The sequence below is a fragment of the Odocoileus virginianus genome, chromosome 9, assembly GCF_023699985.2.
Source record: "Odocoileus virginianus isolate 20LAN1187 ecotype Illinois chromosome 9, Ovbor_1.2, whole genome shotgun sequence".
Taxonomy (NCBI): domain Eukaryota; kingdom Metazoa; phylum Chordata; class Mammalia; order Artiodactyla; family Cervidae; genus Odocoileus; species Odocoileus virginianus.
In genome coordinates, this window is record NC_069682.1 from 59,569,001 (window position 1) to 59,700,105 (window position 131,105).

The following is a 131,105-nucleotide window of genomic DNA, read 5'->3' on the forward strand; positions in this document are numbered from 1 at the left end:
AGCAAGATGGGGATCTCGTAGGAACTAGTGGGAATTCCCCTCTTAGAGAGGTCCGTGGGTCGCCCAGAGGCAGGGCGGTCCAAGCTTCCAGCAGTTGTTTCTCCAGGCCTCCTCTTCCCTAGCCTGGGAGTCTGGGATCCCGGCGAGGGAGCCACTAGCCGGCTAACCGCGGAGGAGGCGGGGAGGGGGAATCCGCAGTCTGGGATTGGCCGCCGCTTGGCCGGGCGGTGACGCGAGGCGGGCGGGCCCCTTTGTGACGTCACAATCAGCTGTTTGAACGTTCCAATTTGTGCAGTGAGTCCAGCGGCGGCGGCTGTAGACTCAAAGCTTCGCGGGCGAGCGCAGTCAGTCTGAGCGTCCGACGCGCTCCCAACCCAGCTCCCGCGATGCTGCCGGGCCTGTGATCCGCCGCCGACTCCGGGACGCTCCACCTCACAACTACCTCAGCGCCACCTGGTTCCGCCGCACCGCCCCCAGTCCCCAGGTGAGTTCCGAGCGGCTTTGGCCAGGGGGCCTCCTGGAGCCTCGGGACACGCCCCGCGCCCCCAGTTCCCGGGTCTTTGTCAGTCTCCGCCGGCGGCTGCCGGGGCTGCATTCTGGGCTCGGGATTGGCTGCCCCCCGCCCGGTAGACGGTGACGTCTCCCTATTTGCATATGACATTGAGACGTCACCAAGGCCGGCACCGCCCCCCCCACCCCCTCCCGACTCGGGTCGCTTGTCCTCCGGTGACCCGTTGGGCGCTGGGTCGGAACTGGGCCCATGAGTGAGGGACGCTGAAGGCAGCGGGACCAGAGGGCCCTCCTGTTACCTGGGCTAACCCAGGAGATGAGGTCAAACCTCTGATCTTCTGCTTTCTCCTTAGACTTGAGAGAGGTTGGAAGAGATTTGAGAGAGGTTCCGAAGGCACAGCTGGGTCTAGATAGGGGGAAGGGGTTGTCAGAAGTTCTGGAGCCTCTGAAGCTTGAACTGTAGATCGCTGGGGCAGTGCCAAGTGGTGGTGCAATCTCCTCCCTCTGGCTCCAGGCTCTGCGCCCCTGGGACTAACATAATAACATTCTCCTAATCCCTGACATGTGTGCAGCGCCTTAGCTGACGTCGTTCCCAGCCCCCGAACGAGGGGTCTTAGAGCCCATTTCATGGAAGGAGAAACCGAGTCCCTGAGAGGGGAAGTGGCTTACTCGAGGTTGTGCAGCCAGTTACAGTCATGCCTCCCTAGTGAGTGGCGGATCCATTAGCCACTGGCACATACCTAGTAGAAGCTTATTACAAGTAACAAATTACACATCCTCCTTGCACCTAAGACTCTACTTGGGTTAGTTCAGTTCAGTCGTTCAGTCGTGTGGGACTCTTTGCAACCCCATGGACTGCAGCACACAGGCCTCCCTGTCCATCGCCAACTCAAACTCATGTCCATTGAGTCAGTAATGCCATCCAACCACTTGGGCTAAGCCCCATCCAAATTTGATAATGCTCCCAGATTTCCTCACTCCTGGATCTTTTTCCAGGAGGTCTCTGGAAACTGGGTCCCCTATTGAGGCCCCGACCCTCATTCTGTACCTCAGAGTTCTGGAGCCCAGTAAAATCACTGCCTCCCAGCTGTTTTGGCCACAGAAAAGTGAGTCAATGGCTGCATCAGGGTGTCTCCCGGGCCAATGTTGGGATGGGGTGGAGATGAGAGTTCCCTCTATTTGGCTGTCCTTCACCTCCCACCCTGGTGGCTCAGATGGTAAAGAATCTGTCTGCAATGCAGGAGACCAGAGTTCGATCCCTGGGGTCAGGAAGATCCCCTGGAGAAGGAAATGACAACCCACTCCAGTATTTTTTTTTTTTTTTAACCTTTTAGATTTTTATTAGTAGTTCTCTCTGAAGAATCAAAATAGTTAGCAAATTACTTTAGATTCATCAAGACTGTATATCCTTTGTATTTAGATCTTTAATGATGTACAACATAATACAAAACAAACCAAAGAGACTGATTTCTATGACTAGGTGTTATTTGTTGTGTTGTCCTAGAGCAGGGGCTGGAGGGAGAGGCTGTTCTCCAGGGAGAACTGAGGTGGTCGCTCCAGTATTCTTGTCTGGAGATTTCCATGGACACAGGAGCCTGGGAGGCTAGTCCATGGGGTCACAAAGAGTTGGACACAACTGAGCAACTATCACTTTCACCTTGCACCCCCAGAGCTGTCAGCTAGAAAGGATTGACCTGGACTAAGGTGATTACAAAGCGTGTGCTCCCCTCTCTGCTCACAGAGAAGCACCAGAGACTGAGCAGGAGAAGGGGATCCTCTGACTTTCCAAGTAGATGGGCCTATGGGTTGGACCAAGAGTCCTATCTCCGCCTAGACTCTGCTCACAGATGGGCTGGGGTAGAGGTGGCTTGGGGCTCAAGTGTTATTCCGGGCACAGCTGTTGCAGTTATTAAAGGGAATGGTTCTCCCAGGAGCAGAACTGGGAATGTGAGAACCAGGAAGTTGGCAGGGCTGGGAAAGAAAAATTCTGGGAGCCTCCCTCTGTGGTCATGAGAGGGGGCGGGCACTGGCTGGCTGGTGAGGTTGTCGCTTCTGGCTCTGTCACTGACTTGCTGTGTGACCTCGGCAGGGAGCTTTCCCAACCCGAAGCCTTCCTTACCTCAGTCTGTTTGTAATTTGAAGAGACCTGGAGCAGACTCTGGTACACAGTGGGTGCTTTGGTAAATGCAGGCTGAATCTCAGTGCCAGGAACCTCAGACCCTTTTATAGCTGGACAGAGGGCCCCCTGAGAGGGGCAGAGACTTGATCAAAATCTGACTCCTGTCTGACTTCCCCCATCTCCCCTGCATCGTTATATTTTGGGGGGTTGTTTACTGAGGGGTTCCTGACTATGTACACTTCAGACCCAAGGCTCAGTGACCTGGTGCTAGGCCTGTTCTGCCGCCATCTAGCTGTGTGTCTTTGGACGGATTTATGTCCTCCGATTCTCAGCTTATAAAATGGGCTGTGTGAATATTATGGTTTCTGAAACACCTGTTCATTTTCTTTTCATTTTCTTGATGAAGCAGTAGGTCCTTGGAAAGAGGGTGTGCCTCATCAAGGCCCCAGTCTTTCGCTTCCTTCAGGAGAGGTCAAACTCTCTGAATTTTTGGTAACTGAGTCACTAACTCCCTGTGGCTACAAATGGGCTGGGATTTGTGGCTTGTGCTGGGCGGGCACTGATTGAGGGTGACCCAACCTTTCATAATCCCTGAAAATCTACCACCGGGGAGGCCAACACCCAGGCACCACTTCCTTCTGGAGCCCACTGTGGGGTCTGCAAATGTATGCATACTCTCAGGGTGTAGACCCTAGGTGATTCTGTGACAAGTGTGAAAAATATACCCAGGAATTGGAAGAGGTGCAACAACCATGAAATACCCCAGGTGGGTTTGCAATAAAAGTAGAATGCCTCCAGGGAGTGGAAGTGTGGCTGTATCCCCAGGGAGCTTTATAGGAAGTGTGGAAACATCCTTAGAGGAAGGTGACAAGTGGCTGAGTAGCAAAACTGTTGGCTATCTTCAGGAGAGTCAAGCTTTAGGGACATCTAGGGGGCCTGGCCAGCAGCCCCTAACCCAGGTCTAGTCCTGAAGTAGGCTTGGTGTTTCCATTCCTGGAGCAGGGGGTCTCCTGTCTTATCTTCACCCAGGGAAGGACTGATTGAGAACTTGAGTCCTGGTCCAACCCTCAGTCCTCATCCTTAAGGGCCCTTGGGGTCTGATGGCTCTCTCCCTCCATCATCACCTCCCACTGACCTGCTGTCTCCCTGAAGATCAGGCAACCTGATCAGGCGACATGATCTTCCTCCCTAACCAGGGATGCTATCCTTGAGCAGGAGCTTGGGAATAGTGGGGATGAGAGTGGAGGGCCTGTGGGAATAGGACCTTCATCTGACAGACACGATTGAGGTTTATGCAATCACGTGGTGAGATGGTAGCTGTTGTGTGGGATTTCTGCTAGTGAGCCCTTTTCAAGCCACACAGGCTCAAGTAGTGGTTCTTTTTTTTTTCTTTTTTAATTTTATTTGGCTGAACCAGGTCTTAGTTGCAGGGCTCGGGGTCTTCAATCTTCGTTGCAACATGTGGGATCTTTAGTTGTGGCATGTGAACTCTTAGTTGCAGGATGTGGGATCTAGATCCCTGACCAGGGATGGAACCTGGGCCTCTGAGTAGGGAGGGCGGACTCAGCCACTGGACCACCAGAGAAGTCCTCTCAAGTAGTGATTTTTAATTTCTGGGGTCAAGGACTGCTGTTTAGGAAATCATGATGAAAACCAAGGTCCTTCTGTTCAGAAAAATACACATGGACCATGGTCCCAGGCCACTAAATTAAAAATGCCTAACCCAGACTGATACCCAGCAAAGGCAATGGAATATAGTGATCTGGCATCTGTGTGGATTAGAATCCTCCCTCTGTGTTTTACTAGCTGTGAGATTTTAGGCAAATCATCATGTCCCTGAGCCTCAATTTCTTCACTAGTAAAAGAGGGCTAATAATTATATCCATTTCCTAGAGTTATTGTGAAGATTACATGAGGTAATATAGGTTAAAGGCTTAATACAGTACTTGGTACATGAATGTTAGCTATATGATGATGATGATGATGATAAATAATCATGATATTGGGCAGTTTCTTCCTTGCCTGGAGAACTGTTTTTACCCTTCAAGGTCCAGGTTGGACGTCCAGTCCTTTGAGGACCTTCCCTGATAAAGTCTTATATATCAGTCCTAGAGCATGCAATAATATTAACAATTATTAATAATAAACTAGTTGATTAGTTTATCGAATGCCTAGTCTGTATCCAGGTACTGTTCTGAGCACTTTGTGTTTAGCTCATTTAATTCTCATGAGAGCCCAGAAAAGGATAGTGTTATTAGCTCATTTAATTCCTTTAAGGTCTGAGAGGAGGATACTATTATTCTTGCCATTTGATAGATGAGAAAACTAAAGCACAGATACATTAAATAACTTCTAAGGTCATACAGAAAACAGAAAAGCCTGAAGGCAGGCTGACTTAGCAGAAAGTGAACAAACAACACACACACGCAAATGTACACACACACACACACACACACACACACACACACAAAGGGCAAAGCTTTCCCACACATTTCTGTTGTACTCTTATCAATGTTCTGGGTGTTGGGGAAGTTGGGGGGAGAGCAGTCCCTGGTACCTCTGACTCCTCTCTACCTCACAGGTTTCTGCACTGCCATAGACCATCCCCTTCCCCCAGGCCTCTCTGCTCCCCGACCATGCTTCAGCGCCTCACCAGCCTCTTCTTCAGTCCCCCACCACCTGCTGCCGAGGACCCCGACTGCCCCCAAGCCTTCGTCTCCGAGGAGGATGAAGTGGATGGCTGGCTTATCATTGACCTGCCCGGTAAGTCTGCCAGGACTGACTCCTGAGCCTGGGAAGTTTTCATTAGGGCACGTAGTCCAGCCATTGAGCAGGGAGCTGCTAGGGGGCTGGGGAGTTCCAAGGCAAATTGGGGCTGAGACAGTAGCATTGGAGGCTGTCCCATGCAAGCTGGGGCTCTCTCCTGGCATTTTTGCAGTCCACACCTCACGCGCCCTAGGGCAGCAGGTCAAGACTTGTGGGTGCCTCGTGGGTGTGGTTGGCGGGGCTGCGGGGCTGACTAACGATGCCCTTTTTTCCCCTGTCCATTGTGTCCTGTGTGTGTGTGTCTGTGTGTATGTGTCTCCCCACTGCGCCCCCTCCTTCCATAACCCATAGACAGCTTCACAGCTCCACCCAGACCCGGGGCCGCCACTGCCCCGGCAGGCCGCCCTCCGCCCGCACCCTCCTTGATGGATGAAAGCTGGTTTGTTACCCCTCCGGCCTGTTTTACTGCAGAGGGGCCTGGACTCGGGCCTGCCCGCCTCCAGAGCAGCCCCCTGGAGGACCTCCTCATCGAGCACCCCAGCATGTCCGTTTATGTGACCGGCAGCACCATAGTGCTGGAGCCTGGCCCTCCCTCCCCGCATCCAGAAGACGACGACGCTGCCCAGCCGGACCGAGACTCTAGCGACGGGTGAGCGGGCCGGGGGCGGAGCCTGGAGGCCTAGAGAGGAGTGTCTTGGAGCCCAGGAACCCCCGGCCCTGCCTGGGGTTAGAGGCGGGTGTTCAAGGCAAAGGGCGGGGCCGATGGGCCAAGATGTAGCTCAGCCTGAAGGCAAAGGAGCCTTTGAGATTGGGAGAGGCGTGGCTTTGTGGCTGGGGAGGGGCTTGAGAAAGACTGGAATTGAGGCTTGGGGTCTTGAGAGGTTGGAAGGGCGAGGCCGCCGCGCTAAGGAGGTGTGGGGGTGGGGTACAGAATGCCAGGGTCGAATTGCAAGTTGAAGCTGAGCCTTCACAGGGCCACATTTACCCGTTTTAGAGTCTAGGACGGAGGAGGCATCTCCGGGGTGGCTTGGAGGAAGGGCTGGTACCCAAGAGAATGGCATTGGGCTCCCCACTCTGAGCAGAGACCAAACCTTGAGGAGGGTTCGGGGACAAGTGGGGGGGGGGTGCCAGCACTCCCCTCCATTTGTCCAGCCCTGATTGACTCTCTGTCTCTCCGCGCAGGGAGCTGGCGCCTCCTCGCCGCGAACCCCGGGCCCTGCACCACGCCGCCCCTCTGCCCGCGCGGGCTGCGCTGCTGGAGAAGGCGGGCCAGGCAAGGCGGCTGCAGCGGGCCCGGCAGCGGGCTGAGCGCCACGCGCTGAGCGCCAAGGTGGTGCAGCGGCAGAACCGCGCTCGCGAGAGCCGTCCACGCCGGCCCAAGCACCAGGGCAGCTTTGTCTACCAGCCCTGCCAGCGCCAGTTCAACTACTGAGTTCCACTGGCCGTGCTGCAAGCCCCTCGCTGACTCCCGACCCCATCCAGCCCCTCCGCCGCAGCCAGATCGAGGGGGCGCCTGCAGCCCACCTCGGACTGGACACCACAGCCTCCCTTCTTAAGTGTGTGAGGTGGGCTGATCGCCTCTCTCTCCCACTCCTACTTCCCTTTCTCTGATCCTCTATTCTGCCTCTGAACACACCCCTCACCCCGCTCAGTAACCGCCCCCCACCCCCCCCCCCCCAGCCCCGCTCCGTTCACCCTTTCACCTTCTGGCCCCTTCTGGCATCTAATCCTCCATCTCCCCCACTGACAGTCGGTCTTTCCTTCTCTGGTTCCCCTTCTGGATCTTTGCTCTGACACTCTCCATCCCCGTCTCTCCAGTCCTCTATATCCGGCTCACTCCTGTTTCTGAGAGTGTCTTCTTCCAGTCTCGAATCTGGCTCATTTCCTACCTTCGGCTCTCACTTTACAAGCCTCGCTCTATCTAATGTTTGGACCTGCATTCACTCCTGCCCCCTTATTAATTACTCAGTGATTCTCCCAGTGAGACTAGAGGGAAGCCTTCAGTCTTCCCTCTCCTCTGGAGGCTGGGCTCCTTGGAGTTGCTCAGGCATGGACAGGTAAGGTATGTGGGAAGGGACTGTGAGATGTGAGTTAGTGGGAGAAAGTGGAGGGAATCGAGGAAAAGAGGAAACCTATTGGAAAGGTAGTCAGGACAGACAGGTTGAGATGCTGTAGGGAGCAGGGCACAATAGGGGCTCGCACTGTGCTTGCTCAGAGAGGCCGTCTTGCTCTCAAGCTGGAGCCCGGAGTCTACGCCCTCATCCCTTTTCTGTAATTCACCTCCCAAATCTCTTCCCGAAATCAAACCCTCTGCAGATCCCTGTCTGAAGGGCTTAGTTAGTACCTTGCTGCCCTTACCTGCAACATGTCAACTTAGCAGTAAAGGCTGGGCAAAGCCCTGCCATCCTAGATATCTGTTCATATGCCCAAGGTGCTAGAACTAGTTTAGGAGAGATGCAGGCTGGAGGGATTCTAGGCAGGGGAAGGACACACCCCAGAATAAGAATGCAGAATGGTAATGCTGGGGAGGACAAGCTGTGGGGTGAAGCCATCCCCAAAATGGCAGCTCAGCCTTTATCTTGCCTCTGGCCTGGTATTTCACACTCTGCCAGGATGGCTAATGGTAGGAGGCCAGGAGCCCCACTGCCCCAATCCCCATAGTCCCTACCCAGGTTCAGGGCCTTTAGGGAGGGCTCTCTCCATTTCTGGGCTGCTGGGGAGAAATAGGTACCCTGTGGTTTCCTCTTCCCTTCTCCTCCGCTAAGTACCTGGGAGAGGGAACCTGGATACCTGATGAGACACAGGGGATAGGGCAGTCAGCTTTCTCCTTCTCACAGCAGGATTGAATTTTGGGCTCAGACACCAGCAATAGCCTCTTGGGATGCCCCGAGTTGCTTCTCCTTTCCTCTTTCTGTCCTTTTCTAGTGTGTGCTCTTTCTTCCTTGAAACTTTTAATATTTCCTGTTACATACTAACATAGGTCTTCCCCCTCACTCCAGTTCTAGGTTTCTAGGCCTCGTGGCCAAGCTGAAGTTTAGAGAAACCTCTGCAGTGCCATGAGGGCAAAGGCAGCTGTCCTCCCTGACTTGCTAACCCTAGGCCTCATGGCAGGGTATATGGATAAGGGAGAGGGTAGCCCTACAGATGTTGGGATGGGGACAGACAAAGCCCTGTTGGGGTCTCTTACCCAAGGAATAGGCCACATTTATAATATAAAAGCAGTTCAAAGTCCTCATACTGGTCCACTAGGGCTCCAGTAGTTGACAGCTTTGCTCCTCTCCCCAAGGTTCTCCTTCAGTTACAACCTAGTCTCTTTGATTCTTCCAGCTACTCCTTGGTTACATCACAGCCAGCTTAGGGTCTTCAGCACTTCAAAGAGCTGAAACTCCCTCCGGCGCTTCTTGCCTACTCTTTCGCTGCCGGCTGGAGCTTAGGCTCAGTTCTGGGCAGTGCTGTTCACAATCCTTCTGTGGGGGAAAAGTGAGTTAGAGCATTTGGCTCCAGTTTTGGAAGGTCCCTACCTTACCCATAATTCTAAAGGCTCCTGTAGTTCTAGAACCCTCCAATATCATCACCTAGCTGGTTTTTACTTTTCCTATAGATTTCTGTAGCATTTGAGTGTGGCAATATTTTAATTGTGTATAGATCTCTAAGAACCAACACTAGTTGGTCTCCTGTTAGTCTGACTCCTGAAGCATCAGACCTCATCATACTGTACTGACTGTGTATGTGCCTTTCACCTTGAGCATGCTTCAGGATTTTTTTTTTTAAACCACGGAACTTGAATACATGAGGGAACCAGAACTCACAAAGTCCTATGCAACCTCAGACAGGAGGAGGTTAGAGAGTCTGTCCTTATGGATGTTTTCAGAGACCCTGGAGAAATCTGTTCCAGACTGTATTACTTAATGTCAGCACTACCAGCGCTTTGCCAAAACTCAGTACGTGAGAGGGACCTGTTTCTAGAGTGTGTCCCAGTTACATTAAAGGACAACTTCCACTAATTCCCCAATACATCTGAGTAATTCCCCCAATACAGCCCTCTTCAAGCTGGGTGTCATTTCCAGCTTTTGCCAGTCTGGCCCCATCAGGGTACCACGTGTGTATGAATGCAGTGTGCTGCTGTTTTGGAGTATGCTTGCTCCCTTACCCCTGTCTGGAACCCTGGTAGTCTGCTCTGATACCTAATGTCAGGTGCAATGAGGACCCCACCAGAGCTCCCGGATGACTCCTCAGATCCATGTGGCTTTCTGTGAGGGGACTGAAGGCAGACTTAACACGGCCCCTTGTATCTTTCCTCTTGCCCTGCCCCCCTGGTTCCAGGTGGAGCCAGTAAGATGAGTGTATCCCTCTTGGGTGTTTTGTGTCGAGACCGGCTGAAAAGAGGAGACTCTGGTTGACCATGTTGTGACATGTTGACAGACTCGAGGACACAACCACCTCAGCCTGGTCATGTGGCATGCCTGTGGATGTGTGTAACAGGATTCTGATTGTTAGATTGTAATGTTATTCCTCTATGGGAGAAAAAGTTAATATAAAGAAAAACAAATAAAAATCTATTTAAAGCACATATGCTTTCTTCCTGAGTAGAGCTAAAGTTGGAGAAGCCCTTTGCAACCTCTAACACAGTATTGACATATAGTGTGTTATTGTAAGGCTGGGTTTGGTTCTGGTTGTGTGTGTCACACAGGGAAGGAAGAGGGTAGATGAGATTGCTGGTGACAGAGCCAGACAATATGGTGTGACTCAGAAATAACTACTTTTAGAGAATCCTTATAATGCAAGACACGTTTTAAAAAATGAGAATAAGAACATGAGAATCACCAATTCATTCTTTGGGTCTCAGGCACTGGGATATGGAGCTACTGAAGGGGAAGGGATGGAGTATATGTCTGGCTATAGGAGACATAGCAGAAGGTTGGGGCCCAGACCAAGATAAAGACAAGACCTCAAGCATTGATGTCCCCTGAATGTTGATGGTAGGAGAGGGGCAGAAGGAGCTGGTTTAGAGACCACAATTTTTAATGTAAGGACAGAGCCAGGAAAGGGAGAAACCTAGGCCTGTTCATAAGTCACCCCAAGCCATGGTGATGCCAATCAGAAACAGAGTAGCCAAAGAGTGGAACACAGTGGGTGTCTCTGAACTATATAATGCAAAATGACCACTTTTATTTGGGAGCTGCTCCATCTAACCACAGATATGGACTGAAGTTAGAAACCTGACCTAAACTGGGCTAGATTCTTGATGCTGTTACAAAAAATCTTGCTGGTCGGTCTGGGCTTCTCTCTTGAATGGAGGAAGTGTATACATGCTTGTTTTGGAGCAATCATGTGCATGGAGAAGCAGATGAAAGAGGTAGAGAAAAGTACCGTCTGATTTGCTGATTGCTTCTCATTTCTAGATGGTCCTGGGTGACTTTGATCCTAAGTTGATTCTGTTATTTTCAACCAAAAGAAATCTGACCAATATCAAAGTGCCTGCTACAGTGCTAAAAAGAGCTAATTTTCCAAAGCCAAGGAATGAGCTGAGTGCACAATTATGTTCATTTTCCAAAACTTCCCAGGTGGGCATCTCAAGTGCAACGAGGACAAGATGGAATTCTAATTCACAAAGAAGGCTGTTCCTATTCACTTATGTCCAAAGAAATAGTCTGCTTACCCAATAATCCCTTACCAATAACATACGTTTATGTTCTAGGACAAAAGACATTTATTTAACACATTCAGTATTTCACATTGTACAAACCCTTAGATTCTCTTTATTCACTGGTCCATTTCTACAACAAATACATCCAAAACACTATATAATAAAATTATTTACAACATTTCCAAATGAGAAGATTTCCTGTTGCCCTACTACTGCTATCCACACACAGTACTTCCACAGCACAATACATCATTAGAGATCTAAAAATGCTCACCCTGTACTCTAGGCTGCTTAGGAAATGTGAAAACTAATAACATAATCGCGTTAGCTCCTCTCAATACACGGCAACATTTTAGAAACCTTGAACTTCATCTTGCAACACCAAAATGGTTCAACAACTGCTTTCCCCATTGCACTTTACGAAACAGGCTGCAGGGACTAGGAAAAGGACCACGTTATTAAAATAACTAACTGTACAGAAATGGATTTTTAAAAAGTCACAGCTCAAAATTGCTTTTTGTAAAATTCACACACATTTACAAATATCAAGTCGTCGTCCAGCTTGTTTACTTGGATTTTCTTCGCTTGGATTGCACCGCACTGGTTACGTCTGTGGGGAGAAAGGAAGGACATGTTCAGCTGAGGCAACTTTTTACTGCAGTGACTTTCAGGCAGTCCACAAGAACCAGAGCTGACCTAAGAGGAGGCCTACTGGACTCTGAGTCAGTCTACAGGCCTCAAAAGGCCCGCTTAGTGTGAAGAGGGTCTCAGGCTTCTCGGCCTGATAAGACTAGGGCCTGGCTGGCAATTGGGGAAATGTTATACAGGTAATAGGAGGTGAAGCAAACATACATGGAAAAAGTGCTAAGGTGGGGACAGCCTCTTTAGCGGGGCAATTAACCCCACCATCTCCATCACATGTTTCCATCACTCAGCAAAAGGATGGATAGACTGACAATACTTTTAGTCAGAAACCAATGAGTGATGCTAGAAGCAAGTGAATATATTGTGCCAGAGTGCAAAACAAAACAAAACAGCCTCTGGATCCCTTCTGGGGCCAAGCCATTTTTTTGCACTGAAGAACTCTTAGCCATGCCATAGTCAAGTCTCTAAATAACATGAGCATGACCTTGGTCAGCAAGTGTCTACTATGGCCTAACAGCAATTCGGACCACGCCACAGCCTGCTCTAAGTCCAGGTGAGCCTGAAGGCTTCATGGAAGAGGTAGGAACTGAGAGGTTTATAACGCTGACAGGGTAACACTGACATAAAACGGAGGGAAGGAGTGTGTTTTAAGTCCTTTAGTATTATGTCTTCAACCAACCAACTTAATCTTCTCCCATATTTAAACCATCTTTCTCAAAAACTTTTCAACATAAGTCTTCTACTGCAAACAGTGAATAGCCTAAAGCTCCCCAACTGTAAACATTTCTTTAAAATCTCTTATTAATATTAAAAATTCACCCTCATTCTTCATGCTGCTCCATAATAGATATTTTTGATTTAAAATGAAAAAATATTTTTACTTCCCAATAAGGACAAAAAAAGTACTATTGTTAACATAGATGTGTCAGATGAATCCAACTTACCCCTTTCTAGAAACTAGGCTGAATTTTCTGATGTTGCACATTATTAGGTTCAGTATTCTAAGCAATTTTTATTTTTTTTTGTATTATATCAAATTTTGAGAATCCAGACTTAAAATGTAGATGAAAAAAGCAGAAATTTCACTAAGTAAAATTTTAGCTAAGTAACTGCTAAGAAGTGAAACCTAGATGATTTTCTAAAAGGTGGCCCGTGTGGTGACTTCAGGCTTCTATTGGTAGAAGTTTCAATACATCTTGCTTCCTGCGGGGAGATCGTGATGCTTGTGCCAGGTGGTAGAATTACTTTCCCTCATTTACTCATTAGTCTTTTGCTAATTGGAAGATAGTAAATCTGATATAATGTTGATAATGGTGTTATTTTAATTCCATGTAAATAAACCGAGTCCCACATAGCACACAACTCCCCATGATCAATCAACTCTTTACATCCACCTCTCAACCTTCACTTTCATTTGTAGATTTGTCATTTGCAGTGAAAAGATACAGGGTTTTGTCTTGACTTAAATGTTCATCCTTAGAAAAATATCTTGTTACTTAGGTCAACTTTGGGAGCTTCTCCTTTGTTATGATATGAATGATGAAGTGGTGTGTCTAAGCAACACATGTGGCTGGGAAGCATGGTTAGCAGTGGGGGAATAAACAACCTTAGGCTCCCCCCTCCATTCCCTCCTTGCTTGTTCCCATCTGTCAGTGCTCCAAAGCACCCAGGGATCTGGCAGGCTGCCTCTGCTTCTGAGGATGAATCAATGACTGGGGCCATGAGTAAACAAGCTATCTATCCTAGAAACTGCAAAAAAAAAAAAAAAAAAAAGTCTTTTAGATACTAGGGTGAGGGGTGGCAGTGGTGATGTAGGGTGTACGTTTACACTTCCATGAAAAAGAAAACCTGATCTTGAAGTCTCCATCACCTTCTCCGGATAAATCCAGCCAATCTGGTCACAGAGCAAAGTTATGTTTGATGTTTCTATAAACTTGGAAAGTTATTTTTATGGTTCAATTTTATACTCCCTCTAAAATATTACCACCTTTACCATTCCGTTGTACACAATAAGAAAATCTAGAAGCTAAGTTTTTAAGGTAAGGAATTCTGGGGAAGTAATGTAGGTGAAGGTATATTCAGGATGTATTTAATATGTAAGGCCTGCTCCTTATGGCCACCTAGCTTATCTGATTATGCATAATCCTACCCTAAGCCCCTACTATAAACACCATATTGAAAAAAAAATTACATACATTATTGAAAAACTCAGGTTTTCTTTTCTTTTAAGCATCAAAGATCTTTTTGTTTTTGGCTGCACTGCGCTGCTTGCCAGGATCTTAGTTCCTCAACCAAGTATTAAACTCGGGCCATGGCAGTGAAAGCCCAGAATCCTAACCACTAAGCCACCAGGGGACTCCCAACCTTCAAGGATTTTATAAATTAATGTCTTCACAGATATAAAAATAGTCCAAAGACTAACAGTATAATTACTTCACTGATATTCATATTTTACAATCAATTATATAATAAAAGTGAGGGTCAGTAACAGTCTTTCAGGTGGTATCTATGTATGTCCTTGGGAAACATTTAATTTGTAATTTGAAAGGGCATTTTTAAAGCATTTTTAAAGTAATTTTTAAATGACTGCCTCATTTTTTGACCTTAAGCAAATTTGGCCAAATCTATATAGTTCAAGGTTCTATTAAATCTTCTAGTATGTGAGCTTTACCTTCTAAGGAGTTTTATAAATTAACCTTGACCTTGCTCACTTCATTACGCTTTTTACTATTCTTCTTCTAGCCAAGATTTCCACTTAATTGTAAAAAAATTCTGGAAGTTTCCTTTCAAAATTTGTATGGCTTGTTTCTAAATGACTACAAGAGTGCAGTTACTGTTCAGGGTTTTCCTTGGTCTTCCACATTGCATGCAGATTCTTTACCAGCTAAGGTACCAGGGAAGCCCTTTCCTTCCATAAGATGTATCTAATTATCCTATAATAACAACACCTACATTTTAAATGTATCTGTATCAGTTCACTCGGTCTTGTCCAACTCTTTGTGACCACCTGAGCCACTCATTCCAGTGTATCTGTATACTCTGTGCTTTTTAGATTGCTGCTTTTCAAGTCACTAGCTGGGGACAGGACAGAGTTATCACCCCACTTTGCTGTCAGAGGCATCTAAGGGCACACGAGGGACACCCACAGCTACTGCTGATTACAACTTGCTCTAAACTTCCCTCTTATTAGGATATTTTTCCAGGTTTCAAACTAGTACAACAAACTTCATCTTTTTAACTACTGATCCTTTTTCCCAGTTGAAAATATAACACAAAGCTACTATAGACATAAGACTAAATAAAGAATGACAGGGGAAACTAGAGAAATCATTTCTGTGTGAATGGAGAATTCATCATGTCAGGAAGCAGAACTACTCATTTGCGTATCTGTAAACACATCTGATCAAGTGCAATTTTAAAAAGTTCACTGATTGGTGGGAGCCAATTTCTGTTGTCTGTAATGAGAAGTGGCAGGATGGGGACTCCCCTGGAGGTCAGGTGGCTAACAACCTGCACTCTGGCACAGGGGGGAGGGGTTCACTCCCTGGTCAGGTAACTAAGATTCCACATGGCATGAGGTGTGGCCAGACAAACAAAAGTGGCAGGGTGCTGGGGGGAACCCAACCAACCAAAATCAGACAACAGATTGGAGAGAGTGACCCATCAACCATGAGGGCCTCCCTGGACTTGCTCAGAAATCATCCATCCCACCGGCTCCAATCTGGTAGTCCGATGGGCCTTGGTTAGCATGAGGTAAGCAAACTCTGTTCTCAAAGCAGAAGCATGATGAAGGTTACTGGTTTTTCAATAATACAGAAAGTACCAATACTTCTCATTATAAACTGCTCATAATATTTCTCAGCTTTCAAAATTCTCATGAAAAAACACAGACCGTTTCTGATTTTGTTTGGGCATATATGACCAAAATCTTAAAGAGTACAAAAAGGCAAAACCCTCTCTTCCTTTCAAAACTTGAAGAAGTACTGATGTTGCAGGAAGATGTTTCAGGTACTCAGCACTATATATGTCTACAAGTTTGGGACACATACAGCTTAGAAGCCAGCTTGGTATTTTATGACACTGGTTCATTTTTGGATACAACATAGAAGGCCAAATAATATGCATATTAATTCTTTAATTTGGATCCAAGAGCTCTAACACTTAAAAATCAAGAGCTATAGCATTCATTTCTGATTTTAAAAAGTAACTTGCCCTAGAAGAGTTAAGGATAGATAGCCTGAGGGCTTAAAGCTGATGTGGAGATCTAGACATGATTGTGATTCCTGGGGTCTGGCCAGAACCCTGCCATCCTCTCAGGAGATACTCATGCAGCATTGCTCCATGTAATATCACAAAGCCTGTGAGTCATTATGACCTCTTCTAAGCCAGTTGCTAAGCCTCAAAGCATGGATGGGACAGGCATTCCAACATGACTACCATCACCTTGGGACAATGTTCAGTTTAAGTGTACAGGCCTGTACACCCCAACCCACTTCTAAAACAGGCTCCAGCTTTCCATCTTTTCTTGGCTAGCAGTTACCAACAGAGTGGCTCTAATTTGGGCATCTCTTAACTGTCCCAGCTGCCAGATTAGTTCTTTCTGGTGCACTGTAAATGACATCTTTAGTATCCTGAGGCTCTGGGCTCAGTCCAGATTTCCAAAAATCTGGTTGTGTGACATCTCTAAAGGTCAACACTTATTTTCCTGCTTTAAAGATAGCTACATACCATATTCTACATCCTGGAAGACCCTAATCCTTTGGGAAAATACACAGAATTGAGGGGAAGCAGATTTCCTCACAGAACTCCAGCAATCTTCCACATTATGCTTCCTTCCAAACAAGTTTTTGCCTAGAAGATGATTCTCAGGGAGGGAGAAGGAAGTTGTTGGTTCCACTTCTGCATCCAAAGTGGGGATACCCACAGGACCCTGACTATGGTATACATGGTATGTCTGGAGAGGAAAGAGGGCCACTCCCAACCTCTCCCCTATCTGGCAGGCTGAGGTAAGGTGATGTCTACATCTCTGCTTTGCCTGTACTTGATCTGCAGATTTGTGGCCTCCTCTAGGAACTCTTGTGAGGCATTTGAATTCCGACCCAGAAACGTGACCCAGAAACAACTGAGCTCTCGGTCAGCGTCTGGTGTTGGGGCATCGCAATCTGCCCTGGTCTTCAGGCTGGTATCCTAATGGTGTGTGACTGTTTTGCAGCAGCCCTGCTGATATCAGGCACTTGGCCAAGATCCCAGCTCTTGTCTAACTTGAGCTACTTAAGCTCAGTACACTTCCTGAGAAGATGATACCCTCTCTCAGCTCTGGGCATTTGCACATGCTTTATCTTTTACTTGGATGATGCTTCTTTGTTCTCAGTCTCAGCTTAAACATCATTTTCTCCAGAAAGCCTACACTGACTTGACAGAAGAACAAAGCATCCCAGGTATTGTTTGGGTTGACCAAAAAATTCCTTTGGTTTTTAAGTAAAAATAAAAAACATATTTTTCATTTTCACCAACATACTCACTGTTTCGTTCCACTATCTTCCGCCTTTTTTCAGGCAACTTCAGAATTCCATCTTCCCAAAACTTTTTATTTTTTTGAGCAAAGAACTCTCCCAGGTACCTTTTACAGTCTTCCAGGGAAAGGAACTTTTTTCCATTAAGAGAATTTTGTAAAGACCAAAAGAAATAGAAATCTGAAGGTGCAATGTCTGGTGAATACAGCGGATGAGTCAGAATTTCCCAGCCAAGCTGTAACAGTTTTTGCCTGGTCATCAAAGAAACATGGGGTCTTGTGTTAACCTAATGGAAAATTATGTGTTTCTGTTAACTAATTCCAGAGACTTTTCGTCAAGTGCTGCTTTCAGTTGGTCTAACCGGGAGTCATACTTGTTGGAATTAATTGTTTGGTTTTTTTAAAAAAGCTCCTAATAGAGGACTCTCCTCCAATTCCACCATATACAACATCACTTACTTTGGATGAAGACCTGCCTTTGATGTGGTTGGTGGTGGTTCACGTCACTTGCCCTATGATCTCTTCTGTTCCACATTATTGTACAGTTTCCACTTTTCATTGCCCATCACAATTTCTTTTAAAAATGGAACACATTCATTACATTTAAATAAAAAATCATATGCAGAAATATGGTCAAGAAGGTTTCTTTTGCTTATGTGGGATCCAAACATCAAAGTGACTAACATAAACAAGCTGGTGCAAATGAATTTCAGCGCTTGATCTGGATATTTTGAGTATGTCAGCTATCTCCTGCGTGGTATAACATTGACTGTTCTCAATTAATGTCAGCTATCTCCTGCGTGGTATAACATTGACTGTTCTCAATTAATGTCTCCATTCGATCGCTATCAATTTCAATGGGTCTAGCCAGCCATGGAGCATCATGCAGTGAGAAATCTCCAACACAAAACTTGACAAACCACTTTTTACATGTTTGATCAGTCACAGTAGCTTCTCTGTACACTGCACAAATCTTTTTTTTGCACTTCAGTTGTGCTTTTACCTCTCTTGAAATAATAGCACATAGTATGTAGAAAATGTTCCCTATTTTCTTCCATCAATACTAAAATGGCTACACACAAAAAATCACCAATTTTGATACTTTTTTAAAAAATACACACTGATAATGATAGCTGTCACAATACAAGAAAATTGTTTTAAATGAAGTTAAAAACAACCAAGCACTACTAGAGTTTTCTTATGGGAAAAAACAAACTTTTTGGCCAACTCAATAAATACCTCTACAGTACTATATAACGTTGCTATCATAAAAGCATCATAGCAAAATCTTTCTTGATAGCTTATAATCGATGTGACAAAGACTCTGTTTTTTCACCGTTACATCCCCAGAGCCTGGCATGCAGTAAAGTACTTAACATATAGTTGATAGACGGTTATTAACATAGTAATTACTGATTGGATACTTCTTGCACTTAGGCACCACATAGGCACCAGGCATACTGTGGTGAGCAAAACCAGACATTTCCTGCCCTAATAGAATATGTATATTAACCACTTACCACATAAATTGACATAAGTTACAACTGTGGTGTTACGAAGGAGAAGAGCATGGTGCTATGTATGGTTCCACATAGCAAGGACAACTGAGTTAAGATAGGCAGAAAGAGTGAGAAGTTAATGAGGAAAAAAGAGGAAGAAAGACAGAATACTCCCCACAATAGGCATCACATATACCCAGGCTGTGATGAGAGGATGGCATGTCCAAGTTGCTAAGGGAAGTCAAATGAGCCGGGAGAGGTTGACGGGGGCCAGACCAGACAGGACCTGTGGTTCATGCTGACGCTTTTAGACTTCAATCCCAGTTATAATGGTAAACCATTAAAAGGTTTAAAGCTAGGGTAGCAGTGAAGATAGGGAAAAGTAGATGAACTTGAGTCATCTGAGAGAAAATCAGTAGCTTTCTGAGATTATGTGAGGGTGAAAGAGAGAGGTGTCAAGCAGGACATGCCTAACAGACAGAGAGATGGGAGCAGGGGACCAACAGCAAAGGACCTGGCATCAGGGGTGAAAAATCACATTTGTTTTCAGACATGTTGAGTTTGTGGTCCTGTTAAGAATGTATGTGCAACTGTTACTGCCTAAGATCTCGAGGTCAGGACTAAAAAACAAATGTATGAGTCATCTGTGAAAGGTTGTAACTAAAGAAGGGAGGCATGAATGAGATCACCTGGGGAGAAAACATAAGTTGAAGAGAAAAGGTGACGCAGGATTAAAGTTTGAGTAGGCCAACATCTGATTTATGGGGACAGAATCTGAGAAGAAATAGTCAGAAGACCACTGTGAGTTCTGGGCCAGAGAAGCCAAGAGCAGAGTTCATTTAAAGGAGAGACAGCAGTCAACAGAGAAGAGAAAACTGATTGTGTCAGGTTCTTGAGAAGCTCAGAGAAGATGGGATCAAAGGCACAAGTGAAGGCACTGGCTTTGGACTGAAGGAGGGACAGTTACTCTATTATAGCATGAGCAAAGAAGGACACTGGTAGATTTATGTCCTGGTAGTGAGAGTTCTCTGTGTAGAGGTGAAAGTCTCTGCTGAAACAGAGGACATAAAATAGGAGCCAGAGGTTTAATAAGAGGAGAGAGAAGGAAAACAAGCTGACCACAGAAACATAAGAAACACAAAGGAACCACACTGAGGACCTGTCTGAAGTGACGATCATGGATCCATCTGCCCTGTTATGTGCTTGCTGCTCTGGTACATACAACTGCAGACACACAATTAAATGAACTAACAAATAAAGGACCTACTAAGCAGCAGAAGTCAAAGCAACTTGAAAATGTAAGGAATACAAGCAAAGACGAAGGGCAAAGGCCGCTGATGTTATGGTAAGAACCCTGTTCTTCCATTTGACCCAGAAACAGCATCCACAGCCCACTGCTAACCTTTAGTAGAGCTGGAGGCTGAAGCAGGCCGGGAGGATCGCTTTCGATGTCCGTTTTCCACACTTTCAGAAGCCACAGCTGGCTCTTCAGTTCGTGAGTTTCTTCGGCTTGGAGTTTTGGACTTTTCAATTATCTCTTTGGGCTCACTGCTGACAGAGGGAAGCACAAAGTCCAAGGAGGTGAGGGAATCAAGTCACACAAAAAATAAAGATTAACAGTTTCATTCACAGGAGATTAAGAACTACATAATCATTCTGAGCAGTCTGGGATAATAACAGTTACACTCTAATGTTACTGACAATTTAAAAGTGAGCCCAGCTTGTTATATTAGTAAAAATAAAATAAATTTAATCGTAATACTGGCGGGATTGTGGAAAAACAGGTAAAAGACATTAAGAACTTGGAACAAATATCAAACTTCCTCACCCATTTTACTAGGATGAGGATACTTCCCTTCAAAAGTTAATAGCACCTAAAATACAGGAAATGAATAACATACACTGACATTTACTATGAGTTAGATAGATAATTGCATATTACAAGTCACAATGGAGAATTGATAGGAGAATATATTTACAATACACTGCTGGGTATATTGATTGCTCCAATCCCCCTTTTTTAGTACATGAAGATTAAAAAATAGTAACATTCAGTATTACTGAGGGTACAGGGACAAAAACTCGTGATGGAATGTAAACTGCACAATCCAATGATTCTCAACAGGGGGCAGTTTTGCCTCTTAGGGACAGTCAGCAATATCTGGAGACATTTCTGATTGTTATGACTGAGGGATGCCACTAAATATCCTCCAATGCATAAAGCAGCACCCTCCCCCACATTCCACACAGAATTATCTGATCCAGTCAGTAACGCTGAGGCTGAGACACCCTGGTGTAATCCTCTGGCTCAGCAATTCTGTTTCTAGGTGTCTAAGGAAACAAATCTTTTTACAGAGCTCTGATTACACACAAGGATGCCAAAGCATTTTATTCATATTGATGAAGACAGAAGACCGAGAAGCTTAATAATGATAGCAGATTAGTTAACTAAATCACGGCACATCTAAGTGGAGCTATAAAAATCATGCTGTAGAAGGTTAATAATAAAAACTGTTTATAATACATTAAATAGGGGGAAAAAAAGCTATCACCACTATGAACAGTATAATCTCATTTTCATTATAACATATATTGAGTATATATGTAACACATATGAATGGGTGTGATATATTTATATGTGCATATACAACATATAGGTTTTATATATGGATATAATACTACATATTAGATGTATACAAATACTATAGTATATATTAATATATACCATCCTTGGAGAGTTTTAACTCTATCTGCACATACTTTGTGAAGAAGACTAGAAGAACTAAAATATACACAGTGAATACTGCTGAATTGTAGGAATACTGGCTAATGGATAACATTTTTCTTTGTAATTCTCTGATCTGAATTTCAACTTATCTTCAGTAAACTCTCACTACTTTCACAGTTCAAAAAAATTCATGTTAAATTCATTAGGGAAAAAAAGAACTTGATTACATTTACTTATAAGACAAGGAACTTAAACAAAAGGAATGCAACAGAAACAAAACAAAAAACCAGCCAAAGGGATGCCTCTTCTGGGAAGTCTTCCATGACCTCATTCCCCAAGAGGAGTTGCCCCTTCTGATTCTGGGTTCAGAGTCTCTGTCTGGCATCCTAGAGCGCCCACCGGGGTGTACGGCATGTTTTTAGTGTCTTGTGTCTTCCACTACAATGTAAGCTTCTTAATTGGGCCTGTCAACTATCCATAGCCCTCCACTGCTTACTCCTGCCAGAGGACCCTTTGCCTGGCAATCCAGCCACAGAGTTCACTATCCTAGCTTTACTTTTAACAACTGCCCGGCAAGCCAAGGCAAGTCAAACAGGAGGCTGGGCTAGCACTGCAAGTCAGGGGGATTTACATATCCTTTTAGAAATGATGTGTAAGGATGGCTTTCTGACTAGGAGTCCAGAAAAGGGTCAAAGCCTCTAAAGAAGAAGATTTCTAATGGAGGTGCTTCTTTCTCCTGGTAAAACAAAAGCCTCAGTAATACTGTCCTGGTGTTTATAGGGTCAATGGTCAGGTGACTTGGAGAAAACACCTATAAGGTATCTTTGGTCTGATTATCTCTTCCTTAGCCATACAGTTGGTGTATACTTTGAAAAATGCAAATGAATTCAAACATAAGCCCAATCCAAATGAAACTAGACAGGCAGAGTGGTGCTGTAGGAATAGCAATGAATCTGGAGTCAGAAGAACAGGGCTTGAGTCTTACCTATGCATTTACTGGCCATGATATTTAGCTTTATGCTTCAGATTCTTGATCTATAAATTCCCATCTTGTCTGCTGCAATATATTAAGTGTGAGAGCTCTGCAGTCAGAAGGCCTGAGTTTGAATCTCAGCTTCACCATTTACTAAACCTGTGGTTCTGGGTGATTTAGTTAACCTCTCTGAACTTTAGGTTCCTTATATGTAAGATAGAATTTCCTTTCCTAATAGATACTGTGAAAATTAAATGTGATAATACATCTAGGGAGCTTTTAGCCCAGCATATGACATGGTACATACAGCATTCAAATAAATGTTGGCTATTATTACCACCTCACAGGGTAGCTATGATGATTAAATGAGAAAATGACTGTGAAGCTGTTTTACAATCTAAGTTGATACAGAGTATGACAAATTCTTTAAAATGTTGTCTAGTATATTCCTACACTAAAAAAGGAATGACTTTTTTAAATACAATAATATTCCTCTCCATGGGGCTAGTTGTATTCCTCTCCATGAAGCCACAGTTGTATTTCATCTTGTTAAGTTATATAGAACAGCACAGCATAAAAGAAAAAGCATGAGTTTTGTGGTCAGACCCCATCTGCCTTTCTCTCACTTGAGGATCAAATAGCTACACTTAGAAGGTATTGCAAGGAATACTATTAATGACCAATGACAGCAACAATTCCTATATACTGATCACTTACTATTTATTCACTATGCTGAGTGCTGAAAAATGTTATGATTCAGTTTCAAAACAACCACAAAAGGCAGAAACCTGGCCACCAAGTTTTATTCAAAGAAATTTTACCTCTGAGAGGTTGATACTCACGACAGCTCCCTACTTCAGCAGGAAAAAAACTGGTACAAAGAGTGAAGGAAAAAGCCAAGGTGAGGAGAGGTTGAAAGGCTGAGAAAGCTGATACCTTTCAAAGAGGTTTATGCCATATTCATGCTAAGTCTGCAGAAATGATCATCTTACCTTTGTCCAGAGCCTATGGCAGCGTTTGCCTCGAGTTCTGTTAAAAATACAAAGGACAGAAATGAGATGTAGGAGCTTCTCGTGTATACGTCCACTGGTAGAGGCTAGGTATCTGTGAGAATTCTAAATGCCCTGTTTAGGCTGCTGTGTCTCCAAGCGTGGCAGGATCCTCACCCCGATGCAGTGTAGAGACAGAGATGGCATGGATACAACTTGACTGGGGCATAAGACACTAACTCATTCTATTTTCACTTCTACTCCATACTGTGAAATAATCCTGTCTGGATCAACAGAACTAAATTCACACTGCCTGCTTCATATTTCATCTAGCTAACTAGGTTAGTAAAATAATCCTCTTTCTCTCATGTAAAAAGACTGTTTTCATTCTTAGAATATCTCTCCCCTCCTGACATATTTTTAAATCAGTAATCTTCAAATATGTCTTAAATATCCATTAAAGATGTATTCTTCTCCAAAGGATTTCCCCACTGAATTTTAGGGGGCAGACTGCTTTACTCTAAGGTATCACCTACAACCCCATTATGCCCCTCTCTTCCTCAACCTCTCAGCAATGCCCTCTAAAAATGGAAACCTTCAGTAATTTGTCTAGCTGGGTTTTGCTTAAATGAGCATCCTATGGATTTGCCAGGCCCTTCTTTCTTAGCACCAGTAGGAAAACATCCTCTTCCTCCGTTATCCACCTTTAGGTAGTCTCATCTTTTCCAAAAGACCTGGTGCACCATCCCTGGTGCACCTGGTCCCCAACAGTCCTTTGGTCTCCAATAGTCCTTTCCCCATCCCCCACTTTCAGGGAATTCAGCACCTCAGACTCAGTGTACATGTCTAACCTACCCTACTTATTACAGAGTAACCTCCTTGAAAGCAATGAAGTCAGAGTGCCTTGGTTATTTTGACCTCACTGCCTGTTAGCCATGAGACCTTGGGCAAACTTTTTGACCTCTCTGTCCTCAATGCTTCACCTGAAAAAACAGGGATAACCACTTTACCGACTTGAAAGTTAAAAAGATCCATCTTGTGGAGAAAAAAGGTGGTTCAGGAGATGGAATTCTCTTCCCATTTCTCACCAAAAATGAGTTTATCTATCTAACTTGCTCCATTTCTATCCTTCTCAGGTATCATGTGGGTAGTTGGGAGCAAAAAAATCTCAGTGGTTAAAATGTTTTTTTCCTCAACCACTTTTTCCAGAGGTCTGGTTTTACCCAAAGAGTGTACAATAGAAAGTCCTATCCATCATATAGGACATAGCACCCTGAGGCAGGTTTTAAAATGATCACAACTTTTACCTTACATAAAAAAAAACTTAGTTTATTCATTTATTTATTTGACTATCTTGTGTGGCTTGTGGCATTTTAGTTCCCTGACGAGGGACTGAACTGGGCTCTCGGCAGTGACAGTGTGGAGTCCTAACCACTGGACTACCAGGGAATTCCTAATTTTTACCTTACTTTTACTAACTCAGACTCAAAATTAAACATTAAAAAAAAATTCTGTCAAGTGTATGAACTGTATTGTCATACAATAACCTCCTTGTGGAAAGCAGTCATACTTTTTTGGGGGGGCATACCTACAATAACCTATAATGCAAAGAGCCAGGCAGGACTAAACTGTAACAAATCTATGCTCTTAATCTGCTCTGGCACTCTAATCTATGAAGGCAGTGTGCTATTATTGCCATCAAGATCCTCATGCATTCAGAGCTGACCCAGCATCTCATAGTAGTTATCTGTCAGATTACCATGGACTCCACCTTCCAGAAACACCATCCGTAGTGCTATTTACAATATCTTGGTCATGGGAAGAAACTTAATGCCGTCCAGAGATGACTGAAATGACTCTGACTCTGGAGGAGTGGCTACCTCACTGCAGCCTAGGTTTTTGGAACAAGGCTCCACTCCTGTTATCATAGTGCAATTACTATCTTAATGCAATAATGCCTGCCATCCTAGTGAGTTACCATGTGCCAGTCAGTCAGGGGCCAGGTATGGGCACAGGGTCATGGAACAGGGCAAACTGTGCAATGGAAACCACCCACAGCGGGGTGGCAGACAGACAATGGGCACTGAGATGCCCTTCTTGAGTTCCCTGGCTGACACCAGGAATGCGTCAGAGAGCAAGTTGCTCAAGGGAAAATAACCTCAGATAGTACTGCATAAGCTGCCACTCAACCAAAGTCTGCCCTCAAGCAAGTAAGATAGTTTCAGCCATTTCCTGGCACTCTGAGAACAGCAGTGGTTCCTTCACATGCAACCAATTCCACTCGAGAAATGTTCCCAAGATGGGCCTTACCTGGTCTGGGAGCAGACCCCTGCAGTGCTGTGGCTGGAGTTTCCTTTGGGACTAAACTCTGTGAAGGAGCTAAGGCAAGAAGTAAAAAAAAAAAAGAAAGAAAGAAAGAAAGAAAGAAACAGGTCTTTAACTTTCTTTCTTTTCTGAACAAAGTAGAAAGCACTGAATCAAGAGCTAAGTAACTGCTGAAATACATATACTCTTAGAAAGCAGTACTTGAAGTTAACTTTGAAAGTACAGTACATTTCAAAACTGACTTTAAAAATCATTACTTTAACACTCAGTAACAAAGATTGCCGTGAGGAGAGTCTGTTTTTCCTTTTTGTATGTACAAAGATCAAGGAAGGATATGGCCATAAGATAATAGCACTCATAATTTTTGCTTCTTGGGGTCAAGTTCTGTCCAGTATTCTAAAAAACCCCAAAGTGTACTTCAGCAGGCAACCCTAACCTCTTTCAGAGGGACAATTATACCATCCAACCTTAGCACTGAAAAAACTGCTTCAATCCTCTAAAGACTACATTCCTTGAGAACTGAAATGAATCATATAATTTATCTTGTACTTTTCTACAGCACCTGGCAAGTATGATGGGCATAAAGCAGGCATTCAATTCATATTTAATGAAGCAAATCAATTTGATGTTATCTACTTATCTAACAAACAGTTACCAAGAACTTTCTAGGGGCAAGGCTCTGTGCTAGGCACCCTTAGAGACCAAATTACATTCTTCTTGCCCATCAGAAACTCAGTCTAATATTAAAGAAATATATACAACTGGCACTCGGGAGTGAACTGTGATGTTAAAATGAAGCAGATTCATAAAGTACAAAGTGCTATGGGAGTCCAAAGCAAGGGAGATCAATTCTAAACTGAGAAATCTGAAGGTACCCTAGAGGCAGCAACATCAGAATTAGGCTTTGAAGGACAAAGAGAACTTGGGCCCCTGAAGAGGAGTGGAACAGAATACACAATGTACTCTAGAACGGAAACGAGATGGATCATACAGTAAAGATTGAGGGCATAGATATGCCACAGTCACTCAAGGTTAAGTCCTCCCACCTTGATACTCAAACATCTTAGATAAACTCTACAACAATAAGTTTTATCTTCTTGTGCAAATGTGACTCTTGCAGATTTCTCTCTCTGCTTAGTCAATGATGCATTTGTGTTAAGAATTTATTTTGGATGCTTATATAATACAGCTTAAAACTATAACTTTTATTTTTTACTCCAGTATTGGTTTCTCACACTTTTAAGATAAAATCACAAAAGGCCTTTGAAAAAGAATGGAAATCATCTTATCTAAATTTGAGAAGTTTCTCTCCAACTACTGGTTCATCTCCCTAACACTCATGTATTTCTCTAGGATTATATAGGACCCTGATAAAATATTTTCTAAATCATTATTCTCTTGGTACCAGAGGGGAAAGTTACCTGAAAGGAAGTAGAATGGAAACATTTAATAGTGGAAAACATGTTTATGTCACATATTTTTAATTCTTTTAAAAATTTTAGAAGGTTTGAAAAATTCTTAGGGCTCACCTACACCAACAGAACTAGAACCAGAAATCTATTAATATAGTATCCAGCCCTATGAAGTCTTTCTCCTCCAAGGACAGAGAACTCCTTAAAGGCCTTTATCCCTCCCTGCATCTCTGGTATTGAAGTGAACAGGTAGAGAGAAGGAGAATTAGCCTTTCTTGGGCTCTGTGGGAGGCAGCATGCTGGCCTGTATGCTAAGCCCCTCAATGAATCTTCGTATCAATTCTGGGAGGTAGGAATTATCTACACAATCTCAGTTTACAGGTGAAGTCCATAGCTTATAAGAGGTTAAGGGATTTATCCAACCATGACTGGTATCAATGGAGCTAGAACTTGAACTATGATCCTGTCCTGAAGCTTGTGTTCTTTCTGCCCCTTCTCCAGCCCCTCCAAGCATTTTAGCCACATAAACAAGACAGGCGCTCTTGGTTGGCCTAGAATATAGCAAAGGTCCTTTGAGCTTTGGCAGTTTTTGACTGATTCTACTGTGGGGAACAGAGCTCTGTACCACTTAACCTCACAGGAGGAGGAATATTATGTGTGTGTGTAGAGGTGGGGAGGTGGCGTGGAGTGGTGGTGAGAGGGATGCCAAGAGAAGGAAGGGAAATGTAAGGACACCTATGTTTCCTATGAAGTAGCCCACCTTACCAGTACATAGGAAATAATCTGAACTAGAAATACATCAATGTGATGGTCCAATTTTCAAAGAGACTGCGTCAAAAAGAAACTGGTAATAAGAATACTTACTATTGAATGATTACTATATTCTAGCCCTGTAACATGCTAATCATGTTACATACAGTATCTCATTGAATTCTTACAATTACTACTGTCCCTATATGACAAAGGAGGAAACTCAAGTCTGGAGTAAAGTAACCTGCCTAAGACCAAACAGCTGGTAAATGTTGGTTGGCACTGTGATACCTCCTTCCATTCTATTACCATGAAACCTGGTTTTCTGGAAAGCTCTCCCCTAGCCAGTCAGAAGGAAAGAATCCCTGGGAGAGAGTACAATGAGGAAGGGGTTATGAGAAACCTGCTCTGAACAGTTGAAAGCAAGTCTTTACCACCGTAAGAACCTGAAGGAGCTGCGGTTCACCCTTAAGAGACAAGGTTAAATTGGACGCTCACACACAGACTTTGAACAACTGAACTCAGAGCTTCCCACCTGTAGGACAAGATTAGGGTTACCTGACAAGGTTGGTATGAAGATGAGGTAACATATGTAAAAATGCTTCTTTGTAAAATGAAAAATTTTATAAAAATATAAGGTATACCATTATTCCAGGAGTTGAGAGAGAACCATATTAATAATGTAAACAACACGGGAATTTAAATAGGAAGTATATTTCCCAATGTACTTCAAATAAATGAAACTACCACTATAGCCATTTAGCCCACTCTTCTTCCTCCAAGTAGAAAAGAAGCCATGCTTTCTCTGGTGGGATAGGTCATCAAAAATTGACACGAGATGATGCCAGGTATCAAGTACATACCTATGCTGGGCAGAAGCTCTGGATGAGATCCCACCTTCTCCTCCACTAGGCCACCTGCAAGTGGCTCAGATGCTATGCCAACATGATTGCTTTTTGTGGTCGGCGCCGCGGAGATGAGTTCAGAGGGTACCAGAGCGGTTACTATTGAGCGTACATTGGTGGGGAGTGTACTGCCAGGTAAGCTGGGTCCTGCTGAGGCGGAGCCCGGGCCCACAGGGCTAGAGGTCATTTTGAGCAGAGTGGGCGCGGGGGGAGTTGGGGTTTTACTGTCCAGCTCCGTGCATAACTGCTCCGTTCCCAAGAGCCCTGGAGCTGGGGTCTCTAGCCCCTGGCCTTCAGTCTCTCCATCGGCACCATACTGCTCTTCCCCTTTCTCGAGGGAGCCTGTAACTTTTTTACATGCCTTGGTCAGCAAAATCTGGCCGATTTTGTCCACTTTACCTTTGCCCTTACTAGATGAGACTGGGCTTCGCCGGTTGACAGAGGATCCTGGACTATTGGTCAAAAGGGGAGAAACCACCGTGGCTGTCTGTGAAGAAGGCAGAGTGCTTTGATCTGCTGAGGTGCTCACCTGAGGGCTAGTCTCATCTGGATTCAGTTCTTTGACTTGCTGGACAGGGGGGTGAGGAGGAACAACTGGAGAAGTTGTGCAAGGCGGGGAAGGAAGCTGAACAGGGGCGGCTCGTGAGTTAAGGACCAAGGGTCGGCCTGTCTGAATGTTTGCAGCAGGGCTACTGGTGGGGGCATTAGGCAGCACAGGAGCAGAAGAAAACTTTATATTCTGAGGTATGTGTAAAGGGCCAACGACTGCAACAGAGGGAGGCATCAAGCCAGAGTTGGTTGTCAGTGGGGCTGCAGGAATTGTGCTTGGCTGTGATCCTTTCATAACCTGAATTATTGAGGATGAATTGATAAAGACAGGCGTAATGAACTGAGGCCGGGCATTTGACTGAGCAGCTGACTGTCCCTCAGAAACCATAACCTTGTTACCCACATTGGGCATTGTGACAACTGTTGACATTAATGCAGACTGCAGGTGAGTTGGCAGAGCTGCTGATGTGTTCGCTGAAGTCGTGATGGGATTGGAAGTCACAAAAACAGTTATCTGATTTGGGGGCAAAGGAGTGGAAATGGAGGAAGAGCTGACCGGTCTTGACATTACCTGAGGGATGCTCGGGGTGACATTAGAACTGACCTCACTCAATTCTGGATGCACAAGGGTTGAACACGGCTCGTTACTGTGAGGTAAATTTAGGGAACTGGAGGGTTCTTTAGAAGACGGATCCTGCAGGGAGGGAATGACAGATGCTTTTTTCGGGTCCTCTCCAGACACTCCTGGAGGTGTTACTTCCAGATCTGTAAGCCCGGGGGGTTTAATGGTCACATTAGGAGCTCCAGAGTTGTCAAGTAGTTGACTTAGCGATGTTGGTGCTTCCCTCATTGCAGGAGACACCAAATTTTTGTTCTCTTCAACACTGGGAGGTTTGTTAGGATCCAAAGGCTGCCCATCCTTTTTGGATTGATCTTCAGGGACAACCATTTTCACTTCTTGGGGAGGGACTGCTTTTAGCTCAATGTTTGCCTGCTCCTTCCTAACCTGGGAATTTTGGCAATCACTGTCCTGTGGCATATTCAAGCTCTCCTTGTTATCCTCCAGAACACCCCCTATTGTGGCCACAGGCATGGTAGGATTCTGAGGATTCAGCCCACTGTTGTTAGGGAAGCTCCCAGGTACAGGCGGATTGGCCAAAGGAGTAGGACTAACCAATACATTTCTTGGCAACTCTACATTTTGCAACAATGTTGCATTTGTTTGAGAGGCAAGTGTAAGTTTAGGGGCTTTTGAATTCTGTCTCCCAGGACTTGGGGTGGTTTTCCTACTTGACCCAGGACTAGACCTGCGGCTGTTGCTTGGACTCGCCCGTTTTGGTGCTCCAGAATTAGACTGCTTTCCAGAATTCACCACCACAGAATCTAATTTGTGAGTCTGTGGCGCAGCAAAATTGGAAGGATTATTCATGGTAAGGTTTGAAGGCGCTTGCCCGATAGCCTTCAAAGTTGTCGGATTTAGGCCCTGTTGATCAAAGCCCCTGTTTAAATTTGGCCTGGGAGGTAAAGGAATATTAATCTGTGGGGGGAAGAGTCCTGCTATGGAGGCATTGAGTCTTTCTGGTGACAGACTGATTTCTGAAGGTTCCGTGCTAGGAGGGCGGTTGTTGGGTGTCTGAGGATAATAGGGTCTGGGGCTGGCTCTGTTGGGTGTTTTAGGCCTAGACGTTTGGGTAGGAGCAGCCACATTTGGAAAGTGGTGTCCATGAGAGCTGGGCAGGGAATTTACAGGAGGTTGCTGGGGAGTTGCACCTTGAGTTGCTGAAAGTGGTGATGGTCCAGGTTTTGGCCCTGTCATCATTAACTGATTCTGGGAGACCACTAAATGTGAAGGCATGTTATTTGGGCCTCCTGAGACGGATGGTCCTTCACTGCCACTTGCTTCTGGGAGCGAGGACATCTCCCCCAGTGGTGAGCTGGCAGGGTTCTGGGGGTTCTCCTGGTACATCATTTTCCTTGAAGCACTTCCCAGAGGAGTATTCACAGGCATTGGCAGTCTTTGCTTGTCAGGTGACGGCGGCACCGAGGCAGGGCCTTGCAGACTGACCATAACAGGCACGCTGCCACTCGGCTGCATGGGCATTCTCTGGGAGTCTGGGTTCAGTGGGCCCCTGGGCGGGTGGACATTCTGGGAGACCGGAAGCCTAACGGATTTGGGGTCCTGCTGCATCATGAGCATCATCATCATTTGTTGCTGCTGTTGCTGCTGCTGCTGCTGCTGCTGCTGAGACTGTGGCTGACTGGGAGGTGGCTGCGGCTGCTGCGGTGGCGGCTGTGCTGGGGGTGCCACATGCTGCACGAGCTGAGGAGGCAGCTGCTGAAGTGGCCTCTGTTCAACTGGTTGAGAAGGATAACCTAAAACGAGCCCCCAAAATCAGGGAAGTTAGATTTTCAGCAAGAAAAGCTTTGCGACCTTTAGGGTATGGCCAAGCAATACTCATCTAGGTGGCACAAACAGCTCAGGCATGCCCGTTCCCAGGGCGGGTAAGGGGCGGCCCCTCCTTCTCTGGCGTAAGCAAAGAGGCAGGCTGCTTCAGGAAGCAAAAAGCAAAGCATCGAGAACCTGGAGCTCCTCAGTCTTCAGCGTTTGCATGAGGCATCACTGTACTAGGACTAACAGGCACTGTGCTGTGCACTGAAACTGGCCAAGTCTATGCCAGCCTCACATTCAGATGAAATGAGGACAACTCCATCAACAGCACACAGATGACCACCCAGTACTGGGCTCTCATGCAGGCATAGTAAACATTTCACTGGATTTGTGAATGAAGCATTTAAGATACACTTTTTTCCTTTTAGCACAGATTAATTTTTTTAAAGACTTGGTTTCGTTGAAAACACCAGCATCGAAGATAGCCTTTTTATTCTTTCAACAGAAGTAAAATATAAAGTTCTAGGGTTCAATTCCTTAAGAAAAAAGGATTTAAAATCACTCCAATCCATTGGCTTCACACACCACGCTGCACCCTCCAGGCTCACTTCTTTGGGAAACCCAGCGAATTAAACTGTCCCTCCAATGTAAGTCAGTTTAATAAATAGTAGGAGCTAAATAGAAGCTGATACACACACTGAAAATAAAATGAGGGCACTGAAGTTCTTTTTACAAATGTTAATTTACATGTACTTTTTTACATGTCAAACTGTATTTGGAGAAATACTGTCTTTGAATCCATAAGTGGAAAATAAGTGAGCAAGAAGCATAGCCCTCAGGAATAAAAAATACTTTTGGGAAAAGAATTCTGAGGACAATGCCTTATAGATTTCTAGAAGGCAACATCTCAAATGATTCTTTCTTTTGTGAAGATTTTATTTGGCATTTTAGAACCAAAACCTTACATAATCAGCAGAAAGGACCAAGAATAAAGGTGGTTCAGTGGGAAAAAGTGGACATATAGCTGGGATACAATTTTACAAACTAGATTTATTTCATTGTTACATGAAAAACATATTAGGAGAAGGCACAGGCATAAGGACAGCTGGCTCTGGCGGTCAAAAGAAGTGCCAGCTCCAGATTTTCACAGAGCAGTTATCAAATGCTATTGATCCATAGGTTCACACCCTGTGTTTAATAGCTAATCAATGTCTTCTGGCCAATGACAAACATGACCCCAATGAGTACAATGTTTTTTTTTTTTTTAATTATTTACTAACTTGGCTGCGCTGGGTCTTAGTTGCGGCATGTGAGATCTAGTTACCTGACCAGTGAACAAACCTGGGCCCCCTGCACTGGGTCTAGTCTTAGCCACTGGACCACCAGGGAAGTCCCCAGAATCCACTTTTTTTTTTTCAGAATCCACTTTTAAAGCTGTTTTTTTTTTTTTTTTTAATCCTTTTTTGTTTTAGGCCCAACTGACTTCTTTACATTTATAATGCCAACAACATATGGCATTTCTATAGGCTTAACTCAGGTTCCCATGTGAAGAAAATTGTAATTTCTGTAGAAATTACATAGCCCGTTGATGTCAAGGCTATGACACAAATGCCTTCGTCTTTAAAATTAGGGCACCAAACAACATAAATACCAAAGAGAGCAGCATAGAGAATACAGCAGCCTCTTGAAAGTAACAGTTAAGGGCATGACTGCTATAAAGGTTTCAGAAGCTGGAGGCAGCAGTCCAAAGAGCACTAATGGTAAGAAGATAGACTGGGGCCGTGGTGACAGAATGGTGGAGAGGCACAGCCAGGACACACACAGTGCATATAACATAATCAAAAACCAAATTTATTAATCAAAAGATGAAAATTCATATGCCTTTAGGGGACAGACTGGTAAATAAGAGAAGTGGGTTGCTGTAAGACAGTAGTAGTTCTGTGGACAGAGCCAAACTGCAGAGCTGATGCTCTACCTAAAGGCATCTAAAATCAGGTTTCTGTTTGCTTTCATATTCTGCATGACAATTCAAATATATTGCAGGCCAAATTCAGCCTATAGGCTTCCAGTTGGCAAACTGAAGAAAGGAAGCAATAACGTGTGTGAGAACCTCTGGGATTTATAGAATTCAGATGAGTCTGAGGGAAGAAGGTGCCTTCCTGCTCATATCGCCTCTGGATATACCCACCAAAGACTCGTGACCTCCCAGCCTCAACTGTGCTGCTGCAATTCACCAATGGGAAATGTGGTGTGCCCAAACAATTCTCGATCAGTAACACATAGTATTGACATCATAATGAATTTATTTTTTTTATTCACTTTTAAAATACATAAATTAAGGATACTGAAGTTTATCCCTAAAATAACTTACAAAATCACTTCCACTTATATGCCAAAAAGGAGGAGGGATAATTAGAAAGGAAGGAATAAAACATAATCCTTTGTATACACATGGAAGTGTGGCCTAAATGTGATAGGTTTGTGTGTCTTCCTCATAGGGGAATAAAGTTACAAATTACTGCTGGGGCTAATTGTAACCAGGTTTGGAGACATTGTGGCAGCTGGCCTTGGTTCTATAATAGCTAGGTTAGAATGAATGAATTTTAGGAGACTTTCTCTTCCAACATTTTAGAGGATGGTATTATTTTATAATCAGAGGGGGATACAACACAGAGGGCTTCAACAATACTGGTCTTTTTTATTATTAACCGGGTAGGAAGTACATAAGTGTCTCTTTCATTACTCTTTACATATTTTTTAATGTTTAAAGATTCATAATAAAAGCTCTATTAAAAAATCTTATTTTAAACCCTGGCAGTTCTCTGCTTTGAGAAAGTCCCAGTAGAAAAGGTTGCAGGAAAGGCAGCAAGCAGGATTAGAGTGAAAGCTTCATTTCATTTAATCTTATTCCATTTTGATGCCAACTAGAACCTTGATATTGACAAGAATAAAGAGGCACTGACTAACTTTAGTTTGATTTTATGAGGACCTAAAATAACAAAGAATAATTTGAGCAAAATACACACACACACAAATATATATACATTCACATGCACATACACACACTTTCAGAGGTTATATTTGAAACTTTTTACTTACTAACAAGACAAAGTTTCCAAATACTAGACACACTAAATCACTAAAGTAGTCTAGTTACTAGACAAAATAAAATACTATTGTTTCCTTGAAAAAAAGCCTTATAATGCTGTAAATAAATGATAACAAGTATATAAACTTTAGCTAACATTTTATCACCTGGTGGTCGGTTTGAAAATTCTGGCAGTTTAGGGCCTGAGCTGTCCAAGTTAATTCCTTGTTCTCCAGGCAATGGCTGTTGATCAGCCTCCTCCAGACCAGCTGGGCGAGTATCTGGGGTGCTAAAAAATAAATTACACGTTTGTGAGTAAGTTGTACAGTTTATACATGAAAATTGCTTAACCCCTCCCCTATGTCTGAATAAATCCATCTGCATTATCATTCTTAGAATTATTTATATCTCTCTAGTCTGATAAAACATTCAATATTTGGCATAAAAAATCTGCCAATTTCATTAAATGTTAAAATCCACTTAATTTAATAAATGGCTATTTACTTGAGGTGCTTTCCACACATTTCTGATATAATGATTTTCATTTCATTATCCATCCAATGTTTTAACAGCTGATTTTGGGTTATCAGTATTGTACTGTTCCTAAGAAACCACACTATCTTCGGGGTAGCTATCAAACTGAACCAGGGAATCCAGACTTCTTCTTTTTTGTGAATATTGCAATGGTGGCTCCAATTCATAACATCTTGCAAGAAATTGTAGACTGGCTAATGAAATGGTATACAGAGAACAAAGAAAGCTGGAGAATACTAGAACAAAGCTAATTAATTTTGTTGCAGAATGTCTATTTAACAGACATCCCCATCAGCTTTGGGATGCTTTCATTTTCACCTAAGTGTACCTTATAATTTTATTAGAGAAGGAAAAAAATGAAGAAACACCCACATTCCCAAAGACCCAGGGCTCACAGCTCTGATTTCGTTTTTGCCCTGGTATTAGTCACCCACTTTTAGACAGTATTTTATCTCATTGTACTCTGTAGTTTCAGAAACCTTACCTTAAACCCATTTTAAAAGCTCTAGCACATGGGAATTTAGAACCTGAAGCAGGTCCTAAGCACATCTAGATTCCTGTATTGATTTGCTCCTTAAATGACTTCTCTCTTGCTTCAATTATAAGTAAGGATTCCTGTAGTATTCTTTACTTTCAAAGAATTATATTGCTAAAAAAATATCTCAGGTCCAGCCACCTCATGTTACTAGATGACAAAACAAAGGCCCACAGAGGTGTAAGAAAACAGCTGAAGATTCCATGGTAAGCTAGTGGTAGAGCTGGGAGCATGCGCTCTTCCTTTTTAACTTACTGTCTCCATTCTAGGAGCCTTGATGTGGTATAAGGCCCTTTCCACAATCTGTAGCCGTAACAAGTAAGCAACTCCCTAAGTGCTGGTACAGATAGCAAAAATCCATACTAATGGCAACTGAAGTACCTTGCAGGGTTATTCCTAGACTACTGAGAGGAATAAATATTGTGACAGAAATGTTACTCCCATACAGATTGACAGTAAAGAATTTAACTTAAAAAGAGCTATTGGAAAAATCAGATAACCAAAGAGTTTACTAATTCTGAATTCAGGAAACATACAGGTTGCTAATATACAATTACTGAATTTTGATTTATAAGATTCAAGAAGAAAGTGAATATGATAACAGTTTTATAGTACAACCAAAGGCATATTGTGAGAAGACTGAGAGAAAGGTATTGGGTTGGCCGAAAAGTTCATCCAGTTTTTTTCCAGGTGTTATGGACAAACATGAACAAACTTTTTGGCTAATCCAATAGATGGTTTTATTTTGAACATTTATGTTTGATTAACTAAAGCTCCCCTATTTTCTTCTATAATTCTAATAATTTACTTGAATTAACCCGCTTTTATACTCCACAGTCATTATTTTCTGGTAATAAATGTCTCTGGATTTCAGTTTTGTGATTAAAGGCAGAAAATCCAGTTTAATCAATGTTCCTTTGGGAATCATCTTATCAAAGCCAAAAATATGACTTAACACTTAGATTAGGAAACGAAATATAAATTAATTGCCCTTCCCACTGTGATCTTGCAAAAGACTCACCTTTACCAAAAGGTGATTGAAAAGGTCTAATCATCTTTTAGGTTTTAAGCTGCTAAGGATGATAAAGAGCCTTTAAAAGAAAGGCATTTGCACAAAAAACTATTTCTATTTGAGAGACAGAAGGGAGTCTCCATAAGTAGTTTTCATTCCTAAAACACATATAGCCTCTCTGGTTCCCCAGCAGTCATTACAAGCCTGACATGCTTTGTAGAGTTGTAGTGTGGTAGCACTGGCTACTTCTCAGGCTCTGAATGGCACAATCCCCTCTGAGACTACAGACTTAAGAGACATATATCAATTGACTGCAATATAAGAACCCTGTTTGGCTCCTTATTTGAACAAATTGTAAAAAGAAAAAAAAATTTTTTTTGAGATAATCAGGGAAATCTGGACACTGTCTGGATATGTGAGAATATGAAGGAAGCATTAGTTTTTTCCACAATAATCATATTGTGTGGTCATAAAAAACAGAAAACAAAAGCCTGTCCTTATCTTTTAGAGGTACACACTGAAATATTTAAAGTGAACTTGCTTTAAAATAATCAAGAGGTAATGGGAAGAACATGAATGAATGCAAGACAGATTATGAGCTGAAAATCTGAAGCATGGGGAATTTCATTATACTGTTCTTATACATGCTCAAAAATTTCCATCAAAAAAAGTTGTTCACATAGAAATAAACGAATAAGATTTCAGACAAGACTATCACAACCTACTTTAGGTCCTGCTGACTATTTTTCTTCTTCCGAGGGGGCTTCTTCTTCTTCGGTTTATTTGCGTTGGTATTGTTTTGCTTATTGTTTACCCCAAAATGGCCTGCAGAGATATCACTCTGCAACAAGTTGACCAACAACGGGCTTGTCAGCGTGACATCCTTATTGACTGGGAAGCCTGGATTCTGACCACAGGACATTTGATTTCCATTGGGTGCTCCATTGAAAGGTGCATTGAAGGGCATCCCATGGCCCGAGAAGTGGTTTCCCGAGGCACTGTTCCCCTGCATGGCCTGCACGTGGGGGGGGACCATGTTGCTTTGCTGCATGCTAACATCTGGCATCATCTGAGACAAGCTGACATCATTATTTGCTGTCGTAGCAGGATCACCATGCTGCTGGGCCATGTGGGGGCTTGGCCCTGGTGGCCGCAAGACCTGCCCCTGCATCCCCATAACCTGAGATGGACTGTTGTTCACGGGCCCTTGCTGTGGCAGCATCTGTCCTGACATCGGTCCTGTAAACTGCACCATGTTTCCTTGCAAGTTTGGCGTTGGTCCCCTCATTATTTGTGCTGGTCCCGGCATGACATTAGATTGGTTCTGAGTGTTAAACTGTTGCTTATTCCCCTGCATCTGATTGGTCATGATCTGCTCTATCATTGGATTCTGTTGGAGCAAAACTTGCCCCTGAGGCCCCATCATCTGGTTATGTGGCGCCATCATTTGGGGGCCCTGCTGGGGAAGCATCTGCTTGGGTGGGGTCATCCTTTGGGGCGAGGGCCCAAGATTTTGGCTCTGAGGATTCACCATCATCTGACCCTGCGGCATAAGCTGGGCCCTTGAAAGGATCATGGGGTTCTGAGGGTTCAAGGTTCCTTGTTGCTGGACCATCTGGCCCTGGGAGGGCACGATCTGCTGGTGCATGCTCATCAGTTGAGATGGTGGGCCCTGTTGGGGCTGGCCTTGCATGTTGCCCAGGTTCACCTGAGGAACCCCAGAACTACCAGCCTGTTGGTTGTTCATGTTGCCATGAATTCCCATGAGGCTGGGCTGCATCATATTTGGTGGCCCGTGGGACACCTGCATCTGGTTTTGAGGAGGACCAGCTCCTTGACCACCTTAAAAAAAAAAAAAGGCACAGTTTCAGCAAGAAATACTATTATCTTGTTGGTGTTAAGATTCTCAAATTACCTTAATTAGAAAAACACCCCTCACCCATATCCAGTGATCAACATAAACAGATATGCTATGTTTAACATATTTCTGTGAGTTTTCTATAGTATGAGGCTGTGACTGTGGCATACATTCTCAGTGACCATACAATAGAGAGAGAGAAACCATTTCTTTATTCCTATTTGGTAACTTGTTAACATTTTGAAGATCAGTATAGTTTTCTTTCTCTTAGACTAAACAAAGAAAGGTGGCATCTTATTATTTAAAAATAACTTGTAACTATCTTAAAATGAAGAAAATTAACAAAAAGTGCTATGGGTAATGAAATAAGTTCTCCTTTAGATGAATCAGGAAACAAAAAATGTACTGCAGCCTCTTAAGAAAATCTCAGCAAAGCTGAGAAGACATTTAACAATGCTCCTTGGGAAACTATAATAAGGACTCTCCAAGGTTATGGATGTGTTATCTGGATGCTTCACTTTATTTATTTATTTATTTTTTGGATGCTTCACTTTAAAGAAAAGAACAGCTAATACTTCCTAAGGATAGGTCTCCCCAATCCCAATGTGGTAAAAATTATTTAATCTTGATCTGGAAGCTGAGACTCTGGTGGAAGTCAACTGACAGACAATTAGGAAGCTGCAAGCAGAGGACAGTCAGAAAGGATGATAAAGCCTCAGTGACCCTCTCCTGTGGCAGTCTCTAGTAGACAACACGGGGCATGTTTCAGTCTTCTTAATTATTTCCAATTCAGACAAAGAACACTTCCTGGCTTGCCACAGTGTATACTTACTGTTAGGTCTTTGGGATTTTCCTACAGCTGCTTATAGTCTCTCTTCCTTTCTGCAGAATAACCTTCTAGCTTATTTTATCTCCTCCCTACCCTTTTCATTTTTAAATGGGGACTAAAAAGTGATAGCCACAATGAAGTTATCAAGCCAGTCCATGCTCCAGCCAGGAGGCAGGGGACAAACTGTCCTTTGTTCATACAATCTAGATTTTTCCTGAATCCTAAGATCTTCCAGATGGGCCTTAAACTGAATTCCATGACCACTGTATATACTATATACACTAAATATTCCAGTATATATTCATTCAATTGACAATCATCTATTGTGTACCTAATATGTGCAAGGCACTTCTGGTACTGAGGTAACATCAATAAGCAAGACAGACCAAATCCCTTACCCCTTGGAGTCTAGTTGGTAAGAGTAAAATAACAAACAGATTAAGTATTTTCACAGGAAGAAGTAAAAGCTAACAAGAGAAATAGAGTAAGAGAACAAGAAATGACAGACAAGAGTAGAGCTATCTTAGATGGGATAAATGGAGAAATCAAAACAGTAAGTGCATGTGGAAGGCACCATATAAAAATAAAAAACAGCTGTGCTTATGTGGAGGAATTATGAATGCTTTTATTACTGTTTTAAAACTTCCTATAGAACGTGAATTTACATAGCTCAGGAATTATAGTTTTGCACTCACTAGCAGATGGGGAAAGTCATGGTTTGCCCTACACTTCTTCAGCCCTTCAAGAGGTAGGTTGAACTTTTTTAAGTTTCGAACTGTTCTCCTTCCTTAGTGATTCAGAGTTAACAGTGGAACTAAACTAACTCCAAATGGGCATGGGAGCTCAGAAGGTATTTGTGCTACCTCAATCGAAACTCCCTATGAGAAAGGGTAAGAGGATTAATCATGTGCTACCTAACAGCATTCAGATACATGCAGTCTGGGCTAATACAATATTGCTTACAAATACTTTCTAGCCATTCTGCTGTACACAATATGCCCTCCTAAATTTCTTCTTATATACAATACACTACTGGCATTACACCTGTATTGATAAAACCTGGTCTTCAAACACCACCTTGTAAACCAGAGTTCAGACACTCAACATATACAATGTTAACATGAATTATAAAGATCTTAAATGTTTCAGTTGTTCAAAATGCCATGTACCTCCATGCCTTTGTACCTACCATCTTCTTTGCCAGAAATACCTTTTGTCCCTTTACTAACTGAGGGATCAGCAACCTATGATCCACGGATCAAACGAGGCCCACTGCCAGCTTTTAAACAGACACGAATTCACTCAGAGTTCAGGAATATAGTTCTGCATTAGCATACAGGCAGTGTGGAACATTGCCGTGCTCATTCATTTATGAATGAGTCTACGGCTACTCTGGTGCCACAACAGCAAAGTTAGGTAGCTGCAACAGAGAACATATAACCTGTGATGCCGAAAATATTTACTACCTGGTTCTTTTCAGGAAAAAAAAATGCTGACTCCAGCTCTACCTGTAGGTTTATCTCCTTTCTTTAGGTGTTTCCAGATTTTTCAAGACATTTTACCTACTTTCAATATAACAGTTATTGCCCTGAAACGAAGGGGAAGGATCAAGGTTTATATTTCTCTGTATATCCTGTTGTCTACCTACCACACAATGCTCAATAAATGCTGGCTGAATAAGTCATAGAAAACAAACCTGCATGCTGGACATTTTGATTCGCTTGCAGCTGAGGGGCTCCTGAATTCCCAGGGGTAGTTGCTGTGGTCGAAGGCACCTGACCTTGCATAAAGTTCGGATTGGCCTGTCCTGCTGAGAAGCCAGGTGGGAGGCGTTTAGGCATTCCTTAATAGAAAACAACGAGTAAGGCAGTTACCTAGCAAATTTATACTCTTGCTTAGATGTGGAATGAATAAGGAAGGATGAGCTGCATGAAGTCTCCACTGGCTTAGCTCTCTCTGTCACACTGGTAGGATCTTTAACAAGGTTGGGAAAGATGGTTAAAAAAATCAACACAATCTCTTACATGAGCATTGTCAAAATGAAAAAGAAATACTAAAAAATTTACACTTAGAACATGCCAAGGAAAAGATGGCAATCTGCTCCCTAAATGTGATCTGAGGCCACGTCACAGCAAGGTTTAGGGCTCACTTTTCTGTAAAACAACGGACCCCAAACCTTTACATACTTTAACATAGGTACCAAAGGAATATGCTAAATTCTCTCATATTCAAACAAACTGATCAGAAATACTATAAAACAAAGACCTGGGTCCTGATATTAAGCATAGGTAGGTGTTTGGTTTTTTGTTTTTTTTTTTTCCATTGAGGGAATAGATGACAATTTTCTTTGTGGAAAAATTTCTCCCCTGTATTGTGCTGGTCTCTTTGGAAGAGACAAGAGATCAGAAACAATTTATAGGAGCATCAAAGTGAGGTTATATTAAATTTATCATTACACCTTCCCCTCAAAAGGGTTTGCTGAAATTCTGACAGCTATGGTACCAAAAACTGTGCTCTAATGGAATCTTACTAAAGTAATACTTTCTTTTATAGGAAGGTTTAATTTCAGAAAACAAATCTGTAACAAGAAGAATCTCAGAACCCATTCACTGTTTATAACAGAGGCCTGGATGTGGCCAGATCACCTAGGTGAGCACATCATTTGCTCTATGAAAGCATCAAGACCTAAGCTCACTTGAATTAGTCCATTTATGTAAGGGCCAAATTTTCAATGTCCTGAAAAACGCTCTGAAGACAAATATGCATTTGTCCTTTCTTTAGCAGTGACAAGTCCCCATTTGCATGCTTCCATTGTAATTATATCAGTAATCACATTTGCAGGAGGGACTACCCAGCCCCCACTGATCCAAGGCTAGATGCCCAGAACAGTGAAGTTTGGAGCCAAAACATTCTTGCATTTTCTCAAAACTTCTTATGATTCAAATATTACAGCCTGCATGTCAGTAAAAATAATTACAAGAGAGTGAAAAGACTGATGAGCGATTTAATTTTACCAGAAATCATGGGAACATGCCTTTGCTATGTTGCACTAAAGATGCAAGGGTTTTTTTTTTTTTTTTCTGGATAGGCAATGGGTGTCTTTTGGTGGGGGGTATGTTTATCAGGTGACAGTATTACACTCTCTATACCTTACTGAAAAGCTCCAAGCACATTCATGTGCACTAGATCAATGATTAATAAGAATAAATAATAAACATGGAGATGGATAAGTTTTACTGTAATCGTTTTACCTCTCACACATTAAGCTCCATTGCTTTTTCTTCATACAAGAGGCACCTTACAAAATAAATAAATAAATCTCCTTTAGGTATAACTGGTGGAATTCCCTCTCTAAGGAGCAGGCATTGGCATTATAAAACTGTAAAAGTCAATGATTTCTGAACTTACTCCCCTTTAATACTTAAAGCAAATTTAACAAATACCATGCTAATAATATTTTTGCTAACTAGGATTATCAAAATTGAAAACCACAAGGGCCATTTCCCCAACAAAACCCTACACTTATCTTTTCAATTTTGCTCTACTGCATAACCTTAATTTTTTCAACAGTGGAGCAGCTTAACTTGTTAATAAAACCATGATTCTTCCGGACGCCTTAATTTACTAGTACAAGATCAGGCAAAAATATTTTGAAAAACAAAATGAACATATAGCTACATTGAATTTTACCTGCGTTTTTATCCAGAGGACTAGCTTAAACATAACCAGTAAGATGCTGCATAATGTATCAAGTTAACTAAGTCACATCAAGTGTCATCACTATATTCACAAAACCAAATAGTTACATCCTCGTTTCACTCCCTCCATTAACTCTAAAAATTGAAGTGCTACTAAGATCTAGCTCCAGTCAAGTTACCAACACAAATAGCTCCAGTGTTCCTCACCTCCTAGGCCTGGATGTAAACTCTGTGGCCCCTGATTTGGTGGTTGCTGCTGCATCACCATGAAGTTAGGTGGCACGTTTCCCTGTTGAACCATAGGATTCCGACCCGGAGAGCTGACGGGCTGCTGAAATCCCTGGGGAAGTGGGTTATTTTGAGGTGGCCTTGGTCCCATCTGCTGCTGAGTTTGGTTAACCGTTGGGGAGGAAGCAGGGGATCCCTGCTGGAAGGAGGAGGGTGAGGAGGCAGGAGACTTGTTGGTGAGGTGGGGCTGCTGCAGGGGGGTCGGGACCCTAGAGGGCCCTCCCTGCAAACTCTTCATCTGAGGAGCTGTGAACTGGCCTGGGTTGCTCATCTGAGGAAAGTTTGTATGGGCTTGTGAAGCTTGCTGGCTGCCAAAGGGATATGGAGGGGGAGGGTGGGAAGGTGTCTGTACCGTGGCTAAGGATGGTCTTGCCTGGAGCTGCTGTTGCATTGGGCCAGGCAAGGGAGCCTTCTTCCACCCTTGATTTGCAGTCATTGTGCCCAGAGAACTCTGGGCTGGAGGAGGCTGAAGGGCTCCGGAAGGCAGCTGGTTCCAGCCTGGAGGAACAGGCACCTGAGTTGGGGCAGTAAACTGGGGTCGAATTCCCTGTGGCTGTTGCTGCTGATGTTGCTGTGGGGGTCTTGCCTGCAGCTGTTGCTGCTGCTGCTGCTGCTGCTGCTGCTGCAGCTGGGGAAAACTGGCTGGGTTTATTTGTCTGTTCACAGGGACAGGCTGCATTGGGTGGTGCGGGGGTGCTAAAGATCCTGAGGGATGACTTTGTTGCTGTATATGGAGCCCAGAGAGGAGTGGATCCATTGCATCTGTTTAAAGATAGTCAACAAAGCAATAATTAACTTACTGCAACCTAGATTCTAGAGCAATCCTAGAGTCTTGGCAATTTTGAAAAAACAGAGTAAAATCTTCTGGTATCATTTAATGAAATGTTTGTGAGCATTTACTATAATGCAAAACAACTACCGAGATGAGAGAAAGACTGAATCTTGTCTATAAAGAGCGTATGATTCTAAAGTGGATATGAGAGCCAGACAAACTATGCAGAGCAGTATTCTCCAAAGCATATTCTGAGGAACTATGTTTATTAGTATTAGAAGAAAACAAAACAAAAAATAAAGTCAGTCAGGTTTGGGAGACACTGGACCTAACAGCTTTAGACAGGTTTCTTCACTATAGGACTTTCAGTGCTTCCAACATGTTACTTTTGGATTTCTGGGAGGGAGGATCTAGTAGGACACATTAACCAAATTTACTTCACTACAGAATTCTCGGTTATGGAGGAGCAGGATTAAGTAGGCCACGGAATACATTTTTAGGAATGTTGGGGTATAACTGATAAGAATAGTGAGAAACTCTGAGAAGAAATTTTGAAAAGGAAATAATGACTTCCAGCTTGAAGAAACTAGGGCAGATTTTATATAGAAAACAGCATTTAAGCTGGGCAGTTAGAAATCTGGCATCAGAGGGAGAGCTGAATTCTATGATGCTCTGTGCAGACAGTGCAGCCTCTTCAGTTCTCAAAGGATGGAGGTCAATACCTGACTGAGAAGCAGGGCGCGGAGTCCTGGGCTGCAGTTCTGAATTGGGGCCTGGTGCCATCATGGAAGATGACACGTTTCCACCCTGGGGTATCATAACAGTGGCAGGGCTGGTCATCCTTATTAATCCTAGAGAAAAAAAAAAAAACTCTAGAATAGAGTACTGGAATTGACACAATGCTTGTTTTTAATGAAATATTTCAAAGATGTAAAAAGGTATAGAAAATTTTTATACCACCATCTACCTTATTTAAATGTAAACATTCTACCCTGCTTGCTTCATATATATATGCAAATATATATAAGAAGCCTCCTACTCCTTCCCAATCTCATTCCATTCCCTCCTTAACTTACATCTGGGGTTAACAGTTCCAAGTTTTTATCTTTTCTACATATATAAACTGCAATACATTTTTTGAATGTTTTTAATTGTTGTATAAGTGATACCATTCTATATGTATTCTTCAATTTCCCTTTTCACTTAATAGTATTTTTTTGAGATTCACCCATCCTGACTATAATAGTACCCCATTTTATGGAGTCAAAACATCCATTCGCCTGGCTGATGAACACTAACTTTTCATCGTTAGAATTTTGCAATGGCATGTATTTGCCCTGTATTCCATAGACATGTAAGAGTCTCTTTAGACTACATACTTAAAATCTCTAAATTTTAAAGGATAAGCATCTTCAATTTTACTAGATATTGGTAAACTGCACTCAAAAGTGGTTATACCAAATTCATACTTTCACTAGAGGTTTGAGAACTCCTCTTGATTCACATCTTGCTAATTTCTGATACTATTAGATTTTCTAGGATTTATTAATAGCATCTACCTTTATAAGTGAAAACAACTTATAATTATCCTCTGCTCTCGTCCTAATTTTAGCATCACGATGAAAACAATTTCAAAGTGAGTTGGAAAGGATCTTTCCTCTTTTTCTATGCTCTGAAAGAATATGTGTATCTGTTCTTTAAATGTTTAGTAAAATTCACCTGTAAAATCATGAGCCTGTGGTTATACTAGTTGATTCACAGGGAGACAGATTATTTTATTTCTTAAGTAGTTGTAGATTTTTCATTTGATATATCTTACTAAGTCAGTTTCAGTTAAATCATACTTTCAAGAAACTTGTTAATTTGCCAATGCTTTCACATTTATTAGCATAAAGTTATTCATGGAATATTCTTTTTTCCCATTCTTTCTAAAAACTGAGATATAATTCACATACCATAATAAAATACACCCTTTAAAGTGTACACTTTTTTTTCATTCTTTACACTGCTCATGCCTCTCTCTTTTTTATTTGTCTTACTAGGATCAACAATTTTAGTTGTCTTTTCAGAGAAACATCTTTTGGTTTTACTGCTCTGTTCCATTGGGTTTTTTAATTCATACTTCACTTATTTCTGCTCTTACCTTTATTATTTCCTTCCTCCTAAATTATTACTTTGCTGTTCTTTTTCTCATTCTTATGTCAGACACTTGGGTCTTTTAATTTTCAGATAGCTCTAGATATCTCAGATTAGGTATTTCAGACTGCTCTAAATATCTGAGGGGTCAAATTTTCTTGTCTACATCTCACAAGTTTTGATATGTACTGTTTTTATTGCCATGTTATGTGCTCAGTTGTGTCTGACTCTTTTTGACCCCATGGACTGTATGTAGCCTGCCAGGCTCCTCTGTCCATGAAATTTTCCAGGCAAGAATACTAGAGTGGGTTGCCATTTCTTGCTCTAGGGGATCTTCCTGACCCAGGGATAGAACCTGCAATCTCCTGCATTGCAGGCAGATTCTAAACCTGCTGAGCCACTGGGGAATTATTCTCATTATATCCTTCTAAATATTTTCTAATGTCCATCTTGAATGCTTTTTTTAAAAAAATCACTGGTTATTTAGAATACATTTTAAAACTTCTAAAAATATGGGATATTTTAGTTTTTTCTTCTTTTTGGCCGCTGACTTGACTTAACTGTACTATGGTCAGAGAAAATGATCTGTGTAATACCTGTATTTGGTATTTACTAAAACCTGCTTTTGGAATAACATAATCAGTTTATACAAATGTCATTTGTGAGAAGATTAAGAATTCTTGAATTATTAGTACAGTTTCTAAGTATCTCCATTATCTCAAACTATTTTAATTATATTGTTTGAGCTTTCTTTATCCTTACTAATTTTTGTTTGATCCACCAATTACTATCGGAGGTGTGTAAAAATCTTCCTTAAGATTTGCTATCTACATGAATCCGGGCCATTTTTACTTCACATATTTAAAGCTAGTTTATTAAAAACACAAAAGTTTAGTTATCTTCCTGGATTTTTCCTCTTATATTTTACAGTCATCCCTTTTATCTCCAGTAATGCTTTTTATCTGATAAAAATAGTTATACTCCTTTTTCTTGGTTAATATTCAACCTGGATTCTCTATTTTCTTCTATCCTTTTGACTATGAACTGAGACCTTATGTTTTATATGATTCCTCTAAGAGTACATAGCTAAATCTGAATTACTCAATCTGATTAATCCCTTTCTTTTTATCAGTGCTTATAATCCACTTGCATTTACTGTTAATTACTGGTATATTTTATCATTTTATGATATCACTGTTTTTTACCCTGCTTTTTCTGTGTTTTCCTACTACTCCTGAATTTTATTGGACTTTTTTCCATCATGTCCTTTCTTTTAACCCCTCCACTACTAGTTTAGAAGTTATACCTTCTATTTCTATTATTTTAGTGATATTTTAAAAATGTCAGCAAACATATCTAAAGGCCATGTATGATCATCATTATTACTAAGTAAGTTAATGTTTATTTACATTTACCCAATGTTTACCAATTATTTAGCTCACCATTCCTTCTTAGCTCTTATTTCTTCCATCTTAGGTTCAATTTTCTTCTTCCTGAAGTACATCCTTGAGCAGTTCAATTAGCAAGGGTCTGTTAATGGTAAATTCTCTTAGTCTCTTTAAAAAGGTCTTTAATTCACACTACTCTTGATACTATAGCTTTTGTTTAAAATTCTAGGCTGTTAATTTTCTCATCACTTTGAAAATATTATCCTCGTGTTTCATGGCATCAATGTTGCCACTGAGAAATTAGCTGTGGGTCTGATAATCTTTCCTTTGTAAACCACTGGTGCTTTATTTTGAATTGCTTTTAACATTCTCCCTGTTTTTCTGCTCTGCAGTTTTACAATTTTGTGTCTAGATGTGAATTTATTTTTTTTTTTGGTAGGGCTCAGAATTATTGGACTTCTGAATCTGAGGACTTGTGTCTTTCATCAATTTTGGAAAAATTTCAGCCATTCTCTCACTACTGTCACCCCTCAATTTCTTTATTTTCTTCTGGAACTCTTTTCAGGGACATACATTAAGCTTTTTCATTTTATCCTTCACTTCTCTTGACCGCTTTCATATTTCCTTCTATTTACTTATTATCTGTTGCATTCTGGGTAATTTCTTCAAATTCACCTTCCAATTCAGCTGTCTCTAATTGGCTGAATAAGTTACTTACTTCAATAATTTTAAAATTTCTGTAGATTCTATTTTTCCCCTAAATTCTCTTTGTGTTTTGATAGTGTCTTGTTCTCTTCCTAGAATTTTCATTATTTTAAACATGCTGATATTCCTATTACCTAGAATTCTAGAAAGAGGGTCTAATCTTAAATTTTATAAATTCAGAAAATAAGGTCGTTTATAACAGGCAATAAGTATGAGAAATCTGCAATGGTTTGGGGTGAGAGCTTCAATGGTTATTACCACTTCAGAACCATTTAATAACTTAGCTTTGCTGTTCCTGGGTCATTTCAATGACACATGTCCAACATGTATGAGGATAGAGAAGACAATTCTATAACCACCTTTTCCCCCACTCAACTAGAGCCCAGGCCAAGAGAGAAAAGTTTTGTCTTCGGCCTCCTGCGCCAGAGAGTGAAACTTTTTCTTTTCTACCTTTTACTGAAAATACTGGTTCCATGAAGGATTCTGAATTCTAACTTCTTTCTTTATGTGGACCCAAGGCAAGGCTTCCTATTTTATCCCTCTTGGCCATTAAAACTTAAATCCCTTGGCTCCTGCAGCATCTCCTCATATGTCTTGCTGCTGCTGCTGCTGCTAAGTCGCTCCAGTCGTGTCCGACTCTGTGTGACCCCATAGATGGCAGCCCACCAGGCTCCTCTGTTCCTGGGATTCTCCAGGCAAGAATACTGGAGTGGGTTGCCATTTCCTTCTCCCCTCACGTGTTCACTGCTATTTAAATGTTCTTCTTTGTTCTTGCCCTGGGGATTTTCCCTTATTGTCTTACAAGCTCATCTGTGCATTAAATGTTCTATTTTATCCGACATTTTCAGATGTTCTGTAGCTGAGACAGCGCAGCTAGGCAAATGTTTACCTGTTAAAAATGGATTTGTTTCTTTGGAACCCCACCCCACTTTCCAAAGATGGTGATTGGATAGTAAGAAAGTTCTTGGGAAATAAAAAGAAATAGGTTTTCTTAGTCTACAATCAGCTTCCTATCCCCAGAAACGTTTAAGCACATGCTGGCTAACATGCTCAGTAGTGATACTGTAGAATACATTCTAGCACGATGTGGGAAACTTGACTAGAGTCATGCTTCACAACTGGGGGCAATTCTGTCCCCTAAGGGATATATGGAAAGGTCTGCAGATCTGCAGTTGTTGGCACAACTGGGAGGAAGGTGTGGTGGTGCTACTGGCACCTGATAGCAGAGGCCAGGGATGCTGCTGAACATCCTACAAGGCACAGGACAGCTCCCCAAGGGAAAGAATTATCAGTTCAAAACATCAGTAGTGACACATGACTAAATGACTACTGTGGTACCTCATTAATCTTGGGATTCTATGAAGCTATGAAAAAAAACTGGCTATGGATTTGGTTTTCATTTCAAAAGATTCCTGCTTGTCAGTCAAGTTTCTGTTGTCAATGCAAAGAGAATAAAGTAGTGTTAAGAATAATTTAGTCTAAGAAAGACATTCTAGATACACAATTCTAAAATTATTTATTATAGTTTTAGAGGGTAGTTAAGGTCTCTTTCCCTAGAAAAATTTGTTTAGTTTAACTAAATATTAAATTTTGTTTGCATCCACTGTCCCAACAGACAACAGAGAAAAAACATTCTTATTTTAAGTATGCCTGGCAGTAAAGAAAAAGGTACTTAGGTGTTAAAATGTTACTGTAACTACAAATCACTACTAATTGATTATTCTTGAAACTTTGTATTGTATATTTTATCACAGTGTCCTTCATTAAACACCAATCTAATTTCAACCTAAAGCTTTTAAGTTTCCTATGTTGATAATGAACTACATACATCACTAAAATTTACACTCAGTTTTCAGAGATACTTAGTAAAGATGCCTGCTGTTTGCCAGATACTAGGAGCACTTGCAATTAGTGTGCTGATATTGGCTTAATGGAATCTTAACATTTTAAGGTTGGAAGGGATCTGTAATATTGTTTCTTGGACATAAACATGTTTACAGGTAACTATGGTCAGTAACTATTAAGACATCTGACCAGAAGTTGAGACTAGAACCCAGATTTCCTGAGTCTCATCCTAGGTCTGGTCTTTCTTCCACTAACTATATGCAACTTGGCTATACTCTGCCCACTCTTCTGGCTCTTCAATAGAGGCAACAGTGTCACCTATAATCTCTCATCAAGCTGCCTTAACACCAAATGCTCAGACTTCTGTGGAGAACTAAATTTATTTAACTCCCTACTATAGGTTCCAGGTTGGGTATTTTCCATTTACCATACAGTACTTCAAAACAGCCCAACAATACAGATCCTGACATACAACAGGAACTCAGTGAAGGTCTGCTACATTGCTCAAGGCTCATCCATCTTCAAGCAAGAGCTCAAAAGATTATAGGGACTATTATCTCAGTGAAGAAGCTGTTGCATGGAGAGGTAGTGGCTCGCTTGAGGTAAACATGAAGTGGCAGTGCCAGGATAAAAACCTAGTTCCAATTCTCCATGGCCAAGTCTTCAGCTACAGTTCAGAAAAAAATGGCTTTACAAACTGAGCTTCTCTATTCTGCTGCATTTCTTCAAGAGCTACTGTGGTAGGTTGGAAGTGAATGATCGGGTATAATTTCACATACTGAGACTCTCCTTCAACCACAGCAGCTGTGCTTTTCTGGCTTATTTGAATAAAAGTTCCTACAGCACAAAAAGCCTGAAAGCTGCTAGTGCAGTGAAAATAGCACTGACCTGGGGAGTCAGATTTGCCCACTGCTACTTGACCATGGGCAAACTGCTTCCTTTCTGTGAACTCCACAGTTTCTCCAGCTTAAAATGAGAGTACCAACTCAATTCTAACTTTCTTTGACTCACAGAACATGGGTGCAATCTCTAAAGAAGAAATTTCAGGACTGCTACAAAGGTAGCAAATAATCTGTAACTCTCTCAAATTCTAAATACATAAAAACACATACTCTCCCACATACTTCTACAGATTCCACCTAAGCATGCACAAACTCCCAGATTCTCAGTCACAGAGAAAGGTGACTCTTTCTCTTTCATAACATAGAAGGCTATGTTATGCTATAAACACCCTGAGGATAGAAGATGCTTTATTCAGTTCTACTTGCAACACTTAGCATAGGTCCTATCATACAATGAGAACTCAATAAATGTTTCCTGCATGGCTCAGGGCTCATCTACCTTTAAGTATGAGCCCCAAACATCACAAAGACTATATAAGCTCCATGCTCTGTGATTCTAGTCTCCTAAGAGTCTAGATTCATGTTTTGTTTTCCTGAACAAATCAATAGAAATGTGTTAGGAACCCCCACCTATCTTGCAGGACTCAAATGATTATACATTAGCAAATAAAGCCAAAAAAAGGAAACTAGTCAAATGTCATACAACTGAGTGAGAGATCTCACCTGGACCGCCTGCCATGGGAAATCCCGCTTCCATCCTAACTGAATTTCCAGCTCCCATGGGTCCATTCATTCTCACATCTTGGCTCCGGTTCTGAGCCAAAGCCAGGTTGATAGCACCTTCCCCTGAAAATGATAGTCAGGTTTAAAAGAAATCATCAGAATAAGATGTAAATTTTGTTGAAAAACAGATATACAAGAGCTTTAGTTTTATGTGTTTTTGAAGAATTATGCTAAGTTTACCACCACAAAAAGGGTGAGTTCAGTACTATACAGGCCTCTTTTCAACCTCACCTGAGCAGGTTCACTTACATGAAGCACAAGAAGAACATAACTAATTCTCACAACACAGCAGATGGACAATCATTAATGATGTATGGCATCAGCAGAGAGCTTGGAAGGCTGAATATTTACTTTCAACCAACTTATATGTGTGTAGGAAGAAAATATTCTCAGAAAGTCTCAAATCCTAGATTACTTTTTGAGAATTTATGATCAGAAATTAGAAATATGAGTAGGTCTAATGCAGAAAGAATATACAATGTCATGAGGACACTGTGGTATTTGTAAGTAAAATACCATCTTCCTTTCAACAACTGCAATATAAAGAGACATGCAGAGGAGAAACTCATGCAATGAAGAGTAGATACGCTGCTACTAATCTACCTCTGAGATCTGATAAGAGCAATATTTGTATAGGGATTTTAATGCTTAAAAAAATGTATCTCATTTGAACCTCACAATAGCCTGGTAGATAAATGTCACTAGAAGTGTTCCAATTGAGTAGACTCTAAAGTTAAAGGCTATTTATTTACTTTAATTAGAATTACAGGATGAAATTTATTTTTTAGTAAATATCATGTACCTAGAAGAATGCATGAAACAAATTCATTTCAAAGAATAATTGCAACACAAACCTCACATAACCACCATTTTAAGGAGCAGACTCCCTGTAAGCCCTTCGTGCTCCTTTAACATCGCATGCTTTTCCTTTCCCGCTGGAGTTAACTACTAAAGTTAGGGGCAATTTAAACCTCACTTAATAAAAAGATCTCTGAAACAAGTTTCAAGATGCTTCCTGAGCTTAAGCCCAAATTTTGACTATTCTTCCTCTGGTAGACAGCACCACCTTGTGGACAGAAAAAAGTATAGCTAGCTTGTGGTCGAGGATTTGAAAGGCTGCATTCACCATACCATGCTCCTACTGTTTTAGGGCAAGATGACAAAGAATGAAGCCAATGAAGGCACAGTAGTTTCATGTCTTGTCATGATATAGGTCAGCTAGATAAATAGATAAAATATTAACTATTGTAACCAGGCAGATAACTTGGTAACAGGGAACAAATATCCTAACAATAAGTGACCAATCACCAAGGGCTATATACAATGTTCTAAATTGCCTATGGGAGTTAGGAATGAAAGAGAAAAAGAATACAGATCTTGACGGTTTCCACCAAAGGGAGAGAACTATTAACATATTAAATTTGCAAAGATGTTCTAGGTGGAAGGACTTTTGTTTTTGAAATGGACAACAGATCATAAAAGTGGCTTGTGGCAACAGATGGAGAAATATACCGTGTTCATGGATTGGAAGAATCAATATTTTCAAAATGACTATACTACCCAAAGCAATCTATAGATTCAATGCAATCCCTATCAAGCTACCAACGGTATTTTTCACAGAATTAGAACAAATAATTTCACAATTTGTATGGAAATACAAAAAAACTCGAATAGCCAAAGTAATCTTGAGAAAGAAGAAAGGAACTGGAGGAATCAACTTGCCTGACTTCAGAATATACTACAAAGCCACAGTCATCAAGACAGTATGGTACTGGCACAAAGACAGAAATATAGATCAATGGAACAGAACAGAAAGCCCAGAGATAAATCCACAAACCTATGGACACCTTATCTTCGACAAACGAGGCAAAAATATACAATGGAAAAAATACAACCTTTTTAACAAGTGGTGCTGGCAAAACTGGTCAACCACTTGTAAAAGAACGAAACTAGAACACTTTCTAACACCATACACAAAAATAAACTCAAAATGAATTAAAGATCTAAATGTAAGACCAGAAACTATAAAACTCCTAGAGGAGAACATAGGCAAAACACTCTCTGACATGAATCACAGCAGGATCCTCTATGACCCACCTCCCAGAATACTGGAAATAAAAGCAAAAATAAACAAATGGGACCTAATGAAACTTAAAAGCTTTTGCACAACAAAGGAAACTATAAGCAAGGTGAAAAGACAGCCTTCAGATTGGGAGAAAATAATAGCAAATGAAGCAACAGACAAGGGATTAATCTCAAAAATATACAAGCAACTCCTGCAGCTCAATTCCAGAAAAATAAATGACCCAATCAAAAAATGGGCCAAAGAACTAAACAGACATTTCTCCAAAGAAGACATACAGATGGCTAACAAACACATGAAAAGATGCTCAACATCACTCATTCTCAGAGAAATGCAAATCAAAACCACAATGAGGTACCATTACACGCCAGTCAGGATGGCTGCTATCCAAAAGTCTACAAGCAATAAATGCTGGAGAGGGTGTGGAGAAAAGGGAACCCTTTTACACTGTTGGTGGGAATGCAAACTAGTACAGCGGCTATGGAGAACAGTGTGGAGATTTCTTAAAAAACTGGAACTAGAACTGCCATATGACCCAGCAATCCCACTTCTGGGCATACACACCGAGGAAACCAGATCTGAAAGAGACATGTGCACCCCAATGTTCATCGCAGCACTGTTTATAATAGCCAGGACACGGAAGCAACCTAGATGCCCATCAGATGAATGGATGAGGAAGCTGTGGTACATATACACCATGGAATATTACTCAGCCATTAAAAAGAATTCATTTGAATCAGTTCTAATGAGATGGATGAAACTGGAGCCCATTATACAGAGTGAAGTAAGCCAGGAAGATAAAGACCAATACAGTATACTAACGCATATATATGGAATTTAGAAAGATGGTAATGATAACCCTATATGCAAAACAGAAAAAGAGACCCAGATGTACAGAACAGACTTTTGGACTCTGTGGGAGAAGGCGAGGGTGGGATGTTTAGAGAGAACAGCATCGAAACATGTATATTATCAAGGGTGAAATAGATCACCAGCCCAGGTTGGATGCATGAGACAAGTGCTCAGGGCTGGTGCACTGGGAAGACGCAGAGGGATCGGGTGGAGAGGGAGGTGGGAGGGGGGATCGGGATGGGGAATACATGTAAATCCATGGCTGATTCATGTCAATGTATGGCAAAAACCACTACAATACTGTAAAGTAATTAGCATCCAACTAATAAAAATAAATGGAAAAAAAAAAGTGGCTTGTGGCTATTACTAATAGCTCAGATGTGGTCCTTGCCAGACTATAATCTCAATTCACACTAATTTCTCCTTCAATAACAAGGACTCAGGTTCAGTGGCATTTTTTACTTTCTAAGGTACACAAACCCACTTTCCTTAAGTTCTTTGTACATGTTGTTCTCTCTGCCTAGAACAGTTCTCCTGCACTCTTCACATAAACCAACTTCTCAATTTTCAGTGTAATCTTAAGTGTCACAAGCCCCCAAAGTCTTCTCCAATCATTTTTTCCAAGGTCAGGTCACCCTTATCAAAACATCTTGTTACTTCTTCAGAGCACATCCCATGTAGTTATTCATTCACTTATTTTCTTGTCTGCCTCCCCTTTATGGGCTTCTGAGTTAGCACTTGTGGTAAAGAATCTGGCTGCTGATGCAGGAATGCAAGAGACACGGGCTCGATCCCTCAGTTGGGAAGATCCTCTGGAGTAGGAAATGGCAACCCACTCTAGTATTCTTGCCTGGAAAATCCCATGGACAGAGGAGCCTACAGTCCATGGCGTCACAAAAAGTCAGACAAGACTGAGCACGTACACACAGTCCCCTTTATATCTGTTGTCCTGGGAGAGTTATTTATAGTTATTCATAGTAACTCCATTTATTTTCATTTCCTAATTTAAATGACAAGTTTTATGGCCACCTTAATTATATCCTTTAGACACTGAACAGTGTCTGGTGTACATAATAGGCACTCATTAGTTATTTACTGACTATATGATGAAAAGTCATCTTATCATAACCTTACTAAGAATCATAGGCACTTTTCCATATGATAACTGCATTCCAGGAAAAATCTCACAGTCTATAAAAATCTCACACTGAAAATAATAGGTTTCATGGCAGAAACATTGCTGAGGCAAACTCAAAACCCATGCGGCTTTGTAACTAGTGCTCTAATGAAAACAAAAATTGGTGTAGGCAACACACCGAACACTAGAGTGGAAATGTCTGGTTAAAGCTGGGAGAGAACGCAGATGCAGTGGGGCTTTGAGCCGGTGCGGCTGCCTTCCAGGTGCGCACGGGAGGAAGTAAAGTTCACAAGCTGAGAGCCATGAGATGCTGAGGGCATACTTCTGGGGAAGGTACCTGAGTGTCACTTCTCATTCTCAACTTCCTGAAAAAAAGCTGAAAGGACTTCCACCCATGTAGCAACAGATCAAAAGGCTTACGGACAATTAACCTTCTATTCCTACTATTCTAACTCCCTTTGCCCAGGAAAAAAAATAATGTATGAATAAACACAATTTCCACACTATACTACTGTTATTTTCCAATTTGCAAGCTGCACGTAAGTTAGCTGTTGTCAAGGAAACACACATAGAAGAGAATACTACTGGCTCTCCAACTTGCCGACTGGGGTTGGCAAACTATGACCCGTGGGCCAAATCAAGCTTGTTGCCTGTTCAGATAAATAAGTGTTACTGGAACACAGCCACATTCACTCATTTACATATTGCCTTGACCATTTTTTGCACTATAGCAGCAGAGCTGAGTTGTCTTGACAGAGATCTTCTGGCCCACAGAGCCAAAAATTTTTACTCTTTGACCCTTTACAGACTCCAACTTTAAATCAGAATGAATTTACAGAGGAGTCACAAAATGTCCTCAAAAAAATGTCTCAACTCCCTGGCGAAAACTCAAAAGAAGGGTATAGGGAGTGTTCTTCAATGGAGAAAAGACTGTGTGTCCTTGGGGGGACAACTTGTCCCTTCAGCCCTGCAGCAGACACCATGATAGTGGCAATACCTTCTCTTATAACCTAAAAGGCATCAGCCCATCATGTTTCACAAAAGCAACAGCTGCTGACACCACTTTCACTCTTGCCTGCACTCTCAGTGAATGTGGAAAGAGAAAAGGAGATCACCTGGGACACAGGTGTACTCTAAAAGTTAAAAAAAACTCTTTTCTGTAGTATGATAATCACTGCCACATGTGAATTTCATAATTTCTTATATCTTATTTATTTTGCTTCCATGCTGGTATTGCATTTTAATTTATGGCTACAGTAATAAATGGGAGTCTTACTCTTTTGAAGACTTGTAGGGAGCAGGGATGATTAAGAGAAGAAAAGTGGGGTCATACAGACAGCACATCCTGCCCTGCTCACCTAAGTTCTCGAGCAAGCTATGCATCTGCCCTTTGGGCTTTCTGAACGTCACCAACATGGTCGGTTAAGAATAAGCGCCTTACGAAAGGAGGCAGAAAGGGAGCCAAGAAGAAAGTGGTTGACCCATTTTCTAAGAAAGATTGGTATGATGTGAAAGCACCAGCTATGTTCAATACAAGGAACAGTAGGAAAGCACTGACCACCAAGAACTCAAGGAAACAAAATCGCATCTGATGGCCTCAAGGGTTGTGTTTTTGAAATGAATCTTGCTAATCCGCAGAATGACGAAGCTGCCTTTGGACAATCAAAGCTAATTACGGAGGATGTTCAGGGCAAAACCTGCCTGCGATTTCCATGGTATGGATCTTACCTGTGACAAAATGTGCTTGATGGTCAAAAAGTGGCAGACCATGATTGAAGCTTGTTGATATCAATGTGATTCATCTGTTCTCGTGTGTGTTTTACTAAAAAACGCATCAATCAGATTCAGAAGACCTCTTATGCCCAGCACCAGCAGGTGCACCAGATTCACAAGAAGATGATGGAAATCATGACCTGAGAGGTGCAGACAAATGACTTTAAAGAGGATGTCAATAAACTGATTCCAGACAGCACTGGAAAAGACAGAGAAAAAGCCTTCCAACCTATTTTTCCACTCCATGATGTCTTTGTTAGAAAAGTAAAAATGCTGAAGAAAGCCCAAGTTTGAAGTAGGAAAACTCACAGAGCTACATGGTGAAGGCAGTAGTTCTTGAAAAGTTGCTGGGGATGAGACAGGTGCTAAAGCTGAATAAGCTAATGGATACAAGCCAACAGTCCAAGAACCTATTTAAAATGCAGACTTTTAATGGTGACAGACAAAAGATCTTATCTGTGGTTTAAAAAAAAAGAGAAAAAATTTGGTGTTTCCTTTCTCCACTGGAAAACACTACTACAAAGCCCTTTTAATTCAGGTAAATAGGAAACATAGACTATAAAATGTTTAGGGTTTTTAAGAAACTGCGTATATGTTTCTTATTAAAAAAAGTATGTTGATGTGCTTATAAAACATAAACAACCTATATTATTAACAATAGCTGTTTGACTTCTACTCTTCCCAAAAGTTCATCCTACATTTAATAGATTGCAGTGAATTAATTTTACTTTTCTGAATCCTTTTGGACAATCAAAACAAACTGATTATTGTTTAAGCCACTATTCTCTTATTTATCAAATTATGGAATTCACCTCATTTCTCAATCTATCTCTAAACAATCTGTTTGTTGTTATTGCTCCTTCTGGGGCACAATAACCTATAATCTTAACTGCACAAAATGTGTTTCACTCCTAAACATAAAATGTTGACCTTTCAGTTACTGAGGTTTTGTGGAACTTCAGGTCCTATGCAAGCACAGGGTCAGAAGGGCTTGGCTGACAAGGGCAAGAGAAGGCTGGAATCACTCACTGGTTGCTACCTTGTTTGCATCAGTGCAGGAAGGAGAAAGAAGGTTTTAGTTCATTGGGCACCAAAAGACAGAAGCTCCTCTGTGCTTCCTCATACTTGGTAGTTACATCTCTCAGGTTTATCTCCCTCATCAAGGTCATGAGCTCCTTCTGAGTTCATAAAGACAAAGCCCATATTTTGCTTATCATATATTCCAAGAGCTGAACCAAACTAGTGCTATTATATATGGGCTTCCTTTACTTTCATTCAGCATATGTTTATTAAAGAACTTAACATGTACAGTCAAGTCAAGATACAACAGTGAGCAAAACAAGATATGGTTCCTGCCCCTACTGGAGCTTAGAGTCCATGGGGGAACTAAACAATCACCAAAATAACGGCTCTAGTCAAAGTGTAAGAAATGATCAGAAAGGGGGAAACCCAGACTTTTGCAAGAGCATGTGAAAAAAGACTGATTCAGTCAAGGAATTCAGAAAACACATCCTTAAGATTTAAGCTGATACTTGAAGGCTGGGTATATAACTAATGGAAAGGGGAATGGTGGGGAACAATATCCATACAGAGGAGACATCAATGCAAAGGACCTCTGGCAGGAAGAAGAAATGTACATTCAAGGAACCAAAAGAATGCTGAAGAGGCTAGAATAGACAGCCAAGGAGGAGGGAGGAGAGCTGGACAAGATAAGGCTAGATGAGAAATGTAAAGGTCAGACTATGCAAAGCCTGAGGTCACAATACAGAGTTTGGACATTATTCTGCAAATAATGGCCAGTCATAGCAAGGCTTTAAGGTGTGTGTGTACCATATTTTCATTTTTAAAAGATCATGCTGACAAAAACATCTGCAAATGAATACTGCTACAAAAGGATTGTTCAGGGCCTCTGTTAGATAAATAAAAAATAAATACTAAATCAGGCACATTGGGTGAAAGGAAGCAGATGAAATTAGGTATTTTTTTAAGGTTTTTTTTTTCTGATGTGGACCATTTTTAAAGTCTTTATTGAATTTGTTACAATATTGTTTCTACTTTAAGTTTTGGGTTTTGGCCTCGAGGTATATGGAGTCTTAGCTTTCTGACCATGGATCAAACCCACACCCTCTGCATTGGAGGCAGTCTTTACCACTGGACTGCTAGGGAAGGCCTGAAATTAGATACTGTTTAAAAGACAAATCAGTCCTTGGTTAGGGTGCCAGTAAAACCAAAGTTGGACAGACTGATAGCCAAAATCAGTTCAAGGGAATGGAGTCTGAGGCTATGGATGCTGAAGCATCAGGACCCAACCAGAGCCTCAACTACTTTTTATACTAAAGTGCTACAATGTGAAGCGCAGGTGACATGAGTAACTTCTTGTTCAGTCGCTGTCAATCTGACTCTTTGTGACCCCATGAACTGCAGCACACCAGGCTTTGCTGTCCTTCACTATCCGACTTTGCTCAAACTCATGTCCACTGAATCACAATGCCATCCAACCATCTTATCCTCCGCCCCCATCTTCTCCTTTTGCCTTCAATCTTTCCCAGCATCAGGATCTTTTCCAATGAGTTGGGTCTTCACATCAGGTGGCCAGAGTACTAGAGCTTTAGCTTCAGCGTCAGTCCTTCCAATGAATATTCAGGACTGATGTCCTTTAGGATTGACTGGTTTGATCTCCTTGCTATCCAAGAGAGACTCTCAAAGAGTCTTCTCCAGCACCACAGTTTGAAAGCATCAATTCTTCAGCACTCAGTCTTCTTTATGATCCAACTCTCACGTCCATACATGACTACTGGAAAAACTATAGCTTTGACTAGACGGACCTTTGTTGACAAAGTGATGTCTCTTTTAATACGCTGTCTAAGTCTGTCATAGCTTTCCTTCCAAGGAGCAAGTGTCTTAATTTCATAGCTTCAGTCACCATCGACGGTGATTTTAGAGCCCAAGAAAATACAATCTGTCACTGTTTCCACCTTTCCCCCATCTAGTTGCCATAAAGTGATGGGATGGGATGCCATGATCTTAGTTTTTTGAGTGTTGAGTTTTAAGCCAGCTTTTTCACTCTTCTCTTTCACCTACATCAAGAGGCTCTTTACTTCCTCTTAGCTTTCTGACATTAGAGTGGTATCATCTGCATATCTTAGGTTGTTGACATTTCTCCCATCAATCTTGATTTCAGTTTGAACTTCATTCAGCTTGGCATTTTGCATGATGTACTCTCTATATAAGTTAAATAAGCAGGGTGACACATACAGCCTTGATGAACTCCTTTTTCAATTTTGAATCAGTCTGTTGTTCCATGTCCAGTTCTGACTGTTGCTTCTTGACCTGCATTATAGATTTCTTAGCAGGCAGGTAAGGTGGTATGGTATATTCCCATCTTTTTAAGAATTTTCCACAGTTTGTTGTTATCCACACAGTCAAAAGCTTTAAAATAGTCAATGAAGCAGAAGTAGATGTTCTTCTGGAATTCCCTTACTTTCTCTATGACCCAACACATGTTGGCAATTTGATCTCTAGTTGCCCCACGTTTTCTAAGTCAAGCTTGTACACCTGAAAGTTCTCGGTTTATGTACTGCTGAAGCCTAGTTTGAAGGATTTTGAGCATTACCTTGCTATCATGTGAAATGAGTGCAACTGTATGGTAGTTTGAACATTCTTTGGCATTGCCCTTCTTTGGGGCTGAAATGAAAACTGACCTTTTCCAGTCCTGTGGCCACTGCTGAGTTTTCCAAATTTGCTGACATATTGAGTGCAGCACTTTAACAGCTTCATCTTTTAAGATTTGAAATAGCTCAGCTAAAATTCCATCACCTCCACTAGCTTTGTTTGTAGCAATGCTTCCTAAGGCCCGCTTGACTTCACACTCTGGGATGTCTGGCTCTAGGTGAGCCACACCATTGTGGTTATCTAGGACATTAAGGCCTTTTTGTACAGGTCTTCTATGTATATTTGTCATCTCTTCTGCTTCTGTTAGGTCCTTACCATTTCAGTTCTTTATTCTGCCCATCTTTACATGAAATGTTCCTTTGGTATCTCCAACTTTCTTGAAGGGATCTTTCATCTTCCCCATTCTATTGTTTTCTTCTATTTCTGTACATTGTTCAAATATGAAGGTATTCTTACCTCTCCTTCCTATTCTCTGGAATTCTACATTCATCTGGGTATACTTTTCCTTTCTTCTTTGCCTTTTGCTTCTCTTCTTTTCTCAGCTATCTGTAAGGCTGCCTCAAACAACTACTTCGCCGTCTTGCATTTCTTTTTCTTTGGGATGGTTTTGGTTACTGCCTCCTGTATACAATGTCACGACCTCTGTCCATAGTTCTTCAGGCACTCTGTCTACCAGATCTAATCCCTTAATCTATTCATCACCTCCACTGTATCATCATAAGGGATTTGATTTAGGTCATAACTGAATGGCCTAGTGGTTTTCTCTACTTTCTTCAATTTAAGCCTGAATTTTGCAATAAGGAGCTGATAATCTGAACCACAGTCAGCTCCAGGTCTTGTTTTTGCTGACTATATAGAGCTTCTCCATCTTTGGCTGTAAAGAATATAATCTGATACCTGGTGATGTCCATGTGTAAAGTCATCTCTTGTGCTGTTGGAAGAGGGTGTTTGCTGTGACCAGTGTGTTCTCTTGACAAAACTCTGTTAGCCTTTGCCTTGTTTCATTTTGTACTCCAAGGCCAAACTTGCCTGTTATCCCAGGTATCTCCTGACTTCCTACTTTTGCATTTTACTCTTCTAAGATGAGAAGGACATCTTTTTTTGGTGTTAGTTCTAGAAGGTCTTGTAGGTCTTCATAGAATCAGTCAACTTCAGCTTCTTCAGCATTAGTGATTTGGGAATAGACTTGGATTACTGTGATGTTGAATGGTTTGCTTGGAAATGAACGGAGATCATTCTGTTGTTTTTGAGACTGCACCCAAGTACTGCATTTCAGACTCTTGTTGACTATGAAGGCTACTCCATTTCTTCTAAGGGATACTTGCCCACAGTAGTAGATATAATGGTCATGTGAATTAAATTTGCCCATTCCTGTCTATTTTACTTTACTGATTCCTAAAATGTTGATATTCACTCTTGCCATCTCCTGCTTAACCATATCCAATTTGCTTTGATTCATGGACCTAACATTCCAGGTTCCTATGCAATATTGTTCTTTACATCATCAGACTTTACTTTCACCACCAGACACATACACAACTGAGCACTGTTTCTGCTTTGGCCCAGCTCTCTTTCTGGAGCTATTTCTCTGCTTTTCCCCAGTAGAATATTGGACACCTACCGACCTGGGAAGCTCATCTTCTGGTGTCATATTTTTTGCCTGTTCATGGGGTTCTTAAAGCAAAAATACTGGAGTGGTTTGCCATTCCCTTTTCCAGTGGACCACATTTTGTCATAGCTTCACTGAGTTATGCAAACTCCTTCACCATGACAAGGCTATGATCCATGTGATCATTTTGGTTAACTTTCTGTGAGTTATTTGGCATTGTGAATTCAACTTAAGAGGAACAGACAAAGTGGCACATGCTATAAATCATGCTATATTCTAGTATTCCTATAATCTGGAACCAGACATTTACCTTCAATCTGAACGGAGAGAATTCCCAGATCCCGAAGCTGCTGGTTGTTGCTTTGAGCCAGGATCCGAAGCCGCTCCGCTGCTTCCCGGGGGATATTGAATGTCACACGCACGCTGTTCCAGGGCTCCACCTTCTGTACCTTTAGCTTGCTGGATTCTTGGTCATGAAAGGAAGAGAATAATATTAGTAACGTTTTAGCCATCAGAAAACATGGAATGAACAACAACAAGGAAGTAAAGAACAAGGTAGAATACCAGTATGGAGTAGCTGAGAGAGCTTAAGCTTTGGTATTAAGACCTTAAATTTAATCCCAGCTTTACCACTTAGCACCCGGGAACTCATGAACAAGCTATTTAACATTTCTGAAACTTATCTTTCTCTTCTCTAAAACCACAAAAAAACTACTTCATGAGACTGTGAGTGCTAAATGATATAATTATATGCCAAAAATCTAGCATAGTACCTGACATACCATAGGCATTTAATAGATGGAAAGCAGTAAGGATGGAATAAGGATCCTATGACAGAAGGGAGAGATAAGTTTAAATTACTAGAATAAGGTCTACTTCTAGACTCAGTTTAATGTATGTGAACTGAGAAGCTAAGAAAATTTAAGTTTCAAATTTTAAGTGAAATTCTATAAAAATTCAACTGGCAGATATGCCAACAGTAGGATATTAAGGAATATGCAGCTATAATTCACTAAACTTGTTTAAAGAAAGAGCACTGAAAAGGAAGATGGTAGATTCACTTATAAAATGTTAAGCAATTATAGTTCTTCAAATAAAAAGTTGTACTTTTAGTACTCATATTTAAATTTTCATGCTCATATTTAAATGAGCATCTCTGTGAAAGATATTCATAGATATAGGAAGCAAACATTTCTTCCAATGTCCTGTAAATGCTTCAGTTTAAGGAAGGCTTATGTCTTGATTCTTTACATCTCTGATTTTTAATCTTTTTCTAGTTTAAACAAGAGCAGAATTTCCACTGAAGCACACCAAACTGAGAAGAAAAGCAACATAAATCTCACAACTATATTTCAGTTAGGATAAGAAAACATTACATTTCAGCAAACCTGAAAAGTCAATGTAAACTTTGAAGATATTTTTTTTTTCGAAGATATTTTTAAATTATGATTGCAAAAGTTAAACTAATTGAGGAGGTAATGTTGTTTGTAATTATAGTTTACAGATGGAAAGCAAATCCCAGGTCCAGTTAGATAATAATAAAAAAACATTTTTTCCCCAACAACCCCACACAAAATAATTTTCCCTTCTGTTATAAACTCAGCTACATCAAATCTTTTGTATCCTCTATTCAATTATATATTCAAGTATTGAGAAAATGGTCATTTAGGCATATATGTTCTCAAAATAAGAAATTTACATGGATGGGGAAAATGTCTACATGTTACTTAAAAGCCCCTTCTACCTTCAAAACCATTATACATTATCAGTTTATAAAGACATGGAGTCCACTTGTCCTAATATGGAAAAAAAGAGACTACTGGCTAAGAGCAGCGAGATATATAATCAAGGAAATTTAGGAAGGATTATGCATGATTTAGTCCAAATGTACTTTATAGTGGAGGAAACTGAAGCCCAGAAAATCTAACAGATTTACCCAGAATCCAGTGGCTACCTATCACTAAAGTGGCATTAAAATCCAGCTCTGATTTTCAGGCCATTTTCCTTTCCATGACACTTATACATCTAAACAGCAAAAGGCAAGGAGCCTGAGATTCTGCTACTACAGAGGCAGATGCTGCAGGGCTTCTTCTCAGTCTGAACAGTACTGGAATCTTATACCTTATGTGGCCCAGACAAACATTAAACTTGCTTTTGACGTTATCTACTTTTGATAAGCCTACAGAAAAAATTTTAACTATAACACTGTTATATTTTATCAAAATTTTTTTCCCCTTAACTTTCATCATATTTGAGAACATCTAACTTAAAATAAGGGGAGTGGAAAAAGTTGGCTTAAAGCTCAACATTCAGAAAACTAAGATTATGGCATCTGGTCCCATCACTTCATGGGAAATAGATGCGGAAACAGTGGAAACTGTCAGACTATTTTTCTGGGCTCCAAAATCACTGCATATGGTGATTGCAGCCATGAAATTAAAAGATGCTTACTCCTTGGAAGGAAAGTTATGACCAACCTGGATAGCATATTAAAAAGCAGACATTACTTTGCCAACAAAGGTCCGTCTAGTCAAGGCTATGGTTTTTCCAGTGGTCATGTATGGATATGAGAGTTGGACTGTGAAGAAAGCTGAACACTGAAGAATTGATGCTTTTGAACTGTAGTATTGGAGAAGACTTTTGAGAGTCCCTTGGACTGCAAGGAGATCCAACCAGTCCATCCTAAAGGAGATCAGTCCTGGGTGTTCACTGGAAGGACTGATGCTGAGGTTGAAGCTCCAATACTTTGGCCAACTCATGCGAGGAGTTGACTCACTGGAAAAGACCCTGATGCTGAGAGGGATTGGGGGCAGGCGGAGAAGGGGATGACAGAGGATGAGATGACTGGATGGCATCACCGACTCAATGGACATGAGTTTGAATAAACTCCGGGAGTTGGTGATGGACAAGGAGGCCTGGCGTGCTGTGACTCATGGCGTCACAAAGAGTCAGACACGACTGAGCGAGTGAACTGAACTTAAAATACTTTTTGGATCAAGAATATAACTGATAACCATAAGTCTGAGTTTGCTAATGTATTTAAAAGCCATTAATAAACTAATTCAGCTATTTAAAAACAAGAAAAAATGTGGATAATTAAGAACAATGAATAATCAGACCCAGCTAGCCCTTAAAATATGATACATTATAACACGACTATGGTGACAATTACAACTTTCACCATAAAATTCTCTAATAATGTATTATATAATCCATAACTAGAAAGAAGTCTTAAACGACATTATTTTTTTTAAAAGAGAACAATTGAGGGGAAAAAAAAAGCTCTCCTCCTGACATTAATTCTAAAGAATAAGACCTCAAAACCTAAAAAAGTTGGTTAGTGCTTAAGATTTGTGATAAAAGGATAAAATCTAGGCTTTGCACTATGTCTGAAGGGATTAAATAACTGCGCTAACCAGAAAAGATGGAGAACACAGAAACTGAAGTTGACAAGCACAAATTCATGTAAGACCACTATAGGTTAACTAAATGTGTGAAGAGACCAGATGGGACTATGGTGAGGGAAAGGTATGTCTTCAGCAGCAGCTGCTACTTAGCACCACCTGGGATAGGAGAGTTTAATATTATTAGACCTTTCCTATATAAAGACAAATCCAAAATCTGAATTTTAATGTAAAATATATATTTCTTGAAGCATTGGCAATAAAATTCAAACACTAAAAAACAAATAAACAAAAAAATAATCAGAAAAACTAAAGTGAGCTGTATGTAACACATGGCTGCACACTGGATCCAGTAGGCTATCAGTTAACCTCTGATCTAAAATTTAAGAGAACAAATTTCAAATACATTTTAAGTAAAGCCAAAAAAGCCATGGAGTAAAAGATTTTTGTAAGCTTTAAGTGGCCTCAAAGAGCCAGTCATTTTATAGGAAAGGAAATTAAAGACCAGAGAGCTGCAAACAATAAATAAATTTGGGTCTGGAGAATTACTCCCATCTATTTTTGTTGTTGTTTAGTCATTCAGTCATGTCCAACTCTTCTGTGACCCCATGGACTATAGCTTGCCAGGCTCCTCTGCCCATGGGAAGAATTCCCAGGCAAGAATACTGAAATGGAATGCCATTTACTCCTCCAGGGGATGGATCCTGCTGACCCAGGGATTGAACCTGTGTCTTCTGCGCCTCCTGCATTGCAGCTGGATTCTTTACTACTGAGTCACCTGGGAAGCCCTCTTCTATCCATTAGAACAGATAATTTAAGGATTACAATGCTAAGCAATGCTTTATATTCAGTCACTCCATGTACTTAAAAAAATACAACAGCATTTCTATTTAAAAAAATTCTAAAATTCCAACTTTGCAATTAAAATCAGCCTTTCAACCTAATATAGCACAGTTGTACTTTGTAAAACTCAAGATAACTACAGAAGGGCAATTCAAAAACAGTAACAAAAGGAAAAATAATTAAAGCAAATTACCCATGTGTAACAAATTGGGCACATTCTCCAATATTGTGTCCAATTTCCATTTGAAGTCTTTATCATCTATATTTCCTTTGAAGGCCACAAAGATTGTGGAATCCTCCAACATACTATCACTTTTTGAGTCATCATCTTCTAGTCCAGAGTCAAAATCCATCTCTGAGTCTTCTACTGTTGATGAACACAAGGAAGTATAGATGTCTTCTAAGTTTGGAAGGTCATCCAAAACCATGGTGAATATTATTCCAGAAGCATATGTCAAGTGGACAATAAAAAAACCTTTCAAAACAGAAGATACAAAAAGTATTACAACACATACTTACACAATCAAGAATATATAGTTCTATGAAAACTAAATTTATTTGACAAGTAATAACAAAATACTATAAATTAAAAATTACAGTGAGGATAAACTATTTTAATTAAGATATTCTAAAAGTTCTTATAGATACTAGAAATAAAAATTTACCAGTTTTAACTAAAATTCCTTTTGTCAGCCTAGAATATAGGCAGAAAGGAACAAGAGATCACAAAAAACTAAAATAGGTATCTTCTAAGAGTTAATTCACGTAAGCCTTTGGTTGATCCCCAGAGAGCAAGACTCAGGCTGACCCCAAGACTCTTCTTATTCCTGTCCTAACAAATGCTTCAGAGCAACCAAGGTTTCTAAAGTCCTCCTCTTATGGCTAATTCATTTCAATGTATAACAAAAACTACTGTAATGATGTAAAGTAATTAGCCTCCAACTAATAAAAATAAATGGAAAAAAAAAATAAAATAAAAAAAAAAATAAAATAAATAAAGTCCTCCTCTTCAACCTGCAGAGGACAACCTAACCTCACTAAGAGCATCTGCAGGACAACCTAAAAGTCTTTCACAAGGACCATTTAAAATAACTTTTAAAGGGTTATTGATAGTGGCATAGCTAAAAATAATGATTCAGAAACAGAAAAAAAAGAAAGAAAAAGTTTTGAAAGAAAAGAAAAAAAAAAAAGAACTACTTTTGCAAAAGGAAAGCAAGTGGTTACCACATGTTTACAGAGGCAAAGAACTATCTATGTCTAGGACAGAACCAAATTACTTTTTAACTTTTAGGTTTAGAGAACTCAAATTTTCTGCTATTTTCAGTTATGTTGTCTACCAAAGAATACAAATATTAAAGACCACACACCACGTGGCCATTTCCTCCATTATCTCTGGGACTGATGATCACATTCTTAACCCAAAAGTGAATGAATAAATATCAATTTTTATTAATGTGTGTTAAGCAAGAATGGCAAGGAAATAAGAACCTCACACAAATTTTCTAATTAAAAAAAAATCCCTTACATAAAGCATAATTACAACTATGAGTTTTTTTTTTAAGATGATTAAGAAAAAAGGACTGAAAATAAATCAACTAAAATACAAATAGTAATTGTACTAGGTTGGCAAGATTGCTGATAATTTTCCTATTTTCCAAATATGCTATAAGTCATTAGGAAAAAGGAAAGCTACATATGCCATACTATGATTATACTTCCTGCACAAATAAGAAAAAAGTATCAACTTTTAAAAATTATTGATTCTGTTTTAAATAGTCAGTAAACTTCAAGAGCAAAGGCGTTTCAAAAACTAACCTAAGCAACCTTAAGGGGGGAAATTTCTCTGTTGTAAATAAATACGAAAAAAAATTTACATTTGAGCATAGTATCTTATAGTCTGGCAATTATAACCTTTTCTAGCACCATCAGTGTTAGAAAGGAATAGTATAATTTGAATGGTTAAGAAAAAACAGCATTCAGAAAATCCTTTATAAATACCATTGCCCTTAGTCAATCACCATCTACATTTTACTGATATCAAGGAACTTTAAAGGTAAATAAATAAAACTAAAAAATATTCTAAGGGTTTAAAAGCTGCTGCCTGGGAATTCCCTGGTGGTCTACTAGTTAGGGCTCCAGGCTTCTACTGCACGGGGCACAGTTTTGATCCTTAGTCTTGGTCAGGGAACTCAGATCCCCGGCAAAACTCTCCTGCAAAAGTCAAAGAAACAAAACCAAACAAACAAATCCCTGCTTGGTCATGCCACGTAGGCTGTGCATCCAGATTTGGAAAACTCTCTACTGGCAGACAAGAAGTCAGCTATTACTTTGTTAGGTGTGATAATAATGGTGCTGTGGTTATAAAGCACAATGTGCTTACTATAAGAGATAGTTAGCATTTATCTTTTTGGCTATGCCACATGGCACACGGGATCTTAGTTCCCGATCAGGGATCAAACCCTGCAATGGAAGTCCACAGTCTTAACAACTGACCCCTGGGGAAGTCTCACAAGATGCGTACTGGAGCATTTAGAGGTAAAATGTCACGATGTCTATACTTTACTTTAAAATAATTTAGGAAAAAAACAGATTAACCAAATGTTGTTGTTTAGTTGCTAAGTCATATCCAAGTTTGTGACCCCATGGACTATAGTCCACCAGACTCCTATGTCCATGGGATTTCCCAGGCAAGAATATGGAAGTGGGTTGCTATTTCCTTCTCCAGGGCATCTTCCTTACCCAGGGATCAAACTTGAGTTTGAAGGCGGATTCTTTTACCACTGAGCCACCCAATAAAATGTTAATAATGGCTAATTACAGATGATGGGTACATGGGTGTTCATTGTATTTTTATCGGTACTATACATATATTTGAAACTGATCATAATAAAGAGTTTAAAAAAATATTTTTAAAAGGAAAAGCAAGCATATCAGAAACACAGTGTTGTTTCACAGTAAAACTCCACCACACTGGGAATGTGAAAGAGCTTATTTATGAATACCTTCCAAATCACAGTAGGTTTTAGATATATATACATTTGAACATACACATTTATAAAAATATAAATTTACATATCACATATATTACATATATTTAGCTACTGATAAGTCTTTTCCGGAGAAGGCAATGGCAACCCACTCCAGTACTCTTGCCTGGAAAATCCCATAGACGGAGGAGTCTGGTAGGCTGCAGTCTATGGGGTCTCGAAGAGTCAGACACGACTGAACGACTTCACTTTCACTTTTCACTTTCATGCAATGGAGAAGGAAATGGCAACCCACTCCAGTGTTCTTGCCTGGAGAATCCCAGGGACGGCAGAGCCTGGTGGGCTGCCGTCTATGGGGTGGCACAGAGTCGGACACGACTGAAACGACTCAGCAGCAACAGTCTTTTCAGATATAAATATATGTATTTATACATATTCAGATTTATATGTGAATAATCGTTAAAAGATTGTCACAAACTATTCAGATTATCTGCCATTTGAGTAAAAAGATAAGACACTACTACACACCTAAGAAATCACAAATTCATATACCTACAGGCTTCAGGTGTGTACAATAAATAAGGGAAGAATGTTGAATATCAAATGTATTTACATATACTGTATGAATGGTTTGAGCAACGGGAAACTCAAATACCCATCTATGCTAGGCACTCGCTACTTTGCTCCATTTTATTATTTTCTTTCTGGAGGAATGGAAGGAGTTGAGCAGGCACAGGACTAACATTCTGAATTTGAAGAAAAGACGTGGCTCAGACAGTAAAGAATCTGCCTCCAATGTGGGAGACCTGGGTACGATCCCTGGGTTGGGAAAATCCCCTGGAGGAGGGCATGGCAACCCACTCCAGATTCTTGCCTAAAGAATCCCCGTGAACAGAGGAGCGTTGACAGGCTACAGTCCATGGGGTTGCAGAGTGGGATACAACTGAGCGACTAAGCACAAAATCCATATGCTGAGTAAAATCTCCAAATTTAAGAACAGATTTATATTTCTGGAAAATACCCTATGGGCCAAATGAAACACACTGTAGCTGCATATGGCCCACAAGCCATCAGTTTTCAATTTCTAATTAAGTCTAATCAGTTTCTAATTAAGTCTAAATAGTTTAACCTGGATTGAGTTAAATCCAAGTATAACTTACAAAACTGACTGGTAGAACATTAGTGTTAAGTCGCTCAGTCGTGTTTGATTCTTTGCAGCCCCATGGACTGTAATCCGCCAGGCTCCTCTGTTCATGGGATTTTTCCAGGCAAGAATACTGGAGTGAGTAGCCATTCCCTTCTCCAGAGGATCTTCCCTACCCAGGGATCAAACCTGGGTCTCCTGAACTGCAGGCAGATTCTTTACTTTCTGAGCCACCAGGGAAGCCTGGTAGAACACTAGGCCTCAGTGAGTTATGCTGGGTTTGGTGGAATGCTGGAAGAGACCAGGTATTCAAAATGCATTTAAGTGTTATGATGTGCCTCTTGGGAGGTCTATGGATTGACAGAGAGAATAAAAAAAGAGCAAGATCAAGGTCTTAACCTCAGAGAAACAGAAGGCATTCAAACTTAAGAGAATTTCGCTCTATAACTTCGGTAGTGTCTTTCCACTGGTAGGAATTAAGTTGAGCCATATTTACTCTCAAGTAAGTTTTCACTCACCAAAATGTCTTTCTTAATTTTTATCATTTGTCCAGGTCATCTTCTAAGTCCAAACAAGCTGGCATTTTTACGGCCTGTATTTTAAGGTAGCAGTCAAATAAATATCCTAACAACAACAAAAAAAAGGTAAAGTATTATACAGAAATTACAGAGGTGACCCATCCTTGTATCAGAACACAAACATAACAATTTATCAAGTCGACTCAGACACGTTCAGATAACGATAAAATAGGGTTTTCATGAAATATGCAAAGAATAGCTACCCCCCACCCAGAGATCTCAGAGCACTCGCTGGGCTTCCCTGGTGGCTCAGATGGTAAAGTATCTGCCTGCAATGCAGGAGACCCAGGCTCGATGCCTGGGTGAGGTGGGAATGGCTGCTCACTCCAGTATTCTTGCCTGGAGAATTCCATGGACAGAGGAGCCCAGTGGGCTGTTAGTCCATGGAGCTGCAAATGTAAAGAATAACTCCATCAACAAGCAATTTAAAGAATATAGAAGCAAAACTCAAGGATGTATACCAGAATTATGAAACTGGGATCCTAAGCCTTAGAAACCTCCCTATACATTCGTTTTTAAAATTGGTCAAATTAGAACACTCTCTGACATAATTGCAGCAATATCTTTTTGGATTCATCTCCTAGAGTGACAGAAATAAAAATAAATGGAAGAACCAAATTAAATTTAAAAGCTTTTGCACAGCAAAGGAAACCATAAACAAAAGACAACATACAGAATAGAGCAAATATTTGCAAATGAAGTGACTGACAGGGGATTAATTTCCAAAATATAAAACTGACTCACAAACTCAGTTCAAAAAAAAAAAAACAAACAACCTAATCAAAAAATGGACAGAAGATCCTAGATATTTCTCCAAAGAAGACATACAGATGGCCAACAAGCACATGAAAAAATGTTCAACATCACTAATTAATTATTAAGAAATGCAAATCAAAACTACAATGAGGTATCACCTCACTCTGGTCAGAATGGCTATCATCAAGAGTCTATAAATAACAAATGCTGGAGAGGGTGTGGAGAAAAATAAATCCTTCTACACTGTTGGTGGGAGAATAAATTGGTACAGCCACTATGGGGAACAGTATGGAGGTTCCTTTAAACTACTTATCTACATTCCCACTTCTGGGCATATACTGAACAAAACTATAATTCAAAAAGATACATGTAACCCAATACTCACTGTAGCACTATTTACAATAGCCAAGACATGGAAACAACCTACATGTCAACTGACAGAATAAAGAAGATGTGGAGTGTGTGTATATACAGATATACACGCACACAAATGGAATATACTACTCAGCTATAAAAAAGAATGAAATAATGCCATTTGCAGTTACACTGATGGACCTAGAGATTATCTGAAATCAGACAAAGACAAATATCACAGGACATGCAGAATCTTAAAAAAAAAAGAAGATACAAATTAATTTATTTACAAAGCAGAAAAAGACTCATAGACACAGAAAACAAACTGATGGTTACTAAAGGGGAAGAGAGGAGTGATAAATCAGGAGGTTGGCATTACCATATACACACTACTATATGTAAAACAGAAAACCAACAGAAACCTACTGTACAGCACAGGGAACTACACTCAATATTGCCTAATAACCTGTAAGGAAAAAGAATATATATACATACACCATATATGTGAAGTGAAAGTTGCTCAGCTGTGTCCGACTCTTTGAGACTCTACAGACTGTCACCTGCCAGGCTCCTCTGTCTGTGGAATTCGCCAGGCAAGAATACTGGACTGGGTAGCTGTTCCCTTCTCCAGGGGATCTTCCCAACAGGGACCAAACCCAGGTCTCCCACATTGCAGGCGGATTCTTACCATCTGAGCCACCAGGGAAGCCCAAGAATACTGGAATGGGTAGCCTATCCCTTTTCCAGGGGATCTTTCTGACCCAGGAATTGAACCAGGGTCTCCTGTATAGCGGGAGGATTTTTCACCAGCTGAACTACCAGGGAAGCCCATATATACTACTTTGTACATACACTAAATACAAGACCTATACTTTTTTCCTATTTTATCTATACTAGCTATACATTTTATTTTTCATTAAATTTTCAGTTCAAGTTTTAAAGCATTCTTTATTGTACCTAAGAAATTTATGTATGGAAACTGCATAATTTTGGTATGCATCGAAAAAATTTCCCTCTTAAGAAAATATGTCTACAATGTCTTTAACTGGGCTGCTGAAGTTTTACACTATTGCCAAATACAGATTTTATAATCTCAAGTTTTTGTTTTATTTTTGTTTTTAAAGATTTTTGGATGTGCTGGGTCTTCCTTGCTGCGTGCAGGTGGAGAGCAGGGCTGCTCTCCAGTTGCAGGGTGCGGACTTCTCAGTGCAGTGGCCTCTCTTGCTGTGGAGCAGAGGCTCAAGGCACATGGGCTTCAGTAGTTGCAGCACACAGGCTCAGCAGCTGTGGCTCATGGGCATAGTTGCTCTGCAGCATGTGGGATCTTCCTGGAACAGAGGTCGAACCTGTGTCCCTCGCACTGGCAGATTCTTATCCACTGTACCACCAGGGAAGTCCTACAATCTCAAAATTTTAGATAGGGCTTCACTGGTGGTCCAGTGGTTATGAACCCACCTGCTAATGCAGGGGACATGGGTTTGATCCCTGATGCAGGAGGATCCCACATGCTGAGGAGCAACTAAGCTCATGCACCACAACTACTCAGCCTACATGCTGCAACTACTGAAGCCTGTGTGCCTACAGCCTGTGCTCCACAACAAGAGAAGCCCCTGCAATGAGAAGCCCACATACCACAACTAGAGAGCAGCCCCTGCTCGCCACAACTAGAGAAAGCCCGCATGCATCAATGAAGATCCAGTGCAGCCCAAAACAAATAAACCTTAACAAATTTTAGATGGATATATGAACTAGGTATTAATAAATAATTATTAGAGAAATAAGTATTGCTTAACTATTTTTATCAAGAAAAAGTCAATTTTTAAGTTTCCAATCAATAAAAATTAACCTTTAAGAAAGACCATAAAGAAAATCTCAATGAATCCAAAAGTAACAATAAGAGAGTCAAATTACCCTGGTGACAATGCACCAAAATTATAAATTTAAAATAAGACCATGGCCTTCCACCTTAAAACAACAACAAAACCTATGGATCTGGGTTAAAAAAGATATCAAAACAGCAAATCTTTTAGAAATAAGGAGAATACTACACATTGGAACCTAAAGAATACAGCCAAACCAGTTGAGAAGAAAATACACACAGTCAAGAACACAAAATACACACAGCCAAGAACACCTATATCAGGAGAAAATAAAGTGAATTAAACATTTGGCTATAAAAGTTAGACATGGTATAGTCAAAACCCCCATCTCCAGCTAAGGAACCCACAAAGCAGAGGATAATCACAGTTGCAGGGGTTTTCCCCAAGGAGTGAGGGGTTACAGACACACATAAGGATCCCCAGTCCAGGGATTCTGAGCTGGGAAGATGAGTCCCCAGAACATCTAGCTTTGAAAGTCAGCAGGGCTTGTGTACAGGACAGCTAGAAGGCTGTAAGAAAAAGACTCTGCTCTTAAAGGGTGCATGTCAAATCTCACATGGTCTCCCTGTACAGAGGCAGTAACTTGAAAGGAGCCTGGGTCAGAAACACTTGCTAATCTTGCAGAGCCTTCTGGAGAGGAATGTATCAACTGGGACACTACCTGGGGACACAGATATTGGCAGCAGCCAAATGAGTGACCTTGTTCTACCATGAGGATACTGGTGCTGGCAAGAAACATTTTGGAGTACTCCCTCTAGCCTATTAGTCCTGGGGGCTTTACCCACCCACTAGCAGGCCAGCACCAGCCTCAGCCTCTGAGGTATCTGGCCCCTCCCAACCATGGGCCAACACCAACCCTGAGACCCCTGGGACCGTGTAGCCAGTTGTGCCAGGACCTCAGCCCACCACTAGTGTGTTGGCAGCCATTCATGAGGCAGGACCTGGCATTCAACTAGGCTGGCAGCCAGCCTTGCCTACCAGCATGTCCACAGTACATGGCCCCCCAACAACAAAATGACCCACACAGCCCACAAAGGGCACCCAAGAGTATATAGAACTAAGTGACCAAGAGTAGCATGCAGCTGGGCCCCATAGGATGTCTCCTGTATAAGGCTACTTCTCCAAAATTGGGAAATGTTCAATAACTGGCCTACCTATTACATATTGGGTTGGCCAAAAAGTTTGTTCAGATTTTTCCATAACAACCTGAATGAACCTTTTGGTCAAACCAATAGAAATAAACAGAGATTTAGGCAAAACACAGAGATAGAGGAGTATTTTTCAAACAAAGGAACAAAACAAAACCAAAGAAGAACTAAAGTAAGTGGCGATAAACAATCCACCTGACAAAGAGTACAGGGTAATGATCATAAGATGCTCAACAAACTTGGAAGAATGAATGAACAAAGTGAGAAGTTTAAGAGTGAGAAAATACAAAGAAGAACCAAACAGAGCTGAAGGACACAATAACTGAAATTAAAAATACACTAGATGTAATCAACAGTGGATTAGATAATACAGAGGAACAGATCAGCAAAGTGGAAGTCAGAGTAACAGAAATCACACAAGCTGAACAGAAAAAAGAACTTATGAAAACGAGAATAGCTTAAGAAATCTCTTGGAAAACTGCAAGCATAATAACATTAGCAGTTAAGAGGCCCAAATGTGAGAAGACAGAAAAGGGTAGAGAATTTATTTGAAAAATTAGAGTTGAAAACTTCCCTAACCTGGGAAAGGACACAGACATCCACATCTAGGACTTAGTACAGAGTCCCAAACAGGATGAACCCAAAGAGGTCCACACCAAGATATACTATAATTAAAATGGCAAAAGTTAAAGACAAAGAGAGCCTTTTTGGCTCTTTGAGCGGCACCATGGCGGTCAGCAAGAACAAGCGCCTTACGAAAGGAGGCAAAAAGGGAGCCAAGAAGAAAGTGGTTGACCCATTTTCTAAAAAAGATTGGTATGATGTGAAAGCACCAGCTATGTTCAATATAAGGAATATTGGGAAAACACTGGTCACAAGAACTCAAGGAACCAAAATCTCGTCAGATGGCCTCAAAGGTCGTGTTTTTGAAGTGAGTCTTGCTGATCTGCAGAATGATGAAGTAGCATTTAGAAAATTCAAGCTAATTACTGAGGATGTTCAGGGCAAAAACTGCCTGACTAATTTTCACGGTATGGATCTTACCCGTGACAAAATATGCTCCATGGTCAAAAAATGGCAGACCATGATTAAAGCTCATATTGATGTCAAGACTACCAATAGTTACTTGCTTCTTCTGTTCTGTGTGGGTTTTACTAAAAAGCGCAACAATCAGATCTGGAAGACCTCTTATGCCCAGCACCAGCAGGTGCACCAGATCTGCAAGATGATGGAGATCATGACCTGAGAGGTGCAGACAAACGACTTGAAAGAGGTGGTCAATAAATTGATTCCAGATAGCATTGGAAAGGACATAGAAAAGGCTTGCCAATCTATTTATCCGCTCCATGATGTCTTCGTTAGAAAAGTAAAAATGCTGAAGAAGCCCAAATTTGAACTGGGAAAACTCATGGAGCTACATGGTGAAGGTAGCAGTTCTGGAAAAGCTACTGAGGACGAGACAGGTGCTAAAGTTGAACAAGCTGATGGATACGAGCCACCAGTCCAAGAATCGGTTTAAAATGCAGGCTCTTAATGGTGACAAATAAAAGATCTTATTTGTGGTTAAAAAAAAAAAAAGACAGAGAGAATCTTAAAAGCAGCAAGACTTGGCAGTTCCCGGTTGTCCAGCGGTTAGGATTCAGCTCTTTCACTGCCATTGTTGGGGTTCAATCCCTGCTTGTGAACCTGAGATCCCACAAGCCACACAGCGTGAACAAAAGAAGAAAATAAAGGCAGCAAGAGAAAATGCAAATGGTTACATACAAAGGAATTCTCACAGGACCATGAGCTGTTTTCAGCAGAAACTCTACAGACCAGAAGCAAGTGGCATGATATAATCAAAGAGATGAAAGAAGAAACCTACAACCCAAAATAGCTACTCCAGCAAGGCTATCATTCAGATTTGAAGTAGAGATGAAGAGTTGTGCAGATAAGCAAAAGGTAAAAATTCAGTGTCACTAAACTGGCTTTACAAGAAATGTTTCTTCTCTAGAAAGAAAAGACCACAACTAGAAATATCAGAATTATGGGGAATTCCCTGGCAATCCAGTGGTTAGGATTCTGTGCTTCCACTGGAGGGGGAACAGATCTGATCTCTGGTTGGTGAACTAAGATCCTGAAAGCTGTGTGGCATGGTAAAAAAAAAAACAAACTTACTTGTAAAGGAAAGCATACAGTAAAGGCAGATCAACCACATATAAAACTAGTGGGAAGGTTAAAAGGTAAAAGTAGTAAATCATTTCTACCCATAGTAAGTAGTTAAGGGATATACAAAAAAAGAGGTAAAATAGAATGTCAAAACATTAAACGTGGTTGGGGAGGGAGTAAAAATGCAGAGTTGTTAGAATGTGTTTGAACTTAATTTACACACCCACAGAGTTATATATGAATCTCATGGTAATCACAAAGCAAAAATCTATAATACAAACATGCAAAATAGAAAGGAATCCAAACATAACACTAAAGATAGTCATCAAATCACAAGGGAAGAGAGAAAAAAAGGAACACAAAAGAATTACAAAACAATCAGAATAAAATAAACAAATGGCAGTAAGTACATACCATCAATAACTTCAAACCTGAATGGCTAAATGCTCCAATCAAAAGACACAGAGTAGCTAAATAGATACAAAAACAAGATCCAGATACACAATGCCTTCAAGAGACTCATATCAGATCTAAAAAAAACCAGACTGAACATGAGGGTATGAAATAAGGTATTGCATGAAAATAAAAAGAAAGCTGGGGTAACAGTACTTGTATCAAACAAAATAAACTTTAAAACAAAGACTAACCAAGAGTATTTTAAACTTTGACTATTTGATTTCAATGTTATCACATTTCCCTTAGAAATTGCAACTAATTTGGTACAAGATATTTAAAACTCTTCCTTCATCCACTAGTGCCTATTCTCCACTCTTCTCTCATCTTCCTTCTTTCAAAAAATTAACAGTAAGCTGGGAGCTAAAATGGAGGCTACCGAACAATGCCTGGTTCATCTCTATCATCACCTCTACCCTAATTTTTCATTGATATACTTAAGGACACACTGAGTTTCAGTTATTAACAGCACTGGCAACTAGGGCTGCTGCTCAAACAACTGCTGGACTCAAAAACGACTTTTCTGCTGAAGAGCAGGCATAAATGGGAGCCAGGAGGATAGCAACAGATTTCTAACTTCCTCCAACTACCTGTTCCTAAACAGCTTTCTTCAGAGGCAGCAACGGCAATGCTAAGTTACATTACCCTTCTGTAAGAGATTCACTTAAAACAGTCAGTGCTATTAGTATTATATACCTACAACCTTCCTCCTGTACTTCAGATTCCGTAACATACAAAGTAGTACATTCACCCTGAGATTTGAAGACAAATGCAGGAAGGGCAGAGATAGCAAAAGTCCTGGGAACCTTACATGCTGGAAATCATTTTTTTGTAGCCTAGACTTCAAATTATCAACAATAACAAAAAGTCGTCTTTTTCAAAGTAAAATTACCAGGCCAAAGGAAAGAATTTCCTCTACTCAATCCAGCAGGAAACACATACATGACTGCTGGACACTGGAAAGTATTCAGAAACTATGTGAATCAATTAGTCCTCTAGTTTAACACCTTAAAAGAGAATTCCTATAGCTACCAAGTAGCCAATGAAGCAACCAGTTTACCCTATCTGGCACACGCTAGACCTGTATATCCCTCTCCTTACTCAAGGAAGAATTGAGGGGAGAGATAGGAAAACTTTCTGCAACATAAAAGAAGGGAAACTCTGCCTCTGTAATCCAGAAAAGGAAAATATAAGGAGCAATCGGTTAAATTTTAGAAATCAACTACATTGCTTGATAAAGCACATACAAACTTGATAAAGCACATTGAAATAAGAGCTCAAAGTTCACAGGCAGAAATGAAAGAAGCTAGTTGAGATGCAGGAATAAATGTGACAGGGGGAAAAGAAAGGTAAAAATTACAAATATACCAAAGCAGAATTCAAATCTTTACTAGAAAAGTAAAGAGCAGAATACTTTCTTAGAAACACAGGGACAACAAATTCAAAATTTCTTGCAGAATGGAGTAGGAAAGGAGAAATAATGAAAAGTATGAGAGAGGACTGATAAGAAGAGAAGAGAGAAATAAACTTCAACTAATTTGCTATCCTGGAAACAAATGGACAGAAATAATCATCAAAGATTTTCTAAAAGGAAATGTAAACTTTCCTGGGCCAAAGAATGTTCTGCATCTCCAGATCAAAAGAGCTCACAAAAGACCAGCAAAATTACTAAAAAGAGAGTGACTGGATTTGTTCTAGTGAAACTTTCAGATTTTAAGGATAAAGAAAATGCCCCACAATCAACCAATAAGGAAAAAAGAAGTCATACACAGAAGACCAAAATTTGGTCTGGCCACAGATTTTTGGTTTGCAAGACTGGAAGATAATGGCAATATATTAAAGAATGAATGGAAAAAACAAGGTGACCTAATAATTCTGCTCCCTTCCCCACCAAGTTGTCATTCAGTGTGAAATCAACATGATACTTTCAGATGTATACCAATCATGTACTTTTTATTAAAAAGTACATAAAAAGTACATTGTCTGAATATAATTAACCAAAAACAAAGACCTTGAGAATAGGAAGGAAAAATGCAATCAGTTAAACATAAGACTGTGCTGTGCTGTGCTATGCTTAGTCGCTCAGTCATGTCTGACTCTTTGTGACCCCATAGACTGCAGCCCTCCAGGCTCCTCTGTCCATTGGGATTCCCCAGGTAAGAATACTAGAGTGGGTTGCCATGCCCTCCTCAAACATAAACACAAACATAAGACTAAGCCTGATAGTTATTATAAATATCAGTTCAGTTCAGTCACTCAGTCGTGTCCAACTCTTTGCGACTCCATGGACTGCAGCAAGCCAGGCCTCCGTCCATCACCAACTCCTGGAGTTTACCCAAACTCATGTCCAATGAGTCGGTGATGCCATCCAACCACCTCATCCTCTGTCATCCCCTTCTCCTCCTGCCTTCAATCTTTCCCAGCATCAGAATCTTTTTCAATGAGTCATGTCTTTGCATCAGGTGGCCAAAGTATTGGAGTTTCAGCTTCAGCATCAGTCGGCCAAAGTATTGGAGTTTCAGCTTCAGCATCAGTCCTTCCAATGACTATTCAGGACTGATTTCATATAGGATGGACTGGATCTCCTTGCTGTCCAATGGACTCTCAAGAGTCTTCTCCAACACCACAGTTCAAAAGAATCAATTCTTCAGCACTCAGCTTTCTTTATAGTCCAATTCTTACATCCATACATGACCACTGGAAAAAACACAGCTTTGACTGGAAAAAACACAGCTTTGTTGGCCAAGTAATGTCTCTGCTTTTTAATATGCTGTCTAGGTTGGTCATAACTTTCCTTCCAAGGAGCAAGCGTCTTTTAATTTCATGACTGCAGTCACCATTTGCAGTGATTTTGGAGCCTCCCAAAATAGCCACTGTTTCCACAGTTGCCCCATCTATTTGCCATGAAGTGATGAGACCACATGCCATGATCTCAGTTTTCTGAATGTTGAGCTTTAAGCCAACTTTTCACTCTCCTCTTTCACTTTCATCAAGAGGCTCTTTAGTTCTTCTTTGCTTTCTGCCGTAAGGGTGGTGTTATCTGCATATCTGAGGTTATTGATATTTCTCCTGGCAATCTTGATTCCAGCTTGTGCTTCATCCAGTCCAGCATTTCGCATGATGTATTCTGCATATAAGTTAAATAAGCAGGGTGACATATACAGCCTTGACATACTCCTTTCCTGATCTGGAACCAGTCTGTTGTTCCATGTCCAGTTCTAACTGCTGCTTCTTGACCTGCATACAGACTTCTCAGGAAGCAGGTCAGGTGGTCTGGTATTCTCATCTCTTGAAGAATTTTCCAGAGTTTGTTGTGATACACATAGTCAAAAGGCTTTGATGTAGTCAATAAAACAGAAGTAGATGTTTTTCTGGAACTCTCTTGCTTTTTCGATGATCCAGCAGATATTGGCAATTTGATCTCTGGTTCCTCTGCCTTTTCTAAAACCAGCTTGGACATCTGGAAGTTCACAGTTCACATATTGTTGAAGCCTGGCTTGGAGAATTTTGAGCACTACTTTGTTAGCGTGTGGGATGAGTGCAATTGTGTGGTAGTTTGAACAATCTTTGGCATTGCCTTTCTTTGGGATTGGAATGAAAACTGACCTTTTCCAGTCCTGTGGCCACTGGTGAGTTTTCCAAATTTGCTGGTATACTGAGTGCAGCACTTTCACAACATCATCTTTCAGGATTTGAAATAGCTCAACTGGAATTCCATCACCTCCACTAGCTTTGTTCGTAGTGATGCTTCCTAAGGCCCATTTGACTTCATATTCCATGATGTCTGGCTCTAGGTGAGTGATCACATCATCATGATTATCTGGGTCGTGAAGATCTTTTTCATATAGCTCTTCTGTGTATTCTTGCCACCTCTTCTTAATATCTTCTGCTTCTGTTAGGTCCATAGCATTTCTATTCTTTATTGTGCTCATCATATTATAAATATGATGTTAGTTTTGAAAAATTATTCAAAAGGAAGATAAGGTACAAAGTAAAAATTACTGTCAGTCACCATGATCTTTATTTGAGTACCATGAACAATTTTTCTAATATGCTCTGTCATTAATTTAATGGGTTACCTGCCCCTCCCCATTAAAGGATAAAGAGTTTTAGGCTAGGTCAAGGAACACTGGTCTATTTGAGATACCTCATACAATAAGTGGAGAAGACAATGACAACCCACTCCAGTACTCTTGCCTGGAAAATCCCATGGACAGAGAGCCTGGTAGGCTGCAGTCCATGGGGTCACAAAGCGACTTCACTCACTTTCACTTTTCACTTTCATGCATTGGAGAAGGAAATGGCAACCCACTCCAGTGTTCTTGCCTGGAGAATCCCAGGGATGGCAGAGCCTGGTGGACTGCAGTCTATGGGGTGGCACAGAGGCGGACACGACTGAAGTGACTTAGCAGCAGCACCATACAATAAGAACCATACAATAAGAACCATACAATAAGTGGTCTTTTGTGACTGGCTTCTTTCACTTAGTTTTATTTCTCCAAAGTGCTGTAGCAAGTAACAGTACTTCATTATTTTAAACCACCATATAACTTCCCTTTGTATGGGCTTCCAGGGCTTCCCTGGTAGCTCTGCTGGTAAAGAATCCACCTGCCATGTGGGAGACCTAGGTTCGATCCCCGGGTTGGGAAGATCCCCTGGGGAAGGGCATGGCTACCCACTCCAGTATTCTGGCCTGGAAAAGTCCATGGACACAGGAGCCTGGCAGGCTACAGTCCCTGGAGTCATGAAGAATTGGACACGATTGAGTGACTTTGTTTCCCAGGTAGCACAAGTGGTAAAGAACCCACCTGCCAATGCAGGTAGACATGAGATGCAGGTTTGATCCCTGGGCTGAGAATATCCCCTGGAGGAGGGTACGGCAATCCACTCTAGTATTCTTGCCCGGAGAATCCCATGGACAGAGGAGTCTGGCAGGCTGCAGTCCACAGGGTTGCACAGAGTCAGATACAACTGAAGCAACTCAGCATGCACACACATCCCTTTGTATGTAAACACCATATTCACTCATTCATCAGTTGATAGACATTTGGACTGTGTCCACCATTTGCTATTATGACTAATGTTGCTATGAATATTGGGGTGTACAAAATTTTGGTGTGGATATATGTTTTATTTCTCTTGAGTATATATACACCGAGGAGGAAAACTGCTGGGTCATATGTTATCTATATTTAACCTTTCAAGCCAGACTTTTTTCTGAAGGAGTTACACCATTTTGCATTCCCATCAGCAGTATACAGGAGTTCCAATTTCTCCACATCTTCACCAATATTTGTTGTCTTTCTGATTATAACCATCCTAGTGGGTGTGCAACTGTATCTCACTGTGGTTTTGACTTGCATTTCCTTGACAGCTAATGGTGGTCAGCAAATTTTCATGTTTATTAGCTACTAGAATAATTTCTTTCAGGAAATATCTATTCAAATTCTTTGCCAATTTTAAAATTAGAATGCTTGTCTTTATTACTGAATTATAAGAGTTCTTGATAAATTTTAGACATAAATTCCTTTTCACATATGATTTACAAATATTATCTTACATTTTGTAGGTTGCTATAGGGGACTTTTTTATTTGGTTCTCTTCTGTTTCTTCATATTGGCTGTTGTATCATATTTCTTTATAGGAGATGATTTTGTTTTGTAATTTGGGACAAACTGAGTATCTGGAAAAAGTTCTATTAAATTCTTACTTCAGGACTTCCCTGGTGGTCCAGAGGTTAAGACTCTGAGCTTCCACTGCAGGAGGCATGGGTTCAATCCCTGGTTGGAGAACTAAGATCCTGCATGCCTCACAACAGAGCCAAAAAAAAAAGCAAAAACTAAATATAAAAAATAAAACTACCATCACATATTGGTTATACATTCATATACAGTATATTTATCAGGTCATGGACTGAAGAGCTAAAGCAAAATATATATTATATAATACATAATATTTTGTATTATACAAGTCATTATATAATTTCATTATTATTTTTAAAATTTTGCAGGACAATTCTTGCCTGGAAAAGTCCATGGACAGAGGAGTCTGGCGGGCTGAAGTCCATGGGGTTACATGACTTGAGCATGTGTGCACGAGGGTGGAGGGAGATGGGTTGGTAGCAATAAAGTGGTAGAACTAAAAAAAAAAAATTTTTTTGTAGGACAAAGTACACAAGAGTAAAATGGCAAAATATAAACTGGGAATTATATTTGTAAATGACAAAAGGTTAATAAACTTAACATTAAAAATTAAGGAAATATTAACATCCCCCTCCAAAATTGGCCCTCCAAATAGAAAACTTATAAAATTAGAAATAAAAATCATCAATAAATATATGAAAACTTTGTTCATTTCATAAGTAATCCAAAAAAACCAAAATGAAATATGCCCTTCTTCCAACATAAACATTTTTAATGGAATACTCAACTGCAGCAAAGGTTAATATACAACAGATTAGCATTCATATTTTGCTCATAAATGTTCATTTTCCTTAACATCATAATTATAATCCTCATATCTAGGAATCTAGTAAATAATCTAGTAAATAATTAAAGATGTGGTTAAAGACTCATATTCAAAGATGTTTATCAAAATACTGATAGTGAAAAACTGGAACCTAGCTCAAGGCTCAACAACAAAAGTGGTGAATCAATTTAAATGTACTCAAATATTGCTTCTCCATTAAAAGTCATGTTTCCAAGAATACTTAACATCATGGGAAATGCTCACATTTTAAATATAATAAGTCTATAAAACTGATTCATTATTTTTATTTTCTTAATGTTTGTACACATGTTGGAAAAAAGACAAAGGAAACTCAATAATAAGACAAACAACCCAATTAAAAAATCAGCAAAAGATTTGAACAGATACATTACAATAAGAACATGAAAACATGTTCAACAGACTTTTGGACTCTGTGGGAGGAAGCGAGGGTGGGATGTTTCGAAAGAAGAGCATGTATATTATCTACAGTGAAACAGATCACCAGCCCAGGTTGGATGCATGAGACAAGTGCTCAGGCCTGGTGCGGGAAGACCCAGAGGAATCGGGTGGAGAGGGAGGTGGGAGTGGGGATTAGGATGGGGAATACATGCAACTCCATGGCTGATTCATGTCAATGTATGACAAAACCCACTGAAATGCTGTGAAGTAATTAGCCTCCAACTAATAAAAATAAATGAAAAAAAAAAAAAGAAGAAAACATGTTCAACATCATTGGTCATCAGGAGAATGCAAATTATAGCTACACCTACTATAATGGTTAAAAATAAAAATAATAATACTATCAAATGTTGACAAAGACGTAGAGCAACTGGAACTCTCATGTCAGTGGGAATGTAAAAAAGAAATAAATGATTTGGCAGTTTAAAGTTATATAAAGTTTCTTACCATAAGACCCAGCAATCTCTCTCCTAGGTATTTACCCAAAATAAATGAAAACATGTCTACCCAAAGACATGCCTATAAAAATGAATAGAACTTTATTTATAATGGCCTCAAGTGAAAGTAAACTAGAAACAAATCAAAGGTCTATTAGTTAGTAAGTGGATAAACTGAAGTATATTCCTATAGTAGAATACTGACAAATAATAATACTGAAATGATCTTCAAGTAGAGTAGGGAGGGGATTTTGTTCTCCATTGGACATCTGGCAGTCTGGACACATTTCTGACTGTTACCACTGGAGAGGGAAGTGCTAATGGCTTCTAGTGGATAGCAATCACGGATGCTACTGAATAACCCCACATGCACGGGACAATCTCCAAGACAAAGAATTATCCTGTTCAAAATGTCCACAGTGCCAAGGCTGAAGAATTCTGAACCGCTGATACATGCAACAACATGAATGAATATCAAAAACTTCATGGTGATCAAAAGAATATTCCTATGGCGTTCTAGTAGGCAAAACCAACCTACAGCAATAGGCATCAGATGGGTACTTGTCTCGGATTGGGGTGGGGACTGATTACACAAGGATGAGGCACCTTTGGAGTGAAAATGTCCTATATCTTTATTGTGGGGATATATACATCTATCAAAACTCAAACTGTACATCTTGCTATATATAAATAATACATGCAAGATTAGTAAAAAAATAAATTGTTGAAGGTGGATGAAAGGTACATGGGGGTTCAGGATAGCATTCTACTTTTGTATCTGTCTCAAGTTCCATGACAAAATGTTTTTTAAAAAATACATACGTATATAAACACTACATGATACAGGGAGACGCCTTAGTTGAATCATAAAACATACACACACACCACCCACTCAAGATTAAAATCTCACTGTGAGAATGATCTTTGTATTATGTCTCTGTTCTTGAAGGGGAGAGAAGCTAATGTTAAAGACAGAAGGAAGAAAGATATAGTCTGATACGGGGAAGGTAAAGGAAATTTCACAAACTATTCCTCACTACCCCTACTCCCTTTAATACCCCACTGAGTCCCAGCCTGGCACTAAGCCCATGTCTCCTGTGGTAGACAAACTTTTAAGATGGCCACCAATTATCCCAGCCTCCTGGTATTCATGCCCTGGTATAATCACCCCTGCCCCTCTTCCTCCCCCTGAATGTGGGCTAGTCTAGTGACTTACTTATAGCCAAATATATACAGTGCCATTTCCATGATTAGGTTACAAAAGAATGAGACTTCCATCTCCCTAGGAGACTCTACCGCCTTCTCAGCTTGCCACGCTGGAGGGAGCTACAAGGTAAGGAACTGACAACTGTCTCCACCAATAGCCAGTGAGAAACCAAGGCCTTAAAAATCCAACACCCCTTGACGAAGTAAATTCTGCCAACGACCAAGTAAGCTTCAAGGAAATCCTTCTTCAGTCAATCACTGAGATGACTCCATTCCTGGCTGATACCCTGACTGCTGCCTGCGAGACCCTGATACAGAGGGCCCGCCTAAACTGTGTCCAAACTCCTGACTTTTGGAAACTGTGCCCTAATAAATACATGTTTCAAGTGGCTAAATTTGTGGTAATTTGTTATGCAACAACAGATAACTAATGCACCCTCCTTGGAAATTCTGCTGAACATTCACATCTTTTTAAACTGTTTGGCTGGGACTTCCCTGGTAGTCCAGTGGCTAAGTCTCTGTGCTCCCAATGCAGATCCCTGCTGGGAATTCTTGATCCCTGGTCAGAGAACTAGATCCTACATGCCAAAGCTAAGAGTTCACAAGCTGCAACTAAAGATCCCATGTGCTACAACTAAGACCCAGCATAGCAAAAGAAATAAAGAAATATTTTAAAATAAATAAATAAACTGGCAGTTTCTTAACAAGTGAGATATACCAGTTTTGTTGTTTAGTTGCTCAGTTGTATCCGACTCTCTTGCATCCCCATGGACTGCAGCCCACCAGGCTCCTCTGTCCGTGGAATTTCCCAGGCAAGAATACTGAAGTGGGTTACCACTTCCTTCTTCGGGGGATCTTCCCAACCCAGGGATCAAAACGGCATCTCCTACATTAACAGGCAGATTCTTTACCACTGAGCCACCAGAGAAGCCCAAGATATACCATACAACTTGCTTAACATCTGACAGCTTGTAAGTGACAGCGCTGTGACTAGAGCCCTGTCAGTCAGTCACAGAGGCTGGACTCTTCACTACCACCACCACCACCCTATATCTCAGACCACTTGTGTACGAGGTAAAAGCATACTCGGTTCACTAAAGAATGATAGGTTCATCCACCCACTTAACAAACACTTAAGCACACATGCCAGTTATTGCTTTAAATGTTAACGATATAATGGGGAAGAAAATATATACATGGTATCTGCTTTAATGAAGCTTACATTCTGGTAAGAATTTAGGTTTAAAGAACAGGATTTTAAAATAAAAATATTTGTCCTTTATGCATATATTTATCCAAATATTTACACAAAAACGTCACAAGTTGCATAGTTGCCAGATCTGCTTTAACTAGCTAGAACAGTGGTTCCTAAACTTGTCGGCACTTCAGAATCCTGTTGGGATCTTTTAAAAATTCCTAGGCCATACCCCCAGGCCAATTAAATCACAACCTGGGATGCGGTGGTGGCTGGGAGGTAGAACAAAGACATCAGTACTTTGCAAAGTTCTACTGGAGATTCCAGTGTAAAGACAAGTTTGGAAAATCACTAAGCTTGAGTTTTTATCTGTCTGAATAATGATAAAGTTCATTCATGGTGACACAGAGTGAGGTAAAAGAAAGAAAAACAGAAAAAAAAAAAAAAAAACCCAAAGCCTGTATATACTTGCCCTTCCCTGAATGAGAGATTTGTAAGGTAAAGGTAACTGTGATTGTTTTCCCCAGTGTTATGAATTCTGAGAATATCACAAAGAGGGTCAAATAATTATTTTCCTTCTTGGATTTTTCCATGCCTCCATTCTCCACCAGAATCACAGACAACTGAGATACTCACTTTTTCATCTTTTCCTGTTATTTTCCAGAAACCAACAAAGAATTCTGCCATATTATATATAATCAACATATCTGATAAAGACATGACAACTGCTTTTCTATTAAGCAGATCTTTTTAACTGAGTCACTCTGGGTCCAATTCACATGCCAAATGCAGCTTGCTAAAGTAAATACCCTGTAGACACTGAGATCAAAATGGCTTCTTTTTTTAAAAAGGCTACTTCTTAATTCAATCCTTTGTTTAGGTTGAAACCAAATATTTTATAACTCAAACTTGCATTTGTATACTACAGAATCAACAGACCTGTTTAAGAACTCTCTGACCACTCTCAGAAAAGATAGTTAGAGGTTGAGTAGGAGCCCTCTCCATTCCATCCAGGACCTAGACAGAAAGGAAAAAGGGCAAAGAGGAAGAAGAGAAACATCAGAAAGACAAGACTTGATATAATCAAAATAAACCTATTCAAAGCACATTTTTGTGACTGGACAAATTCCTTCTCTCTACCCCGTTTCTACTAATTTCACTCTAGAAAGAGTTGTAAAAAACATGAGATTACCTACAGCCACAAGTCCAGTGATTTCTTTTAAAGGAAAGCCTATCATAATCACCAAGGAAGCTTTTTCAAAATACAACAGCAATGGTTATACAAGTATGTTCATTTTATAATTCACTATCGTTACGACTTGTACACTTTGCATTGTGTTATACTTTCAGTGACAAATATTAAAAAAAAAAAAAAAACAAAACAGAAATATTTGTTCTGGGCAGAAGCCTGGAAGGATTCTAAGAAAGTAGCAGATACAGTCTCACAGAGGCTACAAGATTTGCCCTAGGTAGTTAGTTACTGACTTAGTCCTTCAAGTTATTTTCCTACTCGTTCTGTTATAAAACTGTAAATAAAGTAATAATATTAAACTTTTAAATTTAACATTTACTCTCCTACTTATTCTCTGAAAAAAATTATTACAAATGACAACTGCAAAAAACAAACAAGTAAACAAATGGAAAACACAGATGTCCTGGGTTCACAACTGTGAAACACAGGGTGACAGAATGAAAAAAGAGCTAGGTTGAGCATGGCAGGATGAGTGTGCTCCAAGTTCTAGTTGTGACCTTCCCATAAAGTTCTATGAATTGGGGCAGGGTGCAATCTCTCTGTGCCTGTGTGTGCTCAATCACATCTGAATCCTTGTGACCCCATGGCCAGGCTCCTCTGTCCATGGAAACTCCCAGGCAAGAATACTGGAGTGGGTTGCCATGTCCTTTTCCAGGGAATCTTCCTGACCCAGGGATAGAACCTGTGTCTCCTGCACCTCCTGCATTGGCAAGTGGATTCTTTACCACTGTGCCACCTGGGAAGCCCTACGATTCCTAAATTATAAAATGAGAGGATGGATCACTAAGGTAGAACTAAAGAGGATTACAGGTTCCTTCTAGGGTTTAAGAAAACTCAAGGACTATTTATCCCCCTGCAGTAGGAAACGGCAACCCACTCCAGTATTCTAACATGGAAAATTCTATGGACAGAGAAATCTAGCAGGTTATAGTCCATGGGATCACAGAGTCAGACATGACTAAACATGCACACACAACAACAAACACATGGTTTCACTTTAACAAATAATCTCGCTACTCATATGTTTTAAGTAGCTTTGTAAAGTAAGAATCCTAGAATTCCTCGGTCATCTGCCTGATGAAAGTGAAAGTGAAGTTGCTCAGTCATGTCAAACTCTTTGTAACCCCATGGAATGGAGACTACCAGGCTCCTCTATCGGTGGGATTTTCTAGGCAAGAGTACTGGAGTGGGTTGCCATTTCCTTCTCCAAACACAAGTATATTCTTCAGCTTGTATAAAATACAAATCTCCTAGGTTTGTGGTCTAGATGCAAATAATATAAACAATATCCTCACTACCACCAACATCACAAGACTTTTTTTGCATGAGTTAAACTTTACATTTTGAAATCATTTCAGACTTAAAGAACACAAGATAGTTTTTTAAATGGAAAATATATGCGTAAAGAAGTCCCTCATAATTTTTTTTCATAATTTCTAATCTATTATAATTTGAATACTTTCAACGGATGCATTTGTTCAACCTCCCTTTACCAATCACCTACTATGCATCAGGTTCTCTACTAAATAGATTCCTGCTCCTGAAGTTACTATATAAGAAACAAAAAAAAATATGGAATGGATAATTTAAATAAGATTTTCATGAAGGCCTAGGTCTGGATATTACACTTATACTGCTTTAAAAGTTAAGTTGGCCTTTAAACTACATAGCTTTCAATGTTTCAAGATAAGGCATTTTTAAAATTGTATTAATACCCAGTTAAATATAAACTGTCAAAGACAATCTGCCATGGCACACTAGTGTAAGATCCAATTCTATACTCCCTACATCATTTCATAAGATTCTTAGAAAACTCTTACATGTTTCCTAAGTCCAGGGATCCCAAGGGAAAATTTATGTAAACCTCCAGTCAAATCACAGAAACTTAGTGCCCTGAAAAGATTAACAAAATGCCTGTTGAGGAGACTGGCATTTCACTACTGTAAAAATCCTGGTTTGCTCTTTGTAGGCATAATAGATAATTTAAGAGATTAGGGAATATTAACATTAAATATAAATTTCAATCCTGACATTTTATTAATAGTATAAGAAACAAAAGATAAATTTGTGAAATATAATCTTTACCTCCAAGTCTCTCTTTTCATTTTTCTTCTATTTCATATTCATAAAAGAACAGATGTAACATGTGTAATTTATGAAGCCTCATAATAAAATAAATATTTGCGGGAAAAATGTGTGAAATACAAAATTTGAAATCCCTAAACTAACACAGATACATATAGTTGACCCTTGAACAGCTCAGGGGTTAGGTGGTCTGATCCCAGGAGCATTCAAAAATCTGAGTATAAGTTTACAGTCAGCCCTCCATTCTTGTGGTTTTACATTCATGGATTCTACCAACTATGGATGTGTCGTACTGCAGTATGTATTAACTGAAAAAAATCTGCATATAAGTGGATTGGCACAGTCAGACCATGTTGTTCAAAGGTCAACTGTAGTTATAATTTTAATTGAGCATAATCAGCAGAGTAAGTCAGAGGCTCAACGAGAGTTTTCCCATCTTGTTAGATACCACGGTAAGAGGATAAAGTAAAGTTTAGAAAAAAACTACACTACACATCATGTTCTAATTGTAAACCACCACGTTCTTTCATTCAGAATAAAGCTTCAGTCAAAAAACAGTGCAAGAGGATTTCCCTGGTAGTCCAGTGGTTAAGCTTCCACATTCTCAAAGCAGGGGACATGAATCTGATCCCTGGTTGGGAAACTAAGATCCTGCCTGCTGCAAGGCCAAAAAAAAAAAAAAAAAATTCTAGTCTTTTAATCCGTGCTGTAATATACAAATGACATTGAAATGTTGACCAAATCTTACAATGTAGGAACTAATAATTTTTTTTAAAAAATCCCTAAACATAACTTGAGATTCTGAGCAATATCAGAGGGCCCCAGGTCCAATACCCTCATTGAACAGACAAAAAAATTAAGGCCCAAGTAAATAATTTGTCCAAAGCTTCTCAGTAAGAGGGAAGTCTTTCATTTCATGTATGACACTTCTTTCAAAAGAAATACTTCATTTTAAAAGCAGCAGCAAAGTATGTTATATAATGATAATGAATGTTTCCCTGCCTTAAGAAAGTGTTGGAAAACAACTTTAGAGAACAATGGCTTCCTTTCTCTATTAAGTTTCTAACAAGAAACTGTTAAATCATGAAATCTGGGCTCTGAATTACAAAAAGTCCTTAGACCATCATTCTAAGAGTCTGCCAGTGTTTCTTTTTCTCCACTGTCTTAGCATAGAGTCATCTTCAGTATCCAAGAGGGACTGACTCCAGGACTGTCCCCTCAAAAGCAACATCTGCAGATGCTCAAGTCCCTCATATAAAATGATGTAGTATTTGAATACAACAGCACATCCGATCCATACACTAGGAATCATCTTTAGATTAACTATAATACCTAATACAATGTAACTGATATGTGAACAGTTGTCAAAACAGTTGTAAATACAAGGTAAATAGTTTCCAGTCTTGAGAAATTCAAGTCTTGCTTTTTAGAACTTTCTGGAATTTGGGGGGAGAATGCTTTCAATCTCAGGCTGGTTGAATCTGCAGATGAGGAACCCACGGAAAGGAGAGTCAAATGTATTCAAAGACAGTTTTGTCAGGCCTTTTTTTTTTTTTTTTTTTGCTTTATATTCTTATAATTGTCACTTTCTTTTAAAAATCAAACACTTAAGTCCTTAGATCGGCTTTCGAGTTCTGAAGCTACCATTTCATCATAACTGATGACCCAGAATATACCTGGCAAACCTGCAGACAGAACTGTTATTAGACGAATAAACGATTATTTTCAAACACAGGTAGAGCGTCCAAATTGACCTGGAAAAACCAGAAAAGCATTTCTTCAAAATCAAGAGAGGTTGTTTAAAATAATTATATCCCTAAACAGTGAAGAAAGAAGTTTTTGATCAAGAGAAGAAATTCAATAGCATAATAAACAGGCTCATTTATATTAAACAACAAAGAAATTTCTGCCCAAGTTGCAAAAATGAGAAAAACAAAATTTAAACAAGACAAAAATATAGAAAAAAAATTAGACTTATTAACTTTGGTGGAATGGTGGTGACCAAGACATGAACCTAGAAATTATAAAGAAAAAGACTGACAGGCATGATTAGATAATTAAAGTAGTCTATATGTCAAGCAAACCACAAAGTCAAAAGCCAACTGAGAGACTGGGATAATATATTTGTACCACATGTCAAAAAAGGGATTAAGACCCCAAATACACAAAATAGCTATTTAAAGTTGATAAAGAACTGGCAAAGTTGATAAAGACAGCCAAATGAAATACTGAAGAGGACAAGAAGCAAAAATAAATTCTGAGTGTTTGGGGGTTGGGTTTGTAAAACAACTTATGAATTCAGGACTTAACTCTCTTTCAAAAAGAAAAAGAAACTGTTTTATTCAAGAGCTTTACGCCTCTTAGTTTTGCCTGCTTACAATGCTTTTTTAAAAAGCAAACATCACAGGATTCTGTCAAAGAAATGCCCCCTACTCTATGTATATCTGCAATCTGTAAGGTTTTTCTTGGTTAAATTATATTTGATTTAAGCTATACCTTGAAATTTGAAATTTATCTTTTATAATGCATCATTCTTTATGACACTATATAAAGTTTTTAAATGCACAGTACAAGCTTAAAAGGAAAATATCAAGTCTACAAACGGTCAAATGAATGAAAAACTAGCTCGACTAAAAAATACTCATCAATGATAAAAATAAAAAACATATTTTCTAGTCACAAAAGAAAAAAAAAAGCAACTTCACAGGAGAGATGTGGCAGTCACAATCTTAACCCTATGATCAAAGTTAACATCAACAGGGGAAAACCAGACATTTATGCACCTCGTGATATGATGCAATGTAAAAAAAATGTATTAAATATTTTTGTCAAAATGTTAGGCTACAATCTAATCAAGTCTTAAACCTTCCAGTTAAGGAAAATACAAGGAACAAGTTAGATGCCACAAAGAATACAATCAGGCATATCCAGGATGTGAGACAAACAAGAAAAATGCTCAGGTCTCAACAAATCAATGCCTTGAGGGGGTGGGAGGAGGTGAGGGAGCAGATAAGAAATGGGAATCTCTTCAGATTAAAAAAAAAAAAAGACTACAAAAATAACAAATACAAACACAAGGCATAGTTCTTAATTTGATTCCACTTCGAATAAGTCAGTTGTAAAAGTCATTATAGAAACAACTGGAGAAACAAACACAAACTAATGCCTGAAACATTCAGGAATTATTGTAATTTTGTTCCCTGTGATAATGGTGTTGCAACAATGTAGGAAAATGTTCTTATTTGTAAGAGATGCATGCTAAAGTATTTAAAGGCATACTATTATGATGTCTTTATTTTAAAAAGGTTTAACCTAAGAAGTATATTAGTAAGTGTATGGCAACATACTGAATTGTTCATTGAACTATTTCTGGAAGGGTCTTTTTGGAAAGTTTGAATTTTTTTTTTCATAATAAAACATTTAAAATACCAAAAATGCCACAAAACTGTGATATATCACTATTACGTGTGTGAGCCTGCTTAGATGCTCAGTCTTGTCCAACCTGTCAAGCTCCTCAGTCCATGGGATTCTCCAGGCAAGAATACTGGAGTGGGTTGCCATGCCCTCCTCCAGAGGATCTTCCTCACACAGGGACCGAATCTGTGTCTCCTGCATTGCAGGTGGATTCTTTACCCACCGAGTCATCAGGGAGGCCTCAATCACTATTACACTAGAAGAAAAAAATTATAAAATCTACTGTTAACTATAGTAGAACTGTACAAACTGGCATTTTCTAATGAATAATCTAACAACATAGTGAAAAAGTGATATCCTTAGATGGAACTGAATTATTTTAGGGTATATAATCTAAGAAAAAAATGGGGCGGGGGGATAAAAAGCTGTTAGAGTAGTATCACTTAGAATTGTAAATCAAAAATAAAAACAAACTGGAAACCATCCAAATGCCAAATATAATAATACACAAAGTATTTAAACTTTATTGTGGATTCATTAAAAATGATGACTATGTTGACATGTAGAAAAGTGTATCAATATAATGCCAAATGAAAGAAAACTATAAAAAACTATATGAAAAGACCATATGGATATGATGACTAGGAAGTTATGCTTGTTTGTAATATTCAAACGTAATTTTTAAAATGTCATGAAGACACATGGTCTTAGAGAAAATATGTGAGATGCAAATACAGAACCAGGAAGAAATGCCTGAGCACAAAGAAGGAAACGCACTTGAGCACAACTGTTGACCACAATTTGAATGAATAGTCATAATTTAAATAAAGTCCTATTGTGGACAAAAGTCATCAAAACTATCATTGAAAGGATACAGAAAAGAATATCACTGGCTTGGATAGTACAGAATCTTCCTCAATTCTTTCCGTTAGTCAGATGTTTTTAAAAGACATGGAAAGAAACTGAAAATGGTTCAGAGAAAAATCAAGAGGTAAAAAACAGGATGGAAAATCGGTGATTTTGAAGAAAAGTTTGAAGGAAAAATGAAGAACAACATGATTATAAATCCAAAGAGAGGCTTCTGAATAGAATAGAGACCCTAAAAAAGCAGATGTGTCTCAATGCCCACAGATGACTGACCAAGAGGCAAGTAAAATCCTCGTGTGTTGTAGTGGTGTTTTCTGTCTATGGGGAATTTCTGGACTGTCCTGGTGAAAAGTTACTGGCATAGGCAAATGAGGGAGGCTGGGTGTGTTAAGTCACTAACCATTTGTCTATCCAAGTTCACCTGATCACAGAATCTTCCTAAAGCTTGAATTAATTATCCAAAGTCTGAATTAGTTATCCACCATTTCAAAACTCTGCAAGGCTATTCTGCTCCCACACACTACCCACTCAGCAGCACTCAAATATCTCAGATCTGGTACCTAGGACCTCAATGTATTTACTCTGCCTTCATCTTCTCACAACTCCTCAATACACCAGCAAACCAGACTTCTTTACCTCATTTCCTAAATACTCCTTACAATCTACTATGTCCATCATTCCCTTAGTTCTTCTTTCCTTAACTCAATTCATTCCAGTTTTACTCTTCCATTTAATTAGTAAATTTTAATTTAATACTTCTGTATCATGTCACCTGTTTTAAGTTCAATCTTATCTCCCCAAATATATTTAAAACCCTAACCCTCAGTACCACAGAATGTAACCTGATCTGTAATCACTACAGATGCAATTAGTTAAGATGAGGTAGACCCCCAATCCAACAGGACTAGTGCCCTTATAAGAGAGAAATTTGGATACAGAGGCACAAAGGCAGAATGCTATGTGACAACAGAGACAGAAACTGGAGTGATGTAGCTGCAAAGCAAGAAATGTCAGGAATTGATGGAAGCTAGGAAGAGGCAGCAGCAGGAAGAGGCAAGGGAAAGAACTCCACTCAAAGTCTCAAAGGGAGCATGGCCCCATCGACACCCTGCATTCAGGTTCTAGCCTCAAGAACTGTGAGAGAATAAATTTTTGTTGTTTTAAGTCACCTAGTTTGTGGTAGTTTGTTATGGCAGCCCTAGGAAATAAATACACCACCTTTTCTATGAAGCGGTCCCTGATTCTTCAAGTAGAAGTAACCTCTCCTGAGTTCCCATAGCACTTACTATTTCATTCAAAACACACTTTCCCCTCTTTTATTTATGTTCACATCACTTCCCCAGATAATTTGTTTCCTAAAAGGCAGAAGCTAACTAATCAACTGTATACAGACCTCAACAGTGGTAGGTAGTCAACATATACTGACTTTCATAATTAACTTTTTCTCAATACATAATCATTCTGATTATAAAACTTCTGAATGAGTTCTCCCCACATATACTGAAGAGTTACACACAACTCTCAGATGAAGATTCATTTTCTTTAGGAACGTTCCTAGACCCAAATGGACTTATATTAATTTTATCAATATATATTACACTTAGATATGTGCATGCATATATATCTACATTCTACTGATAGCTAATATCCACAATGGAAAAGAATGTTATTGATTTGTAATTGATCTAGTCAAATGCTGGTTTACTTAATATCTTCCTACTTTTACTGGTATTTGGCAGTTAACCTGTGTCTTTGAATTTCTCCAAAAATGTTTGAATTTTTAAGTCTGTATTTGATAGAAAGAACACAGCCTTACTTCCAAGTAACATTTAAATTTATTGCAAGGGACTTAATCTTTTGACTAATTTCCCTCAGTAAAATCCAAAACAGGCATCTGATTCACAAATCTGCAACTAGTTATTTCTTCCTGACAGAGACTACAGTCTGGTCTTAAGAAAATGTACATAAATGGCACTATGGAACTAATATTCAACAGGTTCAAAGTCAGTAAGTTCAGTTCAGTCACTCAGCCGTGTCTGACTCTTTGTGACCCCATGAATCACAGCATGCCAGGCCTCCCTGTCTATCGCTAGCTCCCGGAGTTTATTCAAACTCATGTCCATTAAGTCAGTGATACCATCCAGGCATCTCATCTTCTGTCGTCCCCTTCTCCTCCTGCCCCCAATCCCTCCCAGCATCAGGGTCTTTTACAATGAGTCAACTCTTTGCATGAGGTGGCCAAAGTACTGGAGTTTGAGCTTCAGCATCAGTCCTTCTAATGAACACCCAGGACTGATCTCCTTTAGGATGGACTGGTTGGATCTTCTTGCAGTCCAAGGGACTCTCAAGAGTCTTCTCCAACACCACAGTTCAAAAGTCAGTAAAGGAGCTGGTTACTGGCAATTTTTGTTGCCTCTGTGTGTAGGGGGGGACTTGCAGCTGATTAATGCTAAATACAAACCTAAATATCTATTTAAAATATGAATACACTCTGAATTTGGTGATCATTAATATTATTAAGACTGACATAGTTTTTCTCCCAGGTTCATTGAGATATAATTGATATACAATATTGTATAGGTTTAAGGTGTACAATGAGATGGATACACATATATATTGAGAAATGACTATTATAATAAGGTTAGTTAACATATCCATCACCTCACATAATTACCATTTTTTATGTGTATGGTAAGAACATTTAAGATCTATTCTCTTAGCAACTTTCAAACATATAACACAGTACGATTAACTATAGTCACCATGCTGTACGTCAAGACTCCTAGAACTTATTCATCTTATAAGTTTATACCCTTTGATCAAATCTCCCCATTTCCCCCATCTCCCGGCTACTGACAACCACCATTCTACTCTTTTGTTTCTATGAGTTTGGGTTTTTAACTGACATAGCTAATGTTAACTGAGTGTTAATATTCTAACTGAAACAGAATATACAATTCTTCACAAGTTAAAAAAGAAGCAGTTCTGGCCTTTCTCTTTGTAGACTCTCTATATAAAATATAGCTTATCACCAAATTATAAAGCTGCATTTACTCCCTCCAACAAAACCATAGTATTCCCTTTATGTACGCATCTATATATACCTCTAGTCATTTAATAATTCACTCAGCAATTGTTTACTGAGCTCCTAGGCAGCCACCTTAAGTCCTTTTTAGAGCAAGAAAAAGATTATAAATTTTTAAAAATAAATAAATGTGACAGGCACACAGTATGTAGACACCAGAGCTGAAGGAAAGGAGAGATATAGTCCCAGCCCTTAAAGGAACAACTAATTTGGTGAGGAAGGAGAAACTACCTCCATATCTCTCCTTTCTTGCCTTGCTGCTTCTGTATTTCATGACCAGGCTTACTTTCCAAATGTACAGATTTCATTATGTCACTGTATAGCCAAGAACTTTTGATGACTTCCCATTACTTAATCAATTCTAAACTTCTCAGCCTTGAACTGAAGAGGATTCAAAGCCTTCCATGTATAGTATGCAGAGACTAAGAACACAGGTTTTGGAACTGGACTGCCTAGACTCATTCTCTATCAATTGTTCTATTTCTCAGTTTCCTTATCTACAAAAAGGGGATTAAAAATTAGTGCCTATCTCACAGGGTTATTGTGAGGATTAAATGAAATGCCGCTTGTAAAATACCTGGCACATTATCTGGCAAACGGTATGCAAGTGAAAAATGAGAGCTACTACTACTATTATTACTATTGTTCAATCTCCACTTCAGCCTCAACTTTAACAACAGTCCTGTGACAATATTGTTCTCCAATCAAATTAGACTGTTTACTATCTCTTAAAACACCCATCTCTACATTCATGCTTTCCCTCAGCCTGGAAAAATACTGTCTCATCTTCAAGTTGTAAGATCCTAAACATTTTTGGCAATCCTGCTTAAAAGGCCTTCTCTTTCAGGTACCATCCTCTGACAGCCCAGCTCCATAACACATTATATATACACTCCACATGCCACAAATCCTGGCTAGATTTATCCTTGTATTCTGCAGAGTTCTAGCCCAGCGTACATGATAGGGTTCAATTTGTTGACAAATGAATAAATGCCCATATTTCCTCCCTGTCATCCAAATAAATGCTCTCTTGGAAAACAGCTCCCTATCACAAGTAAAAAGATCTCTTCTGTAGTATTTCATAAAGCTGGTCAGCTAGTTTTCTTTTCTATTACCAATGTGGTAATTTCTAATATAGCATCCAGCACATAGTAGATGCCTAAATATTCAATGATTTGAATTTCATCTCATCTTTTAACTTCAATGATCAATTTATTCATTATGACTAAGAATGACTCAATCTTAGAAACAGAATTTAGTTTTTACCTGCCCCCCAATTCATCTGTCAGTTTCTGGCCATCCTGACAATATCTCAATATGTCCCTTATTAGTTCAGGCAAGGTAATATATAACACTTTGGTAAAGTCAGAACTAGAAAATCAAATACCTGGAGGGGGACAAAGTAAATGAACAAAACAAGAGAGTAGTGAAAACTGCAAAGAACTACAGGGAGGAGTTCCACTCCAGCAGATAGTTTAAGGCAGCAGCTAAAATTAAGCAGCCACCTGGAAGCACCTCCTGCAACACTTAGCTATCAGCCATTCTCTTTCAATCTGAAAACTGAATAAAGTCTACAACTGAGTTGAGCATATTGAGCTTCCACTCTTGCCTAGGAATCATAAATGAACAATAATGCTAAATAATAAATAATAGCTAACATTATTGAGCATTTTCTAGATGCCACTCTGTTCTACATGTTGTAAGAATTAGCTTGCTTAATCCTCACAACAACTCTATTTTCTTTATTTTAAAGATGAGAAAACCAAGGCACAAAGAGGTTATGCAATGTGTCCAAGGTACACAATTCACAAACAATGGAGCTGGAAACAGGGCCTTCAATAGATTTTACCAAAAAGAGCTCACAATATGAAGACAGAGTACCATTCAATAAATGATACTGGGATAATTAATTGTACATCAAAAAAATGAAATGACTCTACCTCACACCACACACACATGTGAAATCCAGATAAGAGATCTAAACATAAAAGGCAAAAAGATAATATAAAGAATAGCTTCAAAATCTTGGGAGAGAAAAAGATAAACTTGATTAAAATTCAAAACTTTTTAACAACTTAGAGAGATATAAACACATTAGCAACAAACCAGGAAATGATATCTGTAATACATATAGTTAACAAAAGGATTAATAATCAAAAAATATGAAGAAATCTTTTGAAAAAGACAACCCAATAGAAAAAGATGACAAAACAGGCCCCGGGAAGGTCTAAACTGTGAAAACCTGGCAAGAACCAGTTGTCACACACTGGACCCCAAAACAGTAAACCATGGCACCACTGACCAATATAAAATATTCAGGGATCTATGTCATGCTGCAGATACACAAAGCATGGGGAATCCAGCCAGAAAGACAGTGCCAAGATGATTATTCTTCATCACATAGGAACAGGATGGTAAATCAGAAATTTAATGTCCAACATTCAGACACACAGATCAGGAACTGGCAAATATCTTTGGTAAAGGGCCAGAAAGTAAATATTTTCAATTTTGTGGGCTATATATTCTCTGTCACAACTATTTAACCTGCCATTGGTAGTATGAAAGCAGACAAGAGCAATATGTAAATGAGTGTGCCAGTGTTGCAATAAAACTTTATTTACATAAACAGGTGGTGGAACAGATTTGATGCATGGGTCACAGTCTGCCACGACCTGACATTGATAGTTATGATTTTCCTACTCTAGGAATACTTTCCCCGTCTGTTGACACATGATTTTCTTAAGCAATAAACGACATCACACTTGACAGCTCTGTACTGGTTTCCAAAAGTCTATTATTCTACAAAAAAAAAAATCTTTTCCCTATCTGCAGCAATTCTCATTCATTTTCCTTTCACTCCTTTTTTAAACCTCATTGACTGCCACCTCAAACTAGAAATCTAAAAAATTCCCCTTCTCGCTCATCACTCACAATGTAATTATATCAACACTTGAAAATTCTAACTCTATCCAACGTGCCCAGCTTCTGCCTTGGTTCAGGCCCTCATTCCCTCATTACTTCTTTTCTGCTCTCCAATCCACCCTCCCTCCAAAACACATTAATTTATCTTCGAAAAATTAAACCTCATCATAACTCCACTCCTTGAAAGCCTTGAATGCCTGTCTAAAAGCCAAGTATTCAGTCCAAATTCCTTAGCAAGGTCCTTCAACCCAGGTTCCAAACAACCTTCCCAGTCTCATCTCCAACCACTCTTTCACACACACACACAGTATGCTGCAGACACGTTAAATTACATTCCCTGAAAATGTATGTCCTTACCTGAAAGCTCTTCTCTCTTCTGCATCTGGCAAACTCCTTTACCTTTCAGGACACACCTCAAGTCTCACTTATTTCCAAAGCCTTCCCTGATCCTAGAGCAGAGACATGCCTACCTGTGTCCTAACAACCTGACAGCTCTCCTTTGGCATTTAACATCCTTAACTGTCATTGTTTATATGTTCACTTCTCTCATGGGACTGAATATCCAAAGTGAAAAGACCCTATCCTGCCTTAAAGACCTGTCACTCCTCACAGCCTAGCATAATGGCTGATATAAATAGATGTCTCAGCGAACAGTAAATGTCTGTTGAATGGAAGACATCCTTTGTGGTTCCTTAACCTGGGGTTCACAGATGGGAGCTCACAGACAGAATTCCCAGGGAAGGAGTGGAAGGGCTATGAACTTGGATAGGAAAAATATTACTTTATTTTCACTAACTTCTAACTGAAAGTTACCATTTTATTCAAATATGAATGTAGGCAGCAAGCCATTCTTGTATTAGCAGATCTGTGATTCTGCTACTGTAATCACAGATATCTTTGTATCATATTATAGTTATTGCAGATATCTTAAAGAATTATTTATGTTCATTTGATGTAATTATCAGACCCACCACTAGATCTAATTTCTTAATTTGCTGATAAAGAAGTATATCTATATTACTACATCACAATTTGTATATTGTAGTAATTGCATTTCAATACAGTGGGTTTCTCTATAACCCCAGGTATTTTGTATTATGCAATTAAAAATATTATTCTGAAAAGGATCCAAAAGGTTTGCTAGACTGCCGACCAAGGTCCATCTAGTCAAAGCTATAGTTTTTCCAGTAGTCATGTACAGAGAGAGTTGGACCAAAAGGAAGGCTGAGCATCGAAGAACTGAAGCTTTCCAACTGTGGTATTGGAGAAGACTCTTGAGAGTCTCTTTGAGTGCAAGGAGATTAAATCAGTCAATCCTAAAGGAAATCAACCCTGAATATTCATTGGAAGGACTGATACTGAAGCTCCAATTCTTTGGCCACCTGATGCGAAGAGCCAACTCACTGGAAAAGCCCCTGATGCTGGGAAAGAGTGAGGGCAGGAGAAGAGGGTGACGGTGGATGAGATGGTTGGATGGCATCATTGACACTACATGAATCTGAGCAAACTCTGGGAGATAGTGAAGGACAGGGAAGCCTGGAATGCTGCAGTCCATTGGGTGACAAAGAGTTGGACACGACTTAATGACTGAGCAACAAAGGAGCCTATGGTACAGACAAGATTAGGTTTTCCTGCATTAGAAAGACCAAAAACAAACGAATCATGTTGCTGAATAAGGATACTGAACGTATATTAAAAATATCATTGCTATGAACATCTTCATAACCTTTTTATTGAAAGTCTTTTTTGACTACATAGGGGCCCTGGGACAACTATAACGTAACTGAGAATTCTCTCATAGCCCATGGGGACTTTGAACTCTTCTATCATGATTGAACTTCAATTACAGTCATGATAGAGATTCATTGTTCACTGTTATCTTTTAGGCTTTTTGTGTCCCTTTGCTGTATAGTAAACACCTAGAAGAGAAGGAACATCTCTTAAGACTCTATATAAAGACAGAACTCAAAAAGATCCTGAAGATAACTTCTTTGCACAAACAGAAGTACACTAGAAATTATCAAACAGCTAGCTATATACACTTTTCTCCTATCCCCCTCAATTTTTGTACTGACAAACTCAATACAAAAAGAATTTACTTAGTAGTTCTTTGATATATGCTGCCATGCTTGACTTTTTAATACTTTTTGCCCACCTGACCAATTCCTCTAAAGCAGCGGTGTTGAATAAGGAGGCAACAGGCCTGAGTTCTACTACCACTTCTGCCATTTACTGGTTAGATCTTTAGAAGTCAACTTTACCTTTCTGTATCTCAGCTACAATCACTACATAATCTGAAATCATTACATGATCTAAGGGCCCTTGCAGTTTTTACACACTCAATCCTTTACCATTCTCACGGGTTCAAAAACGCCTTTCTGATGACCTCCCCAGGTGACACTGCTCTTAAAAAACAGTGGGCTGTCCCCTTCCTGGGAAGACACCTTGGGTCACCGCCCACAAACAGCCGGGTCCCTCCTTTTAAAGACACACACACAAACTCCCTAAGTTGATGGAGGCTCTCTCTTCTTGCCAACCAGTTCCACTCTGCATTCTTTTGCTGGCCAGCTCCTGCACCCAAACCTCAATCCCCCTTCTCTCTCTTCTTCATCAAAGCCTTACTTTTTCTCTTGCTCTTGACAATACGGAGTGCAGGATCCTGGGGGCACATATGTCCTCAGTCGCTTGGGAGTTACACGGATTAGCCCCGCAACTCTAAGGACTAGACCAAACTGATATTCGCCTCTGTACCGAAAGGGCCCTCATTTTCAATCAACACTTTCACCACCACCCCCCGCCCCCCGCAAAGAACTGTCCCAGCCCTGACAGCCTGGGCTCAAATCCCACGCCCCGCCGCGCCCTGCCGGCCTGGGGTCCTGAACATGGACCACGGCCTAACCCAGCTCCAGTTCCTGCTCCCCAAGCCCCACGGATCCTGATCCTGATTCCATTTGGACCCAGCGACCCTTCTCGGCGACCCCGGCCACGACCCCACGTCCGACTCCCGCCAGTTCCTCGGGCCTGGAGCGCCACCCCGTGCAGACCCCGGCCGGCTCAGCACTCCCTCAGCTCCCGGACACCGAGTCCCGCACCCTCCCCAACCCTGCCAGGCCCCCAGCAGTCCCCAGCGCCCGCGCCCGCAGGCCCCGGGCCCGCTCCCCAACATGGCGACGGGGACACGAGCGCGGCGGGCGGGCGGGGCGGCTACGGGCCGGGACCGCACAGGGGCCGTGCTCCACGGTCCGCCGGCGCCATTTTCCCGCGCCGGGCCCAGGCGGCGCCTCCTTCCCGCGGCGCTAGCCGGGCCGGCACCGCAGACGCCCGGCGGGCCCACCCCTTACGGGCCCGCGTCGCCGTCAGCTCACCTGAGCGCGGCCCCAGCCCTCCCGGGCGGGCCTCGGAGCACCGGCCCGGGCCGTGCGTGCCCGCGGCCCTCCGTGTGTCTGTCGGTCCGTCCTCGCGTGCGCCCGTCTATCCGGCCGTCGGCACCCGGCCGCCCGCAGCCCGACCCGGCTGGGCCTCAGGGAGCCGGCGGGGAGGGGGATGGGCCGGACCGGGCCGGGGAGGGAGGGGGAGGGAGGGAGAGAGGGTGGGAGCGCGGGAGAGGGCGGGGTAGGGCGGGGCGGGGCCTTGGCCACGTGACCAAACGTCTCCGAGAGCGCGGGGCCGAGCGCGCACCAGCTCGGTTGGGTGCAGAGCTCGGAGCCGGGATATGAGATTGTCTGTCTCCTGGCGCTGTAATATTGCCAGTGGCTGCTGCCCCCATCTTGGAGTCACTCTAAGCTGAGTGTGCTTGGGCAAGTCAACTCTCCAAGCCTCAGTTTATGCACCTGAGATATGGATATAATAATAGTCTTTGCAAAGAGGAAATGAGGGAAAGCATGGCCCTTGGCACAGTGCCTGACACATAGTATCTAGTAATGCTAATGATGATAAAGATCATCTTTAGCCTTTATTACTGATGTTTGCCTGTAAGTCCCATCACTGTGACCCTAGGCAGACTCAGTGGGTATAAGGTAGAGTGGCCCTTTCCCCTTCTTCCCAAATGAAGGGAGGCCTCCGGAGTATGGGGCTTGATGCTTGTCCTAAAGGCCTGGATTCAGATCTGGCTTTCACTCTTGATAGCTGTGTAATTTTCCTTTGCCTCAACTTCAACTTCCTCATCTATGAAATGGGAATTAAGGGTCTATTACAAGCATCATGTTGGATAGATAAGCAGGGGATTGTTAGCTGATTATACAGCTCAGGCATACTGGTCTCATCTAACAAAAATCATAGTCGTTTCATTCCACCAATATATTTATTGAGCATACGCTATGTGCTTGTACTGGTGCAGTAGCCTTCTAAGGTGGGTCAACATTCTCCCTGGCTCCCCTCCAACCTATTCTCCACCCCGCTGTCAGAGCAATATTTCTAAGTCAAAAATCTGATGATGTCTCTCCTCTATTTAAAACTATTTGATGGTTCATATTGCTCTTATGATAAAGGCCAAATAGATGTCTCATTCTTGCCCTTCCCACATCACCAGGCTTATCTCCTGCACTCTTTAACTCTCTCTGGACTGTAAGTACATTGATCTTCACATACTGTACTTCCTTCCTTCTTAGGATCCTTGCACATGCTGATTGGTCCATCTGGTATGCTCCCCCTCCTCATTAGATAATTTGTCAGCCTTCAGATCCCTGCTCAAACATCACTAACCCAAGGACACCTCTGCAGATTCCTTAGGCAAGTTCTCTTGCTTGCCCTCAATAGGACTCACTAGGTTGTTTATCACCTGTCTTCACAAGGCTGTGGACCCCATTAGGAGGGAGAGTTTATCCATCTTGTTTACTGCTGTTTTCTCAGCACATAGCACAGGGCCTGGCACAGAGCATATGCTCAGTAAATATTTGTTGTGTGTGAATCCTGAGAATGGTGGTGGACCCTAAAGGGCAGAAAAATAAAGAGAACCACAGGCAGCCAAAAGGGGGCACCTCATTGAACCCAAGAAATTAACACCAAAAGGGTTTATAAGAGCCTGGAAAACAATTTTAAGCTTTTTCTTCTTTTAGAAAATGAATGATTTACATACAGGAAAATGCAAACATCTTAAGTATACACCTAATACATTTTTACCTACGTTCCTGTTTACCACCACAGTTATCACTTTAACTTCAAAAAGTTAAATATAGAATTACCATCTGATCCAGAAATACTACTTCTGCATATTTATCCCAAGAAAGTAGAAGTAGGGACTTAAACAGATATTTGTACAATCATGTTCATAGCAGCATTATTCACCATAGTCAAAAGGAAGAAGCAGGCTGTATATCTGTCAGATGAGTGGATAAACAGAATGCGGCATATCCATACAATGGAACATTGGCCTTAAATAGGAAGGAAATTTTGGCACATGCTATAACACTGCATACATTGAAGACATTATGCTAAGTGAAATAAGGCAGTCACAAAAGATCAACTGCTATATGATTCCTCATATAAGGATCCTGAAAAAGAAAGCTGAAACTGTTAGTGGCTCAGTCGTGTCCAGCTCTTTGTAGCCTTTCAGGCTCCTCTGTCCATGCGATTTCCTAGCAAGAATACTGGAGTGGGTTGCCATTTCTTTCTCCAGGGGATCTTTCTGACCCAGGAATCGAACCTGGGTCTCCTGCACTGCAGGCAGATTCTTCACCGACTGAGCTACGAGGGAAGCCCCTATTAGCTGTGTGACTTCAGGCAAATCTGGAGTTCTTTTCTTATGGATGATACAACTTAGACCAAAAGGAGAAAAATGACTTGTCCCACAGGGTCCAAAGTATTTTTTCCCTTTGTTTTTAAATCCTTACATGGTTTTTGTTCCCAAAAGACTATAAACTCTATTTTTGTAGTATCACAGCCTATTCAGTTCAGTTCAGTCGCTCAGTCAGTCTTGTCCGACTCTTTGCGACCCCATGAACCGCAGCATGCCAGGACTCCCTGTCTGTCACCAACTCCCAGAGTCCACCCAAACCCATGTCCATTGAGTCGGTGATCCCATCCAACCATTTCATCCTCTGTCATCCCCTTCTCCTCCTGCCCTCAATCTTTCCCAGCATCAGGGTCTTTTCAGATGAGTCAGCTCTTTGCATCAGTTGGTCAAAGTACTGAAGTTTTAGCCTCAACATCAGTCCTTCCAATGAACACCCAGGACTGATCTCCTTTAGGATAGATTGGTTGGTTGGTTCTCCTTGCAGTCCAAGGGACTCTCAAGAGTCTTCTCCAACACCACAGTTCAAAAGCATCAATTCTTCTGTACTCAGCCCACTTTATAGTCCAACTCTCACATCCATACATGACCACTGGAAAAAACATAGCCTTGACTAGATGGACTTTTGTTGACAAAGTAATTCTCTGCTTTTTAATATGCTGTCTAGTTTGGTCATAACTTTCCTTCCAAGGAGTAAGTGTCTTTTAATTTCATGGCTGCAATCACCATCTGCAGTAATTCTGGAGCCCAGAAAAATAAAGTCAGTCACTGTTTCAATATAACTTAACTTTTTTGTGCTACAATTGCCTCATCTGTAAGGTGTACATAATAAGGGTAACTTACAGGATCAGACGGTAAAGAATCTGCCTGCAATGCAGGAAACCCAGGTTCAGTCCCTGGGTGGGGAAGATCCCCTGGAGAACGGAATGGCTACCCACTCCAATATTCTTGCCTGGAGAACCCCACGGACAGAGGAGCCTGGTGGGCTACAGTCCATGGGCTCACAAAGAGTCAGACACAACTAAGCGACTTTCAGCTCAGTCCAGTTCACTTGCTCAGTCATGTCCGACTCTTTGCAACCCCATGGACTGCAGCACACCAGGCTTCCCTGTCCATCACCAACCCCTGGAGCTTACTCAAACTCATGTCCATAGGGTTGGTGGTGCCATCCAACCATCTCATCCTCTGTCATCCCCTTCTCCTCTTGCCTTCGATCTTTCCCAGCATCAGGGTCTTTTCGAATGAGTCAGTTCTTCACATCAGGTGGCCAAAGTATTAGAGTTTCAGCTTCAGCATCAGTCCTTCCAATGAATATTCAGGACTGATTTCCTTTAGGATGAACTGGTTGGATCTCCTTGCAGTCCCAGGGACTCTCAAGAGTCTTCTCCAACACCACAGTTTAAAAGCATCACTTCACTTCCACTTCACTTCAAAATGAATTAGTGGATACAAAATGTTTAGAAGAGTGAGTGACTAGCGCTTATGATAGCCTCAATAAGCATCAGACTATCTGAGGCCACTGAAGAGGTTATCAGGCTGTTTCACAGAATGCTTTGAGCAAGAAAAGCAGTCCTGAGACATCCGGGACTGTTCTGGATTCAGATTTAGATAAAGAGAAAGTGTAAGATACTCAGTCGTGTCCGATTCTTTGTGACCCATGGACTGTATGTTGGCTGCCAGGCCCATCTGTCCATGGAATTCTCCCAGCCAAGAATACTGAAGTGGATTGCCATTTCCTTTTCCAGGGGATCTTCCTGACCCAGGGATCAAACCTGGGTCTCCTGCACTGCAGACAGATTCTTTACTGTTTGATCCACCAAGGAAGTCCAATTGATAAAGCGAAAGCAAATCAATTATTCTTTGATGTGAACAATTTGGCTTTTTTTTTTAAAATTGGAGGATAGTTGCTTTGCAATGTTGTGTTAGCTTCTGCTGGTACAACTACATGAATCAGCTATAAGTATACATATATGCCTTCCCTTTTGAGCCTCCCTCCCACCCCACCATCCCACCCACCTAGGTCATCACAGAGCCAGGAGCTGAGCTCCCTTCGTTATTCAGCAGTTTCCCACCAGGTATCTATTTTACACATTGTAGTATATATATGTCAGTGCTAATCGCTCAATTTGCCCCATTCTCTCCGTCCCACTTTGTGACCACAAGTCTGTTCTTTATGTCTGCATCTCGGTTTTTGCCCTGCAAATAAGTTCATCAGTACCATTTTACTAGACTCCATATGTATGTGTTAGGGCTTCCCTCGTAGCTCAGTTGGTCAAGAATCTGCCTGCGGTGCAGGAGACTTGGGTTCAATTACTGGATCAGAAAGGTATCCTGGAGAAGGAAATGGCAACCCACTCCAGTATTCTTGCCTGAAGAATTCCATGGACAGAGGAGCCTGGTGGGCTACAGTCCATGAAGTCTCAAGGGTCAGACACGACTTAGCGACCAAACCACAACCACCACATATATATGCGTTAATGTAGGATATTTGTTTTTCTCTTGCTGACTGACTTTGATCGGCATTTTTTGAACATCTATTTTCATGGTTGTCCGATGGGCTTAAGCTTTGCAGTGGTCAGACTGATAGTGAACACTAGAACCATGTCTTTAAGAACAACATCAAACAGAAAAAACAACTGAAGACTAAAACCTACTAGAGAGCATCAACATGCTACTGTCTGTGGGGTTCATCACGACAGTGCCAAATGGCAAGGTTATCACATTTGGTTAGGCGAGTTGTGTCTTACTGGAGGACATCACATGTAAGTGGATGCCACTCACTGGTACACATTGTAATGTACACCTTTATTGTGGTAATTTACCAGTAGATGGCAGTAACGTGCCTTATTATTACAAAATCAGTTTTCAGACAATAGGAAATAGTGTCTTGAAAAGGGATAAAAATTTTGAAAAATAGAATACACAATTGAAAAAAATGAAAGAGTATCAAGAAGAGACCAAAAAAAAAAAAGGAAAACTATTCTAGGACTTATAAAACCTGATTTCAAAAATATTATGAAAATTTTAAACATTTTATTAGCATATAACATAAAGACATGAAAATACACAACTCATAAGTGTAAAGCCTGATGATTTTCCACAAAATGAACACACATGTCCAGTCCAGTTCAGTTCAGTTCAGTTCAGTCGCTCAGTCGTGTCCGACTCTTTGCAACCCCATGGACTACGGCATGCCAGCCCTCCCTATCCATCACCAACTCCTGGAGTTTACCCAAACTCTTGTCCATTGAGTTGGTGATGCCATCCAACTACCTCATCCTCTGTCATCCTCTTCTTCTCCTGCCTTCAATCTTTCCCAGCATCAGATTCTTTTCCAATGAGTCAGTTCTATGCATCAGCTGGCCAAAGTATTGGAGTTTCAGCTTCAACATCAGTCCTTCCAATGAACACTCAGGACTGATCTCCTTGAGGATGGACTGGTTGGATCTTCTTGCTGTCCAAGGGACTCTCAAAAGTCTTCTCCATAACCACAATTCAAAAGCATCAATTCTTCAGTGCTCAGCTTTCTTTATAGCCTAACTCTCACATCCATACATGACTACTGGAAAAACCATAGCTTTGATTAAATGGACCTTTGTTGGCAAAGTGATATCTCTGCTTTTTAATATGCTGTCTAGATTGGTCATAACTTTCCTTCCAAAGAGTAAGCGTCTTTTAATTTCATGGGTGCAGTCACCATCTGCAGTGATTTTGGAGCCCCCCAAAATAAAGTCTGCCACTGTTTCCACTGTTTCCCCATCTATTTGTTATAAAGTGATGGGACCGGATGTCCCACCAACATCCAAATTAAGAAACAGAATATTTGAGCCCCACAAAAGCTCCTTCGTTCTTCTTTTACACATCTCTGAGGGTAAATAGTATTCTGACTTTTAACTTCATAGATTAGGTTTATCAGGTATTAAATTTTATGTAAATGGAAGCAAATAGAATGTGCTCTTTTGAGTCTGCCTTCTTTTGCTCAATTTTGTGTTTTGAGATTCTTTTCTATTGTTTCAGGTAGTTGTAGTTGGTTCCATTTCATTGCTACATATAGTTCCTTATTTTAATTTGTCACAATTTATCCATTCTACTGATGATGAGCATTTCAGTTTTCACTGTAGGTCAACTTTTAATAGTACTACTATGAACCTTCTTGCCTATGTATTTGAGTAAACACATGTATAATTTTTGCTAGATTTATACCTAGGACTATGATTTCTCAGTCCAGGAGAAATATCAGCTACCTCAGATATGCAGATGACATCACCCTTATGGCAGAAAGTGAAGAGGAACTAAAGAGCCTCTTGATGAAAATGAAAGTGGAGAGTGAAAAAGCTGGCTTAAAACTCAATATTCAAAAAATGAAGATCATGGCATCCCGTCCCATCACTTCATGGCAAATAGATGGAAAAACAATGGAAACCGTGACAGACTTTCCTTGGGCTCCAGTATCACTGCAGATGGTGACTGCAGCCATGAAATTAAAAGACGCTTGCTCCTTGGAAGGAAAGCTATGACAGACCTATACAGCATATTAAAAAGCAGACATTACTTTGCTGACAAAGGCCTGTCTAGTCAAAGCTATTGTTTTTCCAGTAGAAATGTATGGATGTGAGAGTTGGGCCATAAAGAAAGCTAACCACCAAAGACTTGATGCTTTTGAACTATGGTGTTGGAGAAGACTCTTGAGAGTTCCTTGGACTGCAAGGAGGTCAAACCAGTCAATCTTAAAGGAAATCAGTCCTGAAAATTCATTGGAAGGACTGATGCTGAAACTGAAACTCCAATACTTTGGCCATCTGATGTGAAGAACTGACTCATTGGAAAAGACTCTGATGCTGGAAGATTGAAGGCAAGAGGATAAGGGGACGACAGAGGATAAAATGGTTGGATGACATTACCGACTCTATGGACATGAATTTGAGTAAGCTCTGGGAGTTGGTGATAGACAGGGAAGCCTGGTGTACTGCAGTCCATGGGGTTGCAAAGAATTGGACATGACTGAGTGACTGAACTGAACCAGGTCTTAGTTATAGCACGTGGGATCTAGTTCACTGTGAGGTGAAAAGTTGCTCAGTCGTGTTCAACTCTTTGAGACTCCATGGACTATACAGTCCATGGGATTCTCCAGGCCAAGGTACTGGAGTGAGTAGCCTTTCCCTTCTCCAGGGAATCTTCCCAACCCAGGGATCAAACTGGGGTCTCCTGCGTTGCAGGTGGATTCTTTACCAACTGAGCTATCAGGGAAGCTGCTAATTCCCTGACCAGGGACCAAACCCAAGCCCTCTGCATTGGGAGCACAGAGTCTTAGCTACTGAACCACCTGAGAAGTACCCCTTATCAGGTATTTGGTTGCAAACATTTTTCTCACTTGGGGGGTTGTCTTTTCACTCTCTTGATAGTGTCCTTTGATGCCAAAAATTTTAAATTTTGATGCAGTTTATCTACTTTTTTCTTCTGTTGTTTGTGCTTTTGTTTGTCATAGATCCAAAATCATGAAGATTTACTTCAGTGTTTCTTTCTAAGAGTTTTATAGTTTTAAGTCTTACATTTAGGTCTTTGATCCATTATGAGTTATTTTATGTATATGATGTGAGTTAAGGGTCAAACTTCATTCTTTTGTTAAGTCAATATTTAGTTGTTTCAGCATAGTTTGTTGAAGAGACTATACTTTTTCCAGTGAATGATCTCAACATCCTTGTGAAAAGTTAAGATAAATTGATCATAGGTAGATGGGTTTATTTCTGAACTCTCAATTCTATTCCATTGATATATTCATCCTCCTGCCAGTAGCACAGTGTTTTGATTCCTGTAACTTTGTCATATAATAAGTTTTGAAGTCAGGAAGCTTCATATCTTAACTAAGATATGAAGGAAATACCTAAAATACCCAACTTAAGAAGCAAATGGGTATATCATGGAGTTATTTTAGGTTGGAGAGAATATCATAAAAATTCTTTAAATTTCCAAGTTTACTTTTTCTTTATTTCATAGTCAGCTAAAGTTAGCTTCTCAGTATGAGGTAAATTTATGCTTTTTATTTTGAACTGTGGTGTTGGAGAAGACTCTTGAGAGTCCCTTGGACTGCAAGGAGATCCAACCAGTCTATCCTAAAGGAGATCAGTCCTGGGTGTTCATTGAAAGGACTGATGCTGAAGCTGAAACTCCAATACTTTGGCCACCTGATGCGAAGAGCTGACTCATTTGAAAGGACCCTGATGCTGGGAAAGATTGAGGGCAGAGGAGAAGGGGATGACAGAGGATGAGATGGTTGGATGGCATCACCAACTCAATGGACATGGGTTTGGGTAGATTCCACGAGTTGGTGATGGATAGGGAGGCCTGGTGTGCTGTGGTTCATGGGGTCGCAAAGAGTCGGACATGACTGAGACTGAACTGAACTGATGGTAGATCAAGAAAGTAAAACCTGAATAAAGTAAAAATAATTGAGAAAGTAATGTCCAGGCAAACAAGGACCTCATCTGTTTTCCTCATCAGTGTTCCCAGGGCATCAGGCAGTATATGGCACAGAGTAGACACTTAAGAAAATATTCATGAAATAAAATATGATATTTCATATACTGAGTGAGAAAACAGACTTTCCAAGATATCAGAATCTTGCTTTGATAAATAAGAATTGTTCCACTTGACAAATCTTTTATTCAAAGCTGTCCTATCATTATTTGTATATTTAAGAAATAAAATGACCCCAAGATACCCATGTAACCTCCAAAAACCTGCTGCATGGAAGGTCCTGTAACATCAGTGTAGAAGAGTTGGTATGACCACAGGTGTTACTCAAGCACTCAAAGATATCAGGGCAAGGATAGTCAAAGCTTCATTGGAAACCACCCAAATATCCATCAATAGGAAACCAGTTAAAATGTTTAATGAACTATGATGAATCATTATAAATTATCAGGTAAATCTATGTATCTTGATATTGACATGAAAAAATGTCCATTTTATAAAGGTAAGTGAAAAAAAAAAAGATGTTTAGACATTGTTGACTAATATAATCCCATTTTTACTTTTAAAAAGAACAATGAGGGACTTCCCTGTTGGTCCAGTGGTTAAGACTCCCAATGCAGGGGGCCCAGTTTGATCCCTCATCAGGGAACTAGATCCTACATTCCACAACTAAGACCCACCTCAGCCAAATAAATAAAGTATTATTTTAAAAATAAATAAATAGAACAATGATGTATGTAATAGCTACAGAAAAAAGTAGTTGGAGGAATATGTGAGATTTTTGGAGGAGTTGGAGGAATATGTGAAGAACAGTGAGATTTTTGAAAAGTTGAGATTTTGAGGGCATGGATCATTTATATTATATGTTTATGAAATGTTTGATATTTGAATGACTGTTACATCTGTAATCAGATAAAGTAAAAAAGTTTTTTTCAAAGAAGAGAGGGACATGATCTTTGGAGTCAAACAAACTGCTTTTATATCATGGATCTGCCAGCTATCAGCTTGGTGAGATTGGACAAGTTATTTCATGTCTCTGAACCACAATTTCCGCATCTATAAAATGGAGAAATTAGTATCAGCCTCATAAGAATGTTGTGCTGACCGTAACAGTTTCATCACATACTTTCATTCTCTCAGTATGTTCTAGAATAGAGGTTGACAAACTATTGTCCTTAGCCCAAATTGGGCCCTGTTTTTCTAAAATAAAGTTTTATGGACTACAGCCACAGCCATCTGTTTACCTATTGTCTATGCCTGCTTTTGCACTATAACAGCAAAGATGAGTAATTACTATAAGGACCAGATGGCTTTATAGACTAAAATATTCATATCTGGCCCTTTGCAGAAAGTGTTGACTGACCCCTGCTCTAGGAAGAGTACACCAGTGTTCTTTCACGTCTTCACCATGGGATGTTTGCATTTACCAGTCTCTTTGCTTAAAATGACATTCCCACACCTCATATCTAATATTTTCTGTCAATCTTGCTCATCTCATTATCTGGAAGAAGCTGATCCCACTCCAAAACAGAACAAAATTACCTTTCCTGTTGTACTTCCTTATAGCTTTCCTCATAGACCGTATCATGATGGAATTACCCTAATTATCTGGGTCCTTATTTATTTAACGTTTGACTTCCCCTATAGACTGAAAATCCACACACAAAAAATTGTCTGTTTTTTTTTTCAATCCTGAATCTCCAGTGCTTAACAAAGTACCTGTAACATAATGGGTAGATAACATTCGTGCATGAATGATATAATCTGTAAAATGTATTTATTATATGATATATACTATGTAAAGTATGATTTATAACAAACAGTTTATCTAGTAGATGTTCAAATGGTTTAGAGCATAGATTAGGAGTCCCATATCCTGAGACTGAATCCCAATTCTTCCATTTAATACAGGAGGAACATTAAACTAGTTCCTTAACTTCTTTTTGCCATCTGTAAAATGGGAATAATATCAGTACCAACCTCATGAAGTCTGTAATGAAGATTTATAATGTAATTAATATTATCCACATAAAGCATTTAGCATACAGCCTGGTACACAGTAAGTGTTCAACAGATTCTATCATTATAATTATTGTTATTAATTATTTTTATTAGTTTTAGTCTTGGATGCCTGCTACGTGTTAAGTCAGTGTCTGACTCTTTGCGAACCCATGGACTATAGCCCACCAGGTTCCTCTGTCCATGGGATTCTCCAGGCAAGAAAACTGGAGTGGGTTGCTATGCCCTTCTCCAGGGGATCTTCCTGACCCAGGGATTGAACTCACGTCTCTTAATCTCCTGCATTAGCAGGCGGGTTTTTTAAAAGATTAGCGCCACCTGGGAAGCAGTCTTGGATAGATGGCGAATATTGTTATGACCTCCACAAAGTTCATTCCAGCTTGCCCTGGAGTCAGGGCTACTGGGATAAGGTGAGACAAAGTGTCGTCTCTCATTCCCCTCCCAGCACAACGAAACATAAATCAAGTCAGAGCCATGGTTAAGCAATATTCTTTCTTTAATTCCCTTTTGCAAATGGAAGCCCCTGAGCTGGTCCCCACCCCCACCCCTACCCCACACCCTGGGGCCCCCCAGATGTAAGGCCCCCACCTCAACCTGATGGGAGGAGGAAAAGAGCCCTCCCCCACTCGCTTCCCTAGGATGGTCCATTAAAAAAAAATCCTAGTCATTTCAGAAATGAGGCTGGGGACAGGAGAAAGGAGCTGGAAGACAAGGCCAGGTCAGGCCCAACTGGCAATGTTGGGGTGGTGAGGACTCTTGAAAAGGGTTTGCAAGCACATCCCTAAGCTCAGGGCCTGCATGGCTGAGGGAAAGGAGACAGACAGACAGTCTGACTCCTCAAGGTCCTGTGGACACTGACACCACCACTGCCACCACCACAGGCCTCCAGATGGAGAATTTTCCCGTTACTCTGGGATAGGGTTTGCTAAGCATCCCCTCTGGCCCCTGATCTGGGGCATCCCTGGGGTCCCTCTGAGACCAAACCTGGGAGAAGGAGGGACTCTAGGAACATGCAATGGCAGGGAGCAGAGACTCCTGCCCCCCCTGCTGCTCTACAGGATGGTAGCTCCGGCTGCATCTGGGCTCCGAGGGTCCTTCACACCGATGATGAAGTTATTGGTTCTCCGGCTACCATGGACCCAGGATAAGACATCTACCTTCTCCACGTGGTGACCCCTGGCTTCCAGGAACTCAATCTCTTCCTCTGTGAACTCACCTGAAAACCATTCCCCAAAATACACACATTCAGAGAGTTCAGAGCAGGGGTCCCCAACTTCTGGGCCGTGGACTGGCATCTCCTTGTCAGATCAGCCGTGGGATTAGATTAGAAATAAAGTGAAAGTGAAAGGTGCTCAGACATGTCCAACTCTTTGCAATCCCATGAACTATACAGTCCATGGAATTCTCCAGGCCAGAATACTGCAGTAGGTAGCCTTTCCCTTCTCCAGGAGATCTTTCCAATCCAGGGAGTGAACCCAGGTCTCCTGCATTGCAGGCGGATTCTTTACCAACTGAGCTCTCAGGGAAGCTTTAGAAATAAAGTGCACAGTAAATGTAATGTGCTTGAATCATCCCCAAATCATCTCCCAGCCACTCTAGTCCATGGGAAAATTGTCTTCTACGAAACTGGTCCCTGGTGCCAAAAAGGTTGGGGACCACTGGTTTAGAGCACTGGCTCTAACGAGCTGTGTGACCTTGGGCAAATTGTGTTACCTCCTGAGCCTCAGTTTTCTCATGTACAAAATGGTACTGTCTGATAACTTACCACATAAAGTTATTACAGACACTAAAGCAAATAATACACACAAAGCACAAAACTCAGAGCCTTGAATATAGTAAGTGATCAATAATGTGTCATCATTCTTAATATTGGAAAAAGGCCTTGGCTTTGGGGGTCTTCATCCCATCTGCCTAGGCCAAGCTGCCATCATTACTTGCCAGCATTACCAAACAGTCCACTAACTGGTCTTTGTACTTCCAGTCCTGCTTCCCTACAGCCTATTCACATAGCAGCCATTAGTCAGACCACGTCACTTCCCCTGCTCAAAACCTTCCAACAATTTTGATGATTCTTAGAACGAAATCCAAAATCCTCACCAAAGTCTCTAAGGCCCAACATTATCAGGAAACTCGCATCTCTTTAAACTCCTCTTCTCACTTCCTTTTACTATCTTCCTTGCTTAACCCTGCTCTAGCCTCCTTAAGTAAACAAGTGTTAGTCACTCAGTCGTGTCTGACTCTTTGCAACCCCAAGGACTGTAGCACGCTAGGCTCATCAGTCCATGGAATTCTCTAGGCAAGAATACTGCAGTGGGTAGATATTCCCTTCTCCAGGGCATCTTCCTGACCCAGGGATTGAACCTGGGTCCCCAGCATTTCAGGCAGATTCTCCACTGTCTGAGCTACCAGGAAAGCTAGTCTCCTTGCCATCCCTCAAGTAAGTGAAACATGCTCCTACTTCAGGGCCTTTGCCTCTGCTATTCTCTCTGCCTACAATGCTCTCCTATTAAATAATCACAGAACTGGCTCTCATACTTCCTTCTAGTTTTTAAGAACTTTCCTGACCACTATCTAAAACAGCAGCCCCTGTCATCTTTACCTTGCTTTATTTTCTTTCAAAGTACTTACTGCCACCTGCATCTTGTTTATGTGTTTACTGTGTCTCCCCTCACTAGAAAATAAGTTTTTTGAAGGCAAGAATGCCATCTTGCTCACTATTGATCCCCATTGCCTAGGACAGAGTGAGGACATAGTAAATGTTTAAAACTTAATGGATAAATGAACAAATCAATCTCACTCTCCTGCATAAATTCAGGTCTTCATCATTTCTCGCGTGGACCATTATCCCAGCTGCTTTCTTGTGTTTCTCTGACTTAAGTTCTTCTCCTTTCAATCTACCTTCCCTACATAAAACAAATCAAGTCATATTCACCCCCTGCTCAACTAGATAAAGTCCATACTTCTTAACATGAACCTTCATGGTATGCCATGTATCTTCACCTCCCACTGCTCAACAAAAATCTGATCTTCTTATTTCCCCAGATGGGATGATTTTGGGGTACTTCTTGAGATAAAGACACACATTAGATAACATTACATCACCAAGTTGGAAATATATTCCCTTTGGGGTTCACTTTCAGTCCTTTTGATAATAGAAAGGACTACATCCCAGTGTAGTCTCTAACATTTCTAATCGTTTTCTTTAAGAGCAAGCGGACCTCAGAACCATCTGTGGGCAAAAACATCTAACTAAAACCTAAAAAATTTGATTATTTTTGTAGCCATTTACCATCTGTTTGTGGCAAATGATGCCATTTTCCCATTTGTGGTTATAAGATTTACTTTTAAAATACACTTAGGTGAAAAGGGAAGTCCATTTGTAGACATACATTATGTAAATAATGCTTTAAATGATGTGCAAATGTGGCAAAAGTCATGAAGGTACTGGATAAATTCTGAAGTTTGGGAAACCATGTCTCTAGTTCAGCTGGCCTCTTGGCTGCTCTCTGAACCATTTTTTTCTGTCTTTGTCCAAGGTATACCCCCTCCCCCTGGTCCAGAATGTTCTTTACCTCCACATGCCAAATTTCGGCTCATACATCAAGGCTCAGCTAGTTGTTACCTCTTCCATAAAGCCTTCCAGAGCCCTCAAGTGCATGAACTTTCCCTTCACCAAGCCTCTACTCTCCATGTCCTTAGACTTGTGTGTCCTTCCAGGTGAGCATCCCTCACCCCCACAGTAACTTAGCACAGAGCCTTACATTTGATAGAGACCAGAAGATAGTAGTTAAGCAATATTCATTTTCAAGGAATTGACCTCATTACCCATGAGCTGGGATCCAAGGGACATTGGCCAACTACAGGGTGTAACTACTGAGGGTTTGTGGCTTCTAACATGCTTCTGTCCAGGAGACATCAAGAGTAATGCAGTAAAAAAACTGGTTTTGGCATGTATCTGATATCAGTTCTGCCATTTATTGGTTTACCTTTGACTAATTAATAACTTCTGTGAGGATCAGTTTTTTAAATCTATAGAATGGGGAGATTGAACAAGCAAGGACCATGTCTCATTCAATTCTGTATCCCGTTTGGACTAGCATAATACCTTGTTCTAATAAAAACTTCTCAAAGGTGCACATACTTCCCCAGTTGTGAGATTAAGCGGGGTCCAAAATTAAGCACCCATCCTTCTTGGAGGAAAGTCTGTCTCCTCACCATAATCTCTAAGCTCTTTGATCTGGCCCCTGCCTGCTTCTCTGATCTTATCTCACCTTCACTCACCCTGGTTTCCTTTCTACTCCTACACCACCAAGTCTATTCCTGCAATGAGTTCTTTGCGTTTGTTCCCTTGGCCTACATTCCTGCCACAGTTCTTCTCCTGGTAGCCTCTTTCCCACTCTTCAGATCTCAGCTTAAATGTCACCAAAGAGAAAGCTTCCCCAGTCATGGAGTCAGTCATATATATCATCCTGTTTTAATGCTCTGTGGAGAATTTATTTCACTTTTTCATGTTTCTTTATTTATTTTCCTGTAAGCCTGTAAATGCAGTGCCCCCAGCACCTAGGATAATACCTGGCACACAGTAGGTATTCAGTACAACAGCTGAATGAACAGTTTGCAAAATGAACAACTATATCTTATTTTACAAATGAGAAAACTAAGGCTCAGAGTGGAGACCTGCATTTTGCAAGGCCACAGACAGGAAACGGCAGGATAGATTTCAATTCCCAGACCTTTTACTATTCTGATAGGAGTTGGTCGAAAGAAACCTGACTTTCACTGGCAGGGAGCTGGTGCCGGTCAGGGAAGGGGCACCCTTGGGAGGAGCCCCTTTCTCCACCCTGCCCTGTGCCCACCCCATGGGGACCTTTGCTCTTCACTCACTGTCCACCTGCAGGAGGTTGGTCTGCAGGTCTGGGTGCAGGCGACCACGGGCCAGGCTGTCACTCAGGTTCCGGTTCAAGGTCAGGACATTCAGCAGTACCTGCAGGCAGCCAAGGGGCAGAAGTCAGGGCTGTCCCAGAGGTGTAGGTTCAGGCCTCCACAGCCCTCACCCCTGGTCCAGACTCCTTCGTATTTGAACCATTTACACCAGGGGTGTCATCTGAGTTTCTGAACAGCCCCAGAAAACAGGGAGGCCTGTGACGACCGTCTCTATTTCACAGAGGGGAAACCAAGGGCCAGAGGAAAAAAGGGATTCATTCCAGAGTTTGGAAACAGCTAGGGAAGAGGCACCACTAGCACCCAATCTCCTTTAATACAAGCCGAGGCTCTCCTCCCTTCTTCTTGGCCAGGAGAGGGCTAACGGATGGGAGTGTACACTAGGGTACACTACGTGCAGATACTTACAGCTTTGGGGTTGGAAGTGTGAGTAGGCTCTGCAACCAAATTACCTGCCCATCCTTTTTGTTTATTTACTTAGATTGGAGGATGATTGCTTTACAATGTTCTGTTAGTTTCTGCTGTACAATGTGAATCAGCTATAAGTATACATATATCCCATCCCTCTTGAGCCTCCTTCACCCCATTCCACCCCTCTAGGTCATCACAGAGCACCAAGCTGAGCCCTCCCAGTGTTTTACATAGAGTAGTACATATATATATATATATATGTATGTATGTATGTCAGTGCTACGCTCTCAATTCATCCCACCTTCTTCCCCTACTTGCCTGCCCATTCTTACTAGATTGAACTTCTCTGGGTCTCAGTTTCCTCATTTATGAAATAGAAGTAAAGATTCCTCCCCAAGTTGGGAAGGTTATAAGGTTAACACATGTAACACTGCCTGTCACTTGGTAAAAGGTCCATGAATGTTAGCTATTGGTTATTATCTCAATTTTACAGATGAGGAGACTGAGATTCAGAGAGGTTAAGTGAATTCCCCAACACCACACAGTTGGAAATTGGCAGCACTTAAGCTGGGGCCCAGAGGGGTCTGATTCCAAAGCCCAGGTTTGTTAACTCATCATCTGCCAAAGTACAAGTCTGGCACATCAAACAGATGCTCAAGACATTCATGGAACTGTAGTGAGATATTTTAGAAGGGAGCAGGCCCTCCCTTTCAAAATCAGACCCTCAAGAGGGCTGCTTGTTATTCGGATATTGACTAGGAGCACAATGGGACTTGACGTTGACAGAACCCAGGCAGCCCAGATGCTCTCTGATCTCTCAATTCTACTGACCCTGCAATTTCCCTGAAACCTGGGATGACGTGAAGCTTCAGGGCTCCATTTTTACTAAGAGTGACATAGTTCATGTCCCCAGCGCTCAGGAGGGGACTACCACAAAGCAACCTCAGCCCATGTTTGTTGTGTGTTAAGAGATGAAGACAGGGACTTTCCTGGTGGTCCAGTAGTTGAGAATCCATCTACCAACACAAGGGACACTGGTTTGATCCCTGGTTGAGGAGATTCCGCATGCAACTAAGGCAGTGTGCCACAGCTATTGAGCACGTGCTCTGCAGCTGGAGAGCTGCAACTACTGAAGCCCATGCCTAAAGCCCATGCTCCGCACCAAGGGAGGCCACTGCAGTGAGAGGCCCACACACCACAGGGAAGCATGGCCCGTGCTTGCTGCAACTAAGGAAATCCTGTACACAGCAGCAAGGACCCAGCACGCCAAAAATACACTTGATCTTAGCCAAAAGGCTGAGAAGTGATTACAGCCAAAAATAAATGTGCTTAGTTGCTTCAGTTGTGTCCAAGTCTTTGTGACCCCATAGACTGTAGCCTGCCAGGCTCCTTCTGTCCATGGGATTCTTGCGGCAAGAATACTGAAGTGAGTAGCCATTCCCTCCTCCAGGGGATCTTCTTGACCCAGGGATCGAACCCTCATCTCCTGCATTGCAGGTGGATTCTTTACTGCTGAGCCACTGGGGAAGCCCCCCAAAATAAATAAACAAGAGATGAGGACAAGTCAGACATGAGGGGCATCCACAGTCCCAGTCACAGCTTGACTCCTAGCCATGAAAGGCCTACCTGGGGGAACCTCACCTGGGTCAGGCCGCTGAGGCCCCGGGCAGCTCCATTGGCCCCCAGGGCAAGGTAGGTCCCACAGAGTCCTTCTGCTGGCCGGACCACGGTGGGCAGCAGGAAAGACAGTGGCCGCTTCCCTGGCTGCACCGAGTTCTCCTGTTGTCAGAGATCACAGGGGAATAAGAGGTGGAACGGGACAGGAAAGGCTTACTCCACCACTCTTCCAACATCTCTCCCTCTCCTGAACCTTCCACAGCCCCAGTTTTCATGGGGACCGCCCATTCCCAGGCCACAGTTTGCTGTCTGTGAAATGGGCAGGGTCCTTGGATAACTGAGGTAGATAATGGATCCCCTGAACTATGGGCTGCTAGGGGGCTACCATGGGTGGCAGGAGAGGGATCAAGCCCAGAAAGAGGACTGTGAGAAGGAACAGATTCATCCCCACCCTGGGCATCTCTATCTGTCTTTATCCTGCTGGGACCCAGCCTGCAGGATGCTAAGAACACTGCTATCACAACAGACAATAATTCATATCTCTTCTCTTTTTGGGTCCCTCTTCAGCGCCCCTTCAGTGCTTAGCATCACACAGTCATAGACCGCTAATTCTGCAAAGTACCCAAAGCATTCCAAGGTGGCCAATATCCTCACTGTACAGTAGGTGAAGAAACTGAGGCCCAGAGAGGGGACAAGATTTTCCCCGGGTCACACAGTGAGACTGTGGCAGAATGGGATGAGGTTTCTTTGGATCCACCAGGCTTCAAGCCACTTGGGCTGGGGAGGAAGTGGATACCTTGTTTAGCTGTTTTTCTTGATAATATAATTTTCTAGAAGAAGTGGGGAGGGAGGGGCAGTCATGCCACTGCACCTTCTACCTAGATCTCAGGGTCCCCAGGGAAGAAGGGAAGCAAGGCCCTACCAGGCTGGGTGCAGGGTGGTTAGCAGTCCTGTTGGGCCAAGAGAAGTCCAGCATCTGGCTGTTGAGCAGAATCCCCGAGGGGGTGATGAGGCCGCTGCCAAAGGGGCGGTTCAGGGAGCTGGGGACCAAGGTCAGGGCCAGGTGAGCTCTGAGCCTGCCCTCACTCCTACCCAGCCCCCACCTCCTTCCTGGTCCCAATGATCCTCTGTGCCAGGTTCTGAGTCTGAGCCGGCATACCTAACCATGGCCACAATGAAGTCGTCAGGGCCCATGATCAACACCTGGGCAGCCGTGGGAGCCCCGTTGAGCTCATAGATGGGCAGGAGCGGGACAGGGGCTGTCTGGGAGTCATTGATCTGGCCCCGGAAGTAGGCAGCCTCCACTTTGCTGAAAAGATAAGAAGTAAGAGATGAACACACACTGGGCACTCGTTACCCCCACCTACCACACTTTGTGGAGTCTCTTTGTGCAATTATTTGATTAAAACCTGCTCCCCCCAGCCCCATCCCACTACTGAACTGTAAGGTCTATGAGAGCAGAAGTTCGCTTATTCCTGGCATATAGCAAATAATCCGGAAATAGTTATTGAATGAATTGATTTAAATGTTGTTCAGGTTTTTCTGGAAAAAAAGAAAAGCTCCTTCTTCCCATGTGGCACTAGTGGTAAAGAACCCGCCTGCCAATGCAAGAGATGTATAAGACGTGGGTTCGATCCCTGGGTTAGGAAGATTCCCTGGAGGAGGGCGTGGCAACCCACTCCAGTATTCTTGCCTGGAGAATCCCATGGACAGAGGAGCCTGGTGAGCTACAGCCCATAGGGTCGCAAAAAGTCGGACACGATTGAATCGACTTAGCACAGCACAGGTTTTCTTCTAGAGTCAACGTTTAGTTTATTTCATGTTTAAATCAAATCTTTTAGTTACTCAACAATTCATTTGATCCTTTCTATTAAAGTACCTGGAACATAAGGGATGATCAGAAAAGATTTGTTTTGAATAAACAAACTGAATTCATTTAACTTAGTGTTTGTAGTCCAGAACTAAAATTTTATTAAGAGTTCAGTCAGAGGAAGGTTTTGTATACAGAGATCTTTACTTGCTATTAGAATATTTCCCCAAGGCACACAAGGACCTGGCACATTAATAACTATTTACTGGATAAATCAGTTTAATTTAATATAGGTATGTGTGTGTGTGTGTTTGTGTGTGTGTGTGTGTGTGTGTATTTTAGAGTTAAATTTGCATTGATCTTGAGAACATGCAATTCTTCACTTTTTAAAGTTCAGCCGAAGGTTTCTTACATGATAATGGTTAGTCAGTTATTCCGATTAGAGAAAAACAAGTTACCAAGGATTACTAAAGACATTCATTCAGTTTTCAACCATGAGGGCTGGTGGGCACACAGAGAAGGTATGGAGGGTTTTGTTTCAAGTGGTTTGGGGGGGAGCGGGAAGCGGCTTGGTTTTTAGGCTTTATCCTTGTGGCCTTGAACTGGTTATAATTTTTGGTTGCTGCTGTCTCAGCTATTTAATTATTAGCTGTTTATTTAGCCTCATCATTTCCAACTTAATTCATAGAGGGTTGTTTGAGTACCGGTATAAATTGACATGAACTATATTTTTGGCTTCTGATTTTCCCTTTAGCTAGCCTTTAAGTTCGTTATAGTAGCAGTTAAATAGTAATCAATCTTACCCCTATTATCAATTGATAACAACAATGATATCTGTTGAATATTTATTACGTGCCAGACAACTATCTAAGCACTTTGCATGTATGATCTTCTTTATTCCTCACCATGACCTCATAAGGTTGGCACCAGTTTAAAAATTTTTTTAAATGAAAATTTTCTATATTTTTACTTATTTACATTTGGAATCTTAGTTCTTCAACCAGGGACTGAACCTGTACCTCCTGCATTGGAAGAGTGGAATCTTAATCATTGGACCACCAGGGAAGTCCCAAAGTGGGCACCACTATTGTCAGGCCTTTGTAGAAACTGAGACTTAGAGAGTTTAAATGACTTGCCAAAGGCTGCACAGCTAGTGGATGGTTAAGATTGGGATTTGTACTGGGGCTGTCCAACTAGAGCCCATAATCTTACTATGTTACATTGCTAATGTAGGTACATTTTAATCAAAACCCCCACCACCTCCAGTATTTGCTTGGGGGGTCTTTTTCATTACTTTCTTTTTCCACTCCAAAGAGGGAACAGCTGGGTCCATATAGGTGCCCCCTGGGGTCAAAGGGCTTCCCTGGTGGCTCAGATGGTAAAGAATCCTCCTGCAATGCGTAAAACCTAGGTTTGATCCCTGGATTGGGAGGATCCACTGAAGAAGGGAACGGCTGCCCACTCCAGTATTCTGGCCTGGAGAATTCCATAGACAGAGGAGCCTCATGGGCTACAGTCCATGGGGTTGCAAAGAGTCGGACACAACTGAGTGACTTTCACTCACTAGGGTCAAAAAAATTTGAGAGCTGTATGAAGTAGACCACCTTGTTGTACAGATGGGAAAACTGAGGCTCACAGTGAGGTGACTAGTGTCACACTGTGAACTGGGGTTGAGCTGACACTGACTTGGGACTGCAGGCTTCACTGCTCCACCAGCTGCTTCACCTGATTCTTTCCCCACACCTGCCACCACCTCTGTAGTGCTCAGGGTCCTGCTCCTGGGGACCCACCTAAGCATGTCATCCATGCTCTCAGTGATGGTAGAATCGTAGATGGGATCTCCCAGTCTGCTGGCCAGGGCTAATGCAATCTTCAGGGTCTGTAAACAGAGCAGGGGTGTAAAGAGGCTGCCAAGCCCCTCCCAGCACCCACACCAGGATCTTCCTGTGTGAGGAAACTTGGAGGTGATTTAGTCAGGCCTATGGCAGCACCCCATCCCCCCACTCTTGTGTCTCCAGACCCAGGTGGAGTGAAGGGCTCAGCCTTACCTCTGCCACCCAGTGAAGAGCCTGCTCCCGGGATACCAGGCTGGTGAGATTGAAGCCCTCGAGGATGTTGAGAGCACTGATGAGGGCAGGGCCTGTGTGTGGGGGTCGGGGACTGAGAACCAGGTGGCCTGAAAGGACAGGAAATGACCGATGGCAGGGGAGGGGTCAAGGCATCTCCACATCCCACCATCACACAGGCTTGAGACCACTGCCCTGAACCTCCTCATCAAATAGGGAAACTACATTGAGAGGCAAAGCGGTGCACCCAAGTTCACATGGTGAGTCAAGGGCCGGGCCAGAGTATGTGTCTTTTGTTTCTTCTTCTTTAAGAGGAAACTGAGGCTCAGGAAAACAGTGATTTGCCCAAAGTCACACTGCCATCCATTGACAGAGCAGGGACAGGTATTCAGATGTCCAGATTTCTGGTCTACCATATGTCTCCTTTCAGCCCCTTCCTCAGGGCCCCTGCTGGTCCCACTCTTGAAACTTCTTGGAAATAGCAAATTTCTCTTCCCATTTGAGGTCTCTGTTATTAGATGTTTGGATATCAAAGGAATAATAATACCTGACAAATAACACTAATTAACTCATTTAATCCTTATAACGGGTACTGTTATCCCCATCTTACAGGTGAGGAAACTGTAAAATGAGGTAGCTGGTCCAAGGTTATAAGAGGTAAGGAGAGCCCAGAGTACTCAAGGTACTGGCATTGCCAAGAGAACCTAGTCTGGGGAGGGCAAATGGAAATCAAATATGACACATTCAAGTGCCCATTCTGTTCAGGGCAACTTCCAGCATCATCTCATCAACTCCTCATGGTATCCTGAGAGGCAAGCACTATTATTATCTCCCTTTTAAGGAAAGAAACAAGGCTCAAAGTGGGAAGTGGCTTGTTTAAGGTGAATGGCACAGCTGGTACCCAAAACCAGGTCTTCTGGCTCCAAGGCTATGCTCATCCTCTGCTCAATATTCCACCCCTTCTGGAAGAAGAATCAGGCCTAAGAGATTGAGGTCTGGAAACCTGAACACAGAAGCAGCCTCTGCTGGAGCTTGAGGTGATCTGGGCCTCCTGAGGACAGAAGGCCTGAGGGCCTCCTGAGAACCCAGGAGCCCACCACTTTGGGTTCAACAAACATGGAGTTCACCCATATCATAAGCTTGACTTTTTGGGTTCCTCATTGGTTTTGGGTTTGGTAGGTTTAGTTCCTTTCCTCTCCAGGGCCTCAGTTTCCTTTTAGCACAATGAGGAGGTGGGCGTCTGACTGTCTCAAAGAGTTTGTTCTAACATGAAGCTAAGATGGATACTGGTCTTAAGGACTCATCTTAGCAAGTACAGGCAGTGACAGAGGGGCTGGGGAGGGGGCTGAGGCAACACAGAACCCAGATCAAGAAAACCTATGGCCAGAACCCCAAACCCTAGGCTTCAGCCTTTGACCAGACCTCCCTCTCCATCTCCTAAATATTTGGGGTAACTGACCCCATGACTACTTCAGAAGGTAGGCTGGCTCTGGCTTGCTTCAACGGTTGGCTGCTTAGGCAGCTCATTGCCTCAGTTTTTCTCTTGTGAAATGGGGAGGAGCCACTAGGCCAAAAGGATGTGGCCATGGACTGGGAGGCTTCTCCTCAGTGGGGACCCTGGGAGCTGGGGGAGAGGTCACCTCTGTACACGCCACACACAGGCTTCTCCAAGAGGGCACTGTAGTTGCTGAAGTCCTCCTCAGTTATGACGCCCCCTGCGTGCTGAGCCTGGAGAGGAGAGAATGACCCCCCACCACCGTGAGTCACACACCACACTGGAAGCATGCAATTTAGCTTAAGGTATATGTTTGCATCACACACAGATCAAATGTTTACAATTTTTGTGCTTTCTGCAATTCCCATCATGAGCTTTAGGGAACCCCATCAGCTGTGGATACGTGAGGAAAAAGGAAAGGGAATGGGCACTAACGATAAGCACCCAGTATGTGCCAGGTGTTGTGCTAGATACGATCTATGAATGACCTCCTTAGCCTGGCATCCAAGGCCCTTTGTGACCTGGCCCCTGCCTACCTCTCCCACTTCACATCCTGTTGCTCCCCAATGAGCTCTGTACAGCGACCAGAGTGACCTGCAGGTGCTGAACTCATGACTATGTCTTTGCACATACTGCCCCCTGCCTACGTAGAAGAAAGATTTTCCACTTGCGGCAGCACTTGCCTAGGAGATATCAAAACTGAATTTTGCATTTCACTACAATCAACTAAAGTCACTACAAAATCAGGAGCTATGGATGACCCTGGAAGGAACAGCCCTTACTGGACATAACTGAGCACTCCACTGACCAATGATCCAATCTTGTACAAACCTATGGCCTCATTCTATCCAGCATGCTATTTTTTAATCCTAAATTAGCACAACCACTAGGAATCCCCTCCTCTTTTCTTTTTTTTTTTTTTAGTACTTTTTTAGAACTTGAAACCTCTGGCTTCTAAACTACCCTCAGTGGCCTACACATTGAATTTCTTGGCTTTGTCTGGTAAGTTAATAAACTCAACTGTGGGAAAGCTCTGATGGTCTTTTGTTAGAATCTTGTTCATTCCTTTCTCCACCACCAGGGGAAGATATTCGACCCAGGTCTGGCTAATCAGGGCATTTCTTTTCCATGCCACTGTGATTGGTTTGGGAATGGACCCATGATGGGCCAATGAGACCTAGTTTTGAGGCTTTGCTAGAACTACTGGAGTGAGAAGGCTCTTTCTTTGGGATGGCCTGCTGGAAGGATGGCTGGTGAAGAGCAGGTGTGGAAAGGATCTGACAGAGAGTGACTTCAAATAAAGGAAAATAGAGTTGTGAGACGGAAAAAGAGAGAGACTGACCAAGTATAGATGGAGCCCTGGACCCAAGAGATCTAAAGCCAGTACTCTGCTGGGCTTTCCAGGGAAATCCATTTGAGATGGCTGTCTATTACCACATCCATAACGCCAGTGCCCAGCACTGAGGCTGACACAAAGCAGATGCTCCATGAATGTAGAATGAATGATGGGCCCGTTTAATTCCCACTCCCAGTGCACAAATGAGATAATCACTCAGTTGGCCCATGAATCCTTATCTCCAACATAATTTTCCATTGGTGGTTTTGAACTATCAACAATAGTTCCCAGAACCCATTACTGCCTCAGACTAAGACTCTTTGGAGTAGGTTGGTAAGCCCTTGTGCCAATCTTCCCTAATCCTGAGAGTCACCAGTGATGACTGTGTCTCTCCCTGGAAAACCCAGGGAGCAGGGTGGGACTGTGGGCTCAGTGAAGCTGAGGCTGATCCTGGGTCCCCACTAAGCCTAGGAGGGCCAGGACAGCCCACTGTTAGAGGTTGGTCCCAAAACTGGGGAGCTCAAAGATCCCCTCTCAATCAAGGCAAAATATTCTCATCACCCTAGGAGGTTCTTTGTGTCTCATCCCAGTCAACTCCTCCAATCCCCAAACCACTGATCTGATTCTGAGGTTAGTTGTGCCTATTCTAGAATTTTAAGTGCATGGAATCCCCAGTAAACACATGTAGAAAGAAAGCGGGAAGCAAGGGGGAAGAGGACTTCTCTAAAGTAGGGTCCTCCAAGGCGGGGCAGGGGTTGGGGAAGTGCTACTAGGCACTTACCTCGGCCACCATCTCCAGGGTGAGGTTGCCACCTGCGTAGAAGGCAGCGGGGCCGTAGGTGCCAAGCACCTCCAGCACAGCCGCCAGATCAGGCCGTCGCAGCAAAGAGCCAGGTAGTGGCGGGTGGCCCATTGGCAGAAACGTCTCACGGAAGCGGTCAGACGCA

The 131,105-nt window shown here is 41.2% G+C and overlaps 3 protein-coding genes and 2 pseudogenes across 17 annotated transcripts in view; 3 read left to right on the forward strand and 2 right to left on the reverse strand.

Annotated features, from left to right (window-relative positions):
* Window positions 1–257: 257 nt before the first annotated feature.
* TP53INP2 (tumor protein p53 inducible nuclear protein 2) lies at window positions 258–9,963 on the forward strand. Of its 2 annotated transcripts, none has more exons than XM_070472566.1 (4): window positions 258–484; window positions 5,211–5,392; window positions 5,867–6,044; window positions 6,578–9,963. In XM_070472566.1, exons 2-4 carry the CDS (start codon window positions 5,266–5,268, stop codon window positions 6,825–6,827), a joined length of 555 nt encoding a protein of 184 aa, XP_070328667.1. In that variant the 5' UTR covers window positions 258–484; window positions 5,211–5,265; the 3' UTR covers window positions 6,828–9,963. The 2 variants fall into 2 exon arrangements, with proteins under 2 accessions (XP_070328667.1, XP_020744814.1); XM_020889155.2 differs by having other exon boundaries at window positions 260–484; window positions 5,747–6,044.
* Window positions 9,964–11,081: 1,118 nt separating this feature from the next.
* On the reverse strand, window positions 11,082–105,859 carry NCOA6 (nuclear receptor coactivator 6). Of its 12 annotated transcripts, XM_070472564.1 has the most exons (17): window positions 105,630–105,857; window positions 89,579–89,656; window positions 72,055–72,160; window positions 67,599–67,880; window positions 63,469–63,624; window positions 51,972–52,094; window positions 45,055–45,183; window positions 43,913–44,322; window positions 43,480–43,612; window positions 41,271–41,417; window positions 37,613–38,729; window positions 34,974–35,095; window positions 28,739–31,702; window positions 25,699–25,767; window positions 23,392–23,428; window positions 20,101–20,249; window positions 11,082–11,652 (listed from the first exon to the last, which is right to left on the reverse strand). In XM_070472564.1, exons 4-17 carry the CDS (start codon window positions 67,831–67,833, stop codon window positions 11,609–11,611), a joined length of 5,835 nt encoding a protein of 1,944 aa, XP_070328665.1. In that variant the 5' UTR covers window positions 67,834–67,880; window positions 72,055–72,160; window positions 89,579–89,656; window positions 105,630–105,857; the 3' UTR covers window positions 11,082–11,608. The 12 variants fall into 12 exon arrangements, with proteins under 12 accessions (XP_070328665.1, XP_070328664.1, XP_070328663.1 ...); XM_070472563.1 differs by having other exon boundaries at window positions 41,271–41,381; window positions 43,480–44,322; XM_070472562.1 differs by having other exon boundaries at window positions 41,271–41,384; window positions 43,480–44,322.
* On the forward strand, window positions 57,520–58,295 carry LOC110137553 (small ribosomal subunit protein eS1 pseudogene; annotated as a pseudogene).
* Window positions 76,951–77,810, forward strand: LOC110137563 (small ribosomal subunit protein eS1-like; annotated as a pseudogene).
* An 11,101-nt stretch (window positions 105,860–116,960) lies between the features above and the next one.
* Window positions 116,961–131,105, reverse strand: part of GGT7 (gamma-glutamyltransferase 7) — a 23,726-nt gene continuing 9,581 nt past the window's right edge. For 2 of the 3 annotated variants that reach the window (XM_020894000.2, XM_070472567.1), the window contains exons 7-15: window positions 130,940–131,105; window positions 128,968–129,055; window positions 127,310–127,437; window positions 127,052–127,140; window positions 124,611–124,760; window positions 124,374–124,491; window positions 123,476–123,613; window positions 121,367–121,466; window positions 116,961–117,698 (exon numbers count right to left, since the gene is read on the reverse strand). The exon at window positions 130,940–131,105 is cut by the window's right edge and continues 31 nt beyond it. In XM_020894000.2, coding sequence (XP_020749659.1) covers window positions 117,535–117,698; window positions 121,367–121,466; window positions 123,476–123,613; window positions 124,374–124,491; window positions 124,611–124,760; window positions 127,052–127,140; window positions 127,310–127,437; window positions 128,968–129,055; window positions 130,940–131,105 — 1,141 coding nt within the window. In that variant the 3' untranslated portion in view covers window positions 116,961–117,534. The remainder of the gene's footprint in view (window positions 117,699–121,366; window positions 121,467–123,475; window positions 123,614–124,373; window positions 124,492–124,610; window positions 124,761–127,051; window positions 127,141–127,309; window positions 127,438–128,967; window positions 129,056–130,939) is intronic. The other variant, XM_070472568.1, reaches the window with a different exon arrangement.

Coding starts and splice junctions, on each gene's coding strand:
- TP53INP2 (XM_020889155.2), top strand. CDS start 5,266: ATGCTTCAGCGCCTCACCAGCCTCTTCTTCAGTCCCCCACCACCTGCT. Junction 5,393..5,746: donor GCTTATCATTGACCTGCCCG/GTAAGTCTGCCA, acceptor CATAACCCATAG/ACAGCTTCACAGCTCCACCC. Junction 6,045..6,577: donor GACCGAGACTCTAGCGACGG/GTGAGCGGGCCG, acceptor CTCTCCGCGCAG/GGAGCTGGCGCCTCCTCGCC.
- NCOA6 (XM_070472560.1), bottom strand. CDS start 67,833: ATGGTTTTGGATGACCTTCCAAACTTAGAAGACATCTATACTTCCTTG. Junction 45,184..51,971: donor TCCCATGGCAGGCGGTCCAG/GTGAGATCTCTC, acceptor TTTTTTCTCTAG/GATTAATAAGGATGACCAGC. Junction 35,096..37,612: donor AATAGTCAGCAGGACCTAAA/GTAGGTTGTGAT, acceptor TTTATTTTTTAG/CACCCCAGATACTCGCCCAG.